Source organism: Parasteatoda tepidariorum, chromosome X1, assembly GCF_043381705.1.
Source record: "Parasteatoda tepidariorum isolate YZ-2023 chromosome X1, CAS_Ptep_4.0, whole genome shotgun sequence".
In the NCBI taxonomy this organism is placed as follows: domain Eukaryota; kingdom Metazoa; phylum Arthropoda; class Arachnida; order Araneae; family Theridiidae; genus Parasteatoda; species Parasteatoda tepidariorum.
Genome location: NC_092214.1, coordinates 56358995 through 56503173, shown reverse-complemented (window position 1 = coordinate 56503173; position 144179 = coordinate 56358995). Strand labels below are relative to the sequence as shown.

At 27.7% G+C, this 144179-nt stretch overlaps 2 protein-coding genes across 3 annotated transcripts; one reads left to right on the top strand and one right to left on the bottom strand.

Moving 5' to 3' along the window:
- Positions 1-21593: 21593 nt before the first annotated feature.
- Positions 21594-26168, bottom strand: LOC107448938 (neuropeptide Y receptor type 2-like; the record flags this gene model as incomplete). Its single annotated transcript, XM_016064311.3, has 1 exon — positions 21594-26168. A coding segment is annotated over one exon (1239 nt), but the record flags the coding sequence as incomplete, so codon positions are not given.
- A 26177-nt stretch (positions 26169-52345) lies between these two features.
- LOC107448937 (U-scoloptoxin(19)-Tl1a) lies at positions 52346-114499 on the top strand. Of its 2 annotated transcripts, none has more exons than XM_016064309.4 (4): positions 52346-52493; positions 92620-92756; positions 105748-105891; positions 114270-114499. In XM_016064309.4, exons 1-4 carry the CDS (start codon positions 52474-52476, stop codon positions 114398-114400), a joined length of 432 nt encoding a protein of 143 aa, XP_015919795.1. In that variant the 5' UTR covers positions 52346-52473; the 3' UTR covers positions 114401-114499. The 2 variants fall into 2 exon arrangements, with proteins under 2 accessions (XP_015919795.1, XP_015919796.1); XM_016064310.4 differs by lacking the exon at positions 52346-52493 and adding an exon at positions 73929-74183.
- The last annotated feature ends 29680 nt before the right edge of the window (positions 114500-144179 follow it).

Sequence of the window (144179 nt, the reverse complement as noted above, 5' to 3'; positions counted from 1 at the left end):
AACAATTAATGTCACTTGTTTTGAAAAAAAACTTAGAATTCCAATGTTTTGTTAATAGTGTATTTTAAAACAGTAAAATGAGTTAAATTTAATTACTTTTTGCTTCAATTTTTACTTCTAGATTACTTTTGTCTCCTAACAGTCATTAATATCTTTTAATTAAAGAGGTGTAAATAAGATTAGTCTTTTGAAAATTGAACCTCTCTTTAGGACCTTTCATGTTTTATTTTAAATGCTGGATCTTTCAAAGATAGTCCATAAAATGTTACTCCGAAGAACGTCCTGGTGTCGGTTTCCTTAATAAGTATTTCCGAAAAAAAAATGGTATTTCTGTTTTTTTGTGTAGTTATATGAATTATATACTCAGTAGTATATAGTACCATAGTAGTATATAGTATATAGTACAACTCATATATGGTAGTATATATGGGTGATTCTCACGAAATATGACAATTCACAGTCCCTTGCTCCAAGATCTAATACTATAATACTAAAAGAACTTTTTTTTTTAAAAAAAATAATAAATTCCATTACTGTTAGCATTTTAAAATGACTCTGCACTAACATTGACTGTTTTGTATTGTCAAAAATTTAATTGAACTTCAAAATGTCATTTTCCTGGCATGTCTCAAACAATGTTTCCAATAATTCCCTTCAAAACTTCCCATAAATTTTTCAATACCTAATTTTTTTCATCTCAACCGGTGTAAGCATTTCTAGAATATACGCAGAGGGTATTATTTACAAAAACTTCGCTTAAAATAATTTTTTCTGTCAATAATTTGTTTGTCCCAAGAAAACCTGTAATTTTCCTGGCTACTTTTATTTAGTGATTTATAACCAAAATAGGTAAAGCCAGCAATCAATATCTTATGTTAATAGATTGATTAGATACCCTCCTATATGAACATGTCTTGTTGCATGAATAAAGAACCAATTTTCTGGTTCACAATCTATTTCAAACAATTTTTCGAAATGAGTAGGTTTTTGTGTTGTCATTTTCCTGGCTTCTTGAAATCGTTAATTACATAAGCTACATAGATTTATCTGAGTTATTTTAAGATATCCTGTTGTTTTTTGCAGAATGTAAACGTCTTAGGCCGAGGTATTAAATTGAAGTCAAGTTATATGCTATAAAATGGAGAATTTGTCATTATCCTGGCTGTCATTTTCCCGACTTATGAATTCCAGGACATTGAAGTGCTACCAGAAATTCTTTTTAACTGCTGATACTGAAAGGAGGAAAAGCAAATATTGACCTAATACCATGGTTATGTATGATAGTTATATAGTCGGATGTAATCAAGGTTATTTATTTATTTAATGATTGATCATTATATACAATTTTATTCTGTACATATCAGCAACAAAAAGAATTGATTCTTTCCACAGTGGATAAAAAGAATTAATTTAAGCAATTTATAGTCCATCTAACATTAAGGCTTAACTTGAGTTATTTACTATTAACTTGAAATGACTGTTTATTAAACTTCTAAGCTAATATGTCATTTTCCTGGCATTCAAGATTTGGTGAATTTCTATTTTATTTTTTTTCTCGAGCAAATGTCAACAAACTACACTGCTGTCTGTAATATATAAATAAATGTAACTAAAGAAGTATACAAAAAACATTTTAGATTATTTTGAATACTTTGAATATCAAACGTTTACATAACTACAACTCATATATGGGTGATTCTTTTTAAACATGACATTTCGGATCAAAAAACTTCTTCAAATTCAGTCTTCTTATTCTTTATCCGTCTTTCTTTTATTTTACACAAATTGACCTGTGCAACCACCATGTTAATACATTTCCCCTTTTTTATGCGTTTCTATACACCAACAGCAAGAAAAATTCTGTATTAATTAGATGAAATTTTGTACCCTAATTTTCACAGTAATATTTTTTAATGACAGCGGTTCTGTAAATATTACTGTAAAAATTATGGGCAAAAGATTTTTTTGTTTCTTAAATGGAAATTAAGGTAAAATGGATTTTACGGTAAAAAGTATTGATACTAGGAGTGTCAGTGCTATATACTGTAATGTTTTATAGTGCAGATGAAAATGTCACCCTCTTACCCAAAAAGAAGGATATGGTATATTTTTTGCTGTACAGTTTAAAACAAAAAAACTACGTGAATAAATCGCGATACAAGTTTAGAATTGGACATACTATTTTTCGTATCTTTTGTGGCTTATTAACATTGTTCTTTACTTTAAACATTGGAAAACATTGATTAATCATTTCCTTCAATTCTTTTAAACTGTTGTGTTAGATCAAAAATATAAACGCTAAAAAGCTACGTTTTTATTATTCTTCTCTATTGAACAATGAAAAATCTTTTGTGTAGCACAACTATGAATCCAATTTAACATATTTCCTCTTATTCTTACACTGTTAGAATTTTCACTTTAAAATTACGGAAAAATAACCGGCAGCAGTTTGTCCTTCCAATTAACCGTAAAGTTCACGGAAAAAAAACATTTCTTACCTTTACTGTTTTGAAACCGTTTACAACTAGTATGGTTGAGAATCCATGAGCACAAAACTATACTGGTTTTTTAACCATTTTCATCTAGCATGGTTTCAAAATCGTAATCTGGATATTGAAGCTAGATTTTTCATTTGGTAATGGGCATTGGGGTTAGGTTCTGGTTGAGTTGTGTTTAATCAAATGAACAGGGGAGTGTGGTTTGATTAGTTTATCTGGTTGTTCCATCTTATCGTAAGAGATAGGAAATATTAGATTTCTTTCTGTTAAGCAGCTTTTTGGTGCTGCCATCTATGCGTGAATGAGAGTATTGTATTCTAATACGAAGTAATTCTAATAATAATAATATTCCAGGGTCACAAATTGGGAGTTCAGGACACTGGAAGCGTTTCATGTGTTGAAGGGAAAATACCCCGTTCAGTCGGTCACGAGAGTGACTAATTAGCCCTCTACGCTATAATATTTACCCAGCTGCAAGGAACTAAGTAGCTTTATTATGTAAGCATAGTTGTTGCTATAAAATTCTCGTGGTTTAGCCGTATTGATTAGAAACACTTAATAAACGGTTTCTCTCCTAGTTAACAGTTTTAATATAATCTTATTTATGGTTATTTAACTATTTTATTTGAATATAGCAAAAAAAAACGCAATTAAGTAAATTGACATTTAACCATTTTTTTCCAAGAGATTTCTAACAGTGTACGTTATGGAGCTTAATGTGTAATATGGTTTTTATATAGTCATACGCTGCTCTTAAGTCAATAAAATTCGCAACAAATATTTCACTGTGATCCATGGTATCATTAATTTTCTTTCTAATTAGCAGCATAGTGTCTTCTGAAGCCAGCCGGTTCTTCGTAAAAATTATTCAGTTTAAAATTTTTTTCATTCAAAATTTTTTAATGGTCTTAAAGTGACTTAATTTTTTAATTTACGTTAGATTAAAATATTTGTGATATAATTTTAAATCCTTATATATAGGTTATATTCGATTCAAAAGTTAAATTCCAGTCCAGGTAAATAATTTCTATGCGATAATTGGGATTAAAGTTTAAGAAAAATAAATTATTTAATGCTTCAAATTTTTCCTATTTCATTACCGCACGTCCAAATCAGTGCCATAACGCAAAGCAAAAATACTAATCTAAGCATAATAAAGATAAAAAGAGTAGTTTTTCTTAAATTCGCATTTTTTTCCGTTTGACTAAACAATGAAAGGAAAACTTAATAAAGGATTTTTGAAGGAATGAAGAAATCTTCGTCTGTAAATGTCAGCTCTTAAAATGGATTACAGAAAATCCTTTGTTTTATAAGCAAACACTTCATAAACTGGAGAAGAACTTTTTTGATTTCCTGTGAATCGACAAATATAATCTCTTTTATGACGAAAATGAAGTTATAATTCACACATATTTAAGTGTTTTTTGTTTTATTTATTTATTTTTTTTTGTCTGGGAAAATTACTAACGATTATTTCTGGCATGGAATATAAATCACATTTCTTGCTTTTTTTTATTGATATTTAAAGGTAAAAAGTTATAATTAGAAAATTTAGAGTTTTTTCTAATCCAATACGAAAGATTTTGTTTGAAGAATATTTTAAATTGCAGTGTGAGTTTTAATAAAATAATGCGTTTTTTTTAAATTTTTAAATGGGGTACTTGAAACTTTAAACGAAATGTTTTTATTAAAATAATAGGATTAAAAGTTTAGAAATATGATCTTTATCTTCTCTAAATATTACATAATTTTTATGGAATAAGTGCATTCAAACCATGTTTTAATTGCAGGACGTACCTTAGCTCCAGACCCTGCACAGAGTTTGAGTAAAAGCAGAGATTCCTTCCTCGCTAATTTAATTAAAATCTAATTGCATGAGTGCCGTGATAATGTGTAAGTTTACGTTTTAACGAGAAAAATTCACTATTAGAGAAAAAAATCTCAGTGTTCGGTTTAAGGTTTATGCTAGTTTAATATATTCGAATTACAAACATTAAACTGTTATATTAAGTTTTCAACGGTGAAACTTAAGCTCATTTTCTTTCATAAAAAAACTTAATTTTTCATATTGTGAAGATAACTTCAAATTATATTTATTAATTTATTTTAGATACATTAAAAAACTAATTACATCGACTGTATTATGTAATCATATCACGTAAAAAATTTTATGAACAATCAACAGAATATTTATTATAAAATTTAAAAACTAGTATTATGATAAAATTTAATGAATCAATATTATTGATATAGAATGTCACTTCAATTCATAAATAAAAGATCCTAAACGACAACATTTGATGACTGTTTTTAGCCAAAGTTATCCGAATAAAAAGAAAAGTAATTTGTTTTATCAAAATTTTAATGATTTTCATGCTATGTCGGTTCCATTATTTATTTAATTTTTAAGAATTGAATTTATAAAAACTTGCACATAAATTTGTAAAATATTTTTTGGTTTTGTTTCGTTTTTCCTTCTTTGTTTTAATTTTTTTCCCTTTGGATAAAAATGAACGTACACTTCCAAAGAATTTTGTAGCGAGAATAAACAACATTAGGATACTATTTTTTTATTACTTAGAATAAATTCTTGTTTAATAGGCCAAAATAAATTAAAACTAGTATTTTTACATGAATAAATAAATAGATGTTCAAAAGAACAGTCATTTGAATGGACAGGTCCTTTCAAAAGAGAACAAATAACGTCAAAGTAATTGCTTCAAAGCTGAAATCTAATCTTACAAAACAAAAATTTGAGTTATGAGGAAAGAAAAACATCTTTAAATATGACTGTTTAACGACCGAAGTGTCATAAATCATTGTTGTTTCCCATACAGTTATGTTTTATGGTAAACAAATTGATGCAGTAAAAGGTTTTCCTTTTTAAGAGATTTTATTAACCTACGACTGAGGAACTATGAAACGGCATAATTTTCCTTGCCCTCAATTCTAACCCCTAAGGCAGGTGAAATTTACGTGTTTAAACATTTATTGATTCGAGTACTAAGTCAAATAAATGTCACAATCATTGCAAATAAATTTTTATTACTCGAATTCAGCGCAAACGATGTCGAAATGCAATATATTCCTTAAGTTAATAAAAAGAGAAAGTAAGTTCTTAGCAATGCTTTCTAGTTTCTGCCATTAGCGCAATAAACCAATAGTTAGTAGCCTGTATCCAATGAAAGTTGCGGTCGAAAGAAATTGGTCTTCTTGTCAATTCTTTTTTTCTCTTCTTTCAAACGCTAAGAGTAGCTGTTTTTCTACATTTAAACGACAAGTTATGATTGTGCATGCATTATTAAAGCCTTAAATCTCTTTGTATTTTTGTAAAGCTATTTTACTTTCAAAAGCTATTATTATTATTATTGTTTAATTTTTTGTTGATGAGTCAGATTTTGAAGTATATCTACAGTTGAAAATCTAAAAAAAAAAGAGAAAAAAATCTTAAAATTAGTTTACCGCAAGATCTAGCAGCAATTTGTTAACGTTGGCTATTGAAATTTTCATTGATTGGATTAAAAAAGGACTTTCCTTTTCCAAATAAGGTTAGGCTATACTTTGTGCCCCGCATGAAAAAAGCAAAATCAAAGTGAATAAAGCACAAAAAGAGTACAGAAAATGTCCATTTCTATTATATTCTATTTTATTCACGTTTACGCTGTCGTTAAGTTATGATAAAGCTTGTGTTATTAGAGCCTTAGATCTTTTTGCGTTTTCGTAGAACTATTCAAGTTTTAAGATCTATTAATATTTTTTTCAAGTTTGTGTCAATGATTTGTCAATGGTTGCCGTTGAAATTTTTATTGATTGGATTAAGAAAGGACTTTCCCGTTCCAAATAAAGAAGGATATACATATGAATAAAGCTAAAACAAAGTTGAATAAGGAACAAATAGTACAGAAAATTTGCCTTGCTCATGTTATGTCCTATTTTATTCACGTTCAAGTTGTTGTTATCGTTGTTCAATTTTATTCCCGTTTAACTTCCGTCCTTTTGGGGGAAGGGAGTTATAAATAATATGGACAAATTTTAAAATTCGTTTTGAATATCTATTATATCGTTTCTCCGATAATATTCCACTTTTTAGTATATAAAAAAAGAGAACTTTTGCTTTTAATTGGAGAAATGTAAATTTTCCCTATAAGCAATTAAGAAAAGCCCCAACGTTTAATATTATTAATCATAATGGTAATAAGCAAATGTAATTTCCTTTTATGTCATTAACAAACCTTAAACTGGTTTCGCAAAAAAATATTTGTTTGTAAGCTAATAGGTGGATAAATAGCTTTGAAAATTATACTTCATAGAAAAGCGGCGTTTCTATGTTAATAATAAAGGACAGTTGGTCCAATTAAGTAAAAAGGGAGTTTAATTGAATTTTCTATTGTTATGTTAACTAAAAGCAATATCACGAGTGAAAGGCTCAACAAGAATCGAACTAATGGAATGAACAAAGATTTGAAAAGTAAATAAGCAGTTCGGTTTTAAATCTAGTTCAGTTAATTTTCTAAAAATTTTGCAAGAGAAAAAAAACATATTTCATACACATGCTTATAAAAAATGAGTTCTTGCATTATCTAAAATTGTTTTTTTTTCTTCAAAAAATATGTTTTTTCTTATTTTTTTTAGTAAGTTAGAAAAATATTTTTAGTTTTAACTCTTCTTTCTTTATTTTATATAGTTTCTTCCTCTTTTTGTTTTTGTTAAATTTTAGTAACTGAAGTTTCTTCCTTATTTTTAGGGTTGAGCTGTGAAATTGTCTTTATTATAGTTTGAAATTTGATATTAATATTCAGTTTTTTAAATAATATTTTATTTGTTCATCGGTTATGGAAATAATATAAAAATATAGAAAAGTAGGAAGAAGAAAATAAATGCAAAAATTATTTTTTAAACATAAATCGCACAAACAGGTTTAATATATAAGTAATACACTCTCAGGAATAAAATTCTCATTTGTGACTATTCATCAATCCTAGAGTAATATTTAGTTAATTTTGAGAATTATTACGCCATGAAATCACGTGATTTGTGACAAAACGGGAACTCTCAAATATATGACGAGAATGTTTCTTCAACTTGAGAGCCCATCGTAGTGCATTGTGGGAGAAACTAGAATGACGAAACTAGAATGAAGACAAGACGATCGAAAACAATGATCGAAAGTAACGAAATGAGCCGACCGGTCTTTATGGTGGAAAAGGAGTAAGCTTTGTACCAGGAAGTCCCAGGTTGAAATCCCGTTTCTTGCATAGGTGTAATTTATCTCTCTGTTTTATTGGTCTTTCGTGTGCTATTAAGGTGATATTGATCCAGCTCCATGATGCCCGCGATAAAGTGATTATTAAAAAAGTTAGATACATTAAATAATATGAGTTTTTTTTTGTTGAAAAAATAGAATGGCGAAATATTTTTTCAGTATTGACGAAATTCGTTGCCTCAAAGAAGATACGTCTCGTTGACGAAATATTCAATCGGAGCATATATCAGGAAACTGTTTCGTCAAAGACAAAGAAACTTTCGTGAAATTTGAAAATCCATTTTGCAGTGCACTTGTAAAAAACTAAAACAAATGCATCAATCGAACTGTATCTTAAATCAAAAAGTCTTAATTTATATTCTGGAAATTTGAATCTATATTCCAAACTCATTTTACTGAGTTTTCAATCTTAAATTTAATCCGTTTTTCCATATAAAATGCTCAAATGATAAAATATATTTTACATTACTAAGCTTAATTTAAACTAGTATATATTTAAGTTTCTTATAAAATTCAATTATATATCATTTAGCAGTTTTTAGTATATCATTTAGCATATTTTTGATGGTTTTTAAGGGTTGACGGAAATTTTTTAAGAAAAAGTTTGAAGAGTCTTCATTAATGAAAGAATTTAATAATAAGTTACGATCACTTCTAAGAAAAACATTTCAAGATTTTGCCTCTTAATTCAAAGAGAGATTTATTTTATTTTCCTAAAACAGGAATTTATGGATACATATTAGGCAACAATCATTATTAAATTCTGAATCTTTTTCGATAGTTGAAGGATTATGTTTTACTGTTGAAGGTACGCAATCATTTCAAGTGTAACACATATGACGGTATGAGACAAATTAGTTTAAACCATAAAAGAGTGGAAATTTGCTACAATCTTTAACACAGTTTAAGTTACCATGCTTCTTATTGAACTCTAGTATAATGTAATCAAGATTAAAATGCTCGATAATCTGGTATAATTAGCATTACATTGAGGTTTATAATTTATTTTATTTTTTAACCGGCGTTGAACAGCTCGGCTGATTCAATTGAACAGCTGGCTGATTATTGTTATATATATGTTCCACTCCGTAGCCTTGTATTTTGAACATAATCCTGGAGACAAGGGAATTTTTTTATCAAGCATTAGGACAAACTAGGACGTTATGGAGAACTTCCTGATAGAACTGACTCGCATTTGAGTTACATAAAAAAACCTCGAAAACTATCAACTGTTAGCCTGACGGCAAAGTCGTTCAATACTATGATCCGTCAACCACTGAGTATAATTTAAATCAGAGGCTGTAGCCTGTGCGAGTCGGGAGCAGAATTCGAATCGATCTACTATCGCTAAAATTTGTAACTGACTCACCTTATTGGGAGGCAAGCACTCTATCACCTGAGCCCCCACAGCTCATTATATTGAGGTTGTAACAAAATTTAACAATATAAAGGTTTATATGTTTGCAAAAGTGAAGAGATAGGGCTCCCTTTTTGGAACTCGAGATTCATAAGCATATTTTGAGCTCGAGATCATTTATGTTACGCAATGGCTAAAATGTGGTCAAAAAATGACCCAGTTTTTAGGGAGATGAATCCCATTTTTTTATCACCCTAAGGAAGAGCGTGAGAAATCAAGTTTTAAATGGAAAAAAGAGCTCAATTTGTTCCCGAAACAACTTTTAGGTATTAAATTCTGTGTCTGAATTCCGTATCTGAATCTGTAACTGCTGGGCTCAGATGATTTTATTCTACTCCTGCTTTCTGTGATTCGGAATAATAATGAGCTATATTTTTAATATTTGACATTAAATAAAAACTTTTCATTCACAAAGATGTCTCCCTATGAAAATTCTTTTTTTTAAAATTTCATAATGTAATTGTGTTAGTAAGAATGCAAACTTGTTCTTCTGACATTGAAAAAAATAGCAGTTTTTGTTAACTTTCAATAAAAATATAAGAGCTAAAACCTATTCGATTAAAAACTTCCTTTTGCTTCAAAAATATGAAGATGATAAAGAAAATTGACATTGTCTTAAAGCTCTCAAAGATGGACGCTCATTCTCAAGACTTGCCAGACAAGAATGAGGAAAATAAAAGCGATTTGGAACATAAGACGCTAATTTATCTAAAACCTATTTATCAAAGTTTATTTAACTGAATTTTTGTTATTAATTATGATCTAAAATTAAATTTCATTTGTTTTTATAAAATAAACATTCTGTGATCTAGAACATTGAATGCACTGAATGAAAACCTGAACTTTTATTCTAATCTTCAAGCCCAAATTCCTTTCTTTTTATTATAATATTTAATTATCTGTGACACATAAATAATTTTAAATTGCTTGTTTAAAAATTAAAAAAAATATATACTTTTTACACGAAACCTTTGTAATTTTGCCAAAAAATTATTTTACTTAAGTAAAATTATTTAGCTAGAGCAGTGTTTATGACTTTTGTGTCTAAATTTTTCGTAACGCTGTGTACCACTAATAAGAAAATGAACGCATTTTTTACTATAAAAATTGCAATAAAGTTACAAATCACAACTGGCTGTTGATATCACTCATTATTAACTGTTAACTCTGCAAAAAAATGGCCAATAGAAAACGCGTAATCATGAATTTTCATGGCTAGCTTTATTTTTAAATAAAAGTATTTTGAAATTTTCATTTGTTGCAAGATATTTCAAATAAGAACGCGTACCCCAGCTGAACAGTTCCCGTACCCCGTGAGGTACGCGTACCACACTTTGGGAAACACTGAACTAGTGTATTAATTTAAACCAATCGAAAGGAAAGTAATTATGTCTTTTAAATTATTCGTATAGCTCTTTGTTGCCGATGGGACACCGGCGCCTCTTTTACATATTTTGTTTCTGACACTAAAGTAACAAGCAAAAATATATTTTGCTATTTTAATTATAAAAAAAACAGTCTACATCATAGTTATTGAAAAATATGTTAGGTTATTGGAATTATAGGGTAAACCAACCAGTGAAGGAACACTTAAGCCTCGCTTACCTTTTAAAAAATTATATTAATTTCACAATCCGTAATTTCAGTTAAATGACAGTGTCAACATATTTGTTACTAATTGCAAATTATGTAAAAAAATTGCAGAGAACTTACATAATATTGTAAGTTTTGGAGGTTCAAATAACAAGTAGTAAGAAGACCAAGTGAAGGAACATCTCCTACCAGTGAATGAACACCCAGTAAAGGAACACTTAATTTTGGTTATTTTTTAATGCTCTTTATGAATTTATAAGCCATACAAACATTTAAAAATAAGCCTATTCTTGAAATTATAACGTATAAATACTTAGAAAATGTAAACTTTTTTTTGTAATCATGAATTGAAAATTAAAGTGTCAACATATTAACACATACTGTTCATTCACTGGGAAATTTATGCCAAGTAAAAGAACATGCCTGTTCCCTCACTGGTTAGAAGTCGTTTTTCGTATTTTTAACGTACTTTTGATGTGGAACATCACTAAAGGTACAAGAAAATTAAAGTTTATCTTTTATTTTCATTAACTTAGAAAAAAACCCAGTAAAGGAACACTTGTTCCTTCACTGGTTTTTCATCGTTTGGTGATCCAGTGAATAAACACCCCCTTATCTCAGTAGTTTATTATGCTATGATGCTTAAAAAATAAACGTAACTTCAATAACTATATTTTGAATTCTCTTTTTCAGAGTGAGAAAAATAAAACTATTACATGCAATTAATTCCACTTCAAACATATAAATACAAACACTAACCTTATAATTTTTTCAAAGAAACAATGTGTTGTAGAGATAATAACAAATTCAAAAATTTTTCCAGAGAAGTCTATTTGACCAGGTAATCCAAAACATTGCTAGATGACTTTCTATTGTTCGGCAGTAAGCTATTGTTACCAATCAATCTAAAGAAAAACTTTCAAATTCTTATTTTTAATAAATATAAATGAAATGTTCCTTCACTGGGTAGTGTTCCTTCACTGGTTGGTTTACTCTATTTGTACTAAAATATAAACTTCGAAAAAATTAGTTTGAAATTTTTTTTCCATTCATTTTCAAAAATATATCAATAATTTATTTCGTAAATTAAAGAAATTTCAATGATGAATAACTGTTTCTTTTAGATTTAAATAACTGCAAATAAATGCAAATTTGAATATTTTTCACTTATTCTGATCTAAATTAATTCAAAATAATGAAAAAAAGCATATTTTTTATATAAATTCCGCGTCAAAGGGATAATGTATTTTTTTTATATATTCAAGGCAGATATAAGCCTCAATTTTTATCAGCTTTATATGAGGATCATTAAGAAAAGAAATGAAATATCTTCAAAGTTTTCTATCTTTATTCAGCAGAAAACTAACTCTATCAAGAGAAACCATATCGAATCAAGGATTTAAAGGGAATTTTCAAAAACTGACTTTGTAAACATAATTTAAAATCTTGACACGTGTTCTATATAAGACAACTTTTCTTCGATGGTTATGTTTTTCAAGGAATTCAAGCGTGCATTTTTTTACTTAGAGGGCATTAATAAGATTTTAATTTTGTATTTATGACTTTATTTTTATTTCTATTATCCGTATTTTTTAAAGCCCTTAATTAATTTCACAAGAAATTTAATTAAATTAAAAGAAAAATTAATTCATTAAGAATTAATTTCTCAAATTGTATTCAAAATATTAGAACTGTGTTATTTTAATTCAAGACAGACACTAAAAAGTTTGTAAGAATAAAACTGATTCATTTAAATAAATTCATTACTAATATGTTAAATAAAAAGTGTATACATATGTATATGAATATTTCGTTCTCATTATTTTACATTTTTTGAGCTATAATTAAAAATTGGTATTAAATTATAAAGGCATTTACTAAGAAGGGGCTCTAAATTTTTCATTAAAAAAAACTCCTTTGCGTACTTTTTTTTATTGAAATTGTTTTTCCTATTCCTTTTTTAAAAATCTATTTGTTTTTTTTTCAAATTGAGTTTTTAAGTATTTATTTAGTGTTATATTGAAAAAATACAGCTTTAGCACACAGTGAGAAGCTGATTCTTTTTTTTCTATTTTAATAAATCTAATAGTAGTTTCTTTCATTTCTACGAAAATAATGAAATCCCATAGGTTTGCATCAGTCCAACTCCATTCAGTCCAACTACCAACTCCATTTAAGGTACATTATTTGAATCAGAGTTGAAAAATAAATTGCTTTTGACGCTAAGAACTATTTTAAAACAGCCATAGACCTTAAGTTGAAAAATTCCAGGCATTGTAGTTGCCAGTGCAGATGCCTTATGTCTTCTTAAATTTTGAAAATGCTTTGAGATTTCTTAATAGCTAAATGTCTTAATAAATGCACTTTCACATGAAGCTGTTTAATGAAGAGAATATGCTGTTTAATGAGAATATGCTTTCATATGTTGCTTAATGAAGAGAAAATTAAGAATAATAAATAAGAGATTTTTCTAAAAAAGGTTTTTTTCAAAGATATTTTAAAAAATTCATAAGCATCAAAAATGAGATAAAAAAATATGATCACTAATGGTAAATATTGTTCTTGGAGAGTTCCACATAAAATAATTTAGTAGTATTCTTTTAACAAAGCATAATGTTGGAAAATAAATTATTTTTAGATAACACAACCTTTTAAAAAATAAATGAAACACATTTTTTTATAATTCATTTATTACAAACTGGAATAAAGACAGCATATTGTAAACAAAATCTTTCTATAAAGAAGAGCAACATTCATGCACTGACTTTACAAAACAGCAGCGGCATATCAAAAACACAAAATACAGTAAAAATTCATGATTCACAATTCATGATTTCAGAATGTTCAAAATTATTCCATTATAATTATATATTTTTATATTATGTTATGTTGCATTATACTACTTGCAATAAATAGGATAAGCACGTGTTTAAAATAAATATAACCATATTTAAGAATTATACTGAAAAAAAAGTGCATTCTATATAATTTCAAAGCAATGTCAGTTTTGCTATTAGATTCTTTCAAATGCTGATTCTCTTTTCCTTCTTATTATTATGCTGTAGGACTTATTTTTAAAATTATTTTACATCTGTACGAATAAAGAGATTTTGAATGTGTGGATCTGAAGTTTGTTGGGTAAAGCGATTCTTTTTCCGACACAAAATTCAACACAAAGTTTCATATGGAACTGTCACTGCGCACCTCAAAACACACTTTTCGAATTTTGGAAAAGAATTTTTTTATATCGAATTCTGTCCCGCAGTGAACTGATCGTAAAAGCACGGTTACCAGTAGAACAACGAAGTCAAGCATCACTGGCTGCTGTCAGTGAGAGGGTGGATGACCACTTTGATCAGCCTACGTAGGGACCGAAGGTGGGCGGTATAGGTCCTTGTTAAACTGTGCCACAGTAAAGTATTCAACTACGCAAGCAGGCTGTCGGGCTACCAAAGAAGGCGATCCATCCCCTCCGCAGAGGATCAAAATTGCGAGGGCATGTCTTCGGATCCTCCTCAGGGATGTTTCCCAAACCGTCGCCAATTGTCCATTGTGCAGTTCTAGTGCGACGTTAATAAAGTATCTACCTACCTTATATCGAATTTAAAAAAATTATTCCCATACGTTTACCATTACCAAAAAATTTTTTGGGTATAAACACTATTTTCATTTTCTTAGTGATTTCTTAGTATTTTAATCAGTCGTATGATTTAACTAAAATTATCCCTTAAACCAAGATATGGCTAAAACCTAAGCTTTGTATGAATAGATGAGAAAAGTATGAATAGTAAATAATGATTGGTATAGGAAAACTTAAATGATACAACTCCTTCTGGAATAAGAGAAGGCTTTCACACACATCACTTTAGTAGTCTGAAATAACGAACATAAACTGCGAAGTGAGGATTAAAGATATCCCAACCTTGGGTCTACTAAATAGCGCAGTTGAGAAAAAATAACGCTCAGATCACTAAGGGATCGGATTTCTTGTTTATGGTTATCCGCGTAAAGTAACGAGTAAACTAATGAGATGACCTGAAAACATAAAAGAGAAGTACACATCAGGATATTAGTAAACGTTTCATAATATGATTGCGTTTTTATCGAATCAAAATGTTGTATTAAAATTACGTGATTCTTTTTATTTTATATATTTTTTTAAAGTTTGATTTTTCTGTCTCGTTTGGTCGTACCTTTAATTCTAACTACCATATTTTTTCATTCTTCTTCTTTTCTTTTTTTGTCTAGCGGCGAATCTGATATTAACTTTGTCCAATTTGCTCTTAGAATGCTTAAAGCTATATTCATTTCAATCAGTTCTAAGAAATAATTCAAAAGCGAGCCACCAGGCGTCGAGTGACAACGTGGAGTCGTGGTGCGCCGAGTTCAGGCACCATTCATCCCGCCTATTTTCTTTTTAAATTGGTAACTCCATATATTTGATTCACTGTATGAAATTACTGAATGAGGAGCTTTTATTTGTTGCGTATGACGAAACTATTTCACCCACAATGCTTTTACATGAAGATAAATAGTAATATTATCTATGAAATATTTTGAGTAATATAATCTGATACAGTTTTTCATATAAAATTTTTTTATAGCCAAACCTAGTAAGCTAAAATTTATAATTTTATATTCTATTGCATAAGTTTCAATAAACTTAATAGTCCTCATTGAATTGATACCAAATTTTCGGGAATATAAACGCATTCTGCATTAAAAAAGCTTGATTCGTTTTAATATCAAAGTCATCATCATCATCAGTAGCTCGACAGTCCTGGGTGGACCCTGGCTTTCTCAAGAAGACTGCACCAGTCCTTTCTTCTGAGTGCCAAGGCTTTCCAGTCTCTGACCTTGATTGTGGTAAAGTCCCTTTGGAGGCAATTCGCCCATCTCAGTCGGGGTCTGCCTCTCTTTCTAACTCCAGTTGCCCTTGCCAAAAAGATTCTTTTAGTTGTTCTGTCATCGTTCATTCTTACAATGTGTTCGGCCCATTTCATGCGCTGGATCTTATGGTACTTCAGAATGTCCGTTTCTCTGAATATCCTGTAGAGTTCAGAGTTAGTTCTCCTTCTCCACACTCCCTTGTCACACACACCACCAAAAATGGATCGGAGTATCTTCCTCTCGAAAGCAGCGATGGTCCTCTCATCAGCTTGGGACAAGGTCCAGGTTTCAGATGCGTAAGTGAGAACTGATCTTATTAGGCTTTTATATATTAGCAACTTGGTGTCTCTTTTAATGTTGTCAGATTTAAGGAATTTTCTTATGCCATAAAATTTCTTATGCCATAGGCCATAATTTGAACAGATTTTGAGAAAATAGTTCCTCTAGTGTTAATTCCTGAATCTCTTACTACTTTCTCAAGAGCAAGATTGAAAAGAAGGCATGCTAATGTGTCGCCCTGTCTTATGCCATTTTTTATTTCAACAGGTTCAGACAAGCTTCCCTGTATTTTGACTCTCAATTTGGTGTCATTTAATGTAAGGGATATTAGTTTCACAAGTTTTTCAGGAATGTTAAACTGTCTTAATATCAAAGTACTGTTTTAAATTTTGACAAAACATGTATAATTATGTCAGTCAATGAAATAACGATTGGAACATCTTCAGAAAATAAGTTTAACGAAAACCTTAATTTACTTTCGTACAAGAGATGTTTTTAATAGTCCTCTTATAGCCTAAAATAATAACATGTCTCTTTAGCAACAAAAATTCCTATTTAAAGCAAATAGCAAGTAACATTTAAGTAAAAATATAGTGCTTCCAGAAAATAATTTTTCACAGCGGCAATGAAATATTTCATTGCTTTTTAAGATGTATTAAAAGTGGAAAGAGATTTATAATTTATAGCAAAGCATGCTTGCGCAATATGTAGTTTACAAGAGATTAAACATTAAACAACTATTATCAAACCTTAACATTTTAAATAAGCAATTCTCATGTAAGAGAATAGTGCTATGTTTAACAATTGCTAGTTTAATTTTGAACCAATTATACATAGTGTGTTCAAAAAGTTTTTAGCTAGAAAAATATTTCAATAAATATAGAAATTATTGCCATCCCAGAAAAAATTAAATGTTTTAAATTACAAAACAGATGGTGGAACATTATATCATCATATCACCATTCACAAAATATATTTTCAAGTTTTTTAATAGTTGAACTTTACGAAAATTGTTAATTAGAGTAAATAAAATAGAAAATCGAAATTTTGCATACTTCATAAAATTCTTTTGAAACCCTACTTAATAAAAATGTTCTTTTACTGTCCTCAAATTTTTTTTGGGGGGAGAGGGTAAATACTGAGTCACTTTTTGTTTTCTTTTTGCCATGCAAAATTTACTTAGTTTTAAATAGTTGATATTTTAAAAACGTTTATGAAAAATACAAATAAATCGTCGTATAAATATACAAATTATAATAAATCTCAACATAACAAAAATGCTCTCTTACCATTGTCATTGTTTTTGGGGTTAAATATTGAGTCAGTTTCTTTTTCCACCACGCATACTTCTGTTGTCTCAAAGCCGTTGATATTTTGAAAATATTTATAGAAACACAAATAAATCGTTGTATTAAACATCCAAATTATAAAAAACCTTTGCGTAATGAAAATGCTATGTAACTGTTTTTACTGTTTTTTGGGGGTTAAGAACTCAGTCCCTATTTTAGAAACACAGAATTTATTTTTCGCTAAATAGCTAACATTTCTAAAATAATCATAAAAACTGATAAATAAATTCGATGACTCTAAGTTATAATAAAAATTCAGAGCGTTATAATCACGTTTTTCTTTTTATATTTTACAAGAGTTAATCGATTTAGATTTCTTATTTAGGTCCATTTTATAAACATTATAATGTTGAACCAAATGTTAAAAGATTTAAAATACTTTAATTTGATATGATGGTAATAATTTGTACATTTTCATACAAACTCTTTGCTAGCAAAAATCGTTTTTGATTATCCTATGTATCTTGAATTTTAATTTAGTTATTTATTTACACTTTGATATATTCATTTATAGCTCATTACACCAACTATTAGGAAACAATAGTTTACCATTTTATTGTTAAAAGCAGTTCACACCTACATATGATGGTGTAGAAAGCTACTTTTTCACTGGATTTTAATATTTCCATGTGGTACAATATGACAGTAATAGATTATGAACAATTAAATCACATTTAGGCAAAAGAAATTACCATCGATTACAACTCATAATTGTCTATATATTAAAGCATTTCAAATGAAAAAACACTCTTGTATACATTTTCCGATATCATAAAATATGAATTCGCCACTCTAAGCAAAATGATACATTGCATATGAAAAACATACATAACATTTAGTACTTCTTATACTAGTACTTCTTATACTATATTTTCTATAAATCCATTATATGTAGCAATTGGTAATTATTGGTATTAAGCTTAAAATAATGTAGTGAAATTTGGGGAAATGTAAAAATTTTTTTCTTTTAAAAAACTTGATTAAAAATTTTAAATTTTTTAATGTTATGTCTGTTTGTAAATAGATTCTTTTAAATTAAGATTATTGCACTTGTTGTCGTTTTGAAGTTAACAAAAATGGAGTTACTCCATTGTTCTTATTAGTGATAAATTATTAGTTTGTCAGTTGACTAGTTTGACAGACAAATTATTAATAATAGCAGTTAAAATGATATAATAAGAAATATGATTCATCATGGTTGTCCTTCCATTTTTTATTTCGCTGGATTGCAGCAATTAGACACTTTTCATAAAAAAAAGTCTTTATTCAGTCTTTATTAATTATAAATGCATTTATGCAAGTTTTCAAGCAATTATTATAATCAAAATTTTCTTATTGATACATTAAATAAGCCTTTTTACATTAAAAAAGTAAGAAATATTTTTTCCCTATTAGAAGAAAAATATCCTCAAAATAAAATAATTATTTCTTAAAAGTAATTAAAAATTATTAATTCTTTAATTATTTAAACATGTTTATTGAACTAAACTATTTTCTTGAACAATGTCATTGAATTTTAAAAATGAATATTTTAAATCCATATTATTAAGGAGATAATCTTGACATCTATTAAATTTATTTTACTTTTAATAAATTGTCTTAAAATATTTCTAATTAACTGCTTGCGATTGCTGAAGCTTTTTTAATTAGAAAAACTGCTTATGTAAATTCCTTATAATTTTTCTGATTGCATTTGAAAAAACAATTTGAGCTCTGAATTTTTTCAAAATTCTTTGGTATTGAACCAATAAGAAATACATAAGTTGAATACGATATTTCTTAATTAGTTAATTTTAGAGACTCAGTTTATCTCTTATATAATTCTCAAAGAATTCTAAACATATGACAACACTGAATTTCGTTCTTTCCAGAGCTATAATTAGCAACTGCTTTGTGGTATTAGAACTAATTTATTATTATCATTGAAAAAAATTAAGAGCTGAAATTTAATTAATTATCTAATTTAATTATTTATTAAATTTATTACTTAGTGTGTTGATTATTGAAACCCTTTAAAATGCTTTGTTCAATAATCAGAAAGATGTAGTTTATTATTATAGTATCTAAGATATTCGTCTTTTATTTTAACCAAGAGCAAATACTTTATATTTTTTATGTATAATATTTTTTATTCAGACTTTATGGAAGTATTATCCTTTGAAACTAAATTTCTGAAAATGTACCTGAACCACCCACTTATAAGAGAACAAAATAAACATCTTATTCTATTTATTCCTATGTATGCGTTTAACAGATTAAATAAAAAATAAAAAGAAGAATTTCTATTTATTTAAGAAAAAAAATGACATTTAACTGTTTTTCTTTCTAAACCTAGTCTAACAACTAAAAAGATTTATATTTTTATCTGTATTGATATTTGTATTGATACATAGTTTTATTATTTTTAAAAAGAAGAAAGCAGTAATTGGATGATATGATTTTTAATGTGTTTGAACATTATTCTTAAAATGGATTATTCGTGATGCAATTTATCTTGTATTTTGAAGCACCCTAATATAATAGTTTTTGAATACTTTCTGTTCGCAAGAATATGGATAAATTTACTTTGAAAATCCTCCAGGAAGGCACAATTTGTTCAATATTTGGTCCAACATTTCTTGGCTAGTTTTCTAAGTTATAAAACTTCAAGGCTACATATGAAGCAACTTGTACGTTACACACCGTTTGATATACATATTTTCTGGAAAGTGAAGGAATCTTTAAAACATTTTCTGTTTCACATATGATGTTAATTCACTTTTTAAAATTGAGTTGTTTGACTTGTATTCATGATATTTCATGTTTTTATCACAGATGAAATTTTTTGACATTTTCTGAATGAAGCTATCTAATTGCTTCTCGATTTATTGATAATTTATAACAAGAAAAAAGTACTTGATGACAAGAAAAAAGGTAGAAATACAAATTTCTCTAAAACTAAATTGAAAACATGTATTGTTGTCTTTTGAGACATTGAATAATATTGCCTGTTGTTAGATAATAAACAATGTATATAGAATCATACAATTCTCTATAGAAGAAATTTGCAATAGCTACAGATACTTAAAGCATGAAATACTTATACTTCTTTAGCTTTTAAAAAAATTTCGTACGTTTGTTTATAATAAAAAAATAATTTTTTTTTAAAATTTCTAATAAAAGGTTATTTTTAAAAGTTTTTACAATTGCAGTTAATAAATTTTATATGCTGACATTTATAAAGGATTTCTTAACATTATAAATCAATGTATCAGAAACTAAATTAGCAATGTATTTCCCGTCGAAGAATATATTTGCAACATTTGCCATACATGTACACACAGAAGTGCTCATAAAAGGAAAGATATACTCTGTACATTTTTTATTATAACGTAAATGATTCGTATGCGGATAACGAAGGGACTTTTCCACTTATACTAGATTATGAATTAAGGGAAAATCAATAAAATGAACTATTCTTTCTAATGTTTAAGAAATAGTTTAGGAAAACATTATCTTATAAACTTTTGTTTGTTTTATATATTTATGATTTTTTAAAATTTTGCATTTTTTCGAACATTATTAATGTTATGGTCTTCTGAGATTTATGTTACTTTTTTGTTAAAATATTATTTAGAATGAGTTTTAAGACATTTTTTTGGTGTTATATTTGTTTAAATAATTTGGACAAATTTCTACATTTCTTTTTAAATATATGTTTGCTTCATCTGATAAAAAAAGAAAATGTTTAATAAAAAGTTAAAATGCGCTCAATTTTTTAGGGTTAAAATACATTATAAAAATTTCGTCATACTATCAGTTAAATTCGTGCATTAAACAAAAGCATTTAGAATGCTAAAATATGTGTTTAAATGTTTCAAAACTTTTGAATGTAATCAAACATTGTTTAACTCAGTTTAGAATATAGATTTAAAATAATTTCATTCACGTTCTAGAAGTAAGTTGAATGTTTGTGTTATAGACATGTTTCTAGCATTATCATCTTTTACTCGGAATTAGCCAACTAAAAAATTAAGGAATTGTGGAGGGTCCGTTCAGTATGGCAGTTACTTATTCGTTATTCTAAGATAAATAGCGCCAATTGCCTGATTTTATTTTTCGTCTAGCATATTCTTTTTACTGATAAGTCTTTTTCTTTTACTGATAAATCTTTTTGTTTTATAAATGTTTGTTTAAACATATCTGACAGAAAAAAAATCCTCATTATTAAATTTCTATGAATGTTATCAATAATTTTTGATCAAATTAATTTTTCATATAAATTTTTTTATCTCGTTCAACTGTTACAAAAAGTTTATTTACAAACATTTTCTTTCCTTTTTCTTTTTACATTTTTCAAAATAATTACCTTTTTTTTAATTTTTTTTTGCTTAAGAATGTAACTTGCTATTTTAAAGGGAGCTTAATGAAGAACCCTCATTTGAATCCACTTTCGCATAATAAACATTTTTTATTTGTGCATATTTATTTCACATCAAAGTTATTAAAATTTATCATGATTATTATTATGCAGAACAAAAGAGTTCTTATTTGATTGATTACTAACATACGATAAGTAAGCTTTTGGAATTTTTATTTTATTTTGAATTGAATTTTTTGCATGTAGAATTAACGCGCTTTATAAGAAATTTAATCAGTCTCAGGATCATTTAAATTTTTTTTAAATAAATTATGCGGACAATCAGGTTAAAACTTTTTAAACCATAGATTAGCCAGAAACATATATTAATTTTCAGATATTTATTTTGGAATAAGAATACGGATAGAATTTTGTATTAAGCTTGAAGCAGACTGTATATTTAATTTCTTTAAATAGTCTAAGATATTACTGAGAATTTTGAAGAGTCTTCCATTTGCATTACTTGTTACAGTATTTACAATTATATTGTTTTTGATTATTTATAAAATATCTGGGGAAAGATTATGAAATGTATTTTATTTAGAAATTTTCATATATGAAACAAAAATAATGAGCAATTTCCCATTATTTAAAGCAGGATAAAAAGCATTTTTTAAAGTATTAGAACATAACAATTAGATTTATATGTTATTATTATTTGTCCACCTCAGCTTCACAGTGAACTGAGATTTTGGTTATGTCATTAATGCTTACAAACTTCACTTGTTCATATTAGCTGATATGAATAAATACTGGATTATTTGTTTGAAACAGTTTCATGAATTTTAAAATTTTAATTTTTTCCGCATTTTTTTAAAAATATTTTTCAAAGACTTCTCAAAGGCTAACAATTTTCGAAATGTACTTTGGTTTCATTGTGACTTAGTTAGTTGCTAACAATTTAAAAGTTTTAATTTTTCCTCTTTTTTTTATTTCTTTCAAAGACTTTTTAAAAGCAATTAGTTTCTTAAATGTATTATAGTTGCATTATAATTTAATTACTGATTAAAAAATTTAAAATTTTAAGTAAATGAACAAAAAAATGGCAACATGTTTCAAGTATTAGTTTAAAATAATATACTACTTATTAAAACAGCTTATGATGCATGTGAAATATAATTGTCACGTCTAATATTTAGAATTTTTCATAAAATACTAATTTACTTTTCTCTTTTTTAAAATAAATATTATGCAATACCGTACTGTTTTATTGCAAGTAAACGATTTATAAGACAAGCCACAATGTAATGATTAGTTGTAAAATGTTTTTACTTTTTATTACAAACACAAAAAGCTGGAATGTTGGTATTAATTTAAAGAGATGTGAGTACATTTAATCTTAAAAATATCTGTTTTCAAATTTAATATCTGCTACTAATTTTTCGTCACAAGCTCTTTTGTTACTTATCTGGGTTGAATTGGTGGCTATTTAGGATTTGTCAAAAACGATCCTCATATAAATGCAATATTTATACATAAATAAAACTCTTTTTTGCGAAAATATTGCTCATTCAAACAAATCATTATATTTCTTTGGAAAACGTATGAACCATCTAGAATTCTAAGAAGACATATTCATGTTTTAGTTTCAACCAATTAAGTTTTGTTTTTCACAGTAAATTATTGATATTTACAACAATATTCAGCATTTCTAAAATTCACTTATTTTCTAAAAAAAGACTGAAAGTCATGTTACGTTGCGTTCTTAACAAAGCACTAATATCACAAAACATTCAAAGGTTTGACTGTAATGGTATTATGATATGAAGCTGATTTACATCGCAAATGATCGTAGATACAACTATTGATTTAGGACATAACGTTGTTATGTAAGATCAATGTATTTTTCAATGACTTGTTTAATTAACGTAATTGGTTTAGGAAATTCTAAAATGTTCAGCAAAGCTTTTTCAAACTAGAATTGCACTATAAGTTTAAATATTTGCAAGTCATAAATCAAATTTTGAAAACAAAATCACGAAGTGACAATTTTGAAATAAATCAGGTAAATCTGTGATGTTTTCAATTAAAAAATCCAGAAAATTTTAAATTTTAAATCATCATAAAAAAACTATTGTATTTTTAAAATGCACTTTAGCAAAGCTATTAAATAAATGCATTGAATTGAAATATTATCTGTTAGTGGGGAACTGTTAAAGTTTTAAAAAAAGCTACACACCAACCACAAAATACAGGAGTATTTTTTGTTGAAATGGAGCACAATACACACGATTCATTATGATCATTAAATGCTATAAACGAAGTTTCAGTAATAAAGATTATTTTAAACAACTGAAAAAATTAAAATTTTAATTTTAAAGAATTTTATTTTAAATGTTTTGAAAAATTTTAAGCAAGTTTCATTTATTTAAAATTATTCATTTATATATGAGCACTCATACAATTAATTAGTATGTTATTTATACATTGAGAAACTGAAAACATTTTTTTTAGAAATAAGAGAATTCTCAGGTGTTTCTAACAAGATTTAGTGTAAGTAGAATATGGCCAACTACCTATTAAGGTAGGGAATCTCGTCTTCTGATATTACACGCTTGATTCCTTGATAACAGTAAAGTATAACTGACCAGATTCTATTTACATAGAGTCTATTTTAACTAACTACTACCACGTAAAAAGGAAGAGGATAAGCAGTTGTTCGTGAAAGATTGAACATAATCTTTCTTTTAACATGATATGTAAATATAATAACATACTATAAATAATTATCACACATTCACACTCAATACATATCAGTAAGAAAGTCTTTAGTGTTTCTGGTAAGTATGATAACTTGAATAATAATTCGGGCATGAACATACTTTCTTTAAACTTCCACCCTCACACCTAACAGTCTGGCAGCTTCTGGTGATGAAAATTCTTAAGTGCACTTTTCAAAAAAAGAAGGAGCATACTTAAGTAGTTTTTAAAAACTCCTCAGCTTACCAATCGTTGTATAAAATCTCTATCTGAAATAACTATTCTCTCAAACCTGTCTAGCGTCACTATACCTATGAAATGAACTAGCTCTATACCCTTTGAAATTCTTATAATGCCTTGTGCGAAGAGCTCTTGTAATAGTAGTTTTAACTTTTCAAAAATATATCTTTTTTTATCACCACTAATTATGCTGTTGTATATGAATAGTGCTGATGGATATATATAGGTAATAGATAGCTGTCTTCATGGCTAGTGGTATGTGAAGTAATAAATGTATACTTAGAGAAACTTATGGGTACTTTTAGAGATAGTGTATACTTCGAGGACTATCATGCATTACCACTGCCATCAACTTATTTGCTCTAGCACTTCTTTCACCTACCCGAGTTTCCATGCCTATATGGACCCTGACTGTACCTCTGGGCTTTTCTTGGAAGGTACTCTTGGTGAACTCTGGATGAGACTTACAGCAGAAGTACCTTGTCAAGTAAATAAATGCTTGCCCAAAAGAGCTGTTTGTGAATGCATACACTAACCCGCAAAAACAGCTGTAAGCTTGAGCTATCCCAAGTAACGTTTCTACCGTGTTTGCTGGATTTGAAAAATAATAGTATTTAGCATGCGAAACAGTTGATGGGCTTAAAGTGGACAATGTAGCATAGCGCGAGGTTTCTGAAACTGATGTTGAAACGGATATAGTAAATGGCATCCAAAAACACAGGAATAATAAATAAGCTAAGGCATTGCTTTTAAACAGTTGTCTATGCAAATTTTCTTCTCGACTTTCAAGACATTGGCGAGACTCCAATTCTTTCAATTGCCTCTTGTAGCGATGAACTGTCAAAGCAAAAGTAATGATAGTCAAAGAAATTGGTGCCAGAAAAATTAAAAATGTTAGGTTATATCCATATTGACGATTACAAATATCGTAATTATTGTCGTAAAATACAATGACCAAAATCCACATGGCAGAAGCAATCCATGAGAAAAATACTGCGGAAACAACAAATGTCACTCTGCAACAGCACGAGTATGTGTCGTTGTTCGAACTACGGTTACGTTTACGGTAAGCACGTAGTAAATTTTCTAACGCCATAAAAAAGTAATTGATAGTTGATGTAAAAAATGATAAAAGAGCACTGTACCATTGCCAATAACAGACAAACGGGTAGTGATGTGTGTTTGATAAGATGGCAATGCAAGAAGCGGGGAAACCCAAAGTTGTTATTAAAAGATTCGCTAGGGCTTGATTTGCTAGGAAAACGTTTCCATGGTGCCGTAACGTATCTTGTATAATTAAAGAACTTATTTGAAAAATGTTTACTGTAGTGCCGAGTACTGAAAGAACAGTGTAAAGGACTAAAGCCACAACATCATTGTTACTTTCATTTGAAGATGAGGGATACGATTGATATGAATTGTTGTAAGGAATACCTAGGACATGTCTACTACTATATATAACTGGAAATGAAGATGACGGAAGATGGGAAAACCAATCGTTGTTTTGGTCAGTGGAAGACTGTCCCTGGACGGCCTGAAAAATAAAATAAAGAATACATATTCACATAAAAATTAAGCTTTTGAAGCATCATTCTAGATGATGAGGAAATCAATAAAGTATATTATAATTTTCTCACTCATTTAACGTTTAAATTTATATAATTATAATCATTGTTTTAATTATCGTTCAAAAAGCAATCTTGATTATCAGATTAAAACATTCGACTTCCTTTCTCATTTCTGAAATTACATAGTAAAAGTAGTTTTTGCGATAAATTTAGTAAAATAAAAAAAAAGTTCATCCACTCTCGAAAAAATCAGTTCCTCCTTGAACAGTAATGTCGGTACTTTGAACCATATTATTATGTACATAATCTCAATATTACAAATTTAATATGTTTTAATTTGCTACACGATAATTTGGTTTAATTTGACGCTATATTACGGTGCCGAAGTTTTTCGGTATTTTGGTTTAAAACGGTTCAAGATTTCTAAAACATATGTTTTTTTGTATACCATTATTATAAATTTTACTCAATTTGTGTGATGGCATGCGTTTTTAAACTTTTTAAAAGATATTTTCATCAAATTAGATGAAGGTCGTTGCTTCTGAGAAAAAGTAAGCAATTTTTTTTTGCCTTAATGTTAATACTTGATATTTTATTCAACAAGTTCTCTGCAATGTCATATATAACGTAACTCAAGAACCTCTTTTTTTATTGATCGACTTCAAATATTTAATATGATAAAAATGAAAATTGAAATGCAGTATATCCAATTCATGAATTCATAGTTTTTCGCCGCCTGTGAAACATACTAAAATGCATTAGCATGATGTGATATGTCTTTTACGTGAAAGGAAAGTCATTTTATTTTAAAAAACAAATATTCAATTAACATGTAATTGTGATTTAGATTGTTTCCTTATTGAAACTCGTTTTAAGATAAGTTTTACAGTAACTCGCTTTAATTTTACTGTGATTATTAATTTCGGTGGATTTTAGATTCTACTTAAATAATTGCTTACGGTTTTCTCTTAAGTCTTTAACTAATTCCTTTTTTTTTAAAAAAAAGTAATTTTTGATAGTTGTTATTATTCATTAAACAGAAAATAGAGTAATCAATGAAAAAATAGCTATTCAATTTAGTATATTTAAACATTTAAATCTCAGCTCCACAAATGGATCTGACAAGCTTGACTTATCTTGAAACTTATATATTTTTTTAAAAATAAGTAAGGAAAATTGTTTTATTCAACACATTTTTACAGCTGCTATTTTAAACACAACATAAATAAATGTAGTACAGTGAGTGAAATAAAAACATACCATCTTTAATAAGTTTTGATCTAATGATCGGATCTTAACCTTCTATGACTCAATCCTAATGGTTTGAGGGAGTGATTTCAAAATTGTTAACTAATTCGTGTCTGATGCTATTTTAAGTTACAAAATAAAACACAAAAATGCACTTTCTTTGAATGAACATGACTTTTTTTCGGAGGATTCGGATTTTTGGCTCCCAAAATATTGAGGGTAACCGCAATCTGGGAAATATTGGACCAATAATTTGATCAGAAAAATTTGGATCTTCCAATGTTAATTTTGCTTTTTGAGTATTTCGCCATATCTCGAGAACCTTTTAAGCGACGTGAAAAGTCTTGGTACGCAATTATAAAATTCGCTAATCTAAATATATTTTAAGCATAAAATAGCATTTAGTAAATATTTATTGTTTTTTATTATTGTATCTAATAGCAATCTAAGAAAATTTGAAATTAAATGGTAATTTTTTTTGCATCATTTTAAAGAATGTAATTTTACATGGCAAAATACAAGGTTTAAATGAAATAGGCGGAATAATTCCGGAGAAATCAAATTTTAAAAATAGGACTTTAAACCATAATATCGTTCACATTTGCAGAAACCTTAATACGGTGCCAGTTTAAAACATATTTTCAGAGCATTCGATCATTCTTATATTTGAAACAAATGATGCAAATTTGCATGATATAGCAAATTCGTATGGTTTTATGGCTCAAGGTGCCAATATTATGGTTCACTCTTGAGCTTATTTTTCTGAAAATGCTGTAAAAAGTAAGTATTTATGAGAGAAAAGCATCTCAAGGATTGCATTTTTTTTTGTGTTGAAACTAAAAGCTTTAGTTTCATTTCGCAATAGAGCTAACACTTTCGTTATTTTTATCGATGTCTGAAAATTTTAATTACTTAAAAAAAGATTTAATGACTAAGTTCTTCCAAAACCACAGCAGTTCATGCGAAAAAATAAGTGCGAAATGTTATTTAAAGAATTCGAAAGCTTATCTCAGACTTCTAATTGGAAGACTTTTTTAGCATCGATTCCATTTGAAGTTTTTTCTTTCTTATTTCTATGAAATTCCAATGAACAAATCAGATAATGAATCGCATTTTTCTAGCTTAAATTCTAAGTTGTTGGAGATTTCATCGATCTTGCACTTATTAGGATGTTCTTTACACAGCTAAGATATGGGAAGAATAAAAACAACACAATTTTTGCAAAAGGCATAAAAAGTTTTATGTTTGTGTGATAAATTTATGTTAATAAGGAAAAAAAAATGTTTTTACTTCAGGTGGAATTAAATTTACAGGATCAATACTTGACATAAAATTCCTCGCAATTTTTTTTAAAAATTATTTTTCAGAAGATTTTTTTTATTTTAGATATTAAAAAGCTGGTAAACATATTAAGCACCCATGCATAAGTTTATTAAACGTGATAATTGACGTGAATGTCTTCTTTTAGTTTTTTCTAAGGAAAATAAAAGTTTGATAATTCTAAATTTAGTGCAACATCGGTTTATTTTTTAATTATTAAGGTTTTCCATTTAAAGATTTTCTTGTTTCATATTTCTATGAAATTTTAGGGGAAAATTCCATTAACGTATTGCATTTTTCTAGATTAAACTCTAAGTTGTTGGCGATTTCATCAATCTTGCCCTATTTAAAATATTTCTAACTCTGCTAAAGGTATGAAAAGAATAAAAACCACACAAGTCTAATAAAAGGTATAAAAATTTTATGTTTGTGTGATAAATTTATTTCCATAAGGAAATATTGTTTTTATTTTAAGTGGAATTACTTTTATAGGTTCAGTACTTGACGCAAAATCTATCGCAATTTTTGTATATCTGAATATTTTTTTCAGAATGCATATGTTTTTTTAAATTTTGAATTAATGAGGATCTGATAAATTAATTAAGCAAGCATACATACGTTTGCTGAGCGTGATAATTGTATAGCAAATTCACAAACTATTTTACTCTTTATTTCTGATTTTGTTTATAAAACATTTTGATGGTTCCAAATTTATTTTATGCTCTATTTTAACTTTATTTTTAAATTATAATGGTCATTTAAAAATTTTATCTATGAAATTCTTATGAAAATTCCAGTAATGAATTGCATTTGTCTTGCTTAAACTCTAAGTTGTTGGAGATTTAATCGTTGATGTACTTATTTGGATATCTTTTACGAGTACCATATTAAAATATGGGAAAAATTAAATAAGACACATTTACTAAAATAGAAAATTTATAGATGTGTGACAAATTCATGCATGTAGTGAAAAGAAAGTTGCTTTTCTTTTTAATGGAATGAAATTTAAAAGATAAATGTTTAACGTAAATTTGTCAAAACTTGTTTTCTGAATTTTTTTTTAATTATTTTTTTGTTGTTGTAAATTTAGATGTTGAAGTATCAGATAAATGTATTTTACACGTATCCTTATGTTTACTGTGCCCATTAACTGTACAATCAATTCGCACATTCGCTTCTTTATTTCAAATTTTGCTTATCAGAAGAGTTTCATGTTTATATTTAATAAGAAGTTAGATAGATCTGAATTTATTTTATCTTCAGTACTGTTTGAGTTATAAAATCTGATATGAAGATCATTTTACCCAGATAATACCAATATTCCCTTTTTCTTAAAGAGTTCCCTTAATTTGTAACATAAATTACAGATTATAATTGCGCTAATAAAACATGCTTTATTTTTCTCTTGGATTGAAATAATATCAAATAGAATTTAAAAAGATAATTATTCAAGTTTCTGTCATCCTTAATATGATACAAAAATAATTAGAAGTAAACATTTTCTAGTTAAATGATAATTTGAATGAGGTACCTGAATATCTTATTTCAGACAATTTTGAATTGATCTTCAAATTTCGGAATTTTTAAAATAAAAGAACACTTTTTACATAATTTCAAAATCACTTGAATTTTTTTCTGTCTCCAATTGAGCCAATGGTTTTAATAGTTAAAAAAACTTCATTTATCACTAGGTTGACATTGCGTGACTTTTTTATTTCATTTTATAACGCAAAATAAAGTTTATCGTTCTTTTCTGCATCTTTAAAAGCAATATTTTAAATCCNCTTTTTTAAAGCAGTCATAAGTGTCTTCCATGGCAATCAACGAGTTAAACCATAGCATTTACAAGATAATAATTTGGGAGATTCGCTCAGAAAATTCTTTGTAGTCTTATCACACAATGAAGATAGCCAGATTACGTCAACTAGATTACAACTATCTTCCCAGATTGCAACATCACACAGGATTTTAAAAACTAAGATATGGAAGCAAAATGGTGAATGAAAACAGACATCTGCTTTCTCAAAGCAGTCATAAGTGTCTTCCATGGCAATCAACGAGTTAAACCATAGCATTTACAAGATAATAATTTGGGAGATTCGCTCAGAAAATTCTTTGTAGTCTTATCACACAATGAAGATAGCCAGATTACGTCAACTAGATTACAACTATCTTCCCAGATTGCAACATCACACAGGATTTTAAAAACTAAGATATGGAAGCAAAATGGTGAATGAAAACAGACATCTGCTTTCTCAAAGCAGTCATAAGTGTCTTCCATGGCAATCAACGAGTTAAACCATAGCATTTACAAGATAATAATTTGGGAGATTCGCTCAGAAAATTCTTTGTAGTCTTATCACACAATGAAGATAGCCAGATTACGTCAACTAGATTACAACTATCTTCCCAGATTGCAACATCACACAGGATTTTAAAAACTAAGATATGGAAGCAAAATGGTGAATGAAAACAGACATCTGCTTTCTCAAAGCAGTCATAAGTGTCTTCCATGGCAATCAACGAGTTAAACCATAGCATTTACAAGATAATAATTTGGGAGATTCGCTCAGAAAATTCTTTGTAGTCTTATCACACAATGAAGATTGCCAGATTGTGTCAACTAGATTACAACTATCTTCTCAGATTGCAACATCACACAGGATTTTAAAAACTAAGATATGGAAGCAAAATGGTGAGTGAAAACAGACGTCTGCTTTCTCAAAGCAGTCATAAGTGTCTTCCATGGCAATAAACGTGTTAAACCATAGCATTTACAAGATAATAATTTGGGAGATTCGCTCAGAAAATTCTTTGTAGTCTTATAACACAATGAAGATTGCCAGATTGTGTCAACTAGATTACAACTATCTTCCCAGATTGCAACATCACACAGGATTTTAAAAACTAAGATATGGAAGCAAAATGTTGAATGAAAACAAACGTCTGCTTTCTCAAAACAGTCATAAGTGTCTTCCAAGGAAATCAACGAGTTAAACCATAGCATTTACAAGAGAGTAATTTAACAGATTCGCCCAGAAAATTCTTTGTATATCAGAAACAATTTGACATGATATAAAATGAAAATAAGTTTTGAAAAATAATAATAAAATTTAGCTGATCGGGAAAAAAATAGTAAGTTTTACAGTGAAGGTTTAAACTTTAAGGTAATATCTTACAGCTTTAGTTTCTCGGAATTATTTTTTTAATGCTATAACTCATATTTGCTTTTTCAATTTAAGTACAAATTCGACAGTCTAAAGTTTTGTTATTTACGGACTTGAAATCCTTCTTTCTTAATTATTGAATTATAACAAATATTTCTATCCTTAGGATCGAAGCAAATGTGACATTTTATACTTGTCACGAAATGTATTACACTTGCCTCCTTTGGGAAAAGGGTTTATTTATTTTCCCTCAAAAGTTGAAGGTTACAAAGATAAATCAAAGTTTATGAAAAATAAGAAGAAATGTACAGGAAGAAGACATATAAAAACATAATCATTTTATTGTGCTAAACCTTTTAATTCAAAATACTGCACTGAGAAAGAAAGTATGGTCAAAGCTACCAGAATATAGCTAACTTTACCATCTCCAATACCAAAAAGCTCGGTATTTTCACCTAATTATTTTGTTAATTATTTTTGTAAAAGCAGCCTTAAAAAATAATTTTATAATATGTAATAAAATTTGGTAATTTCAGAATAATACCTAAGAGCATGGCACAAAAACCATTTATACCTTTAAGTTACTTTTCAGCTTTATTTCTTTTTATTAAATGTGCGGTAATAGGAACTATAATGTTGAAAACCAGAATTTCCCGTAAACTATATGAAAGGAAAAGTTTCCCAATGAATGGTTTAAATACCATATATTTCGGTTCTTATTACACCAAATTTATGTGTTTTTTTTAAAACAAAACATGTCTTTGCTATTCAGTATGGCAATTCTACTAGACTTTTTTTTCCTTCTGCATGAAGATTTATTAAGATCGATTAGTTCTTAAGAACGACTATTTTTAATAACTAAGTTAATCTGATTTCTAATGTTTCTGATGTCTATTTTTAAATGATGGATTGTTATATCATTTCAATATATTTTAAAAAAAAAACAATTGCCGAATAATTTGCTATAGCTTATTAGATTTGGATGACGTTTAAATAATCTCAGTCTCAGAAGAGTGAAATTTAAAAACTATAAATAACTTAGTATTTTAAGATACTAGTTCATTCTAAGAGATTAGTTGTAATTAATGATATGAGGTTCATTATATTATTCCCTTATTGATTTCAATTCATGATTATATTAATATTATTTATAAAAGCCAATTATAAAATTTACCAATTAAATTAAAGCAAAAATATTTTGACATTTGCATTTGAATTAGCTATTAAATTGCTTTTAATTAAATCGGACAAATGGAACAAATAAATAATTATCCTTTATAATTTTCCTGAAAAATACATAATGTGATTTATGCTTAATGCATTTTATTCAAAAAAATTAGATTTTTAATTTCTGTTCCTTAGTATACTAATTTGCATAGAATTTCTGATTTTAATCTCTTGTTCAATATTTTGATTTTAAAAAATTTTTTTTCGTGATTATGAATAAAATATTTTCGTGCTAGTTATATGAAAATAAATGAAACTGCACTTTCGTGTAGACTAGTCCAACCTTCACGCATAAATTGTAGCAACCAAATTTAAATTTTCTTAATTTGACATAATTTTTAAAATTCTTTTTGCCTCCCAATATGCCTTGACTTTAATAACCTTGACTTTTTGAGTAAAAAACATGTTAATAACCTAGTTTAGTTTTGTAACACGTTCTAGTATTGCATGCGTGCACTCTGTTTAAGTACAAGCATATTCACTTACTGAATAGAAAATGGATATAAAATGATTTGAGATGCTGAAATCCTGTGAGTTTGGCGTATATTGCATGTCATTGAGAGGAGATCATTTAATACACGCAAATATCTAACAGGAAGGAACGATAATTTCCTATTCGTGGAATGAACTCCACATATTTCCTAAACTGAAATGATGCCAGATTAGAAACTTTCAACTTATTTTCTTTTTATCTTTTTTGCAAAATGAGAAATACTTGCATGAACTTTGATAAAGGTGATAAATTTACGGACGCCTTTTAAATCACGCACAAGCTTTAAGAGAAAGAATATGGAATTCTTTACGTTTGAAGGCGGATTAAAAGAAAATTATATTTTCTTAAATATTCTGCTTGTTTCCGTGTTTGTATTTGAAATATTTCAATTTCTCTTTCGCAGATTTTGTTGACAGTACCTAAATAAAATACTTTAAATTTTAATTCATAGAGGGATTCTAAGGGTTATTGTAGCAAGAATCAGAACATGTTGCATTACGGAGATTTGACCTTGCTTTATAAAATTGACAAATCTATTTATTTTTGTGATTTGTATTTTTTTTTGTAAATACATTTTTAGTTCGCAAACGTTAGACGATTCAGACTGGGGACTTTATTTGACTTTATTAAAATTATGTGAAAATAGTGAATCAATGTTTTGCTACAATGTTTTGCTGCAATGCAGGGTAATTGTAACAAGAATCAGATTATGTTGGCTAAGCGGGATTTGCCTCTCTTTTACAAAATAGGAAAATGATTTTTTTGCGATTTATATTTTTTCAGTAAATATTTTTTCCTGTCTCAAACATATAATCATTAGAAGAGTCAGGCTGGGGACTTCATTTGACTTTTAATAGAAACTAAGGAAATTAATGATTTGGCTCAGGTAAAAATAAATTGACTATTTCAATATTTTTTGATCAGAAAATGCATTCTTATGTGTATAATATTCATTAGTATATGAAAAACTAATATAATATGTTGAATAGTGCGCAAAATAAGAAACATATCATTCTTAATCGTCGGATTTTCATGATCTAGGTCTCAATTTTAATGATTCGAGAGGTTAACCTGAAACATTCTAATTAATTAAGTTCAGACTACATTTTAAGTTACGAAATCAGGAGGAAAAACTTACTTTCCCCGAATAATCATAACACCTCAAAATATGGAGGGGCAAGAAATAAGACTTTTTTAAAATTCGATTTTCTAGGAATTATTCGATCGATTTCTTTCAAAGTTTGCATTTTGCCATGGAAAATCATATTCTTTAAAATGATGTAAGAAATTGTGTACCTAACAATTCAAAGTTTTTTCGACTAATATTAAATAAGATAATAAGAAAATAATAAATATTTTTTAAAGTTATTTTTTTGCATGAAAGTATCTTTGGATGAATGAATTTTATAATTTTATGCAAAAATTTTTCAAATAATTTAAAAAATTAGATATGGTGAAATCCGCTAAAAGTAAAATTGTCATTAAGGGGTCCAAACTTTGGATCACTCTCCTGACTAAACTATTGGAGCCTTATTTCCCAGATTGCGACTACCCTCCATGTTTTGGGGGTCAGATATCCGAATCTATTGAAGAGAAAGGTATGTTCATCCAGGGAAAGTACGTTTGTGTGTCTGTTTTCGTAATTTAAAATATCTTCTGCCTTAAGAATTTAGCTTATTTGAGGTCACCCCCTTGAACCATTAAGATTGAGTCCAAGAAAGTGAAGATCCGATGATTAGATCGAAAGTTATTCAGGGTGGTCCATTCGTTTTATTTTGAGCACAATACATTTTCAGAAAAATGCAATCAACGGTGAACCATAATAACAGTTTCTAAAACAATAATACGGTTTTAAACAAAATAATATTTCTGTGCTACTTGAACCATATTATCTTTTATTCAAGTTTAAAAATGTTTAATTTTTACGATGATTTTCGTCAAAATGGCAGTTTTAGAAAGGTTGCTGATGAAAATTCGCATAATGATTTAGCGTGTCTCATAAGTTCATAATGAACAGTGCTCAAAAAAAAAAAATCGGAAAAATTGGAGGTTAAATTTTATCTAGTGACGTGCTAGAACTCAGTTTGAATGTTTTAAAAGCGTTACTTCAAATATGCTAATTAATTAGTGTAGACAATATTTTAAGCTACAAAATAAGAAACAGAACTTATTTTATCTGAATAAACAAACCCTTTTTACGACGTATTTCGATTTTTGACCCTCTGGTCAGAAGAGCGGTCGAAAGTTTGAATCCCTTAATGTTAATTTTACTTTTTGCATATTCCGCCTTATCTCGAAAGCTTTTTAAGAGAATGGTATAATTTTTGCACTCATTTATAAAATTCGTTTTTCAAAGATAATCCCTTGCAAAAAATTACTTAATTATTATTTATTATTTTATTTACTGTTAGTCGAAGAAATTTTGAATTCTAAGGTATACCAATTATTACGTCATTTTAAAGAATGCAATTTTACTTGGTAAAATACAAAATTTGAACGAAATTAGTCGCATATTTCCTGAGAAATCAAATTGAAATATGAGATTTTTTTACAAGCATATATGTGTGAAATGGACTAGAAGTATTTTAGTAGTACTTTACTAAGTTTTATATATTAGACTAAGCAATAAAAATTACAGAAGCTGAAACTAAGACGTAATAAAAACTAAATTGATCCATAGTGCCATGTAATCAAGTTTCAGAAATACGATAATGTAATTCGAATTTGAACGAGAGTATAGTTAAACAAGGTCCAAACTTTTTTGAACAGGGATTTTAATGGTGAAACTGCACCTAGGACTAAGAGTGAATTATGCAATTCAAGGCTGCATGACAGCACAGTAAATGATGTTGATTATATAGGCGTAAGAGTCGAACGTAAATACATTATATAACTCTGTCATTTACATGACTTGAGAATGGAATATGAAAATTCAATAGGTATTAGTATTATGGGAGGAAGGCTGCTTTCTTTATATGGATTTGAATTAAGTATCCGCAGAGTAAAAAAAAAGCTTATAAGTAAATAAAACAAATCTGACCAAATAAAACATTGTTCAAACTATATTAATTATGTTATTTTTTTAAAACAATAATGCGAAGTACACTAAAGAAATTCTTTTAGCAATTGTTACTTTTAATACATATAATACTTCGTTAAAATTTTATTGATTATTTTTTGCCTTTGCACTGAAAATTAAAAAATGGAGTATTTCAGCAGTTGCGCAAAAAGCCTGATAAAAAAACGCATGCAATTAATCAATAATTTTATTAATGAAGTCTGTTCATTATTTGATTGAAAAATTCATCCGTTTCAAAAATATGCAAATTAGAAATAACAGTTGGCATGTTTCAAGCTCTCAAAAAAAAGGATCCCATTTTCAAGATTTGCAAGATGTGAATGAGAAGATGCAAAAGATATTTGAAATATAAAACGTAAAGCTTGCCAGCGAAAAATGGCAAAATAAAGGTGAGAATCAAAACTAGAAAGACTACTCTAGTCGAAAGAGATAAAAATGGATCAAAAACAGAACTACTTCAGCAACTTTATGTTTGAAATGTAAATTTTTTTGTTGTTTCTTCTCATTTACGTTTGGCAAGTCTTGAAAATGAGTGCCTGTTTGTGAAACACGTTGATGACAAACGTTGATTGTTATTTCAAATTTGTATATTCTTTTAGCGTGTGAAGTTTATCATCAAGTACTGTAATGCCACTTTAATTTCTTGGGATTATTTATTTAATGAATTCAGCGCATGTTCCAACTGACAAAACTAAACTTTCTTGCCCTCCTGTTTGAAGTAAAAATGTCTTCGAGAATGTTATAAAAAAGAATATTTATACATTTAGATTCCGTTTTTACAGAACAATATTACTCTACAACCTTTAATAAATGTTACCACCCTTTATTGCCTTTAATTTTATATAAATGCATATATTTTAATATTACGCATTGAACGAAAATAATTATGTACTGCAGTTAATGTGTATTTTTGTATAAAATTCTTTTCCAATCCTTTATAGTATCATTCCTTAAAAAAACATAATGTAAATTTTATGTATAAATTAAAACTACTAAATATTTTTGAACATGAACCTATCTATGATGTATCTACAATAAAAACTTCCAGCTAATTGGATTTGGATCAGAGCTGTTTTTGTATGAGAAGACTCTAAGTATTTGAAGCAATCGATGCTCAACTTCATATCCTTGTGATTTTGACAAGGGATCTCTTTTATCAAACATTGGGGAAAACATGCTTTCATGGTGGACTTTATTGATAAAACTTGAATAAATAAATTAAAAAAAACACTTCTACATTTTGCTTGATGGCTAGGGTACTTTACCACGAGCGATATTTTACGCCAGCCCTGTAATCGATGCGAGGCGGGAGCTTTATATGAATTGACCAGACATAAGCGGATATCGAAACTTGGTTCGTCATATTGGGAGGCTATCTCGACTTTAGTAATAATAAATATTTGCTGAGAACATTTTTTGAACTGTTTAAGGCAGGATGTGTTTTCTCAATGAAAAATGTTTATCAATATTGCTTTACGCAATGCAATGTTCGATGAGCAATGTTTGTTAATACAGTGTGCGCTATTTTGCAATAAATAATACTTGACATATTTTCAAGTTAGGAAATATACGCTAAATAGCACTTCTAATTGAATAGAATAAATTAAACTTTAAAAAAGCAGAAATCTTTTGTGACAAAATTTCAACGAAATTTATTTTATTTAAAGGCTTCACACACGTAATAACGTTTATACAACAGACGGCAATAAGACGTTTTTAATCTCAAAAATTTTGATAAAATAGTAGCTTTGATTGTCCACAAAATTGATCATTTACACTCTCAGAAGTAAAGCTCTCACTTTTGACGATCATCACAAAATAACATGATCTGTGACGAAATGCGAACTCTCTAATCACTGGCGAAAATGCTTCTTCAACTCGAAACCTCATCCTAGCACATTGTGGAAGATAGTTAACCAGAATGATGAAACTAAAGCGAAATAGAGGATCAAAAATAAAGTGAAGAAAGTAGACTGAGCTGTATGGCGGTCAAAGAATTGGTCTCGTATAAGAAAGATCCCGGGATCGAAACTCGCTTCGGACATGGATGTAATTTATTTCTCTGTTTTCTCTCTCCTTGTTGGTTGTTAGGGAGACATTGATGCACCTATATGGTGCCCATAATAAAGTGATTATTAGAAAAGTTAGATATTTTAGGTACTAAAAAGTTGTTTTTTTTTGGTAAAAATTAGAAAGATGAAAAATTTCTTTAAATTTGACGAAATTCGTTTCCTTGAAGAAGCGACGATTAGTCATCCCATCAATTTGACGAAAAGTTCACTTAGAGATAAGGATAAAATATGATTCATGGAAAAAGTTGTTTAAAGTAGATGCAACTGAAAATTCAAATTATTTTGTGAGTGAATGATAAGTTTCATTATAAAACTGCCAATCTACTAATGGTTATGCCAAAGTAAGCTAAAAGAGTGTAAGTTAATTGTAAGAAACAAATTTAGATAAATATTTGATTATATCTAGTATTTATTTTTACAAAAAACACTGAAAAAAAAGTTATTTATGTGTTAAAAATTTAAATGATTTCATTATTAGGTTCAAATTATTTGTTAGTGCATTGTCTGAGTCGAAAAGGGACGTAATTTGATTAATATCAAATAAAGCTTTGAATGTTGCAATATTAATTCTAAATCTGCTTTGCTATATGGATCTGAGACATGACACTACAATAAAAATAACATGAAAAAACTTCAAGTGCTTACTAACAACTGTTTAATAATAATCTAGCGTATTAAATGGCTCGGTTCCATAAAATCTGTAAATCAGAAATCCTCAGAAAAGCGTATCAGAAACGGATTGATCTGGAAATTTAAAAAAAAAAGACGTAAGGGGAAAGGGATTGGTCAAGTTCTACATAAACCTGAAAAATTTAAAGTAAAACAAGTTTTTGAATGGAGCCCTCAGGGCAATAGAAAAAGAGGAAGACCTGAAAATACTTGGCGCAGGATGATTGTAAACGAATAGGAGAGAGGCAAAATATTCTGGCAGCAACTAGAGTGAGACGGAAAGCTATGATAGAAGCTCTATGCTTCCATTCGGAGTGAAGAGGAATATGCATGTATGTGTGTATGTTTGAATGTTGTTATTGATAATTAAACAACTCAATTTACATTTTTCAGATTTTTTGAAGATTTTTAAATAATAGAAAATAAATTTTCCTTTGGAATTCCAACAATAAAAAAATTTATATCGTAAGAGTCATATTTTTGAGAATAAATGAGTTTTGTTTTATTTGTATTTGTAGAATGTAACTATTTTAATCGTAGAATTGTCATTTATTATAGCTTTTTCTGACTTTGATCTCAGAGATTGTTTTTTGGTTTTTACTTTCTCTCTCTCATTTCTTTTTCACCTTCTAAAAGCTCTTAGCAAAGCTTTTGAGTCAACACTTTTATCCTTTACACAGAGTTTGGGATTACAGAAATTGATGTTACGGATTTTATAAGCAAAACCCAGAAGAAATGGATAAAAGTAAGAAAAAAGTAGCTGACAATGAACGAAATATAAGATTAAATCTGAGATATTGCTCTTAGTTTATACAAAATGCTTGACAAAAGAGTTCAAATTGACAATAAAAGGAAAGAGAGTAATGATTCCATTAAAAAAAATCTGTATGCAGTGGACCTTCTTCACCTTGAAATAACTGTTTTTTCAAGTCACCAGTTCTTTAGACATAAATGATAATTTTGTATTTTTTGATACTTGCAAAGATGTAAAAAATGTAATTGTTAAGAAAATGACGTATAAGACTTTTGCATTGTCCATAGTGTTAGAAATTTTCTAGCATAACGAACCTTGAAATTGCTGAAATTTTCTGGAACCTTAATATAGTACTAAGCAAGCTTCATGGTTCTCTAACATGAACCGTATTACACTATTAGAAATTTCTCAGTAAAAATGATTAAATAGCAATTTATTTAATTGGTATTTTACTATTTTTTAATCGAAACAATCAAATTATCATAAAATTAACCATGATTTTCAAACTGTTAAGTTGGAGATAAAAAGTTTATCGATTGTCTTTACCAAATACGATTTAGCAAAAGGAGTTTCATCCGTGCCAACTAGGCTCACCTTATGAAGCAATTTAGTTCCATGCAGCTCAGTACATACTGTAGCCAAGAGGATTATTCTGTCAATCTCATGACCGGCTGAACTGGGGTTTGAATACCAGCTTTCATACCACCATATTTCTTCCAACCCTTAAAATCCATGAAGAGTTTTTAATGATCTTCAGTTGGTGACCCAATACTATTAGGATACGAAGCTATCATTCACTCTTAAATGGTACAACACCCACAAAGGTCCAATGTCCGTTTAAGTTTAATTTTTTATATTTTAGAAATTATGCTAGTTGTAAATAATTGCAAAACCGAGTAGTTTCGTATTCACGGTTTTTTTACCTTACCAGTTGTAAGCGGTTTAAAAATCATCAATGTAAGAAAAATAGTCCTGACCATAAACTTTATGTTAATTCTGAGGAAGAAACTGCTACTGGTTATTTCCCCATAATTTCAGAACGAAAATTGTAACTGTGTATCATACATTAAATTTGATTCATACTTTTTAATTCATACTTCCAGTCATTTACAGCCACTTAATTATTTCTGTGCATTATTTTTATATCTATAACTACCACCTTTCGAAATCTCAGATGGTGGATAAAGACTTTAGTGAGTTCTTCGTATAATATGTCTTTAATAAGAAAACGCTCTACCATCCAGTGATTATAAGAAAAATTAAAAGCATATATCCAAAAACATATAGTGAGTTCCACTACATATATTTCCTCGAATAAATAAAAAAAAAATGATGTTTTATTTTGGACCTTAATTTTTTTCCCATTTGTAGAAGTGTTATTTAATTTTGATTTGGAGTTTCTCTGCTTCAAGACAACAAGCTCTCTAATACGTATTTCTAGAAATTATTTTTATAACTATAGCTACCGCCTCTCGAAATCTCAGAGAGTAGATATGGACTTTAGAAAACACTTCGTATGATATGCTAGGTCTTTTACAGAAATATAAAATCATCGAATGATAGGGAAAATTAAAAGCTTAGTTTCAATTATATATAGTGTAGTCCACTTCATATATTTTCTGCAATAAATAAATAAATAAACTAAATAACTAAAACAAAAAAACAACGATTACTTTAGATTTCAATCTTTTTTTCCATTTGTAGAAGAAATGTTATTTACATTTTGACGTGTAATTTCTTCGCTTCAAGACAACGCGTTCTCTAATTTTTAGAGATATAAAGAGATGTATAGTTATTAGATATATTAGAGAAATGCTATATGTTGGAGAAAAAAACCTTTTAGAGGCATAAGCTTAAAAAATACATAATTTCAAAGAAAAAGTTAGATAACATTGTGTTGATCACTCATATATTTGAGCCAAAAATTATATATTTGAAAATTATTATTTGAACACATTCTAATCATTACTACAAAAGGATTTAATACGCATCTGGAAAGGCACCCTAAATAAAAATGAAAAATGAAAGGTCCTCTTTTGACAAAAAGGAGATTTTGCTTCTCTATGATAACCTACAGAGAGTAACGTGAAAGCAATTTTATTTTTATTAGGCAAATAAACAAACAAAAGGATTTAATATGCATCTGGAAAGGCACCCTAAATAAAAAGGAAAAATAAAAGGTCCTCTTTTGACAAAAAAGAGATTTTGCTTCTCTATGCTAACCTACAAAGAGTAACGTGAAAGTAATTTTATTTTTATTAAGCAACTAAATAAGTTTTATGAATATTTTCTGTTTTATTTTATTTATAAAATGTGCTTTATTGAATCTAGTTCACAGATTTTAAATTTTAGGGTAGTAAGAATTTTTAATCATAGGTTTGAATTTGGAAGCTTTTGTGATAACTTTGAAAAGTTTTGAAAATACTTACATTTTTAAAATTTAAAACTTGATAAATGGTTTGATATTACATATTTGAATGAAATGTCGAACTCAAAGAATACATAAAATTCTCCTGAAGTAGAACTATATGAATTATATTTATAATATAAACGAAACTTATTAAATGATCTCAATTATTTTATAAGCGCAATTATTGCATGAACTTATGGAAGTAGAATCCCTTTTTTCCGTTTAAACAAAACCCTTAGTCTGTATAAAAAGTGTTTAAGTTGTTTAACTAATAATTATTGTTATTACTAATAGTTATTACTAATAATTATTGTTAAATATCTATTACTTCTAGGAGTGGTATTTAGCACTGCGAAGTTAGTATAAACCATTAATATGATTTTTTTATTTTAGAATACTTTTGAAATTTATATTTTGATATATATATGAAATATGTAGTTGAGAAAAATACAGATAATAGAATGAGTTTATATTAAAAAAAGAAAGTACTTAATTGCGAAATATTCCAGCATTGTCAGCCGCTTTGAATAATTAATTTTGAATGCGAAACAACTATTTGATCTTATTATGGAAATCTGTTTTAATAAAGCATCGCAAAAATGTCAAAAGTATTTTAATAATGAAGTTCTAAACAATCTCTTTATTAATAAATAAGTGGAATAAAATAGTGATACCCAACAAAAATTGTAAAAGTAGAAATAATATATTTGAGCAAATAAAAGTTTTCGTTTAATATTGCAGACACAAACGATCTGCGTTCCCTATAAAATATACTACAAAATGAAAACATGTAGAGCGTGACGAAGGAAAATTTTATCTACATTTCATTCAATTTCAATTGGTTGCAATGCTTGCTTTTTGAATTTTTTGCCCGAAGGTCTAAAAGGGTGTTGATTTGATATTGTTCATCTTAAGCAGACTACTGTTGCTTTTGCCGAATCTTTATTTTTTTTAGAAAACCTGTAACGGTAGTTGTTATGATAACCTTGTCGTCATAGTAACTCTTTCAATCGACTTTCGATTTCCGCTTTTTTCTCAGAAATATATAGTACTATAGATAAAGAATAGCAAAAATAAAAAAAGGAATCAGTTGAAACCGGAACCCCCTGCAATATTTACAGCCTAAAATAAAGAATAATTTAATGACATGAATAATACAAATCTAACCAGCTCTTTCCAGACGAACATTTGCATTTATAATGTAACTAAGGACAACCGAGATAAACTTTAGTTTAGTTTTTAAAATTTTGACTAAACTATAGCACAAATTATCATTTTATTGAGCCCCATGCAAGAGTAACATGTACCCATCAATAAGTAAATAGTGGCAAAAGATTTATTTAAAATAAATTAACTATTTAGATTCAGAATTACTTTATTTGATTTTTTATAATAATTTTTCATGGAAGTAAACAAGCTTTTAGAGCTTTAGACGTAACTTTGATTAAACTATTAAAACAATTGAAAAGAAATCTACATGGCAATAATGAGAAGGATACAACAGTTTAATAAAGTCAAAATATTATCAGACGTAAAATTTTAAAAATTCTAAATGAACTGCGCAAAATTTCATAAATGTTTAATATAATCAGAACTATTCGAAATATTCATAAAATTTTCTAGTATAATCAAAATTAAAGAAAAGTTCATATATTGAATAATAATTCAGAAATATTACGATGAAATGACATGAATAAATATTCTTCTTACATTTTTTAGATAAATACTTAATGTGATTAAGACTACAAGGATATGGTTATATTTACTGTGTTTCTGACACTATGGGAACACCAAAAAGCACGGTAAGTTTTACCGAAGCACTTTGGAAATGACTTGACAATACAATTAGGTTTTATTACTATGTTGTTTAGTAGTAAATGTGGTAAAATTTGGTAATTTTACTATGATATCTTAGAGTTTGGCATAATAATCATTTAGTCGGTAAAATTTATTTTCAGCTTTATATCTTTTCTAAACGTGTGGTAATAAAACTATAATTTGGTAATTTCCGAGAACCCGTTACCATACAAAATGAAAAATTACCAATTGAATGGTTTAAGTACCATATATTTTTGTAACATTATCAGAATTAAGTTTTTTTAAACAGGAAATGTCATTACCATTCAAATAAGAAGGCGTACTAGCCATTTAGTCGATTAAATTTATTTTCAGTTCTGTATTTTTGCTAAATGTGCAGTAATAAAAACTATAATTTTATAAACCAGAATTTCCGTGAAACCGTTATCATACGAACTGAAAAATTACCAAATGAATGGTTTAAATGCCATACATTTTGGTTATATTATCAGAAATGCGTTTTTTTTTTACCAGAAATATCCTTACCATACAAGTACTGTAACTTTACCAGAATTATTCTTCTCGCCAGGTAAAACAAGTTTCAAAACTTCTAACAGTGTACATGCAGAAAAATTATTAACTAATAAATCATTATTATTATCTACCCTTACATTATTGAGGATTCTTATAGCATTAACTATTTGCTATTATTTATATTTTATTTAATAATAATATTACCATAGTTTGTGTCATAAGTGTTATCGTCTCCTAATCTTGTATTTTACATGCTGTTAGTAATAAAGATCTAAATCAGGTTCTTTTTCTTTTCTATAAAAAAAATTCCGTGGGAGAAAACGGTGTAATATTAAAGAGAGTACTATTAATAACTGTGCTGTTAACTACAATACTGCAGTTAACTCTTGTATTAAAGTTATCGGCGACAAAAAATACTTGAAAGTTTTCATAATTTAAAAAAAAACAATATTATTAGTGTGATGAAGACATTGTACTGATATCTGTATTAGAACACGAAATACAATTTAGTTTCGTTTCCTACTTTCATTGAATTTTGAGTATTTTCTTAAAAAGTTTAAAATATGTGTCGGGTACCCCTTCATATCATTTCTTGGCTGAACAGTTTTTTGACTGTTCAGCCAAAAACAGTCGAAAAACTGTTCAGGTGATAAAACTATGCAAATTTTGAATTATAGCTCTTTGCTATGTAAAACTTGGTTTTGATCTTAAAAATTGAATCAGATATCATTTTCAAAAGAAATTCACACCTTTTATGTGTAAATTACACGTTTTGATGCTTTGGTTTTAGTAAACAGTAGTCCTCCTACGGCAAAATCTATAGCGAAGTTTTTAATTGGATTGTTTGATAACATCTAAAATATTCCTCATATAACAAAGTGATCTCAGACAGTTTTTCAGACATTATTTTTAGATTTTAATTTTTTTAGGAATATTTCATATATTATTTTCGAAAAAAATTGTAATTTTCGTGCAACCAATTTTTTCTTACACGTATCAGTTTCTGAAGTCACTTGCATTCCTCATTCCAGTGTTGCATAATACTTTATTTTTAATTAAATATCATAATGACACATTTTTAAGCTTATCAAACCACTAAAAATTTTGTAACATTTATTTAAATATAGAATACCTCTAACTTTCTTATAACGATGAATTGTCTATAGCGAATTTTCAAACTGGATTTCAACCTGGTCAATTTCGTTATAGAGAGACTCCACTGTCTAAAGTCTCAAGCACACCATAATATTGAATTTTCAATTATTGAAAACTTATTATCAATATTTAATGAAATAATATCGAATAAGTATTCTTACTCACGTGATAAATGGCAGATTTTATAGTCTTCCAAGATAGCGATCAATCAATAATTTATGTGACGTATTTGAAAATATGATCTAGAGCCGAACCAAGTTAGCGAAGAGTTTGAGAAATATCTCTTTAACATATTTAAATAATATTTGAGACATTTATCGAAGGAAGAATTTTTTACATTTTACATTCAAAAATATCTTCACCCCTACCGAAGAAAGAAGCATGTGTTGGTGATTCTTTAAAAATGATTAAATTGAAGACTTTTTTGATGTTTATAAACTTGTTTATTTTGGAGATTTTTGCAAGGAAATGATTGAAATAAATACATTGAAAGGACATAATAAATCTGCATTTGGTTTACATTAAATAAGAGTTACATAATAAAATAACAGATATAATTTTCTCCGAAAAATTTCTTCGATCTCTTAAATATAAAAAATTAGAAACTAAATTTCAATTCTGTTTTGTTTCCAGTCATAAATTCAAAAATAAATAAATGAAGTAGGTTAGTAAAAGTAGCAGACTATCAAAACTACAATTCAAAAAAATTCCGGATCAAATTACAGTAAAATGTACCGGCATCCTGGCTACCAGTGATTTTATCGTAAAATTCATTTCTACCACAAAATTCATTTTGAAAGCAAAATTCAATTTTACCATAAAATTTTTCGGAACAAAGCATCTAACATAAAGAAATTCTTACAGTAAGATATTTTCTAAAATCCCTGTAGTTAAATAACTATTAATGTGAAATATATTGGATAAAATTTTACAGCAAAAATGGATTTAGCTGCAAAATTAATTTAATGGAGGAAAGATGTACTAGTACTTTTTATTGTAAATTGGGTCCTGAATTATTTTCTGTGTATAGTAAATTAGGCACCAATAATGCACAATTTCCAAATCAAAGTTTTACTTTGAAAGCATTCGGTCAACCACTATTATATAATTTTAACAACATCGCATTTCATTCTAAAATATGGAATGATTAGTAGAAGTGAGAAATCAAAAAACAAGCAGAATGAAATTTTAAAGATAAGCATGTCAGCAAAAACAGCACTTCATCAGGGGACACACAGTCTGCTAACACACTGGAGCTTTTCTGCAGTCAGTGGTTAAACCAAAACCTAGTTGTGCCCCGAGGCCGCAAAATGGAAAAACTAAATAAGAAAATGCAATACCTCAAAAAATCAAATATTGAGATAAAGATGAAAATCCAATAATACACAAAAACACAAGTTAAAAGTACACGGAGAAAACATTCATAAGAACACGTCTACATGTAAGAAATATATAAAGCAAGTTAGAATTAGAATAAACAAATAAAATATAAATTGCCAGATCTTTAAAAATTTAAGTGAAATTGAAAAATATATATTGCTGACTCCTTTCGAAAAAGAACAAAGCATTCAATGATTAAAAGGATTATTCAATAAAGTGCTGCCATCTATATTCCTCAGGAACAAAAAATCCTTACTTTCGCAGTACAGGCCTACTTATGTGTACTTCAATATCAGCCGAATTTATTGAACTTTTTAAATTCACATTGAATAAAAAAATTTAAATCTGAATTAAAAATTTAAACAAATCTGCTTTGATTATTTTTGATTGTAATGATTTTGATTTAATTAAAGATATTTATTCTAAAGAACTCAATTTAATAAAGACTAATTCAGATGTTAAGGGCTCCAATTTTCCTGATCTTGAAATTAAACTTCATAACGATAAAATTTTGATTGGATTATACGATAAAAGAAGAGAATTTAAGTTTAATGTTGTTAGTTTAACAAATTTCAATTTTCTACAAATACTTTAAAATTCTTAAAAATATTTTGATTGGTCAAATTCTTTGGTTTAAATTTATTTGAAATAATATAACAGATTTTCTTTCAGCTATTAAGAATTTCAAAATTACTTTAGATAATAATAATTTTCCTTTTAATAATTGTAATTATTTCTTTAATTCAATGCTTTTTAAAGAATTTCAATTAATTCAGACGTTATTGAATCCCGTAATGTAAGTAGGCCTATGAGTTGAAATTAGGAATTTTCGTTTTTGAGCAATATATATGGCAGCACCTTATTGGATGTCTGATTTTAACTAATGTTAACTGATGTTAACTGATTTTAAGCTATCAATTACCATTCAATGACATTGGAAATAATTTCTAAGATTGATACTTTTACATTTGGGGAAGTATTGTTTAACACGATTCTACTTTAACGCAGCTTTATTTTCAGTTCTTCCACATTCACTATAATGGTGTTAGTCAAATCATAATGACAATTAAATTATAATGACTTATGATACGTTTTGAAAAAGCTAAAGCTTTAAAGGGTGCAAAAACGCGAAATTTGTAATAAAATTTGCATTTTATCTATATAAAAGGATCCTACATTAATGCAGTTTTATTTTCGGTTGTCATCACTTTAACTACATAAAATGTTGTTAAGTTACTCATATCCTAATGATACTCGAATCATAATGACACAATTTGATAAACTTTCCAGCATTAAAAGATGCAAAAACTAATGAGTTCTTAGAAAAAAAAATGCGAAATCTACATTATAAATACTACATATAAACGATCCTATTTTAACGCAGTTTTATTTTCATTTGTCACTACCATCACTGCAAATAATGTTGTTAAGTTTTTCTGTGAAACGAATAAGGGAATTCGATCGTGGCATCGCGTTGGAAATTCTTTTGAATCAGGCATTGATTCTGCGCTGAACACCTCAACCATAATGCAACAGAAAGCTCTTTCACCTTTGTTGAAGAGGCAACAAGTTTTTGATCAATAAGTTTGAATGTGTGAATAGGACTCCTTTTTTCCACACCACTCTCACAGCAAATTCATCATCTCTACATTCTTGGAGGCAATTCCAAATTCGATAAGAAATCTTTCGCCTTAGTAATTGCTATTTTCATTGAGAAAACATATCGGTAGATATTATTTCTTGTTAAAATTTAACAGTAATATGTAATTTCTTTGAAATATATGAATTTTAAATAAAGTAACTTTTCGAAAGAATTAAGGTACAATATAGAAAAAAATGTATGATTTATATTATTTTTTTCATAAGAGAAATATATATCGTTCTAATTAGGCTTAATATAAGTCTTTTTTTCCAAAGTTGATTGTTAGTTAATTAACTTTGCTCTTTTTTATATTTTTTATATCTATTTTGTTTTTATAAATTTTAATATTTGCATTAACCTACTTAAATCAGCCTTATAATATATGGAAAAGGCTTTCGAAACAACTTTTTTTCGTTTAAACCTTTTCAAAAAATATTAAGATATCAGATAAAAAAAAATCTGATTTTTATTATTTCTTTTTACGCTTGAGAAAATAAATATTTTCGATTCAATTAGATTCATTGTGAGTTTTTTTTTTAAATTTTTTTTTTGCTTTTTCGAAAATGGAATGCTCATTATTTGACTTAACCCTTTCCCAGATTGTTTTGTATTTGCTTTTTTAAAATTTTATAATTTGCATAAATCTATTTAAGTCAGCTCTATAATGTGCACGAATCATTGAAAAATGTTTACTAAAGAAAGATTTTTTCTTTTTTCTTTAGGCATTTTTAATATATATNATATATATATATATATTGCTATTTAAGGTTTTTTTGAACAATTAAAAATTGATGTTATGGATGTTACTTAAAAAAAAGGGAAATTAATAATTTATATTTGAAAAGTATTAAAAGTACAAAAATAACAAAATCAAATTTAAACAATGTTATCAGTTTTTTTTCTGGAAGTAAATAAAATATCTTTATAAATACATTATTTATTGTAAGAGAAATTACAAATGCTATTTCTAAATTCATTCTCCAAATATGAAAGCAAAACTACTCAATGTACACATTTGTTACTTCTCCATAAGTCAAAAATGTTTATTTTTAGTAACTATAGCGAGCAAAATTACTCCTGAAAAGAATACTTTCCCAAACAAACAATACATTTTATTTTCTTAAAAAACATGCTAGTATTGCCATTCAAATGATGGATAATAAGGATAAAAATATATAATGGTCTTTCTGTCCTGTTTTATGTACCTTAGAAAGAGAAATAAACATTGAGGCAATAAAGAAAATGGAAGACAACTGGATGTAAACGGACACTAAAATATTCTTCTCAAATCCTCTCTTCTTCACAGAACTTTTTGTCTATTTTGGGTAAGTTGAGCACTAAAAACGCTACTAGTAAGGAGAAGGCTGAATTATTTTTACAGAGTTTTTGAAGTACTTTAAAAATCATTTAGGTATAAAGAGCAAAATTAAAAGGAAGAAAAAACCGTTTGAAGGAAATAAGGTTTAGTTTTATAGCACATACAAATTATTCTTAGACATGTCGTGAAATGATGGGCTTTGTTTTTTTGTAGTGGACTGTGGGGAAAATGCCAGGAACTGGTATTTGAAAATAGTGAATTGGCACTTTTGATTTTTCGCTAAAACCGGATATTGCACCAAATTACCTAAAATAAAAATTAAAAAAAACTGAACGTCTCAATAATTTTAGACTTAATGATAAGTTTTTCATGTGCTAAAACGCAATATTAACGGTTTGTAATGCTAAAATTTAGTATGTTTACGAAATTGTGCAAGCGAAAATTAAAGTTACTGTATCAAGCACAAAAATATACTTTTTCTTAATTGTGCTTTATATCGCACCCTTCTATTGACAAACTTCAGTTTTCTCAAAAAATGGATCGGGGTAGCAACAATCTGAGAAATAATGTCATAATAGTCTAGACAGATGAGAAGTTGAAAGCTTGATCTTCATAATGTTAATTTTACTTTTCGCACATAACAATTTCCCTATGTGCGAAATCACAATACACTGGGAAAAAAAGTAATCAAAATTACCTGAATATGCCAATAATTAACGTATTTCTGACTTGATGGAAATACCAAAAAGCATGGTGGTTTTTACTGAAATGCTTTGGTAATAACTTTTGTTAAAATTAACAATCAAATATGATTTTTATTGCCATGCTCTTTGGTAGTAAACGTGATAAAATTTGGTAATTTTAACCAAATGTCGGTAGTTTTAATAGTACAAGAAGATAACTCAAAAATGTCCAGTTTGATAACTTCTATTTTATTTAGTAAAAATTAACTTTGTCTTTCGCTGGTTAATTGTTTTCTTCCTACATAGACTATAATTTAACAAATACCAATAACTAAAACTATAGGAAATGAGCATTTTAAATGTAATGCTTTTGGAAAATAAGCCTGGAAAATACTTGTAGAGAAGGCTAGTGCCCACCTAGGGCTATAATACCATTGAAGAAGAATATATAAAAATAGGCAATATAGAAAATGTATTATTTCTATATACATAAATGATATAAGATACAAATGAAAATAATTAACATTTGAAAATATATAAGTTTTACATATTTTAATAAATTAGTTAATATACTATCGTCGATTTTATGAAATGTTTTTTTCTTCTGTCTCTCGAATTTCACATAACTTTAAAGTTCACTCTTTGAAAAAATATTTGTGTAGCTGTAAGAATTACACTTTTGCATGATCGTTGAGTCCTGAATCATTGTAAAGCATTAAAAATCAATTTATTTAGATATTTCTCTTGGATAAAAGTATGAAGCTAAACAATTGAAGTAAGCAAATTTTAAGAGGTATTGTACAATGTTCTGCAAACCATAGCGTTCCAATAACCCCTAACATGACTAATTAGCATGCAGTAGTTTTCCGACGTTTTTTTAAATTTTTATTATCAGTTCGAAAATATTTTAAAGCTTTCTTTTTATTAAAATTTACATAAATTTAAAGAAAATGTAACGGAGATATAATTTTTTTTGTTGAAAATTCATTTAAAATGTAGGAATACATCATTAAACTAGCTGGAATATAACAAAGAAAACACATTACATTTTTTTTATTTATTTCCATAACAAACTAGTTTCAAATATAACAAAGAAAACAGGCATTTAGCATTCTTTGATGGATTCTCATGTCATTGTTTATTGTTTGCAGGTCATGGTCTTTAAAAAAAACATAAACGTTCACACATTTATGTTTTATCATTGTTCTGCTTCCTTTTTAAAAAATACATCCTCATGAAATAGTATTAGAGCAAAGTGTTTCAACCAAGCATGTTTGTATTTTTATTCTGAATACGCATCCTTATACATTTTTATTAAAACGGAGTCAAATGGGGTTGGAAGTTATTAAGTAAGTGAACATCTAGATGTCTTTATTTTACTATTTTATTATTATATATGTATTTCTTTTCAAATTATTGAACATTAAACAAAAATGTAACATTCATTAATAAATTAGCTCAAAAAATATTAGCAAGCTTGTTATTATCGTTTTGTTTATTGCAAAAATAAATAATGTCGAAAAATAATAACATTTAATAAAAAATTAAACTTTTTGCTAGTAAAAAATTTATTAAAATGCAAAAGTTATCTTAGTTTTTAAATTTGAATATTGTTTTTTTTTTTATTATAGCCAATCAGAGTTGAAAATTTCTCTATCATTTGAAGAAATATTACGAAATCTTAAATTATATTTGAAATACATTAATACAAAAAAAAACAAGAAATGAAAAATTCGTATAATTTTTCCAAAATTTAAAATGGTAATTACATAAAACTGCTGATTTTCTAGAAGTTAGTGAAATAAGCAAAATATACTGGAGAAAAGTATAAAAACTTATTTATTCTAAAGCTAAACTCAAATTTTAAACTAGGCTTCGGACGATAATGTCAAAAGAACTAATTTAAGCCAAAGCCCAGATAATTATTATTATAAATTTAAAATCACGAAAGTTTTTGAATTATTGGAATTTGAAATATTTTTTTAAAATTAATTATTTGTACAAAAATGACATTTCGTATAAACATAAACAATTACGAAAAGACATATTGGTGGGAAAAATTGATAGAGCTTCCAGAATTTCAGTACCCTATTAAGCTTGAAATCTTTCGTTCTTGCATTAATCTATGAATGCGGAATTATAATAGTTTTATTTAAATTTTGTTATTGAGACTAGTGGAGATTTGGGTGATTTATTAAAAACTAAATATCTTCATTAATTTCTTTGATTAAAATGATTTTTTATAAATAGCAATAAGACTAGTCAAATCTACTAAACTAGCATTTGTTACTGCTGATCGACAAGTTATTTGGTATTTTTTGGAAGTTTTAAAAATTTTACAACATAGTGACAATTTATATAGGTTTGGGGGTAGTTGTCACTATTTACGGGAGTGTTGACATTTACATAAGTCGTGAATTTTAAACTTGGAACTGGACTAAAGAGAGTGTGAAATTATGATAGTATAAATACATAATTTGTCAATATTAGTATTATGTAATAATTAGAAATTCAGTAACATTGTAAAATTTCTATAATTAACAATTAATAAACTAATATTTATTATTATTTTAATTCTTAATAATGAAAACAATATATGAGGAATGCTGATGTTTACATATGTCTTTAACTTAAAATTTGGAATAGGACTGAACAGAATATAAAATTATGATTGCATAAATATATATTTTTAATATTATTTAAAATATATAAACAATACGTAATTCAGTAATATTATATTATTTTTATTATTCATAATCAATAAATTAATAATATTTATTAATATATAAATTTTTAATAATAAAAACAATGTACAGGGAATGCTGACTTTTACATAGGCATTTGATTTTAAATTTCGAAAAATACTAAACAGAGTATAAAATTATGATAGTATAAATATATAATTTCTTAATATTAAAGTATCGAAACAATTATTAAATTAATAATATTTAATTTTTAATCATTAACAATACATGAATTAAATAATATTTATTAATTTATTAATATTGTTATACTAATAATAGCTATTTTTTAGAAAAATTTTCATGCTCAAAAAATTAAAAAATATCATCTTTTGAAAAATTGCATTGGTTGTGGTGATATCCTCGCGTACGGGATTGACCTGGTGCAATGCTTTAAAGGGTGCTATTGCTTGTAAAAAATGTTGAATAGTATTTATGGTTATTAATAAGCATGGCAAATTAATATATTCAATGCAATGTTGTTCTAGTGATCGCGATACTTATATATTTTAGATCAATGAGATTTATTTTCGTGCATTTTTTAAAGACTGTACTGAAAAAGAGAAGCTAATATTGTTCAATTTATATTATTTAATCAATATTTAGAAGGAAATGAAATAAATTAAACACAAAACAATTTACCAGAGAAACAAGTATTTTTGGGGAAAAGTTTTATATTGCATTCAAAATTTAAAGCAAACCACAATGGTTGAAAGTAAACAAGAGCCCGATAGAGTTTTATTTTTATAACCTTGTGCTAAAATGTTTACTGTAATCAATTCAAGGTAACAACAGAACTATGAAACAGAATCTATGAACTAAACAAACTATAAAAGCAAACTGAAACTAGAAACTATGTCTGACAATTTAAAAGGACGAATAATATTGCCGAAATAAACAAAATTAGAAAAGATTAATAAAACAGCTCCAATCACGGAATCTGTAAAAAAAAACTTGAAAACCGAAAAAACTGAATCCTTTTCTTATCATCTGCGAATTTAGCTTTATTTCATTATGTCGCTTATGTGGTTCCTATAAATATTACACCGACTTCTTTCAACAGACATGCAGTTAACGTTTTTTAGTTAAACCACGGCTGTGACAATCCTGATATCGGTTTAATTATAAGAAGGTAAATAAATTTGTGTGAAATACCAATTTATAAGCTTTTTCTCTATAATATTTTTTCATGAATCGATTTCACAGTTTTCCTTATTGAGCCAGAGAAAACAAATGGTAATGGGAGTTTAACCAGGAAATATTAAGGAAAATTGAAGCTAAATTTAAACACCTGAGCTAGACAAACATTTGCTTTTTATTATTCGGTTATATTTGCAACTCAATTTTGTTAAAAGAAAGTACTAGAAGAGGAAAATAACCAGATATCATTTCGAAATTTGACTGTGATGAATAATTGGTAGTTCGGTGTTAAAGTTAGGGAATTATAGGCAACGGAAATATATATTATAATTTATCCATGTTTTTTTTATTTTGAAAAGAAGAGTAAACTTGCAAATCTAATTAGATTTATTATGATTACTTAGGCAAAAATAATGAAAAATGATAAAATTATTATATTTTATAACTGGAATTAAACAACTGCTCCAATTTTTGGTTTACGGCAATCATTGTTCAAATCCATAACCTAATCATTTCAAACCCAACCCATAAGACACGGGAACTCATGGATCAAGCATTAGGACAGATTTCGTGGATGCCTTTTCGATGAAAATAACTTACATTTTCGCAACATGGAAAGGAAAAACGAAGGAAATCTCTCATGGTTATCCCGTAGAAAAGGGAATTTTAACCCATGATTAGTCTACTTTTGAGGATGTTATACGTCAACACTGTGACTGGTACGAACTGGGATCAGAATTCGTAACAAACATCGCTGGAATTCGAACTTGGTTCACCTCATTGAGAGGTGAGCGCTGCTTCTTCTGAGCCAATGCGACTTTGTCGTAGGTTGAATCCAGCATCATTCTGTAATGTTATAGATTATTTAGAAATAAAGTTGTACTTACTAATTTACCTAAGAATTTATAAGCACATTGTAATGTGCCTACTTTCTTTTAGGCTAATTAATAAACATATAATTCATTGTTCAATTTGCCTAATTTATTTAAAGTCGTTTGCTCCTAAACCAAGATGCCAGAACTTCAGTGAACCTAGAATGTTAATGAAAGCAAATGAAAGCTTATTGCAAAGAGCCACGTGAATAATAAGCTTATTCAAAACAAATCGAGTGAAAAGAATAAGTTAACCTAAAAACTAGTTCTAGGAAAATAGGATTTGAATTATTTCTGTCTTTGAAATAAAGATTTAAATTATTTGCTGTCTTTCATCTCCATAAAATGTATTATTGGAAAACAATAATATCTATAAAAAATAGAAAGGATTTTAGCATTAATGAACAAATTATTGTTATGAAATAACAGTTATGTGAATTTCATATTGCCAAGATTTATACCCAGCAAAAAATAAAGAAGCCTGCATTTAAAAAAACTTTTAGTCTTCTAATTATGCTTTCCCACACTAAGTTATATTCAGGTTTTCCCCCATGAATGATAATTTTGGCGTTAAGTTATACTTAAGTGCTGTCGCTAATACAACCTTAAAATTAATCTAGTTACGAGAATTTTTTTTAAAAAAACAAATGCATTTAGAAGAAAATCAATACTTTTAATCTTATTTTTCAAGTTTTATAGTTCCAGTCATTTACCTGAAAATAATTGCTCTCATCTAAATCTATTTAACGCAATTTAAGAAATGAGTTTGTCCTATACCAATAAATTTAAGTTAAAACAAATAGCATAAATGATATTTTTTTGTAACTTAAAATCCGCTAATCATCTTATTTAAAATCTACACTGAAAAAAAGTATAATCAAAACTTCCAGAATAAGGTAAAATTTATCGTATTTCTGGCTCTATGAGAAAACAAAAATGCTCGAAAATTTTTACCGAAACGAAATAGTAATTATTTTGGTAAAATTAACAATTAAATATTGTTTTATAATATGTGTTAAAATTTGGTAAATGTGGTAAACTTGATAATTTTATCATGACACCTTAGAGTACGGCATAAAAATATTTGTCCTATATAATTTACTTTTCCCTTTGTATTTTTTACTAAATATGTGGTAATAAGAACTATAATTTTGAAAATCAGAATTTCTGATAAGCCGTTGCCATGTGGACAGAAAAATTACCTAATGAATAGAATACCGTATACTATGGTTTTATTACTAGAATTTTTTTTCCCCAGATATATAATTCCTGTACAATACGGTAGTTTTGCCAGAACCTTTTTCTCCGTGTATAATAATTCACATTTATTAAACCTTTTTTACCATAAAACCTAAAACCTGAACATAAATCTTGAAAACTTCTGGAATATACAGTTGGTAATGAGGACTTGTTTTTTTACAACACAATAAGTTTTTAAAAATTATAATTTTTTCAATTAGTTTTTGAGTTTTAGGATGAAATTGCATTAAAAGTGATTTAATAATTCAACTTGATTTTCAAGTGAAGGGACTCAGTCCATCCTGATTAAAATTGGAAGTGATTGATAGTGTAGCAATATTGAACTGAAAAAAATTTGCCACGAGCCAAAATTTTCCAATCAGGCTAAAACTTAAATATTTTGCACTAGCAAATTAATCGAATTTTTTGCAGAACATTTTTCACACATAGTATACACTTTTTTTCACACATGCGTTTTTTTTAAAAAAAAATACGAGTTTTGTTTTAATTTCTTAGAATAAATTGATTAAAAATTTTATGCTAAACTGAAGTAGTGTTTGATATTTATTTTTCAAAAAAAATTAGGATAGTTTCACCATGATATAAAAATTCTATCGAGCAGATTTTTTTCTTTATTTATTGACTGCAAAAAGGTTTATTCAAATCGAGTAAGAACTTGAACTCTTTTAATAATTTCAATATAGCTACGTTTTATGCTATGTATTACGAATAAAAAAGATTATAATTTTCCTTGGAAATGCTTTTATTGATTTAAAAAACAAATGAAAACCTAAAAAAAAGGGTTTTGTTTTCGAATTTTATTTTTAATATTTCTCCTTCTATGTCATTTTAAACTATTTAAATATTAATAGGGTAGTATATCAAAGCAACAAAAAAATATCACTCTGACTTACTAGTTCTGATGACTCAATTTCCACGAACAGAATGATAATCTTAACGATTTAAAAAGTCGATTTTAAATATTGCTATTTACTTAACACTTACTATTAAGTTACGGAATCAGCAACAAAAACATACTTTAACTGAAAAAACATGCCCTTTTTCTGACTAATGTGAAGTAAAATGATAAATATTTGCAAGAAAAAAATCGTTTTTACATGGGTTTATTTATGGATCAACGAATTTTATGATTGAACTCCCCCCCCCTCCCCTCATAAAAAAAGAAACAAAGTACGTCAAATCGAAAATAACATGAAAAGACTCAAACTTATTATAACTTTTCTAAAGAAATATTTGAAGCACATTTTTCAGATTGCAGTTACCCGCCATATTTTAATCGTTAAAAAACTAAATCTGTCAAAAAAGTATGTTTTTGTTTCCAGAAAAGTACGCTTAAGTGATTTATTCTGTAACTTTAATAATTTTTTGCACTAGTTAATTTGCAAATTTCAAGTCAACCTATTTAGCTATTAACTAGTGAAAATCAGATTATTAAAACAAAGGTAATTTAGGGTGATCTTTCTTTTTTACTGTATACAAAAGTTAAATTGATAGCCCAAATAAGGTAAATTTTATTTTTACTTAATAAATTCTCCCAATCCCAACATTTCGTGATAAAAACAAAACAATCCACATCATTAAAACCCTTTGTATTGTAAACATTATTAGTTAATGCGCAATATTTGTAAATACTAGAGAATTAATTAATCATTAATGTTTGTAATCTATTTTTAAGTCTGGCTTATTTTTCTTTTATGGAAAATAATTGACAGAATTACTTTTAAGAACGTAATAAGTTGTTTGCTAGATAAAAGCTGCAGGACACCCACTTCTTTAAGAATAATCTTTCTTTGATGGGATATCATTCTTTATTTTCATACCAATTTTATTGCTCTGGAGAATGGTTTAATGTCTCGTAACTTTTATGCTTTGAAATAAAATTGACTTAAGCGAAATATTGAGACACATGTAGAATGCACTTTATGATTAGTTAATTCTCTTTGTGTCATTATTTTACTGAAATATTGAATGTTTTTACCGAAATTTTTTTTAAAATAAGAAGTTGTAAAATGTACCTTATTTGACATTTCATTATTATTTAAGTTTCTTAAATACATATTTTGATTTGTGTTGCAAAGAAATTTTACATCAGTATCTACTGGGAATTATTTATCAGGAGACTTATGTAAAATTACAGAGAGTTAAGAAAAAGGTTTTGCTGCAAAAGAGAAAAATATTCACAGGTGACTTTACAAAAGTAAAACGCTTTAAATTACATCCCGGCTCTTGGACATTGACCTTTTTCTAACTGTGAGAGCACTGAGAACATTATATTAAAGCAGAATTCTACTCATAAGGACAAGGTCACGGAAGGTACAAACCACTAGAGTACCCACCTTTTAGCACAGGGTTATCCACGGCCAAAGCCGAGGTAGACGAAGCCTCTAACCACCATTGCCATTGGCAAGCTACAAGCCTACGAGCATGATTTAATCATTTGATTTTACATCAAACTGTTTCTTAGTATTATCTACAGGTAGGTGCTAAAACATCTACACATAACAATATCAAATGGAAATCGTAGTACTTTTCCCAAAAAACGATAGGAAGAATTTGAAAATATGAACTGTTAGAAGTTTCTGGGAAAAAATAGTTAAATAAATATTTATTTAGTTATTTTGCAATATTCAGACAAAACAGTGAAATTACCACAAATAAGATGGTATACAAACAGTTAAGTGTGAGAAAAACCTTTTATTAACTGCTCTCACTTAATACGATTAAACAACTAGAATTTCATCGCATCAATTAGGCCCTCCAAATGTAACCACTTAGTTCCTTGCAATCGCGCACATATTATTGTCGAGAGGGCTAATCTGTCAGTCTCATGACTGACAGAACAGGGGTTCGAGTCCCTGTGCTGACACTACAATATATTCTCCATTTCCTTCAACGCATGAAAAGTTTCCAGTGCCATACACTCTCCAATTTGCGTTCTGCAAGCTCCAGTCGCACGCTTAATCGTTTCGGTTTTGAAACCATGCTAGTTGTAAATGGTTAATATACAGAATAGTTTTGTATTCATGGTCTTTTAGCCATTCTAGTTGTACGTGGTTTCAAAACGGTAAAGGTAAAGAATGTTCTTTGCCGTAAACTTTACTGTTAATCGGATAGACAGATTGCTGCCTGTTATTTTACCATATTTTTGGAATAGAAATTCTACCTGTGTGCTTTTTTGTTACATTGCTCCTCACTTCATATATTTTTTGCTTGCCAAAAGTATATTTTTTTTTCAAAAGTATTTACTATAAAATTTACTTTTTTCATATTAAACTTTTCTGAGCATAGAAGAAAATATAGTTTTGTATTTTTTATCGTTTTATTGAATCAAAATTAGATTTTTAATGAAATACAATTCTCTCCTCATGTGATACTCAGTGACAAAAATATGAATTTTTTTAAAATTGTATTTTTTGTCACATGATTGATCAATCTTTAATACCATTTAAACGAATCAACTGATTTTCACGCATCAACTTCCAATCTTTGTTGCGGAAAAGCTTATTTAAATATAATAATAAATTAGTGATAACTATTAATTTAACAGCCTAGTGTGAATAATAGAAAGTAATAATATGACATTACGTGAATTGGCTTATCATGTGATGTGCCATTTTGAAAACTAGTTTTACACGAGCATGCTACTGTCACCTCTAAGAGTTAAACATTTCTCGGAATCTTCTGTATCAAATCTTTAAATAATGTGTTTCAAATTTGAAAAGAAGTTCAGTAAGCACACTGAGAAAATAAGTATGGTCAAATATACGAGAATATTGCAAAATTAACCGCGTTTTTGGCTCCATGAGAACGCTAAAAACCCAGAAATTTTTACCAAAGAGCTTTGCTAATGATTTTGGTAAAATTGACAAGAAACATTGTTCAATAATGTGTGATAAAATTTGGTAAATGTGGTAAAATTTGGTAATTTTATCATACCTTAGAGCATTGCATAAAAAACCTTTATTCGGTTAAAATAGCTCATCAGTTTTGTATCAGTTTTTCTTGTGGTAGAAAGAATTATAATTTTGAAAACCAGAATTTTCGCTAATACATTACCATATGATCGGAAAAATTACCAAGTGAATGGTTTAAATATGGTATACATTGATTTTTATTAGATTAATTATGGTTTTTTTCACCAGAAACACTACTTTGCATTACCGTAAATTTGCCAGAATTTTTTCAACCGAGCAACATCGTAATGCAGAATATTTTTACGAACTCAATAAAATTTAATTTTACATACTACGAAACTATCAATAATTAATTGAGACAATACATAATTCGTCTTTCCTTTTTTTATCATGATCGCGCTTTGTTTTCTATTCTGATTTTATTTTTACCAAACTTTGTGTTTTACTTTTTTTATTTTAAAATTATTTCTGGAGTTTTAATGTATACATTTTTCTTCTAAAAAAATGGAGAGCTATTTGAGAATAAGTCAGAAAATATAAATTGCTAGTCATCGAAATAATGATCAAAATGTAACCCTTTGATAGGTTTTTTTTTTATTTCGCTGTTTTTAGAAACATCCCCTAAATTTAAAATGCAAACCTAAAAATTTCAAATATACCATGATAAATATTTTTTATTTTACAATAACTTTATGATTTAAGTTTTTAGCAGTTTTTTTGTTATCATTCGCTTAAGTTGAAATTATTGAAAAATATTTGAAATGTTAAGTTTAAAATTTTTAAATCGCCTTAACGTATTATACCATAATCCATAATTTTTAAAAGAACAGTAAGAAGTTTACGAAAAATTAAATTACTTATGCAAACTTTGCACATGAAAACAGAAGAAAATTAATCACATTTTCTGTAATAAGAGTTAAGCTTCTAACGTTTCTTATAACTGTTTTACGTCACGGAAGTTGTTGAAAGATTACTTTTGAAACGAGCTTTGCCACATGAGTTCGGAAGTTACTTTGGAAACTGATTTATTTTACCGACAATCACTTCTTTGACAGATTACTTTTCCTGCGTCGTGTTGACAAAAAATATCTGAAAAATCTGTAAAATTAATTTATTTTGCTTAAAAGTAAATTTGTAGGTAAAAATATTTTTTTTTTTAAAAAGGAGGACGAGTCTCTTTTCTTAGAAAAATGAACTCCTATTCATTCTTAAAAAAATAGTAAAAATAGTTTTTTTTAAATATTCTCTAGTTTTGTGAAAACTGTTTGCTTGTAAATAAAACGAAAGTTATGTTTAAAACTTTAAATGAACCTCTTAAAGAAACATTAAGTGCTTAAAATATAAAAAGTATATTTTTTCTTAAAAAAAAAGATAAGTTTCTTTTCTCAAGAAATAAACTCCTATTCGTTCTTGAAAAGTAGCAAAAAAAATTTTTTTTGAGTATTCATTGGTTTTGTGAAAGCAGTATATTTGTAAATAAAGAAAAGTTTTGTTTAAAACTTGAAATGAACTTATCAAAGAAACATAATGTTTTTAATTCATAATACATTCAAAATACTGGCATTAAATTTTTGTGATTTATTGAAAAAAAGTTTCCTAAGTATTCAGTTAAATCATCATAGAATTGAACTATGAAATACTGATTGAGTTTCAACCTTTATTCACTTATTATCGCTGGTCAAACTATCACAAGTCATTGCAATACAATTTTCACTTTATTAAATTGTTAAGTTTCATTACGAATTTTAAATAACAAAATTTTACAACAATAGCTAATTAATGGAAAAAATATTTAATTTTTTCACCCATATTAAATGAATATATACAATTCTTATTATTAATTTGGGGATTGAAAATATTAAACTTCAATTTACAATATATATAAGTTAGAAGAGGGAAAAAAAGTTAGAAGTATGAGTAATATTAAGATAGAAATATAAGTAATAAAACGAATGCTAGAGGCGACCGACAAGAAAAATGTGCTTAATTAAGTTCTATAGAAATCATTATTCAATTTGAAAGTATAATTAAAATTGTAAGAAAAGAAAATTTTTAAACAAACTTTTAAAATGTGTGATACTCAGCACTGAATTTGCAAATAAGGATAAAACAAGAAATTATAACGAGTACAAGGGAATTCTATTTCACAAACATGATTTAAAAAATTATTTATATCGTATATAATCTTAATTATTTACTACTAACTTACTACTACTTTGAAAAAAAAGGGTTTTACTAAAAATTGAACAAAAATGTGTCAAAATTAATAACTCAGAAACAAATATAAATCGAATTTGTAAACCTCATGTATTTAAAATTATAAAGCACCATATACTCATTTTAGAGCAAAATGCCTAGTCTAAAAGTAAATCTCGATAAAGAAATCTTTGTTGGCTACCGACAGAATTCAAACCAAGGAGCTCCGGGTTTGTAGTAGGATGTTCAAACCACATAACTATAAAGCCCAATCCAGGGAGAGTTAAGAAGCTTTATATATTCCATTCGCTCAAAATTTTTTAAGTTGTAAGGTAATAAGCAAAATATAATTAAGCTATTGGGACCATATTTTCAAATTTACAACCCTTTGTACCATTAAAATACGAAATTAGTATGTCATGGTGTGCAATTTTGGTAATTATATAAAGCTTCCTGACTCTCTGGGCTGTGTAACTATGGTGCTTAGAGCATCCGACTATGAACCCGGAAGTTCATGATTTGAATCTTGTCGGCAGGCAACGTACATAAATCTCTCCCCCTCTCTGTCTCCTTCCTCGTCACTTTTCAGACTTTGTTTTTTGCTCAAAATTGAGTATATACTGTTTCAATTTTGAAAACATGGGGTTTTAAAATTCGACAATAATTTATTCTGGAGATATTTCTGCACATTTTTACTCAATTTCAAGAAACCCTTTTTTTACAGTGTATTAACAGTTCTAGTTATTATTAAGTATTGTTAATTCATTCTTGACTACAGTGTTCTTCACTGTCCAAACTTCCATTTTAAAATTACTGTAAAATTACCGGCAGTAGTCTGTCTATCCAATTAACTGCATAGTTTAGGATTTGGAAATTTCTTTTTTACCTTTAAGGTTGCAAAACCATTTACAATTAGTATGGTTAAGAACTGTGAATACAAAACTATACGTTTTGTAACTATTCATGGATTAAACAAGGACTAAGTGGTTTTATAAAGAAGGATAGTTGACGCGGATAAAATTCTGGTTTCTTAACTATATCAAGTAAAAGCAGTCAATATAAATGATTTTTCTCACTGCTGAATAACATGGTCATTTTATTGCTTTGATTGAATATGAGAAAATAACAATGAAATAAATTAAATAAATATCATGATTTGTTTAGTGCTAACCATTTTTTCCCAGAAATTACTAATAGTGTGAAATGTATAGAATTCTTCAAACTATTAAATAACATAAATTGGGCATTTTATTATGGTTCAAATAAAATCCTTATTGAAAAACATTTTGGAAACAGAGAGAGTACCATATTTTATTCGTGCTTACAAAGATATTTCATTAAATAAACTTAGTAACACATTGAACAGTTTACTTGCAAATATTTTTAAAACATTAAGTAATTTTTTAATCTAAGTCCCTGCTTCAAAGAAAAAAAATCACGCCAATTTATGAGGTAAATATATGATATAAGAGGCAATTTTTTCATTAAAAAAAGAGACAATAATGCGGAAATAAGTGAATGAACCTATTCTGAAACATATTTCTACGATACAGCTACGTAACCTAAATTCCTTAAAATGAAAGCCTTAATTTGGGAATAATATAATAAATTCTCTTTTATTATCCTTATATATTTAGTTTTAAACCTCAGATAGAAATTATTTTATTTATTGACGTAATACATAATAATGACTGAAAAAGAACATCTAAACAAGTTTGGCAGTTGAAAAAAAAACATCGAAAGAAATTCGCCTGTAGTAATTAAGTATTTATACTTCAATTATATTCAAGATCACTTCATTATAACCATTATTATTATTATTATTATTAGTTCATCCTTTATGATAAAATTATAACTATTTTAAATTTATTTTAGTGACAGTCGGCAATGGCTGAAATTAACATTGCTCTAGAAAAGTTTGCCATCTGAAAATAATTCCACGTGTTACTATTTAGAAATATTTTTATGCTGATTATTTTTATTTATAATGATTTTTATGTAAATATCAGATAAAGAAAATTAATTTTTCAGGAGTTAATTTGATGTAATACCGTAAATCAAACATATAATTTGATTTATGTCATAAAGAATTGTTGGAAGAAAAATTATTTTTACTGAAAGAAAACTAATAAGTCAAGGGAAAAAACCGTTTTTATTATATGCATATTTAAAAAATATCCTTCTAATTCTTTTTTTCTTTCTTCAAAACACTAATTGTTGGCGATTTTTTTTCTAGCACAGATAAAAATATGTGTTTATGGACACAGCTCGAGCATCGGGCTTAAGAGAAATGACAGAGCTCAAAATGCATGTTTAAGAAAATTGACGCAACTCAAAACACGTGCTTAAGAAAATGGAACCAGCTCAAAATGCGTGTTTAATAAAATAGATTCAACTCGACATGCGTGTTTAAAAAAATAGAAATAGCTCAAACAGCCAGTTTAAGAAAATTTAAGGAGCTCAAACAGCATGTTTAACTGCATGTTTAAGAAAATGAGCACTGCTCAGAATACGTGTTTAAGAAAATGAACACTGCTTCAAAAGCGTGCATAAGAATATGCAAAAAATACACCCTTTCAATATTCTACCCAAATTTAACAACCAAATGAAGAATCTCTACCTTACTTTTCCGTACGTTTGAAAAAATAAATTATAATGATTACGGGAGAGAGCCCCGGACTTGAAGGTCGGAGTGGTAGGGAATATTACAGATGCAACTTTTCAGGAGATCTTTTCGCCTTTAGATCAATGAACAATATAGTGGTTTTTAAAAATTCAAATTCTTACCACCTACTGTAATAACTTGATATCACTATTATAAAGTTATGGGACCTGTTACAATCTTCCGGTAATAACTATTGACTTTAAAAATCTCTGATTTAGGCAAAAAGCGAAATTACTTAATGAATTGTTTTTCCCAATCCCATTATGAAAAATCCAATTATGAATTTATTTGGAATTCTTAATTATTTCTTTAAGGAAACAGTTCTCATACCGAGAAGTTTTAAAAACGGAATCAAATGCCACGTTTATTTTCTGAACACTCATTTTGAGTTGTGCCTATTTTCTTAAACACGCTTTTTGAGCTATGATAATTTTCTTAAACACGCATTTTTAGATGTACTTCGAATAAAAATATCACCAACGTAATATTTAATTTTTTGTGTGAAAAATAAGCCTTTTAAGTCTATGACAATGAACTGCTGCGAGATACTCGAATTTACCAGAAGAATATTCATGAGCAATATCCATAACGCCATGTTTAACCTTCACCCAAAAATGAATTTTAACAGTGGCGGATCATTAGCTTTTGGGCAAAGAATAAGCATATTTCGCGAAAATTCTTAACACATAACGAGTTAAACAAAAGTTCTTCAATTTTTTACGCTTTATAGCCTAAATAAATAGAATTTTAGTTCATTCCATTGTACGAACTGAATTTTCATACGAAAATAATGTTAAAAAATACACGGCTCAGGCTGAGAATTCGGAATATAATTTCTAAATTGTCTCGGTGACATTAAAATGTAATCGAACTTTAACCTCAAAATTAATTTTTTGATTCCTATTTTCAGACGAAAAAAATGACAGCTCAATCATTCGAATTAACTAAGTAAATATTCGATAAAATACTACAATTTCTATAAAAATTTTCTTGTGGAATCAGTCTTATTTTTAGTGGCTGTAAAATACAATGGTACTAAGTTTCAAAATGAAACTGAAAACTCAAACTTGCTTTTACAAAGTTATATATTTGTATATCGCAATTCAACTCTGAAAAGAAAGTTAGGTTGGAGCTACCGTGGTAAAATTTGCTGTGTTCCTGGCGCTATGGGAACACCAAAACGCTCTGTTTTTTTTTTCTTATCAAAGCACTTTGATGATGATTTTGATAGTTAACAATAAAATATTGGTTTATTATATGTGTAAAAATTTGGCAAATGTGGTAAAATTAGGCAAATTGGATGAAATAATCATAATACGTAGTATAGATACGATCATACACTGGTTATCATAAATTAAGGAAAATTCACAAAAATCGCGATAACTCAAGAAATTACACATGGAATTTTATGAAACTTACCCACAATATACAACACATAGTAAGGTATTAAACAACATAAAAAGAAATTATCAGACATTAATAGTAGTATAGAAANTGCATATTTAAAAAATATCCTTCTAATTCTTTTTTTCTTTCTTCAAAACACTAATTGTTGGCGATTTTTTTTCTAGCACAAATAAAAATATGTGTTTATGGACACAGCTCGAGCAGCGGGTTTAAGAGAAATGACAGAGCTCAAAATGCATGTTTAAGAAAATTGACGCAACTCAAAACGTGTTTAAGAAAATGGACCCAGCTCAAAATGCGTATTTAATAAAATAGATTCAGCTCAACATGCGGGTTTAAAAAAATAGAAATAGCTCAAACAGCCAGTTTAAGAAAATTTAAGGAGCTCAAACAGCATGTTTAACTGCATGTTTAAGAAAATCAGCACTGCTCAGAATACGTGTTTAAGAAAATGAACACTGCTTCAAAAGCGTGCATAAGAATATGCAAAAAATACACCCTTTCAATATTCTACCCAAATTTAACAACCAAATGAAGAATCTCTACCTTACTTTTCCGTACGTTTGAAAAAATAAATTATAATGATTACGGGAGAGAGCCCCGGACTTGAAGGTCGGAGTGGTAGGGAATATTACAGATGCAACTTTTCAGGAGATCTTTTCGCCTTTAGATCAATGAACAATATAGTGGTTTTTAAAAATTCAAATTCTTACCACCTACTGTAATAACTTGATATCACTATTATAAAGTTATGGGACCTGTTACAATCGTCCGGTAATAACTATTGACTTTAAAAATCTCTGATTTAAGCAAAAAGCGAAATCACTTAATGAATTTTTTTCCCCAATCCCATTATGAAAATTTATTTGGAATTCTTAATTATTTCTTTAAGTCTTAATTATTTCTTTAAGTCTTAATTATTTCTTTAATTCAAACCTGCTTTTACAAAGTTATATATTGGTATATCGCAATTCAACTATGAAAAGAAAGTTAGGTTGGAACTACCCGAATGTGGTAAAATATGCTGTGGTCCTGGCGCTATGGGAACACCAATACTCTCTGTTTTTTTTATTTTTTATCAAAGCACTTTGATGATGATTTTGATAGTTAACAATAAAATATTGCTTTATTATATGTGTAAAAATTTGGTAAATGTGGTAAAATTAGGCAAATTGGATGAAATAATCATAATACGTTAGATCATAGTATAGAAATGATTTATTCGGTTAAATTTACTTTTCAATTTTGTATTTTTCACTAAATGTGTGGTAATAAGAGCTATAATTTTGAAATCCAGAATATTCGATAAACCGTTGCTATATAAACAGAAAGATTTCCAAATGAATGGTTTGAATGCTGCATATTTTAGTTTATTTATCAGAACCATGGGTTTCTTTTTACCAGAAATGCTATTACCAGATAGTACGATAATTTCGCCAGATTTGTTTTTCTCCGAGAAAGAACAAGTACTTATTGAGCTACTTTATGATCTAAAATACTGTTTATTTAAATGAAATATGTGCTTACCACTGTTTTAAAATAAAAATTTATAAACTTTTTTTGAGATTATCGATGCACAATTTAGTCGAAATTTATGATGCACCATACAATTTTATTTTTATACCACTTTTACAGATGAATAAATGAAAATCAATTGCTTATTAATATCCGTCATAGGTTCAAAAAATTTAGAAAAATCATTTAACGGATTGAAAAAAAAATACGTGCATTAAATAAACTTGACATTCATTTAATTTTGAAGTTAAAGAATAACTAACAGTGTAATTCTTTTAAGTGACCCAGAATTGAGTGGGTCCTATGAACCTAAGTTATCTAAATATAATTTTGTTTTATAAATCTTATTCCTCTTAGTAATGTATTAAAGTAAAGGTAAATATTTAAAAATATTATTTTGAAGCTTCATTCAGGAACAAATAGCGTTTTTAATGTAAATGTCACCCAAATGACCCAGTGATTATTATTTTTAATTTATTCTGCTTGTTTTCCGGTTTCTCTTTTCATTTTGCCTTTAATTTATCTTCCTTAAAAATATGTATTATTGCCTTTTTTCTTTCATTTCAAGTTTTACGCATTATGTTCGCATTTGGCTACAGGGTATTATACCGAAAGAGTTTGATTTTGCGTTAAATGTTATAAAACGCGAAAAAATACGCTGTAACATAGCTTATCTTTCTAAGATTGATTATATATAATAGAATTCAAACTGCATATTTTATTAAAAAATACTTTTGAATAATGAGAAATGAATATGAAAATGTGTTTATTAATGATTTTATTAATGATTTGCAAATGAGTTTATTATAAACATATTTTAGAAAATTGCACTTTTACATCATAAAATTACTTTAATGAGGAAAGCTATACGTGCTCATTTTGGAATAAAAACCAGTTTAAAATACTAAAGATAAAGTAATGCCGTTCAACTAAAATAACACAATATGAAATTTAGCTGGAAAAAATGAATATTAACATGAAAGATATTTTGCTTATTATTAAGTAGTTAAACAATAGGCTTAAAGTTAGTCAAATAAAATCATAAATACTCTCTCTTTGAAACTTATAAAAGTCATTTTTCATGGCGAATTCTTTCCATTCTTTTTCGCCTCTACTTCAGAAAAAAATTCTCAGAAAGCTTCGAAAATAAAATAAAAATAGTGATTATACATAAAAGTGGGTATCAATACCTAAGAAACCTTTCATTTGCTTATCTATATTTAGTAACCTTTTATTTTCAAAACTAATAGGATTCTCATACGCATAGAAAAAAAAATTCTATGACGAGAGTTTTATTTATATCATCTAGAAAATCACAATATTTAAAGGATAACCTATTCATTTTTTCATGTCTATTATTAATTCTTTAGAAACCTTTGATTACTATGAATATATCCAGCTGATATGTAAATGAAATACTGATGTTTTTTAAGAGGTTCGACCTAGTTTTTTTGAATCTTGACACACAAGTACCAAAAAGTTCATTAAAAATAATAGATAAAAAAAATAATGCAAATTTTTATGGGTTGTAAAATCGTGACTTATTTCATTGCGATATTTTCACTGATGAATATTAATGATATAACATTTATCTTCATATTTCCATTGTTGTAGTTATTGCACTTTCACCTTAAATATATTCAAATGATTCGATCTTCCTAAATATTTTCAGATTATCAATTATTTAGTCTAAATTAAAAAAATTTTAAGAGGTTTATGATATATATTAAAAATAAAATTAATACTTCAGAAAAATATTAGACTTTGAATTTGTTTAATTCAGATTCCTTAATGTTGAAGAATAATAAAATATTTTATATAAAAAAACATTGCAAATGAACTTTAACATTTCGTACACTTTACTTATTTAGAATTGTTTGAAGCCCAAATATCTTAATACTCTTATTTTATTTATGAATAAACTCATGAAAAAAATGAGCAAAACAACAATTTCTCTTTTATTAGAGGATCCTTTTTTAAGATTAGTTTCCTCATTTTAAATAGGCCAAAATAAGATATATTAAGTCGTCTTCCATTTTGCAAAATTTCCCCAAAATTTTTGATAGTCTTGCAAAGGTTGAAGTTCATTTAAAAATATATTTTTTTTATAAGATTATAAAAGCAGTGATTTTTTATACTTTAAATATATAAGTAAAGGGTTGTCACAACCTTAATAGTGCAATTTCGAAATCAAGTTCTTATTATCAATGCCAAATTTTTCTGTCAAAAAAGGATTCTAAGGATTTTTTAATTTCTTACTTTGATGAAAATATTGCACACTATTTTAAAAAAAAGTTACCCTTCTCTTAACCCTAAACACACTACATGTGTATGTAAATATTAATGTATTTCATGGATATTAATTTATTCTACAATTAGTAATAACATCTAGAAAAGCTTCTAATTAAAAATAATTATACACTGTTAAAAATTTCTCAGAAGAAATGGTTAAAATAATTTATTTAATTGTTATTTTACCATATTCAAACAGAGCAATCAAAGAACCATAAATGAAATGGTATTCAAACTGTTAACTGTGAAAAACACCGTTTATTAGCTACTTTCACCTAATACAGTTTAGACTTACCTAATGAAGCCATTTAGCCCCTTGCATATGAGAACATATTGTAGGCGAAAGGGCGAATCTGATAATCACATGATCAACCGAATGAGGGTTCAGGTCCCAACGTTGACATGTCAATATTTCCTCCATCTCCTTCGACACATGAAGAGTTTCCAGTGTCCTGCACTCCCCAATTTGAGACCCTGGGCTCTTAGATTACGGTACTCTCGTCCACGCATAGATGGCAGCACCATAAAGCTGCTAAACTATCTCCAATGTGCAGTTGAATTTCTTTTTTACCGCTTTGAAGCAATGCTAGTTGTAACTGGTTAAAAAGCCATATAGTTTTGTATTCATGTTTTTTGTAACCATACTAGTTGTTAACGGTTTCAAAACCGTAAAGGTAAAAAGCGATCCTTACCGTAAACTTCATAGTTAATTGAATGGATGGACTGATGCCGGTTATTTTAACATAATTTGAGAATGAAAATCCTAACAGTGTCGAATAAATTAATATCTATACATTTATAGATATCTATTATCTAGTTATTCTTAATTTAAAGTTTTTTTATATCTAGTAATAAGCATTTTTATGTTTTAATCAACGATTATATCGAAATATTCATCGGATTGACGTTTTGTTCTGACATTGTTTCATTTGATTACCTCCTTTTATACAGCACTAATTACTGATATAAACTCAACGACAAGTTTATAGGTCATTTGTGGAACTTAAATAAGATTTTTTAACAGTATGAGACTAGATGGTTCAGCATATACAATTGGGAACGCTTTTTCAACTGCATCCCACAAATTTAAATGAACCGAGTTAAAATGTGGAGATTGTGGGGGCCAGCATCGAAAGGAAAAACATCTAGTGAATTTTTAACAATCTTAGAAATATGGAGGAAATCATTATTGTGTTAAAATGGCCCCTCAATATTGGGAAAGATCATCAGTGCTAGTAAATTTACTCATTCAACAACGATGTTTAAGTATGACTTCTTATTCAGAGTACTGAAAATTCAAAATGTGTCAACAATGTGTCAACGAGTGTCAACAATGTGACGCAACATCTTATTTCCGTACTACTGTAAGGTAATCATAATAAATTGGCTACTTGATGTATTTTCACATAATTTAAAACTGCTTAATTTTCCTTGACAAAGTACCAAACTTAAGCAAAATCAGTTTGGCAAAAAAAAAAATAATATTTTTAAATTTTCATTACTCAAGAACTGATTATCTTAAGTTCTGTTTCTGTTACTATCTCGGATTTTTTCATTTGAAATTAAATAATTTACAATATTAAATAATTATAAATTTTAATTCAAATTTTTTTGCTCATATTTGCATAAATATTCTTAAGAATTATATTTTACTTGAAATTATTTTGAATAAACGGTTTTTATACTTGATTGCAAAATTTGTTTATTTAATATAGCAGCTTCATAGTTCCAGTAAAATCCCCAGATAATAGCTTTAAAAACTTTAAATTAATTAATAATATTACAAAAAATGTCAACATTTCACTTCAAATGAAATCTAAAATAATAATTCAAATCACAAATGGTCAGAAAATATCCATATTACTTATGCTGATATAAATATGCAATTATATAATTCCTTCTGCTTCATATTAAAGGAAATGATGGATTAAATTTATAAACAATGACTCATTTTAACGCATGAATAAATTGAATAATTATGCAGAAAATATAAAATTTTCTTTTTAAAAGAAATCTAGAATAATAATTCGCATCAAAAATAACCAGGAATAATTTATATTGATAATTTATGCACATGCAAATGTGCAATCAAATAATTATATTACATCTACATAATAAACAATGACGTATTTTAATGAACGAATAATTTGAATAGTTTTGCAGAAAATATACAATTCTCATTCAAAAAGAAATCTAGAATAATAATTCTCAACAAAAAATGGCCAGGAATAATTCATATTGATAATTCATGCACAAAAATATGCAATCAAATACTTCTTTCTCGTTGTAACTAAAACAACGATTTACATTTATAGGAAATGACGCATTTTAACACACGCACCTGCATAAGTCGAAAAATTTCACAGAAAATATAAATATCTCCCTTTAACGGAAATCTAGAACAATAATTCAAGTCATTTAAAAATAATCTGTAGTACTTATACAAATATCCAATCAAATTATTCTCTTTCCCTCGCAGAAACGGAACGGTTTAATTTAGTGAACAAAGACATATTTTAACGCATTAAAAATTAGAAAAATTTTGAAGAAATAAAAATTCACTTTCTAAATGATATCTAGTATAATAACCTAAACCAGTCAAAAAAAATTTATTGTGATAACTTACAGAAAAATATTCAATCAAATAATTCTCGTTCACTCGCAGTTACTGAAATTACGATTCAAATTAATAAACAAAAGGCATTTTAACGCATGAATAAATTAGATATACATTTATCTTTGAAGGTGGCACATGATTGTTTCTGATTTCTCTCTTTAAGTCAAAGGTCATCTCTTCAAAGTGGAACACAGTCGAGTTAAGGTCCGGTTTCCTGTAGTTTCACAATTCGAAGCCATCACGAATTACTCTCATTCAAGCAAGAGACTTGTTTTAAACAAATTACGAGATTTGGCGAAATCAAAATCGGTTCAGCCAAATGTCATTTAATTTGTGAAATAACGCTTTTCGCCTTTTACTAGATTGTTAAATTCTTTAAAGACCTAAGAGAGAGAAAGTAATTCCTTTCAAATATCAAAGGTAAGAGTTTATTTCAATTGTTTTAAATGCAAATGATTTTCTTGGATAGGAGACATTATTGAAGGCATTTTAATAGCTACTGAGTAATTAAACACTTTCAATTTAGGCGATTTGGTAATTTTTTTAGATTAATTTTTATAGATTCTATAGTTTTGCATCAAAAAATAATTCAATTTTAATTATTTTCAGTTTCATTATACATTAGTTTTAGTCTGCATTCAAGGATTTTTAGAAAACATTAATTATTATTTTTGATATTCAACGTTAATTCCTTCTAAATATAGTTATTAAAAATTAGTTAATAATAGTAAATTTAAAGCGTTACTAATGAATGTAAGTTGAGATATTTCAAAATTTATAACAAGAGACAATTTTATTAGTTATAAGTATAAGCATAATTGTTTAACTTACGAATATTTTATTACTCCTTTGGGAATTTAATTACAGGTCTATTTTTCTAGCTGGAAAGTATATGTAAACAAATTACGAATGTAAATAATCGAATATTTTGACTTACAATATTGAATTTTTTTAAAAGTTAAATAATTATATATAGTTATGTTATATCGTATATTTCATAAAGATATGCGTGAACAAAGAAATCTAACTTTTGAAACAATATGTGATCGTATATATGTTATGTGAGGATATAAATTTTTGATTCATTGTCTAATATTGAGTGAGGAAATACTAAATATGGAGCAAATTATTACCAAATAGGGAGTAAAGAATTTTAATTTTTATTTATAAGCTTTTTTCCAATGAAAATTAATTTTGATAGGAAATATTGTAAAGGGTAATTAGGTATACTGTTCAAACAAACCATATTTACTTTCTAAATTCGTTAAGATGATAAATCTTCTTAATTTTTTTATTATCTTATAATATTTGAGATTGTAAGCTTAAGGAATTTGATGTCGCGACCTTGGCCCATAGGGCCCATACGCCATACGAAGCTTAAAATTACTTAAGGGTTTTTTAGCTTTTGTTAATAAGTAGCTCTTTCTTTAATACTACACAGTGGAAAAAAATCTGGTGAAGTTACCGTACTGTATGGAAAAGGTACTTCTGTTAAGAAAAAATATACTTCTGATATTTAAAAGCAAAATATATGATATTTAACCCAATCGATTAATCAGTTTTTCGATGATATGAAGCAGTGTACCGGAAATTCTAGTTTTTAAAATTACTGTTCTTACTATGACACATTTAGTTAAAAATATACAACTAAAAAGTAAATTTAATGGAATAAATCCTTTTTATGGCATGCTTTTAGGTATCAAGATAAAATTATCAAATTAAGCATCGTTATCATTCAATTATTTTCTTCGTTGTTATAAAAATGAGTTTCGGAGAAATAAATAAGTGATTGCGCTAAGTATATTGGTATATAATTGCTCAAACTAAAGCACTGACAAATGATATCAGGAATAATATCTTTCTTCCGTTGTTATAACAATGAATTTTAGAGAAATAAATGCAAGTTTATAATAATGAATACATAAAGCGAATATTTTGTTGTCCTTAATAAATATAAGTGTTCTTGGGATACTTTGTAAACGCATTTTGTAGAAAACTAAAAGTTAAGAAAATATTTCTAAATTATAACTTACTTTAAATACGCTGGTATTTGTTTTGGTAGCTATCTTTCCTTATTCTTTTTAATAGAATTTACCTTGTTACATAAAATTAGGGAATGAACTGCTTTCGTAGTTTTTAAGAATTTATGACATGACTCTTACATCTGTTTTCGACGGATAACTTATTTTCTTTTTCTGCTGTAGCATCACTAAATTCCAATTTATTGTTACATATTTCTTTCTAAAAATTCGTATTTAATGAGTACAAGCAACGCAGCCATTTAATCGTAAAATTCAAGTCGACCATTTACAAAATTAAACATTTTTGTTTATGTTTAAACAGGTTTATTTTAATAAAAGGAAATTAATTCAGTGATGTAGTCGTTGCCTTGCTTACCTAAAATAAATGACTAATTTAAATGATAGACATTGATTTGTTTTATTTGATAAGATTTATTTACAATCTAAGTTTAAAATTTAGACTAAAAATTTGTCGGTCCATTTCTAAAATTAAATAAAACAAAATTCTAAATCAACAAAAATATATGCACGCTTTCATAACATATAACTGAATTTTCCCTATTTTTCAAATATTTAAATTTTCATTGTTTTTTAATTAAGATTATTAAGATTACTAACTAGTTTTTAATAATTTGACTAATAACTGAATACTTAGTTTATATTTTGAATCAAGAATTTCCAACATAAGCAAAAGTCTATGCACGCTATTACAACTGATTACTAAACTTTTAATAATAGTTTTCAATACGTTATGAATTTTTAAAAATGAATTCAATAACTCATAGTTATAAACTAATTAACAAAACTTTGGGCATATTCCTCAGGAAGCATTATTTTCTAACATTTAAATTTCTAAATGGCGAATTTGACTTTATTTTATCTGCACCATCTGCTCCATTTATCTACTTAAATTAATAGAAATCTTTGTTCGTGAATTTCAAAATATAAATAGTCAAATTAATATTTTGAATAACATTTAAAAATAATCTTTATTTTTTTGTCCCTCATTCTTATTTATATTTCCAAATCAAAACTTTCTTAATAGATTTGCTGAGTTTTTAACACTGTTTGAATTTTTATTCTTAAATTGTGGTAAACAAAACCGTCAGCAGTCTGTCCATCCGATAAACCATGCATCTTATGGCAAAGAAAAATTCTTACCTATGCATTTTTGAAACCGTCTCAAACTAATATTGTTATAAGACCATGAATACGAAACTATGAGGCTTTTTAAACATTTACAACTAGCATGGTTTCAAAACCATAAAAAACGCAACTGAACTGAATGTAGGAGCTAGACTTTTTGATAATAATGGGCACTGGAGAAAGCAGAACACAAGTTGGGTAGAGCAGAACTCTGGATACTCTTCATGCGTTGAAGCGAATCGAGGAAATATTGTGGTGCCAACGCTGAGACTCAAAACCCAGTTCGGTCGTTCCCGAAACTGACACCTACGCAGTTGCAAGGAACTTAGTGGCTTTATTAGGTGGACTCAGTTCTGATTGTTTAACCATATTAGATGAAAGCAGTTAATAAACGGCATTTCCCACAATTAACAGTTTTATTACGATCTTATTTATGGTTGTTTGACTGTTTTGTTTCAATATGGTAAAATAACAATAAAAACATTTATTTAACCATTTTTTCCAAGAAATATCCAACAGTGTATAACTGACAATTATACTAGGTTAACTATTAAGTAATTAACGAAAATATATTGCATTAATGATTTATATGCGGGGTTAAATTTAAATCTTCAATTTCATGATAAAAACTAATGACGATGTGAAAATTGGCTGACTTTAGAATTAAAAGCAAATAGTTTAATACTATGTAACTCTGTAATCATTTGCGTTGGCTATTCTACAAATTTCCTCATATTAAATAAATACTGCTTTTAAAAGCTAAAATTCTGTAACACTTCACCAAGAAGAAAAATAAAAATGAATTTTAAATTATTGAATAATCTCTAATAAATAGTTTAGCGCAACAACTTGATATAGACTATATTGCTATAATATATACAACAGTATATACTTTAAACTTTAATAAAATCGAACACAACTTGAAAATCAAAATTTGACACTATAAAAACATTTTCATCAAAACACTAAATCAGATTGGAATTCTTGTCTTATTAAAACTATTTGATGTAGACGCTACCCACTATGTTCTCTATTTATAGCAAGGTTTGTAAGATAAAGTATTTTGCTTTTGCTTTCTTTGAAAAAAAATAAATTTAAGTTTGATAAAATTATTCCGTACAAAGAAAATTAGTTCATAGTAATTACAAGACTTGTCAGATAGCAAGGTTAATTTGCGTAAAAATAGAATATTTTTATAAATTGGTTAGCCTCTCCATTATTCGAAATACTTTTTTGTTATGCTTTTTTACACTCTTTTTAATCATCTTAAACTTTAAAGAAAACGATACTTGCAGTTTATGGCTCCAGCGTATGCTATATTATGTATTTTCAATTTTTTTTTAATTTCATTGCGTTTACAGATTTTAAAATTATGATTTACAACAAAGATATATATATATATATATATATATTCAAACAGAAGATCAGGTTGCAAGTAGGATTGTGGTAGAAACCACTCTCTGAACTGCAATAAAAAATGATATGGCCAAAACAACATAAAAAATTGGTCCTCTGGTCCGACCAACAAAAGTTTGAAAATTTTGGTTTCAATCGGAACTCTTGGGGAATGAACTGGACAATGATGCCCATAAGCAGATGCCACGAAACTCAGAAGACCTATAGAAGGCTCTTCAAAGTTGTTTCAAAATTGACCAAATGGAGTTTTTATAAAGGATAAGGGATGGCTCCTTGATGAAATTAAACTTTCTCGATAATTCTGTATTGTTGCTGAATTGTTGTTGATCTTGCATTTTATAGAAAATATTACTTTTTTTTCAGCATAAATTAACAATGTTGTTTATTTTGAAACTTAAATTAATAAGTCTAATTTTGGATTGTAAAACCATCACGACCATATTCGTTTTCGTGCCGCATCATCAAGAAGAACACATGTTACCTACTTGCATTCAACATCGTCATACAGGTCCATCATCCATCATCCTATTGTTTTTATAAGTCAATCAGCTCTTGTTTGCATTTATACCATTTTGAGCTCCAACGATTAAATTACAGACGTGTTTAGACTTATGGCTTTGCCCTATTTTTGAAGTCTTTTTAATTCTATTCTTAGCATGATGGTGCAGACTCCATGCTGCGCATACAGTCTAAGCCTTCTTTGATACAAGACATCTTTAACAGTCTCTATGGCCACTATGTTCTCATGACTTTTGAGCAATTGAAAAAGTGCAGTTAATGGTTTTTGAGTGTCTGGAACGCCACCACTCACCAAATATTACTATCAACGAACTATAGAATAGTTTTGAAGCTGTATTGACTGAAATCCCGGCAAATGCCATACAATCTCGGTTTGATCCTTTGTCCATGCAGATTAATGTAGTTATTTTGCCCAGGGGTGGCAAATTTTGTTACTGATTTATTTTTCTGCAAATTTAATCATTTGCGCTTTCCAATAAAAGGTACTTCTCCAATTAGTACCCATATTCTTTTGAACTATGAAGCAGTTTTCTTTTAAAATGGGAAACAATTCCAATCCACTTATTCTATCCATATTCTTTTAAAATATGAAACAGTTTTCTTTTAAAACAGGAAACAATTCCAAGCCACTTATTGCATTATTTTGTTCAGTTCCAGAATAAAAGATACCAAGCCCATAGGTCAAACATTCCCATATAGCCTTATATGCAGTATTAAATTACTTATCTTTATCCAAATCCTTAATAAATAACTTTTTTTCTTGAAAATAGTGATACAATTTTTATATTAAAAAGTCTTTAGTAAACCTGATTAAAAATTCCGGATTTAATCTAGTTGAACTACTTCTATTGAATAAATTGGTAAAAATTAACTAAAATGGAGGGGTTTTTAAGATATTATTATCCTAGATATACTTTATGATCCTTTTTTCTAAAATATCTTATTATTTTACACTCTTAAAAATTGAAGCTGGAACTATTCTTAATTGTTTGTGAAGAGAGAAATTTAATTGATTTATTTTAAGAAATAAGTATAGGAAAATTCAGGATCTAAAAAACTAAATTCTATCCATCTCTGCCATTAATTTCAATAAAAGAATAATTCCCTCAAGTACTTCGGAAAAGATTTTCCGCTTTGAAGAGAAAGTATAATAACGAGATCAGAGTGTGAAGATGATCCATTCAAGCAAAATTTCCAGAATCACACTTTCCACTATACGCAATGCAACTATTTCGGAAATTTGCTTCCATCTTTCGGCGAAGAAATGATTCTAAAAATAAAAACGTTTTATTTTCTTCATGGTAAGTAGCAAATCTCTTTTTATCGTCTTTCACGTTCCATCCAACCTTTGATAAATCCAGAATAAAGTAAAATAAAAAGATTATTTTTCCTTTTGTTACGAAACAATTCTCTTTTCGATCTCACTAAAGACAGCTGAAAATAACTTTCCGAATCCATTAATGATTTCCTACCTTTCTATAGAAAAGGAAAGTCTGAATGACAGCTTTCAAGTTTGCACATTGGGGTATTGATCAAAAATGCATATTTTCCTCTCCTGTTTCTAATTGGAATATTGTCCCAACCATATTATAAAACAGTTATTTCTCCTATTCCTTTTACTGCTTCCCATTCTTTTTACTGATATCAAAAAAAGAAGGTAAAAAAATCGAAATATTTCAGTTTTTCACTTGGTTTTTCATAGGACCATTTTTTCTACTAATGTTAGGTTAAAACATTTTTAGGATTGAGATAGATTAATTAAGAAATTTATATAATGTATCACCTAAAATTAATTTGATTTTAGCACCACTTTTTAGTAGGAAGGTGAGATGGGATTTTTCAAAATTTTACCTATGGCAGAAAAATTTCATAAACTTGAATTTATGTGCATGTAAATCACCGAATATATAAATTCTGTGTTTATAAATACAAATAAGTTATAAATGATGAAATGAACGAAAGCATAAGAGAAAATAGCTCCCCTTCATCAGCCTCCCTTCTTCGCCACACGTAACCTTTAATGTTATCCACATTAATTTTAAAAAAATGCTCTCTTTATTGCTTTTTTTTAAATTTATATGTTGAAGCTAGCAGCAGTTGGCCACTCAAATCATAGGTGGAAAAATAGCCTCTTATCGACTTTTAAAAATTGATGAATTTGATGGGAAATATACTTCCCTTTCCATTATAAATGGCTAAAGAAGACTTTAAGATTCTTCTTCAGGAATTCTTTTCTTATATGGTATAGTGATTTTCTGTAAATATGCTTTTGTGGTTTCAAATTAAAGAAAAGATATTTTTTCATATTGGAATAAGGCTAAACAACGTCAACAAGGCACAAATAACATTAAAAAACTAGCCACCTACTATAGTTTTGGTTCTATAACTAAGAACTTTCCTCAGTGTCAAAACCCAGAATGAGAGAAGAACAATTACTATCAAGTTGGATAGAGGAGAAGAAAGTAGTATAATCAATAATCAAACAAACAAAGAAAGAAAGCCCTCCAATTCTTCTTCATCAAAACTTAAACGAATATCCAATGAAGATAAGGTACATTATGTGCTATCAATGAATTTAACAAAACAGCGTGAATGAAGCGCAAATATGAGTACAAAAAAAAGCATACTATAGTTTCGGTTCTGCGAACAAATATTTTCCTTCGTTTCGAAACACAGATCGGCCCAAAGAAAGCACGTTGTAATAAAGAAAAAAGGAGTTTGACCAGTAGGGAAAGAGGAACAAGCTTGAGCAAGGAAGAAAACAAAAAGTATGAAGATAAGAAACAGGTGTGATGGCGTAAGGAGAGAAACCAGATAATCAGGATCAAAAATAAAACAAATTTCCTAAGACTGGAAAGGAATGATGTAGTAGAAAAATCATCAAATTAGGAAATTTTCAAAATATGAAATGATTCTCAGAAATAAAGGTCAGTGACTGAAGTGCAATGGTGAATGATTCGTAACAGTTTATTCATAACTGTTAAGTTTCTCCCATCTCTTGTCAGCGATTATAAAAATGAGGCAAAATGTCACAAATGTATGAAGAAAAACAGCAGAGTTTTGAAAATAAAACGTGATTAAAATTGCATAATAAATTAGTAATAATAAAAAGTATATTTTGGAGATTTCTTACTTTTTTTAAATTCTTACATGTTAATCTGCTTCTTGTAAATACTAAAAAGTCATAATTTTAAATTTCAGAAATTTTAGTGTTGATTCCTTTGAATTTTAATAATTTGCAAAGTTCACTCACACATCTTCACAATTCTTAACTACAAGCTAAAGTGTGAGTAATGTTAAATTTTTTCACTCTTTGTGTTTAATATATTCGAAGTAATTTGCTTGAAATTAAAAATTTATTAATAATCGGTATTATTGGTAGATTATTAGTTTTTCCGCTTAAATTACATCAACAAAATCGATTGCAACATCGAATATATAAATTAAAAATATGCTTATGAAATAAATATTATAATAAATTTGGTCTAGCAATGCTAAATAAGTATAATTATTTGTTTTTACTACTATTTTGCATTATTTTATTACGTGTCTTATTGTGAGAATTAAAAAACAAAATTTCCCAGTTTTACTCGGGGAAAAAAATTCTGTTAAAATTATTCTGCTATATGGAAATGAAATTTGAGGTAAAAAAGAAAATAAACCTAATTCTGATATTAAAAACCAAAATATACGGTATTTAAACCATTTACTTGGTAATTTTCAGCTCATAAAGTAACAGTCAATTGGAAATTATGGTTTTCTAATTATACGTCATATTGCCACACATTTAGTAAAAAATACTAGACTGAAAAGTAAATTTAACCAAATGAATGGTTTCTATGCCATGATCAAGTCATCACAATGAAATTACCAAATTTTACTTCTACCAAATTTTATCAGATATTACTAATCATATTTTATTGCTAATTTTACAAAAATCATTGCCGAAGTGCTTCGGTAAAGTACTTCTTGGTGTCTCCATAGAGCCAGAAACATTGTAAGCTCTACCACATTCTGGTAATTTTGACCAGACTTTTTTCTCATTGCAAATTAAGTCTTACAACTTGATGAATTTTCAACAAAATTTAAAACAAATATAAGTAAGAGCTCTACTGAGATTTTTCATGTAAAGTAAAAACTTACAAGTTTTGGTTTTAAAAATTTGACATAAATTTATTAAAAATAAGGAATAATAAAAAATACGTTTTTTTTAAGAAAATTAAGTAATGCAAAGCAAATAATTTTCAAATATTTTTGTGAAAGGGTTTCAGAGCTTGTAAGAAAAATGCTTAGATTATAATTTTCTCTATATGAAAAGGTTTTTTGGTCCATTAAAAAAACAATCTTCTTTATGAATGTGAGTGTTGTTTGAAAAGCAAGTACATGAAATTTTAACTGGTATTGTATATTTATTTACAAATAATTGTAAGAACCTTAATTTAAAAATATTTTTATGCTAATATATCAATCAATATATTATTATTATTTAAGGATAATAATAAATTATTTTTCAGAAAGCTATAAACTGTTTTTTTTTTGTTTAAAAAATATAAAAATATAATATTTAAGTACATTAAGACTCTCAACAAAAGAATAAATTAAAATGCTTTAAATGATCATCAATCTATCATCTCGCTTCGCATCTATTGTCTAATCACGTGTAGTTTCAAGGCGCGTGACTTCAATTTATTTTTTACAAGTATTTTATATTTTTCTCATTTAAATTTTAAAGGGATGCTATTTGTATTCAGTAATTGAGTTTAGTCGTTATTATCGATTTTACTTCGGAATCCTTGCATTTTATAATTGGTATTTTTCAAATAAATGAAAAATGGTAGCAACTTTCATTTATGATAGTCCAAACCTATTTTATCTTTAAGCACTTATAGTCGATTTTCCCATTGATTAACAGAAAATAAAAAAGCAGCATATTTCAAAAAGATGTCATTTTCATTTGCCTAAAATATGCAACCATAGAAATATATCAAATATAAATATTGGAAAACTAACAAAATATTCATTATCTTAACAGATATACAGTTTTAAATATTGATTGCTGATTGTAATTTTTTTTCTTTTGTTAAGAGTTGGTGACACTTAATTTTTTACTAAAAGTAAACATAAAAATAGGTGTAAATATTCATATACTGCTGTCATCTCCAATTAATAGATATATGATAGTATGATAATCTATCGAGATTAAAATAAAATCATTGATAAAATATTATTTTTTTCGAAAGTATATAATTTAATTATACTTTTAAAAATTAAATAAATCCCATGGTAGTAACTTCTTTCAAACCTTTTAGTTCTAATAGTCAGAAAATCAATTGATTAATAAATAAAGCTAGAGGAAAAATGTCCGGGCAAAATTATTATTTTCGATAATTAAGTTTATATTTGGTCGCTTTAGTATTTTAATCATCTTACCGTTAACCTCGGATCTTTACTATTTTAAATTGTTGGTTTTCTTGTAATAAAAACCGGTTTCCAATATTATTAATTGAAAAAAGTTTCATAATTAAGGAAATTCTGTAATGTTACCCAGGGTCCTACAATTTGAAATAAAGAGCGATAAACAATAAAAAGGTTTTGCGATTAACTATTTTTAATGCAGTCCAATATGGTAAAATTCTTCTTCATTGGAAATATAAATTATAATGAAGGAAAATTGACTTTACTTGTTGAGGCTTGTTTGAACTAAAGTTCATTTAGTTTTCTCTATAGAAATTAATGTTTTCTCACAAAGGTTTTAATGCTGAATTTATTATTATTTCTCTCGCAAATATGGAAGATTATTTTTAAATAATAATAATATCTAATTTTTGTCCACTTATTGACAAACTGAAATTTCTCACGTTTGGATATTATTATTTTTTGTTTAAAAAAAACTTTAACTTGTATATCTTGGATTTTTGTGGAATCCTGGAGATTTTAATTATTTTTAATATTTTTAAATATTTTTTTACAATAAATTACGTAAAGTAAATGGAAAAAAAGGGAAGAAATCCTGAATTACAGATTTCATCGGATTTTCACGTACTAGGACTCAAAGTTAATGGTTTACAAGATAACCTCCAATATGCTAATTAATTAGTGCAGACGATTGGTGCATTGCTAATTATTAGTGCATTGCTTTTTTTAACTTACGAAATCAGACACAAAAACGAATTTTTTCTGTGCTGCATACGATTTAACGGCAGATTTTGATATCCTACCCTCAATTATAGAGGGTTACAGTTCCATGAGAAAAAAGAGAGCTATCCTTAGTTGGGACCCTGTAATGTTACGCTTACTTTTTGTGCATTTCACCATATCTCGAGATTCTTCTTTTATGCAAATCAAAGAAGTTTTGCTCACAATTATAAACTTCACTTATAAATTTAGTTTATTATTAAATTCCTTCATTAAGAGGTCCAAACTTAGTTCTCCGATTTTGACCAAATGGCGACTACTTCCTATTCTTAGGGAATAAGGAATCCAAATCCTTAAAAAAATGTATGCTCAGAAAAGTTTTTCTGCCTGATTTCGTAACCTAAAATATCGTCTACACCAATTATTTACCAGAAGTCACCCCATCTAACCATTAAGATCGAGTCCTAATACGTGAAAATTCTATATTTAGATCAAAAGTTGCTGAAAGTGTTTTGTTTATTTATTTACTTTTTTTTGCGTACTGTACAGATTTTAGATACTTAAAAGCATGCAATTTTACTATCTATATTAAATTGTTTTCCCTAGAATAACTCATTACATAGAAACAAATAACGCTGAAAATAAGTCTACTAGCTTTTTGCTTGTCATTTTTTAAAAAAAATAAATTTCAACGCTATATCGATTTCCTGAGATGTTCATATTATATTAAAACGACACTGGATAGCGTGATCTCATGCCATTGCCTTGGATCTAAAATTTGCTCAATAATTCAATAGTCAAAAGAGTAACTATTATGATCAATATACAACAAAAACACGTAAAATGTCTGTTCTCATGATTGGATATGACTCATAAATATATATTATTGCCCCTTTCCTGTTGCATGTTAAAGTGTTAAGTAAAATTACCATAAAAAATCGATTACACTGAAGAAAATATAAGTAGAAATTTCTTATTGTCTAAGTTTGAACAACATGAGTAGAGTGATGGAATAATAAAGTGGATGAACCAAATTAAAATGTTTTGATTAGAGAAGCAGCATAAAAGTTATAGGGCAAAATTAAGGGTAAACATGGGCGAAAGCACTGCAAAATATTCCGGATAAAATTACAGGATAAAGTACCGGTGCTCATCCATAAAACTAATTTTACCGTAAAATTCACTTTTACCGAAAATTTTAAACCGTGATGTTTGCAGTAATATTTATTTCTTTAGAATGAATAAGTGATTTTACGATAATTATTAGTGTAAGAAATTACGGCATATCAGAATTTTTGTTTCGTAACATGTTCCCGTAAATATGGATTTTACCGAAAAAAGTACCGGGTCCCTTAGTGCTGGTATTTTTTTTTTCCACCGTAATTTGATGTTAAATTTTTCAGGGCAAGAGGAACTAAATATAGTAAACGGCCAGTTGTCATCCGATTGTTACTTTTTCGTCAAAAATACAAAACATGTGCATTTTATAGATAATTTTTTTAAAAAATAAGTATGAAATTATTATGGATATTTTATAGCATTCAAAAACTAAAATTTCCCACTAGTTTCTTAAAATTTTTATTCAATTTCGAAAATAACCTTGTACTTTTTACCGCGTGTTGAGAAATGTTTCAAAAGAAATGCCTTACATTTTTAATATCAGCATTGCTTTTTTTAAACAGTCTAAAATTTCCGATTTGGAAATGAGGCAGTCACATTTTTTAAAAAAGGTTATTTTTAAAAATACTGCTACTGGAAGCTAGCCAGTATCATAATTTTCTAATTTTGCCCTATGATAAAATGTGTATGAAAATTTTCACTTACTTTATTTAACATATATTTGCTTTTGAAACAATAGAAACACTCCAAAATGCGAATGTAAAGCACAGTATTAATATTGCTATTTTAACTATAAATATTGAAAATCAATATCAAACTAAAGTAGGGTAAGATATCAGCCTTGATACCATCATACAACTTGTATTGCCATTTTGAAGCTTCTAAATAAATTTTTTCTTGTAGAGATTCCAACAAACAAAAGAGACTTAATAACATTATCTTTTATTTTTTGAAATCAATTAAATAGCCAAATAAAAATGTAAGATCATGGTACAATGTATTCGTTCATCACAAGAGAATCGCAGACAGAAGAAAGTGATGTTTGCATAAAAATAAAAAGAAGCTGAAATTCAAATAAAGCAAGAAATAGAATTATGATACTATCAATGCATATGAACTGTAAAACTTTTGAGTTTAGGAATGAGACTTATACGGAATGAGGCATGCATCTTGCGACAAATGCCTATTGTTGCTAGTCGCCACTGTTTTTCGCATAGATTTATTGCTCTTAACAATACTTAATGACAATAATATATTTATGTACCTATAAAAATTTTATATTTCAACATAATAAATACGTTGTTAGAATTAGTAATGTAATTATTAACATACAGAAGGTCATTAAAATATATGACGCAGTTATTAAATAGTATAAAGATTGTTAGGTAATATTATAAACGAATACGAAAACTGTCTAATTTTAGGTGCATTCATGTTTTTTTTGGACGACATAAAGAAAAATTTGTGAAAGTGATTATTTTAGTTTGTAATATCACATTTTAAAAGGTCAAAATTAACTGTTAACAATTTCATTTCGCTCACCTTCAATAAATAATTATTCTTGAGGGTAATTTTTGCTTATTACCAGGAAATTAAAATTTCCTTAGAATTTAATTTCGGAATGCATAATTTGAGTTATGAAGGAAACAGAAAATTTTAAAGCTCAGATCTTTTACAATTTATGAAGCACAATTATCCAGTTTCATAATCTTAGTTTATTTTGCTTACTATAACTATTTCATTCAGTACGAGAGAGTTTTATAGGTTGGTACTAGCGCGTTACAAGTAACGAAACTACTTTAATAACTATTTTTGCCTTAGTTTCTAGTGTAATGGGTTTCTTTTTGAAAAAAAAAGTAGTTTAGTGAGTAATGCGATACAAAAAGGAAAAAAAATCAGTTTGTAGTGATTCGATGCAACAATTTTTACATTACAACATTATCTTAATAATAGAACAAGGTGCGAAATACAACTAATTTTTCGAATCTAATTGGTACAAACCTTACGCGAGTCCATCAGCGGACACAATGAAAATGTTCCCAATGTACTTAATTTCGGTTTTTCTCAGTGAACTTAAACTTTAAACATTCATTAAAATCATAAATGTTTGATAATTGTCTATCATTTCGAGAAATAAATATTCGCTATAAAGAAAGGATTAAAAATGCAGGTTGAACGAAAATATTTTTCTTGCAATACTCTCCATTTTTTTCAGTTTTGAACATGAGAGTAAATTGAATTCCACAACGAAGTGCTCTCCTAAAAGTAGTTAAGTAGTAATATATTTCGAAAAGCAGTTTGCAATCACTATATTAAAAAATAGTTGCAGTAATAATACATTTCTAATAAAGAAGTTGTAGTATTAACTTCTAAAAATATAGATTTTACTGACCACTGGTTGGGCCTCGGACAAATCTAATTATTTACGCCACAGGAAATTTTGCATTCAGTATGAGTAGTTGATACCCGCAACAAAAGGTATTGTCTGCTATGTGGTGACCAATTTAGGTGTTACAAGAATGTGTAGAAGAACATTTTTTAATTTTATATTTACTGAATAGTTTTTCAATCCATTTTATTAGAAAATGAAAAGCGACAATCTTTGCATTTGAAACCATAACTTAGGAAGATACGTAACAAATTATCATTTTTAGATAAAATATCTTTTTTTTTTGAAGAAAACTATTTTTGTTAGGCCTAACAAAATCAAAAAGTGTATGCTTCTTGTACCGAAGACCCATTCCCAGTATGCGCAACAGGTCCAGTGAGCAAAGATCTATTTCTCTGTGGACTATGCCGCTCACAATGAGTAACAGTTTTTATGTTCCTAGAAAAGCTATATATTTTTTTAAATACTTCAATTAATTTTTTTATTTCTTTTTGGTATTGCGTTTACGATTACCTTGATTTTTTCAAGCTTTTGCAAGCTTGCAAGCAAAATTAAAAGTAAGTTTTGATTGTATAAATATCCAGATTCAATCAACTAACAAGCTTAAAAGAAATAATGGAAAATAATTGTTATCCAGGAAGTAACATCCAATATTTCAAGGTACAACCTATGGTAGTCTTAGGTACAACACTAAATTGTATCTTGGACCTACTTTTCTCACTTTGAAAAGATTTACGATATGTATAACAAAATCCATTCATAAAAAAATTACATTAATAGACAAAAGCATTTATACACATTAATAAACAAACGTATTTATACCACATTGATAACCAAAAAATTATAACTGCATTAATAGATAAACGCATTACCATGAAATTTCAAAATCATATTAATTATTTTCTTGGACTAAAATATTAATAGAATAATAATAAGTTAATAGTTAATAAAATTAGTAATTAATAAATTTACTAATTACTCAAATTAATAATAATTTAATAAATTGTATAAAAATAATAAATAATAATGTAATTTTTTAAAATTATGATAATTATAATTATAAATAATAAAATAATATTTAATTAATTAATAATTTAGTATTAGCTAATTAAATAATAACAAAAATTAACTATTATATTTTGTATAAAAAATAATGATTTAAAATTAGTTCAAGATCTTACATTCCTCCCTAATTATTAAAATATTAATTATTTAAATCATTATTTATTATTAAAATAACGACCTATGCTTAATCCGATGGATTATTTATAAACGAATTAAGGAAGTACATTTGCGTCTTAGTTGCAAAGAACGAACTAACTCATTAAAAAAAAGACTGATAAAATTGTAGCATTATTTCCTTAAACTCTTTTCGACAATCATTAATATAAAGCACGAAATAAGTCAAAGAATGTATCATTTGTAAATAAAATCTATAAATCAATTGCCTGACAACACAAATAAAATTGGTCCTATGAAAAGGTAGAAAACCATTTTCAAACAATCAAAGCTAAGCAGTGTACCAGTCTTTGATGAAAAATACTGCAGGCTTGATCCAGATAGATAGCAAGATGGTTGTAACAGGGAAAATTAATTTTAAATGTTCCGCAACAATAAAATTGGATTCCTTAAAAATTTATTGCATCAGAGTGCTTCAAAACCTAACTTGTCCAAAACGCTCGTATATCTCAGTTAAAAGCTAATAAATAAAAAAATTGTTAAATATTGAACCTAAATACTGTTTCCAAAATTTTTTTTAGTCTTATACGAGACACTGCATTAATATTTTTCTTCAATTCATTGATAAATTTTGTATTAAGTCTATAGTAATAGCATTTTATGAAACAGATAAAAAGAAATAAAGTAAACAATATGGCAATTATAAAAAGGTAGTTGATTTTATAATAATATTTAAATTCTTGTTATTATCTATGTCTCAATTTACAATCCCAAAACTATTATTTAAAAATGTATTTACTTCACGCTTTCCTAAAACGATAGGGAATATTAAGATAAATTATGATATCATTTAAAATTTTTTTTGTATTTTAATTTAACTTGATTACTTAAAAAAATATATGCTCTAGTATCACAAGTTAAATTTAAAACTGTTTCCGATGTACACTACACGTGCTTTAATTAGCATTATTTGTAGTATATTCTGCCTAGACAATTCTTGAACACCTATCTGAAATATTTTAACTGTAAAAGAATCCTGGATAATATATTGCTGGAATGAATGATTTTCGGAAAAAGTTAATCGCTCAGAAGAATTTGCATTTTGAAGAGTAGTATCATCGTGTTGGAATATGGAGTCTACATCACTCCAATGCCAGAACATGTTAGAAAACATAGTTCTATTAATTTTTGATATTCTAAAGATACATTGAATTTAAAGATAAACTAATTTTAAATCACGACATTCTTCTCAAAAGAAGCCTAAACTGTCAAAGAACAACCTTCCTGCCAGGATCCGGTGAAAGAAGTCAATAATTTTACAATATATCTCAGTAATGGTAATCAGTACAAAATTAAACAGCTTTACATAAAATATGTTCGAGAATTTATTCAATAGTATTAATTAACACCATCTGTTTTAAAGAAAAGGATAAAAACCAATAGATCAATGGACTGATTTTAATCCAAAATATTAGAATCAACATAAGTTTGAATTTATATATTTAACAATTTTAACTGCATTATATAAATAATTATTTGATCTTTTTTTAAATTTTACGTATGTCATAATTTAACCGAGTAAATTTACTAAGTATCAGAAATAATGAGAATTGTAGCGACCATATTCTCTCGTGTTCAATCCAAAATAAAATTTTTTTAAATAAAAGCAAAATATGTAGCAAAATATACAAAACAAGCAAAACATTTTGTTGATTGAAAATTTACTTACACAAAAAGCCTTGCACAAATAAATCTAAACTAATTATGCTTGTTTTTAAAACAAATTAAATTGGAATAAGTTATTAAAATTGGAAGAAATGGAGGTATTATACAAAATTATTAAATATTCATGACAAATTATTTATTGTTGAAACACTATGCAGTGATCATTCAATTAATAATTAATAAAATAAATTTATCTATTCTTATTCGGCAACAGGTATACAAATCAAAAATAAGTTGATGATGTTTTCATAAATTTAATTATCCGCAATGACTTTTCGATAAATTCATCACACTGTTATTATACGTTATTATCTAAATCTGTTGAATTTAAATTTTAATAATGAAAATAATAGTATAAAAATGGTGTTTTATTTCAATCCAGTTTTTTAGACTTTAAAACAATATACCATAACAATATTATGCAAAAGTTATATGTAGATAATACTAAATTAAATTGTATTGAAAATCTTAAAAACGAAAAACCAAATTGAAAAAGTAAAGATACAAACTGTACTGAATATAGTATTTTCAACTGCAATTTTTATGCCTATATTATTTTTTATAGTCTTTTAAACGAGTTTTTTCAATTTTATGCATTTATTTACATTTTCCGTAATTTTATACATATTGTATTTTAGTAATAAAATTTTAATGATTTTTAATTTATTTTAAAAATTTTTCTTCAATCAAAATAAGACATAAATTTTTAAGTTTTTTTTATTTGATTCATAAATATGACAAAAAAATCTAAAGGTCCTTTCGGCTATTTATTGCTTAAAAATTTGATGTATTCATAGTTTTGATTTAAATGGAAATATAAATATCTCTACTACAATGTAAAAGTTGATAAAAATTATCACTGCTTCGAAAACCGACATAAATATATCATATATTTCTTAAGCATCAAAAGCCTACCTGTTGATGCTAGAATATAACATAAGAGAAATTAATAGATAACATTCAGAAACAAAGTAAGCAAAAGAAAAAAAATGAGAGACTCGCCTTATCCTTTCCTGATAACTTACTTACCTATCAACATTTCAACGTGTGGCAAAATTCCCGATCAACATCGAATAAGACTGTAAAAAAATGAAACATTTCTTACCTTCAGATTATCGGATAAGGCGAGTCACGGATTTATCCTAAAAACAGAAACAAAAAATGAGATAAAAAGTTACGTAATAAATGGCATTCTGTTGTGTTGCAGACCTGGACAACATCGTGTGCTGGTGTCATCGAGAAGCTGGTTGCATGCAGCAATGATGTGTGAGCGAAGTGTGGGGCCCTGCAGCTCTGCCGTCTTCTCTGTTGTGCTTCTCATGCTCTGGGTAACCATGGTTACAGGTAGGGATGTCATCCTCTTTCCACCTTCCTCCGATTCCAACTTCCCTCAGAACTCTGCCTGATAACTCTGCACATTCTTTATACGCTATATAAATAATGGAATAACAATCAGAAGAAGGATAAGAAAGCCCTCTTATCTTCTGCACCGGCGATTATTTTCTAAAAGAAAAAAAAATTGGGGATTTGTGTGAATCCCATATGCGTTTCCCTTAAAGCTCTTAATGGGAGGAACATGAAGGAAGTTGATTCCAAAGTAGCACTTAAGACCTGTGGCCATGCTATGAATAAGTAATGAGGAGCTTTAATGCTTCCAAATTTTTCTTAGATTGAGACAGTGTAGATTTACATTTGGGATCAGATGGTTTGAAATCCTTTCGACTTTTATGAGGTGTCAAAAGGGTATATTCGAAATTGTTATTATCATGCTTAATTTGAAGGGCGAAATATTTTTACTTCATTTTGTTAAGCAGTGCTTCATGCACAACTTGTTGATACCAACATATCAACAAGTTATATGTGAATTTTATTATTATATTCTATTTATTTTTTGTTATCTTCAAATAATATTTTAAGTTTAGGACAGTTATCTACTTTACATGCTCCCAAGGTTCTATTTTAGTTTTTATCCTAGTTTAATTTTCTAAGTGAATAATGAGCAAAGGTTTTCTCAGTCGTGCTAATTGAAATGTGTTCTGTTAAAAACACCGAATCAAAATCCATTTTTATGTATAATAAATTTTTACTGGAGCATGTTACGGAAAAAAACATCTGATAAACCGTACTTTTTACAGTAATAATTGCAGCAAAATTACTGAATCATTTTAATAATATAAATGTCACTGTAAAAATTAGCATATAATATTTTACAGTAAAAAGGATTTCACTGATGATACACTCCAAGTGCCGGTACTTCATACCGGAATTTGATCCGGAAATTTTACAGTGTGAGCATAAAAAAACAAAAGTTTGTGGCCAATTTTTGAGACACAACTAAGGGGGAAAGGTGATTATTTAAAGTATTAATAAACTTTAAAGAAAATATGCTAGGTAGATATAAATCCGTAGTGGAATGAAACACGATTATTATTTCGTTTTGCTCATTGATAATAGTTGTGGAAAAAAATTAAAATATGAACATAGAAACTGAAAGTTAGGGACAAATGTATTTTTTCAAGTTTGAAGAAAAAGGTGACTATATACAGACAATATTCTGATGTATATTTTTTTATTTATGATGTAAATGAGATTAAGCTAAAGTCAGTAGGACTAATAATTTGGTAAAAAATTGTGAATAAAGTTATTACATAACGTTCTAGTATACTGTGAGAATTTTTATTCCAAAATTATGATAAAATAAACGGCAGCAGTCTGCTCAACCAATTAACTGTAAAGTTTTCGGTATGAAGAACATTTTTAACTTTACGGTTATGAAACCGTTTACAGCTTGTGTGATTAAAAAAAAAGCATGGGCATAGAACTATATGGTTTCGTAACCATTTACAACTAGCATAGTCTCAATACCGTCAAAAAGAAATTTAACTTAACATCTGAGATAGTTTAGCAGCTTTATGGTGCTGCCATCTACGCGTGAATGATGTGTAGGTAATAGACATTGGAGAGAGCAGAACACAAATTGGATTGCGCAAGACACTGAAAACTCTTCATGAGTTGAAGCGAATTGAGGAAATATTGTGGTGTCAACGCTGGGACTTGAACCCCTGTTCTGTCATTCATGAAACTTACAAATTAGCCCTCGCGGTTACAGTATGTACATAGCTGCAAGGAACTATGTGGCTTCATTAGGTTGACTTAGTTGGTGCGATAGTTCTGATTGTTTAACCGTATTAGGTGAAAGCAGTTAATAAATGGTTTTCTCACAGTTAACAGTTTGAATACAATCTTATTTATGGTATGCTGTGTTGTTTAAATATGGAAAAATAACAATTAAATAAATTGTTACTTAAAAATTTTTTTCGAGAAATTTCTTACAGTGCACTTTGGGTGTACCATCCATAAAATCCATATCACCGTAAAATCCATTTTTACGGTACCGTAATTTTTACAGCAATATTTATTTAATTAGAGTAATTCAGTGATTTTACGGCAATTATTACTGTAAAAAGTATGATATATTGTATTTTTTGTTCCGCAACATGTTCCGGTAAAAATAGATTGTGCGGTAAAAAGTACCGGTACTCATTTTACCGTAGTTTGGCTCCAAAATTTTTACTGTAAATAATGTTTTAAAATACTATAAGCTTACAAGACTCGGAAGGGAGAATATAAATACTCTGTGATGCACTACGTACACGTTACGCACCACATGAGTCCAAAGTTTTGGTGATTATATGTACATAGTTCTAGAAGGATGAAATTCAGCTATTGAGAGTTGAAGGATTAAATAAGCAGATGGATTTAGAATTAGTAACTCCTGATATGCTTTTAGAAACACAGTATTTGACAGTATAAAACAGTATTTGTAACTCGTCACTCCATGGTTTCTATGGTTGAGTCACCTTATTCATAGCAATACAATGTAGTTGGTTGGAGAATGCTGGTAATCGGTATGAATTACGCTCGAAATTAATGAAATAAATTAAATTAAATCATTGATAATGTTGCTAAACTCATATATATATATATATATTATTAGTAAAATTTGGAGCACCATTAGCGCCTCACTGTTACATATAATTTGTTTACATTGAGAAACTCGGAGTAAAGTACAAAGTTCATATTTTCTTGTGCACCAAATTCGAAGGAACACGTTTGAATTTTAAATCTTAATTAAGTAGACTAAACTGTCATCAATTAGAATCTACTGCTAATAAATACGAAATAATAAAGGTGGCTGAATGAAGAAACCGACACAATGATAGTAATTTCTTTTAAGATATCAACAGCTCTTATAATAGTTAACAGTTTATTTTCTTAAATATGCTATAATAGAACAAGTATCGACATGGCTCTTCTAAGCTTGTCTTCCCGTTCTATTAAGTTCCTTTTTCTCTAAATACAAATGAAAAAGTGCTTTGTTAATTATTAATCACAATTATCTAGGGATAGTATTTACCACTTAAATTTCCGAATAAACAATTATTGGAAGAAGGAAACACCCATCATTGTATACAAAAGAAGTTTTTTCACCCTTTCAAAGCATATTGCTTAAATCTCTAACTAATAAAACTTGTTCATGAAAATGCATTGTTGTTTTATGAACTGTTTATGAATAAATAAGAAAAAATAGTTCCAGGCTTTTAACTCTAATGTTTTATTTGCTTTTTATAATGCAATTGTGTTAGCTAGTTAAATAGTTAATTAGAAAAAAAATCATATAATTGTTTCGTGATATCAATACTTAATAATTAAATTTGAAAAGTCTTTTGTTATATGTTCACTTAAAGATTAAATTTAAAAAGAAATATTTCTCCTGTAGCGATCATTTTAAGCCTATATTGTGCACAGAGAAAAATGTTTTGTATAACTATCAAAATGTATGGTAATGACATTTCTAGTAAAAAAAATACATACATAATTCTGGTTAATAAAATTAACATGTACGTTATTTGAACCATTCATTTGGTAATGGTTTCGTAATTCTGACCATAATTCCTAAGCCATAATTCTGGTAATAATAACCAAAATATATGGTATTTAAAGCATTCATTTAATTTTTACGTTCATATTGTAACGGTTTACCGAAAATTTTGGTTTTTAAAATTCTAGTTCTTTTTAAAACACATTTACAAAAAAATGCAAAATTGAAAAGTAAATCTAACCAAATAAATGCTTTTTATGCCATGCTCTAAGCTACCATGGCAAAATTAACAAAGTTTACTTCATTTATCAAATTTCATCACATAATATAAAATCACACTTTATTGCTAATTTTACAAAAATCACTACCAAAGTGCTGCGAAAAAAATTACCAAGATTTTTGGTGTTCCCATAGAGCCAGAAGCACGGTAAATTTTACCATAATCTTGTAGTTTGACCATACATTTCTTCTCAGTAGGGCTAATTAGTTTCCTAAATGGCTGCAAACATTGGCTATTGTCCTGAAAGCATACGAACTCTAGTTTCATTATGGCTCTTTTAATGAAATTCAACTAGTCAAACTTAATTTTTGATATTTAGTTAAAGAATTGGTATGAAGGTGAACATTAAGGTAGTGATTACTTTAACATTGCGTCTTAATTAATTTAAATCGTGAAATTTCTGATAAAATTAATTTTCCTTGAAGTTTTTTTCATTAATCATGAAATTATGGCCAGGTTTTCAGGCATTTCACTTTTATGTTTTTACTTTTACGCAGTTCACGTGTTCAAAATCTCAACAGAATCGTTATTACTAGTAATTATTGATTCCAAATAAACATTTTGTTACAATTACATAATTTTCTTCCTTAAGATATAAAGTTTGTACACTATAAAATTAATGGTTTTGGTCTGTTGATGGTTAGATACATTTAGATAGAAACAAATCATTCTTTAAAAGCGTTGATTCAAACAACGATGAAACGTTCGAAAAACAGCATTAAAAGTAAAAATAATGTACTCCCAGAATAGATTTTTGCTTTAGTATCAGCTAATCATAGAAGTTATGGAGGTTAAGACTCACCATTTTCGAGACCAACGACATTATGCAAACAATGTTGTCAGTACAAGGCGAACAAAAATCTGAGTACTCTAATATTAGTACGGCATGGGTCAGCATTCTCAATCGGTTACCTTTATTTCGCAGATGAGCTGGTGGTACTCATAGATCTGAAACTGAGTGTCCTTCAAGTCGTAGGTGATAGAACTTTCGTATTTCATGATGAGAGTTAAGTGGCTTTACCGCGGAACTTAATTAGACACGAAATAATAAATAAATTGAAGTGAGAGCTTTTGTTCAAGACCTAATATATAAATAGGGTTCATCGACAATTATGGAATACTATATTATTGAGTTTTTCCCCTGTGCTGAGAGCAATTAAGTATTGTCAAAAATACCAAAATATGATTAAATTTACCGTGTTTCCATGTTTATGGGAACACCAAAAAGCTCGATAATTTTTATTGAAGCACTTTGGTAATGATTTTGGTTAAATTAACCATAATATATAAAGATACAATATGTAATAAAATTTAGCAAATGAGGCAAATTTTCGTAATTTCATCAGCATTCATTATAAAAACCATTTCATCGATTAAATTTATTTTTAAGTTTTGTACTTTTTACTGAAGTGTTAGATAATTTTTGTCTCAATACCCACCAGATTGACACTCGTCATTCAAGTATCAGAAGGGCAGATTTCTTGGCCCCTCTTTCTGGGGCACCATATTAGATGGGCTAACGTTGCTTCCACAGTAAGGACAGATAGTACAGAGAATGAAAGACCATGTTTTATCTGGGATTCGAGCCAGGACTTTCTGATGATGTTTGATAATAAGAATAATAATTTTGAAAACCAGAATTTATGGCAAATCCTTACCATATGATTAAAAAAATTGACGAATGAATGTTTTATGAGTACCATATATTTTGGTTTTGTTAAGAAAATTATTTGTTTTTTTCCCGAAGCGTCATTAAAATACATTACGGTAATTTTAACAGAACTTTTTTCTCCGTGTGTAAGCATCAAAAATTACAAATTATGAGCCAGATGTTTTTAAAACTTGAAAGATTGCGTATGTAGGGCATAAACATAAAATGCGAAATTAAAAATTATTAATATGAAAAAACATTAGTTATGTGTATAGAATTAGTCCTCATTCTTTCGGTTAAGTTAAAAAAAGACAAATATGAATAAAGCAGATATTTTTCAAAAAGAAAAAGTAGAATTCCAAGATCTTAGAGTTTCAATAAAGCTAATTAGTAAACTCATTATACAGCGTTGACATAACGGAAATATTCCAGGTAAAAAGATATCTATTCAAATTGCTTTTAACATTTAACAGGTAAAAAAGAGAGAAAGTTCTAAAATTGCAAAAGTCCCAAAATTATATTCAAATAGGAAATTTGAGCATATTTTTTTAAAAATATACCGAAATGTTGTCGATATAAATTAATTTCCTACGAAATCATTGAGCTAAATATAAACTTAAAGCCAAAACAGTTAATGAGTTTGGGGGAAATACAAATTGATTTCACTGGAAATCATTCAAGCAGATTTTTATTTGAGTTACAAACACAAACAGTTTGCTCTTGAATTAAATGTTTCAAGGAAAGTTATGTTTTTTAACGTGAAAAGAGATTTACAATATCTAAGGGAAACGTTTACTAAAAATATTAATTATAATCTAAAAAAATATTAATTAATTAATTATAATTTAAAAATATATATAAAAATATTAATTATAATCTAAAGTTATATGAACGCAATCTTTTTTTATTTATTAACCTCTTCCTTCTCGCTCCCATCAAAACGACGTGGTGATGCTTCACCCTCTATTTTTGTGCTCATGATATTTCTGGCCTAGAATGTTCAAAATTGACGTGCCAAAAATATTAAACCAATGTATTTCTTATATCCGGAATCATGCTTATTTTTTAAACTAGATACCAGATGGCTGTATCAGACTATTTGTAATGTGTTTAGGGATAGTTACCAAATTTTGAACTAGATGTCAGCACTCATCAAAAATGTATATTTGCGATTAAACTGAAAATTTAAAATGAATACATATACTATGCATACACTTAGCTTTATATAATTTTCTTGAATAAAAAAATAGCCCTCTTATGGCAGTTTTCTTCAAAATTATGTAGTCATAAAGGAGTTAAGTAATCAAATTATTTTTGAGTACTTTTTGTTTCATTTTACTGACTGAAATGAGTTCTATGGATCTAACAGAACATCGCCATGATCATCGGCATGACAGCCCGACATTTGCCACAACCTTTTCCAGAATCTATCTCCTTGCAGTTCTCTTCGTCTCTGGATCTTATCTGTTCAATAGCATAGTTGCTTTGAATTCCGCTTTAATGGAGTTCAGCCATTGAAGTTTTGGGCAGCGTCTTGCTCTACTACAAATAAGAACCTAATAACCATATTTAAAATTCAATTTTTGCAAGCATTTCACTTTGACGCTAGATCTTACCAGTTCTAAACAGTTAAAAATGTTTTGAAATCCAATTTGATAGAGTTCAGCCAACGAAGTTCTGGACGGAATCTAGCTCTACTACTAATATGAAGTTAACTACTACATTTTAAACTTAAATGTTGCAAGCATTTCATCTTATCGCCAGATCTTACCAGTTCATTGCCCCAATTGTTTTAAAATCCACGCTAATCGAGTCCAGCCAACGAAGTTTTGGACGGCATCTAGCTTTACTACAGATAGGAACCTAATTTCTCCATTTTAGAATTAAATGTTGTAAATATTTTACTTTATCCCCAGTTCTTACCAGTTCAATTTCCTGTTTGTAATGAAATCCTCATTAATGAAGTCCAGTCAATGAAGTTGTGGACGGAATCTAACTCTACGACCAATATGAATGACTACATTATAAATTTTTATGCTGGAAGCATTTCATTTTATCTCCAGATCTTACCAGTTCCATTCCATGATTGCTTTAAAATCCACGTGGATGAAGTCCAGCCATTGAAGTTTCGGCTCAATGAAGACTAGCTCTAATACCAACATTACTACATTTTAAATTTAAAAATTGTTGGAATTTTTAAAACTTTTCATAGTATATGAGGGATCAACGTTGTACCAACTTTTTTGAGAGTTTAGTGGTTTTAAAAATATTTGTCACTGTTCTTTGAAGAGTCGAAAAAAATATTTCAATAAAAATATAGTTGAAACTTTAAGTAGGTGCTTATATAAGTCGAAATTAAAAATGGAGTGCACTGCATCGAAAAACCTTGGAGCCACCATTTTACATAACTGAGAAAACCTTATATAATATATTCTATCACATTCTTTTAATAGAATGAAAACAGCCACTAACTAGTAAAACTGTTCCTTGTTATTCACAGAAAATAATCAGTCCTTCGTAATCCAAAATAATGATGGGGATAATTCAATATATACTATAAATCGTGGTTATTTGTATACAACACAAATAGTGCTTCCTATTATGAGAGGTATGTTTAAATCAGATCTAAGCAGCTCTTCTTGTATTCATTAAATCAATGATTCAGGCGTGAATGATCTAAATATTAGTAAGAGTTATTTAAACTTACATAAAGGCTTTTCTCTTTAACATTATCATCATAAAGGAATAACTTAGAAATTATTTACAAAACTCATTTTATGTAGGGTAGAATTCTGGTATCTTGTGGAGGTAAGTCAATGCAGCCCATAATTAATTTTAAAGAAGGAGCAAAACGAAAACCAAATTTCAATAAAGCAATACTTTAAAATTACTAACTACTGCACTGTTAGAATTTTCATTCTGAAATTACGGTGAACTAACCGACAGCAGTCTGTTCATCCTATTAACCATAAAGTTTTAGGTTAGGAACATTTTTTTTTACCTTTACGGTTTTGAATCGTTTAAAACTGGTATGGATAAAAGACCGTGAATACAAAACTATACGGTTTTGTAATCATTTGCAAATAGCACGGTTTCTAAAATGAAACTTAAACGGATATTGGAGCTTTGTGGGTGCTGCGCTATTTTGAGTGAAAGATAGTTTCGTATTCTAATAGTCCGAAGTCACCGTCTGAAGAGGGCAGGATATTGAAAAATCTTCCTATATTGAAAGAATGAAAGAAATATTGTAGTATCAACGCTGCGATTCGAACCCCTGTTCAGTCGGTCATTAGATTGACCGATTATTCCTCTCAGCTACTGTAAATACCCAGCTCCAGGGAACAAAATGGTTCTATAGGGTGGGCCTAGTTGGCACGGATAGAGTTTCGGTTGTTTAATCGCATTAGGAAAGAACAATCAATAAACGTTTTTTTCACACTTAACAGTAGGAACACCATCTTGACTCTTTATGTTGAATATGGTAAAATAACGACAAGAAAAACTAATATTTTTTCATTTTTACCGAGAAATTTGTAACAGTATGATTACTTTTTTGCATAAAAAGTAACACATTCCTCGTGGTGAAAATTGTTCATTGCACATTTTAACGCCGTTTTTAGTTCTTTTTATTAAGAATTTGATGAAGTCACTTTTTTATAAAAGAATTTCTCAAACTTTAAATTTTAATTTTAAAACCGAAAATTTTTGAATTTCGAAAAAGTTCTGACTTAAAGTATTCTTGAAGAAGAAATCAAACAAAAATAGTTTTTGGAAATCTATTTAGTAGTTTATGAAAATGAACAAAACGCCGTTCAATTTAGCATATTCCAGATGAAGACAGCAAACACCATTTAAATCCACTTATTGGAATATAATTTTGATACTTACGTCAGTAATGCACAGGATTTAAGAATATTTTCCTGTATCTTTTACACTGAGCGGCCATATTATTAAGACTACCACATAATTTCATATAAGTGAGATACTGCTCTCCATCACCGCTAGAGGGTTGTTATAGTACTTATACGCTTTAGGATCCTTATTTCGGGGGAATACTAGTCCGACTAAAAGATTGTGCCTAAACTTTGATGTTGGGAAAATACAACTGATGATTTTTTTAAAATAGTGAGGTATGCTTGAAAAATCTCATAATTCTTACATACCCTGCAGGGGCATGTTAGCCTACAGATTACTTGAATCACATGAAGCTTCGACATACCCGAACATCTTTTTCAATTGTATATTAATTAAAATATATACATGCATAATCTGTCGAAAAAAATAGGTATTAACAATCATATTTTTACATCACTATTGAATTTACGTCAGTACTTTTAATTTATGTATAAATCAGAAATATTTAGCATTATTTACGAAGAAGTGATTTTCTTAGAATTATTAAGTATTATCGGCAAGTATATGCATTCAACATGTTACTTTGTTTTATAACATATGTTACAACATGTTACAACATCGTTAAAAAGAATGTTAAATGCTTTCACATTAATTAATTTTCTTATGTGCAGTTAATGGTGTTAACTTTCTTTTAAAAAAAATAAGAATTATTAGTTGAATCGAGAGAATAAGCTAAGTTTGTTTAATAAATTCTTATTTATGTCAATAATATTTGGGTCTTATCAAATATAATCGATTTTCTTCTCTGCTTCATTTATTCGTCTCATTCGGTATCTCAGTGATTTTCGTCAAACGTTGAGGAAGTTTAATCGGTATTTTACTGTCGCTGTTGGAATATCGAGTTACCCAGCTGGGCAAGAAAAGGGTAAAAAATACATGCCAGGTCAGAATTTTTACATACCTGGGCATGTTGAACAATGTAATTTTAGTTCCATACCTTTTTATTTACAACTGCGCCAGAAAAGTGCACAATGCCGAAATTTTAAGGGATTGCTTCGAAGAAATTAGTTGGGTTGGCCGCCACAATCCACAGATCTCAATCCCATTGAGCATTATAAGATGAAGTTAAAAGATCCACTCGCCGTCTAGATCTACTATCATTCAATCTCACACTATTGGGAAGTTGCCACAAACGACGACCTATCAGCAACTCTTTAAAAAGAATCAAGGCTGTGTTGAAAGAAAAGTGTGGTCAAATGAAACATAGAGGAGGTTGTTATAAGTCGCCCCTCAGTGCATTATCTTCCATCAATTGAATTAAAAAAATTATTCTATTTGAAGATTTATCAAATTTTAAATCTTTTTCATTCCGATATTAGAATTGCATTTATTTTAAAAAAATTCTTTAAAAATAGTATTTACATAGATTTGCCAATTCAACTTAGAATATGATTAAAAAGCGATAAAAACTGAATTGAGTTTACATGGAATATGAATATCATCTGTACTTGTTACAAGTCGATGAAATATATTCGCAATCAATTTTATTTTAAAGATTAAATTCCAAGTTTAGAGATATGAAAACGACTTTATTCCCTTATGAATATACAGAAACAATATTCTGAATCGAGGCATTTTTGTTTCAGAAAAAGAATGGAAAAGAAGATTGGAGACTAAATTGGAAAAAAAAAAGTTGAGAATTGTCTTTAAAAACTCTTAGGCCATTCTTTTAGTTTTATACCTTCTACCTGCTTCGTCTAAAAGATTTTTTTTTCTTCTTTTTTGCATTACTCCTGTTGGGCTTCTCAGGCTGGTTGCTATGGTGATAGAGTTGGCTTATGAATATGAATTCTTCCGTCACTTGAACAGCTTCTGTCAGTGGAAGAGAAATGATCTCTATCTATTTTTGTAATTAATAAAGCCAGTTCATGAGTTTAGTTGTTGAATTGCTTAAGTGTTTTCCATGTCCACTTATCATCTATATTTATTTCTGTTTTTTTATATTACTTTCTTCTCTTTCATATATGCTCTAAAAGAAAAATTAAGATTTTCATCACTTTGTTTTAATTTTCTTATCTTTAAGATTTTTTTCTGGAAATATTTTGCATTTTTTGTTAGGAGACTGAAATTTCATTTAATTACTGTAAAAAAATATAGAATGACATGTATTGATAAAAAGTTTAAGGATTTAGCTGGCACAAAATTTCAAGAGAAATTCTTTAAAGAAAATATATTTTCACTGAGATAAAAACTCAGATTTTGTTCCATTTGATTATAATTTATCAAAAAAGTTAGCATGATTTTTTGATGAAGATATGAATTATTTACTGTATTTACAGAAAACTGTTCAAGAAGAGATAAGGAAAGAAAACTTCAATAATGAAATAACTTTTTAAGCTCATATTTTAAAATGTTTTCAAAAGTCGTAAATGTATATTATAATGTATGCAAGTGTTCTTTTTTTACTTTGAAATATCATACACATGTTGCGTTACAATTATTAAAATTAGACTTAGATACTTGGTGACATAAAAATTACTAATAATTTGCTACAATACCCTCGGTTACTTAGCGTATTGCTTTGATTATCATTCTCTTTATCTCTTTTATAGCACATGCTTTTTTCTTTTAAACGGGTTGAAGTTAAAAAAAAGTACCCGCAATTTAGACTACTACTTCGAGCTTTCTTATACAGAAAAAAATATTTTCTCAAAATGTGTAAAAAAAAAAGCTAAAAAAAAATATAGTCGAATTTGACAAACCTATGTATTCAAAGGGCAACATATACTCATTTTTGAGCAAAATACATTTTAATTTATCATTATAACCGACGTTGAGCAGCCGACCCAATTTTTTTTAGTTTACGACTACTAATGTTCAACTCCGGAGCCTTGTCATTTTGAACCCAATCCAGAAGACAAGAGAACTCTTGGATCAAGTATTGGGAGAAATTAGCCTTTGTGGAAGATTTTTTGATGGAACTAACCAGCATTTACGTTAAATGGAGATGAAAATCACGAAAACCTCCCATGGTTAGCCTTACGGAAAGAGAGCTCTAACTCATGATCCATCTACAACTGAGGATATTTTCTGTCAAAACTGTGGTCGGTGCAAGCTGGATGGGGAATTCGTATCAACCAGCCATCGCTGGGATTCGAACCTGGTTCACCCCATTGGAAAGCGTACATTCTATTCCAAAATACATTATCTCAAAACTGATTTGGAGTGAGAAATATTTGTTGGCTGCCGGAAGGATTCGAACCAAGAACTTCTGAGATCATACTGGGATGCTCTACCCACCAAGCTTTCTAACGAGTTAGAAAACTTGGTGGATACGATTTAAGTAAATGGATACGAGATCTATTGCTTGAATTTAGGAACATATTGTTCTAGATTGAACATTTAATTTCTCAATTTTTAGCAAAATCTTTACCCAATTAACTAATAAACTCAAACAGAAAGAAGATACTTGCATAATCGTAAATTCATAACTATCGACTAAACCGAATTCACGGGTTTCTTCAAAATTCACTCTATAAGTCAGTTAACTGTACAAAAAAAAACTTTCATTTTTGAATGTAGGTAAATGTTCTGCACGCTTCGATGTATTAGAAATGTAATGTTGAATTATATAAAGCCTAATTCAGTCACTTTCTTTTGTTTTCAGGTCAAATTCTACGAAATGAAGTTCCCTGTTTGTCTGAAGGAGGAGTTTGCGCCGAAGGTTCATCCTGTCCAGAAATTAAAAGATATAATAAAACTGGATTATGTCCTGAACAAGAGCCAGAAGGAGGAGTTTGTTGCAGTGAAAGTAAGAAATTAAACAACTATTTTTCCTGAAATAATTTTACAATAATGAATTATTACTTGAGGCGTTTCTGCTCAGAAATATAAATAGGTTACAAAATTCGAAAAAAATTGGTAAATAAAAGATCTAGAATATCGATAATGTCTTGTTCATATAGAATTTAAATACTTCCGTTTCTTTCATATAAATTTTCAATGTTTTGTATACGTGATTTTCGCACAGCATTTTGCTCATTTATGTTTATATTAGGATAATCGCTGGGAGAACTGCAGCTTCAAAGAGAAAATTTGTGGAGAAACAGGAAATTCCAAAAACATAATTCTGTAAAAGGAGTTTCTCAAAATTGAACAAAAATTCGTCGAAATAGCTCCGAAGGAAATAATTATTGATTTAATTAACCCCTTGTATTCTAAATTGAAACAGTATATACTTATTGTAAGCAAAATGCACATTTTTAAAAGTGAAGTGTAGGGAGCAATTTGCGAGTGAGGCGTTCGTTAGCTATTGTCAGGCGTCGAACCAAGGATCTCTGGGTTTGTTGTAGGATGCTTTAACCACCAAAATTTGGAAATTTTATATATTCCATTCGCTAGAAACATTTTAAAAATACAGCGAAATAAGCAAAAAATAAAATTAAAATTTCCGCTCTCCTGTCTGAGAAATTGCGATCATATTTTCTAAATTATAACCTTTTGTATCATTGAAATTAGAAGTTAACACAAGGTGAACAGCTATGGCGGTTAGATTATCCTGCTACGAACCCAGAGGTCCTTGGTTCGAATCCAGGCGGATGCCAAAAAGTATCGCTTTCACACAGTTCTTCCTCATTAAAATTTATGGGACTGTGCATTTTTCTCAAAAATGAGTATATTCTGTTTTAGTTTTAAATCCATTGGATTTCTAAGTTCGATTATTATTTGTTTCGGAGCTAATTTGACGCATTTTTGTTAAATTTTGGGAAACTTTTTTAAAAAATATATAGTGGTAAATAATCTGATTTTCTCCTCTAAATAAATAAATACAATGAATTATACAAAAATTTGAAATATATAGTCGTGGCAATAATTGTGTTTACGCTGATGCATGTTTGTGAACAATAAGAAGAGCTTAAAACATTATAAAATGCAACAAATGAATACCCACTTAACAAATCAACTAACTACGTAAATGAATATAATAATAATCTGAATAAATGAATACATTTATAGAAATTTATAATTTATCATTTACTGGCTATAAATGTTTTCCATTTAATGGTGTTATTACCTATTATTTGCCAAAATTTATTTTTAATGTATAAAGTCAAGAAATCCTGAAGTGCTTCTAAATAAAAATTGTAAAAATTCCATAAGCTATTTGGCAAAAAAGAAAATGCATAAAAAAGCTTTTCTTTAAGAAATTAAAATGGCACAATGATTAGGTAGTAATTTAGATATTTAACATGAACTGGTTTGCCAAACAGATACTAAAATTTTACATTGCACTTCTTTACAACGGAAATTCTTTCTTGCCAATTTTATCGAGGTGTGCTTACTAAAACCATCGTAAAAATTCGCCGATTAACTAAATTAATTGCCTTTTATTAAACAGGCATAATAAAAAGTCACAGTCATTTGCAATTAGCTTAATCTGATTTTGTTATTATTATCACGGTAGAAGAAATACTTGGCAACAGTCATATAAAGTACAACCTTAAATTAAGCAGCTCATTTAAGAAGACTTAATGCTTGCAAATGAGATTTTATTAAGAAGTTTTGGGTTAAAATGGACAAAGTATTGCAACTACAACAATAAAAAAAGGTGACCCTTTTTTAATTCATTATTCCACACGTTTTCTAATTATTTAACGGGAGCTAACTGTATTTATTTGAAGTATCAAATTACACAAAAGTTTTTTTAGGATCTTAATTTATTACTGAGTTTGTTAAAAAACAAAATAATTAAACAAGCTGTCCTAAAATGGACTGATCTTTTTCAAATAGGAAAAAAGTTAAGGTTACAAAAATAATTCTTGCTGCAAATTTATATGAATGCGCATAAGTTTTTTTCTCAAAGATTTTATTGTTTTATTTTAAAATTTCTTCCACAGATGGCTGTCAAAGCTTCTGCTACCACTTTTTTACAGTGTTTTGAGGCATTAAAATTTTCCTCCCAGTTACAATCTCGGAGTTGTGACTGTTAAAGGATGTTTCGAAAATATCATTTAGTGAAAGTGTGTGATTTGATTACTGAATGAAGTGTTGAGGGAATTGTGATGTGATTTTCTGTTGTTTTTCAAAGTTGCTTTACTAACATGTTTATTCCCTGCAGAGCCATCTATTGCAAAATTTGTGAATTAAAAACAGAGACTTGGGGAGAAAAAATTATGCCCTATCACATGAATTTTCTGAAAGGATTTTATTAACCGTAAACGTTTTCCTATTATAAAATTTTAAAATCCGTCAGTATAATTAGTGACATCTAACTTAATACATTTTTCTTGAATATTCGATGAAGTTAAATTTTTCTTTGAACTCCACTTAAAAATGTTTCTTACAAAATCTTTGTTCCTTTCTTACACAAAGATTAAAAAAAAACTGTTTGAGACACTTGGGGATGGTTCAGGAGAGAGTTTCTAGGTGAAAGAATTTATAATTTCCACATAAAGAAAATTGTTTCTGTTTATTACTCTGTTATCTAGGGAGAACTAATATGTAACCATTTGAAAGGAATACTAAGGAGCAGTTAGGTAAAAAACAGTAATGATTGAAAAAAAGGGACTTTGCACTGTATTTCTTCAAGTGCTTCATTTATTTTAAACTTTTCATGTATTCTATGTTATATTAAGTTCTGGTACATTTATTTGAAAGTTGAACAACTTTTACCAATAGTGTACCAAAAACTGCGAAACTGATTGACTAATACAAATATGATGAATTTATTATAGTGGTTAATTTTCATCTAATTATCGCACAATAATCGTATTATTTGCCATCTATATTACAAATTAGTTACTAGACACACATAACACTCCTTGACATTTTCAGGCTCAATACACTTTATTTCAAATATAAATATAAAATATTAAACACGTAAATTAGATTACAAATAATTCAATGTCGCCATCACCAAAAAAGACTGCCTTATTTCAAATTTTATATGATTAACTACTTTGTTTTGAAGGTATGCTTAGAATTTATTTTTTAATTAGGAAAAAAGTGTGTGGAATTCATTACATGTAATAAGTTCTGTTTATCAAATTACTTAATTAATCAATCAAATTATTATATTCAATAAGTATATTATAAACCAATAAGTTTAATCTGTTAATTAACTTAATGGTTGATCGTTATTTAATTGTTATATTAAATTCGAATTTCGCATTAAAAGATTTTTTTTGATTAAAAAAATCTTGTTAAGTTCAAATATTTGATTTTTGAAAAATGTTTATTTTTGCTTCAATATAGAGAAAGAGCAGGTTCTTCACGCATATATCATTTTTGGGCTTTAAACATTTATTGACAGAATAAAACGAAAACTCATTAAGATTTTGAGTACATTCGTCAATTTCATTGGCATTTTTAGATACATTTCAATTTTTAATGCTTACGGTGGAGCATTGTTTAATGAAATAATTTTATATCGTTATAATACTGGTATTTTATTCTTGAACACGTATAATTAACTCATAATGCTATTTATTTGAAATGTGTCATACATTTTGAATGATATAACAATTCTTCAATCTCTCGATATATAGAAATTAACCTTGATATTTTATGACAAATTGAATCCTTGTTTTATTAATCAGTCGTTGATGGCTTCCAAACTGCCAAATCAGCAGATGACAAGTAAAATTTAGAAATCTATTAAACTAGATTTCTGTTCAATAAATTGTGTTCTCTGTATGACAGACAGTTTGTGTTAAATATTAATACATGATTTTAAATGATTCCTCTTAAATTAATATGGCATTGAGAGAGATTTTGCGTGTTATTAGTGTTTAGAATATATATATATANTCTACACAATCACAGAAAATAAAGCTTTACGCATTATTACAAAATTATAATTACATATTTTTACATAAATGCTAGATAATAACTTGAGATCAAATTTTGATTCCAATAATTGCATTTATAAAATAATATGCACGCTAGAATAAACAAACATTCATTGAAAGAAAGTATATGCTTAAAACTACCTGAATATGGTAAAATTTATTGTGTTCCCTGATTTCTGGGAACGCCAAAAAAATCAGTAATTATTAAAAAAGTGCTCTATTTCATGACAATCTTACTTGATACAATAATTCTGCAAACATATAAAATGATAGTTTCATACGATAAAAAAATGCGTACTTAAAATTCAAGAAAGTTTTAACGAAACTGTTTCTTGTGAAATGCTTACCAAATTGACCAAATTGTGGAAATTAATAACTTAACTTTTTAAGGATACGAATTTAGTTGAAATCCTTAAGCTAAATGAAGCGTAGAGACAACATAGCTAATTAGGAAATGCAATATAAAACAAAATGAACATAAGTACTTACTCATTCATCACCAGAAATTGAGACCATGTATTTTCTTGGAAGCACTTAATGATGCACCATCCCGTCATACAATGTAAAAGGCATTAGACTTCAAGTATTTTTTCTTTTAAGTATTCAGTGAGCTACACAAAAAATACTTTGTCCTGAATAACTTTTTTCCTAATCAATGGATTTAAACACTGAATAAATGTATAAAAGTTATAAAATTTAAAAAAAGATATGATTTTTAAATTTGTTTACTAAGAGCCATTCAACTAATAATAATGTCGTTCAAATATTGTATTGAGTAATTTAGAATCATAAAGTTTAAACCAAAATATTTCTTTTACATTTCAATTCAAAACTATTTTGACCATTATTAAATAAAAAAGCAAAAAAATATTTATTTATTGAAAATTATTTTTTCATATGGATCTTTAGGAAAGCGACTTATACAATTAAGTGCAAAAATTTTTCGATTCACTTAGATTCCCGAGATATGGCGAAATACGTAAAAAGTGAAATCAAGATTAAGGGGCCCAAACATTTACCCACTCTCCTAAATTTAATAGGAAAAGTAGGTTTTTATGAGTGATTCATAAATTCCTTAATAGTTAGAGTTAATTACTTAGCATATTTAAATTCATTTTTTAAACAATTGAGATCGGTCCTTAGTTTGTGGAAATCCGATCAGTATAACACCCCCAGATGGCAGACAGCAAATGTTATATTACCTTACTGCATATGTTATATTTTCATTTTCATTTGGTTGGCATGGAAAGGTTGACTAATTAATCCTCTTTTAAACTTAGTAGAGATATTAGTATAACAAGCTTGTTTTTATAGAGAATGAAAAAAAAACTCATATTTTTGCTTTTGCAGTTAACCTTGATTTAGCTTTTTTAATCTTTCCAATTCTCGCCTTGCCAAGGCTTTCCGGGGTAATATTTTGTTTGAATCGAAAACTTAATGATCAGACTAACCTTCACTTTTAAAGTGTTAAACAGTGTATATGAAAGCCTGCGCAAGTAAACCTTGTTTCAGCGATATTCGTAATATCTAAAATAAACCTAGAGAAGGTGAATTTATTCTCGGTTTGAGAACACTTTCTACTATTGATTTGTGAATGATAATTCACTCTCAATCTCAAAGGGTTTTTCTGGGTTTTTTTTATAAAGATTCAATCTCTACATAAAAGGGTTGTTTATGCGAGCTTAATGCGAACCTACTTAAATTAGCATAATTAAATTTAACATTTTTTAAAGTTTACCTGGTTTATTTGCTAATCATTTATAAACCTTGTTGAGCTTCGTGAAAAAGGTTGCTGCCACCATTAAAGTCAACCTTACACAGCTATCTGGGATAATTATTCGAAGTGATACTTTTATTCTTTTTCTCACTGTTCATATTAATTTATTGATAATTTTACAATGACGGGTATGTCTTATATTTTAATTTAAGATAATAATATATAATAATATTAAATTCTCTTCTAGATAAATATATAAGAGTAGAAGAATTATATTAAATTAATTCAATCCTAATAAATTATATCTAATAGGACAACTTACTTTCATACAGAATGTTACATTACATATTGATTTCAAATAATTTTCGCTAGGCAAAACGATATTATTTAATAATCATTTTTTACTTTTTTTAAATCCCAACACAATTAAGCATGTTACCATTGATATATTTCATAACAATTAAGGATAATTTAACTTGTTATAAAGTCAATATTTGAGCTTATTTGTCGAAGTTTTAACGAGAATCAAGTTCAACCAGCATGAAAGATGTTACTTGGCGAAACCCAAGTTGTTAATCGTTTTGATAATAGCTCTTCATCCTCTTCTTGAAAATTTATTAGATGACGTTTCGTGCTTTCCAAAATTAATGCCTTCTTAAGGAGCTGGAGGGAAAATAATCTCCACGCTTTATAAGTGTCTGGTACACTTTGCAAAACAACCTCTTGAAACTCTACTGGGAGAAAGAGATTTAAAGAAAATATAAACTTAAGATAGATTAGTTCCTATTCCAAGTTGAATACACACGAAGCTAAATAATCTCTGTAACTCTGAATAAATTCAAGACCAGTGTAAATAATTTTAGTACACGAAGTCTAAATGAATTCAGCAGGTGCAAATAAATACATTTTTTAAAGGCATGAAAAAGCCATAATTAAACTATATTAATGAATTATATAAAAGAATTAAATAAATAAATGAATCTGAATATATTTTATGATATGTCAATTATCTCTTCTCCTTATTAAAGTATAAAAACTTAGAGTGCGTGGAAAAGTAAACGAATCACTCTGAATAACTTTTGATCTAATTATCGGATTTTATGTATTAATACTTAATCTTAATGTTTCGAGGGGGTCACCTCAAATAAGACAATTAATTAGTGCAGACAATATTTTAATTAACAAAATCAGATCCAAAAAATCCCACATTCTCTGCATAAACCTATTCTTTTTTGGCAGATTTAGATTACTTACCTTCAAATATAAGGGGTTGCCGCAATCTGGAAAATATGGTCCCAAATAATTCTCTCAGGAGATCGGACCAAAGTATGGGCCCCTAAGCCCTTTGACACAGATGCACTGGTGTCTCTATAATATATTTTTCTGACACTCTAATTACAAGTAAAAATTTATTTTGGAATTTCTTAATTACAAGAAAAACAGTCTAATTAGTTACTAAAATATTTGTTAAATTATCGGAACTACATTTATACTAAATATAAAATTCAAAAATAGCAGTTTAAAAATTGTAAATTTGAGTCAGGCAAAAGTGATCGTAATCGTGCACTTTGCTCGATCAAAAACAGGTCATGGCGTTTTTTTTCTTCTTTATTTTCATTTCATTTTAGCAAAAAAGATTATATGATATTTTGGCTAAGAAATCTGAGACAGTTAATTTGCAAGTTTAAATTTGTTGGGATGAAATTTATAAGCCGTTGGGAAAAAATTTAATAAACTAAACTGATTTACAATATTCAAATGAATGGAGACTATTGAAGGAAATGCTTACTGAGATTTTCAACACTTGATGATACTGAGAAAAGCTTAATTTTCATATTATAATTATCAGGCTATGTTCAGCCGGAACGGTGACTTATTTATTTGTGTGTTTGAGTAGACATGGAATATATATGGTGATTCTGTTGAAAGTAGGGAACATTATAAGGATTGATAAGCAATTCTTGGCCGAACTTGTCATCTTAGTTCGGTGAAGATGCTTTCGTATTATGAAGCAGCTGCTCACGTGCAGTTTAATCGATATTGTTCATTGTTTAAATAAACTTATTTTATGTTTTCTAATAATTATTGTTTAAAATTTCATTCATATAGGCTCAGAAACAGCCGTCTTCCATATTTAGCTATCAAATTCGTGACACAAATTGGCTTCGCAATTTTAAACAGTAATTATTAGAAAACATACAATTAGCACAAAATAACAATAATTTAAATACATAAAAGTATGAGTTAAAACGTACACGAGCAGCTTGTTCACAATATGATGTGCCCCTAACGGCGTATGATGATATTTCCATCCATGAGTTGCAATTCAATCCTTATGATGTGCTCTATATGTTCTCCAAGTTTGTAATCGTTGTACTAAGTGAATCACTCTATCAAAGCGTTTTCTTGAAAACACGCATATTTTCAACTAAGATTATGTTAAGCTCAAAGTCATAAGTATATTTTTTTCTTGTAACGGACAAATAATACTTGGTTAGCATTTTTCTGATGCTGTTATGAATTATAACCAAACATGTTCTTCTACTGCGTTAATTAATTGTGCTATGTAAACCTGTTGCAATATTTATAATGAAACAAAATGTCATGTTCTTGTTTTTTTAGTACCAAGAGGTGTAACTGAATGTCGAGAACATGGGGGTCGTTGTGGACAAGCAGAAGAGTGTCGCAATGTACAACATTTTGGTCAACTCGATTGTCAAGAAGGCAGCCATTGTTGTCTTTTAATATATTGATTACAAATCTGTAAAAATTACATCTGCATACAGACTGAATATACATATATCATATTTGTATTATAAAATCTAATAATAATAAAACTTTTACAAAATTGCTATTTCGTAAAATTTATCTCAAAATTTAAAGAAAATTAACACCAGTGCAATATGTAGTACATTATTATTTTAATTAAGCCGACCTGGTGGTCGAGTGGTTAACGTGCCTGACTGTGGAGCAGCTGGTCGCGGGTTCGAATCCTGATCAGGGCATGTATGTTTCTTTCTCTCTGTGTTCTATGTCCTTTCTCCTTTGTGTGTGAATGTGACCGGCCCTATAAACGGGTTTGTGGTTGTGTGATGTAGGCGACGCTTCTCCACCGCCGTGGCTTCGCCACAGGTGCCAACTGGGTAACGAGAAGAGAGTAGCAGTTCTGGCATTCCTGTGGCCAATGGGATAACCCCCAAGTGCCCGCCATTTAAAAAAAAAAGTCATTTTAATTAGCCTTACCCTTTTTAAAATATACTCTTAATAAATCGGCAAGAGAAATTCAAATTATAATAATAGTTATATTAAAAGGAAATAAAAAATAGTTGCGTTTAGACTAAAAAATAGTTTCATTTATATATAATATTAATTAATCTCAAATTATAAAAATATATTTATTCCATCTAATAAATCAGTTAGCGTTTTTTAAATACATTGAGTGCATGTTGCATTTTCCTAAACATAATCATTGATTTTTTTTAAATGGTTAAATGAATATACATGATATTTAATTGCGAAAAAATATATAATACTAATATATATGTGAGGCATAATAAAATGAAATTCCGAAAAAACTATGACTTATTCTTGATAAAATTCAATGTTTTCCTCTAAGAATAGCTCTACTAAAAAAACAAATGCCTATGACATTTCAAACTACTTAAACATATCCAAAATTCTATTTAGATTTAAAAATAGGTTTCGTTTTAAGTTGCATACTTTTTGTTCTATTTCAAATCATTATTTCTTGTATTGATCTATACCTTACATACTCAAAAAAAATTTGAACAATGAAATATGACAGTATTGCATCATTAATCGATGAATGAGTAGGATAAAAGCAAAATATTTTCCAGAAGAAGACTAGGATAAAACAAATGATAGTTCTTTCCTCATCGTCAGAATCACGCACATATATAATTCAGAAAAAGATTTCGTGCTTACTGGTAATTGAGACCTACTACTGTGCCAGTTATGGACGATAATTCTTTTTTTAGATTACAGTAATTTACCTTATTTGATTAAAAAAGTTCATTACTATCGTATAATTAAAGATATGATATTAATATACATAAAATCTTTTCACGCTTATTCACCCAACATGTGAAAAACCAACCACAGATTTTTGAGAAACCATAGCTTAAGAATTATTGTAATTCAAAATTGCTCAAAGTATCCTCTCCAAAAACTTGGTTCACCATTTAGCTGTAATTTAAGTAACTTAAACCATAAAGTTATGAAAAGTTAGTACAAACTTTATCAAAAATATTTCATTAATATGCTGAGAGATGATATAAACTTTAGAAAGCTTAAAAACCTTTACTTTTGTTATTGTACTTTCTATTTTAATGTATTTTTTCATAACCTTAGATAGGTAGCACAGAAATGCAAATTGAATATGGTTATAAAAGAAAAAATAAGCATTTGATTTGCTAGTTCTTATATCTCTCTCTATAACTATTTAACAACAAATATTACTTTTATTACGATAATTACGATTATTTTATAACGATTTCTTAACCAACTACATTGCAAAGAATTGCGGATTAGATTACGGTAAAAAGTACCAGCACTCAGGGTGCCGGTACATTTTAGCGTAACGTCTATTATTTCCGAAACATATTACAGAATAAAAAATCTGGTGTACTGTAATTTTTACAGTAATATTACAGTAATAATTACCTTATCATCATTGAATCACTCTAGTTAAACAAATATAACTGTAAAAATTGCAGTACAATATTTTACTGAAAAAATGGATTTTACGTTTAAATAGATTTTAGCATAATGCCCTCAAAGAGCCGGTACTTCATATCGCAATTTTATCCGGAATTTTTTTCAGTATAAGTGTTTCGAACACATCCTTCTACATATAATTTTTCCTGCAAAAAAAACTGTTTCTTCCTTTGCTATTTAATAAGAAAATTGTGTTTCGAAGAGAAATTATTACACAAACTCTCTGAAATCTTAATCACTATATCTGTCTCAAATGTTTGCCATATCAAAAGTGTCATAAAATTGTTAAAATTAAGAATCAACTATAATTTTCTTCAGAATTTTTTTTAATCTATCATAAATAAGATATTTCAGTAAATAACTATTTACCAAAGAATTATTAAGAAATAACATTAAACGATTTGGTGCGCATTTTAATTTCTTACTATTTTCTATTTAAAAGATTCCCTTCTATACTGTTAGAAGTTTCTCAGAAAAATGGTTAAATACCAACTTATTTAATTGTTATTTTACTATATTTAAGCAAAACAGTGAAATAACAATAAATAAGACGGTATTCAAACTGCTAACTGTGAGAAAAACAGTTTATTAACTTCTTTCAGCTAATAAGGTTAAACAACTACAATTTTATCTCACCAACCAGACCCACCTTATGAAGTCACTTAGCTCCTTGCAGTTAGGTACATATTATAGCCTAGAAGGCTGTCAATATAATGACTGACAAAACGAGAGTTCAAGTCCCATTCTTGACACCGCAATATTTTCTCTATTCCCTTCAACACATGAAGAGTTTGCATTGTCCTGCACTTCCCAATTTGCGAACCTGGACTATATTAGAATACAAGACTCTCCCCATGCATAAATGGCAGCACCATACAGCTCCTTAACGCAAAATGGTGCAGTATTTTCCATCTCTTATGATAGGTAAAACAACCAGATAAGCTGATTAAACTACAATTTTTTACGGTTTTGAAACCATACTAGCTGTAAATGGTTAAGAAACCACATAGTTTTGCATTTATGGCTTTTTAACCATACTAGTTGTAAGCGGTTTCTAAACCGTAAAGGTAAAAAAATTTCTTTACCGTGAACTTTACGGATAATTGAATAGACAGACTGCTGACTGTTATTTTACTGTAATTTTAGAATGACAATTCTGAAAGTGTAATCTGAAGTTTAGAAGTTTAGTTTCATTCAATTAATTTTAAATGATGTTTTTATGATACACATAAAGACTATTTTTCAAGAAAATAAGATTGAGTTAAAATAACATTAATAATTTACGATGTTAATAAATTTGCATTTTGCTTCCTTGTCTTTTTTTTTACTGATTTTGTTATTTATTAATGGAATCATAAGTTTATAAACAGTTAAGCCAAGTCCCGACACTATATCAAACTCGTATTCATAAACAAATTTAAATGTAATTTCACCATTCATTTTCCCTGGCTAGTAGTAAATGACATATTTCAAGAAACATTCATAACTTTTGTTTCAACCAATCCTTTAAAATGTGTCTTAGTTGACACAATCTAGAAAAAAAGTTATGTTTATAGCAAATTATTTATACTTCTTTTCATTTGAAATGAATAAGCAGTAGAACATTTTATAAAACTGGTAAAATTACAGCTAGTTTTGGTTTAAATCGAATCAACAATGTCACGAAATAAAAAACAAAACATTACATGTCTTCTAGCGTCAAAATGACAAAACACCGAGATCCCTTCACGCACTGTTATCAGTGTTTGCATGTTCTGCATTTGAAGTACAATCTATAAATATGTCATTATGGTTGATCACTCGTTTTTTCTCTACTTTTAGTATAATTTCAAGCACGCATACACGCAAGCATACTTTTCGGAGCTACGTGCTTGTTCTTTAACGACATTAGTTTCAAAAAGTCTAAAGTAAAGTCTTATAATCTGGGTTAAAAAATTAACGATAAAGGTATTTTTTCATTTTATTGTCATTTTTTCCTTTATTGGTATGGAATCATGATTGTAGTAAAGGTGTAAATTCCAAGTACTGTAGAGAAAGAGGGATTACTGCAGAGATATTTCAAACAAAAGTTACTTGATTTTATCATGGAGAATTTTTAAAGTTGAACAAAAAAAAGCATGGCCACATTTATTATAACAAAATAAAAATAAAGCAACATCTCTTTACCGAAACAGCTCCATATTTTACGACAGTTTTTAACAACTTTTAACAGTCAAACTGAGGGGAAATCAAACATCCAAAAGCCCCTCAGTCCTAACGCCAAACATTTTAAATTACCAGTGAATGAATATAGTGTTTAATGGACACTTAGGAATGTAGGAAGAGATCCAAAGTTGGCGATTTATCGATAGATAATTTAGCCGAAAAGAAAGCCTACCCAGCATTATTAATATTAAATTTTAAATAATATGGCTACAGCTTAATCAGTGAAAGGATCTCTAGAATTTTATATAACTCTGCAACCGAAAAAGTTTTACGAGTAAAAAAAGTTGCTTACAAATAAAGTAGCTTGCAGAAAAATAGAGTTAAAAATATATTTTGTAATTTGATTTAGTCGTGATAGTGAAATAATGAGTTATACATTTGTATTAAATTAAAAAAATTAATACATTAATTCTTGTTACATTAATTCTTTAGACAAAAATCAAAGTATTTATTTTCGTTTTGTATTGAATGTTATAAAAATTAATCAATTGGTTTAATTTCATTATTATTATTAGAGAATTATTAAAGCATTAAATTTATGAAATTAAGGAAATTTTGAAAACGCTGAAATATATAATGCCTATAATATGTAATACATTACAATGTTCTATTACAATAAATAATAATTATAATAGGGCATTTTTCTTAATTTTTGGGGTATTCCTCAACTAGGATTACGCATTATCTTTTAGAATTTTTTTTTCTTTTTTTAGTCATTTTTTTATCAATTCTGATAGATATTTTGTTAGAAACATTTTGCACTCGAATTATTTCTTTTTCTTTACAGTTTACTGTACGTTATGTATTGAACTTTATATCGTGAATATGTTCCAATAACAAGTGTTGATATTGATCCGAAATTTTCAAGATTTGAAAATTTGCTTTTGGACAAAAGACATTTGTCTGATTTTAAGAATATCAAAAAATAACTGATAATGCATTACAATTTTCATGTTCTTGAAGATTGTTCACTGTTGGAATGCTCATTTTAAAATTATGGTAAAATAACAGGCAACAGTCTGCCGATCCAATTAACCTTAAAGTTTAAGATAAGGAACTTTTTTATCTTTATGGTTTTAAAATTGTTTAAAAAATGAATCGTCAAAAAAAATGAATACAAAATTATGCGTTTTTTTAGCCATTTACAACTAGCAGAGTTTCAAAACCTTGAAAAGGAAACTTAACTGGATATTGGAGCTAGGCTTCGCATTTGGAATGGCCATTGGAGAGTATAGGATACAAACTGAGGAGAACCGGGCACTGGAAACTCTTAATGTGTTGAACAGAATAGAGGAAACAATGAGGTGTCAAATATGGTACTCGAATGTCTGTTCTGTCGGTCATGAAACTAACAGATTAGCCTTCTCGGCTACAATATGTGCCCAGCTGATTGGTGTGATAAAATTCCGTTTGTTTAACCATATCAGGTGACAGCAGTTAAAAAACAGCTTTTCTCACAGTTACTAGTCTGATTACTATTTCATTTAAGGTAATTTGACTGTTTTATTGAAATATGGTAAAATACCAATTAAATAAATTGTTATTTAATAATTTTTTTCGAGAAATTTCAGACAATGCAACTAAATATGCATAAAATCTTATTTATTTTAATTTAATTTATTCAGTAATTACATATTTATTTTAATTACTACTTATTTTCTTATTAAATTTATAAATACAGGTTATGATTTATAATTTCTTTTAATAAAGCATGGCTTCGAAAATTTTAAAGGGCAATAATTTTCATTTGAAGGTCTTCTTTTATTATTTCTCTTTTTTTATATTTTAAAGTCATTTTTTTAAGAAATTTTAGGTCATTAATGTACTAGCCCTGTTTATAAGTGTGAAAATTAATTGAAAACACAAAAGAAGATCCTAATAAATATAAAGTTTAATTTTCTTTCAAGCTCAAGAAAAGAATAAAACAAAATTAAATTTTAAATCAGTTATTAAGAACTGAAGAAAAAAATTGACTGGTAAAAATATGTAATCCATTGTTTTTCAAGCAAAAAATTAGAATACTGCATTTTAAAAAAATATATGTTTTCTTAATTTATCGAACAGTTATTTTTTTTGACTAAAATAAAACTTCTTTTTTAATAACAAAACATCAGTTAAAGAGAGCATAAATTATTTTCGAAATATAAGCGAATTGATTAAAAACGAGTGTTCATTTTCTCGACTAAAAAATGAAACTTGTACGGAAGCTTTGAAATTTTGCACATTACATTTTAATAGATTTTTTTTTACATTTCTTTATGTTTTCCTTCGGAAGCCAAAATTAATTTTTGAAGAAAATCTTAGAAACCCAAACTTTTTATACTTTTTCTTGCGTAAAATTCCTTTAATACAGATTTAGAAATACACTTTTGGTTAAAAAATGTAATTTAATGTGATTATTTTGACATAATAATAAATATGGAAATCCTTTTTAATTTGATTATGTCTTAATGATTTTATTAAGCTCTTAAGTGTCTTTCAATTTGTTAAAGTACTGATTTTTTTTGACAAATTAGATATTTTGCCCTAGTAGCAAAGCAGTTTTAGTTTTTATTTGTTTTTGAAGTTAATAGTATAATTTTGATTTTACACATGTTTAAAATGTACTGCTCTAAATATAAATTTTATGTAAAGCCAATAATTGCAATTATGCGTTATTTGAAACTTTTGGATATGCATATTAAATTCTTTTTTTTTTACCAGTTTTATTTTTAAATTATTATTTCCATATTTCAGACCCTTTTTTCTTTTTATTTCAATTTAAAACGATAATCAAAACTCAAAATTTTGTACTCTGAACAATAGGTTAATGAATTGAAATCAATGCTTACTTAAAGAATTCAATTCTTTTTCAACCAAAAAAAAAGTGGGAAAAAAATAATCAGTACTAATAAAAAACAACAGGCTTAGTATCAATAGTTAAATTGTTTAAGGAAAATTAGCTCAAAGCCGAATTTGATTTGTTTTCGTTTCGTTTTGCACAATTTTAAACCTGGTTTGACAATATTAGTCTGTAAGCAAACTTCTATAATTGCTTTATTGATGTATTTATAGTTTAAGTTGATATATTATTTTCATCCATATGCACGGCAAAATAAAATCTATCAACGGGAATGAGATTAATTTTTTTATAGAATATTTTTGATGACGATACGGTGTAAAACGCATTATCGATGATGCATTATTTTTTTTCTTATTTTAAGAGTTCATATTTTAATCCCAACTTAATTTTTTTTTAAAATAGATAATACTATATTTTTATTGCGTACAACCTGTAGTTAAGTTGCTGTCAAGAGTAACTAAAGCAAATTAATAAGCATTCAATTTAAAAAACATCCATTATTTTATAAATAAAATGAACAAAAAATCCTAAAAACTAAAATGGTCGAAAACAGCAACTATCATAAGGATAAATATTTAAGTTTGTTGCTAAAAGATAAACAAAATTAAAGTAAAAAGAAAAACTTAACAATTTATAATTTATTTACATGCATGTTCTGTTAAATGCGTTATCAATATATGTTTTTAAGTCCTTGCAAAAAATTACACAAATTACGAGTTGCAGAGTGATTATTATACGACTAAAATATCTAAAAGCTATCGAAAACTGGCAAATTAAAACTACAGTAACATGAGAAAAAATCACACTCCAATAAATTGGAAAACCCGATAAATTTATGCAAGTGCATCATTGCTTTTGAACTATTCCTTGTTTTGTCAATCAATCAAACCCGTGTTGATATTTTCAATCCCGCCACAGCATTTTTTTTTCTTGTTTCACAATTAATTTTCCGCTTAATATATATAATTTTTTTGTGAGGGATTTGAAAAAAAATAAAGAGAGCGATCATTACTGTTTAAAAAGTAAGTTTTTCAAACTATAAAGCCGGAAACACGATGGTAATTGTAATTAATATTATAATAACAATAATGCTTTCTTTTCTACTATAGATAGAATGTCCTTTTTATTTTTTATTTATTTATATATATATATATACATATATATTACTTGGTCAAAAATATTTAAGTTAAACACTCATTTTAAATAATAAATGAGGTGATATTAAGGTCATGTTAGTTGTCTTTAAGAAAAACTTCTATTTATATGTTTGTTTTTGTTGCTCTGTGCCAAATTTACTTGTGTTTATTTATACAATATTTATTCTAATAAATTCCCATGTTTAAGGTCCTATGTGGAAATTTTAATTTATTAAATACCATTTGTCCCTCCAACTGCTTTACATAAAAAAATTTATTCAATTTTAATCAGGACATTATCTGGATAAATTCCTAGATAGTTGTTTACAAGAAAAATTTTCTATTTATTAACTTAATTTTGTTGCCTGCATTAGTATGTGCCCTTTAAATTGTGTTCATCTATACTATATAAATTCTAATAAAATCAAGATGTTTAAAGATATTTGTGGAGATTTAAATTTATAAAATGTCCATTGTCCATCAAACCACTTTATAGAATCTTTTTATTGTATTTTTTAGGACATTTTCTGGATGAATGCAAGAGTCATTAGTACAGTAATGACTTTCAGTAACTAAATTTTTAATGTCAATGTTTCTAATTTTCTACACGCACATATTTTGCATCCCAAGTAATGAACTCAAGGAAATGCAAAATATATGTATTATTTATTACATATGTACGCGTATTTATATTGCATGCAATCGCTCCAAAAAGAACATTAATTTCATAGACCAAAATAAGCTCTGAAATACTTACCAACTCCACTTGCAAAACTCTTTTAATTATGAATAAATAACCGTGTTTTGTTTGAAAAAAAAACAGACTCATTAATTTATGAGAGGCTGTAACCTCTTTCATCTTTGAGAAATTATTTGATATATACGTAATTAAACTTATTTATTTTATTAGACTTTATTAAAATTAATTTTTGAAAAAATTCTATTTATTGCAATTTTCTTTTTTAACGGTACTCTGAGACTCATAGTTTCGGTTCCTTAGAAAGATTCGAATGAAATCTAAACTAAATTCTATGCAGATTAAACGTCAATAGGTATTTATCCGAAAAAATAATTTGGTATTTTGAAAACAAGTGACGCTGTACTAAAGTTAAAACAAAGATAACAGCTCAAATGTCAAAGGATAGCATTATATTTTATTTATTTACCAATCTGTATGTTTTGTAAGCATATCTTGTATGTGAATAAAAAGCTAACAGCACATGGCTGACTGCAACAAATCAATAGAAAAGAGAAAAACATGGTGGCCGATTTTCTTTCAAGTTCCCTTACACGGCTCTTACTTGTGGGATCCTAGATAAAAAGTAACAACCAACAGTTAAAAATCAAAAGATTATAAATTTGATGACTATTTTGGCCACCGTATCATGTTAATGGGAACATTACACTTCAGCGCCCTCCATTTATAACATTTCATTCAAGCTTTTTTGAAAAGAAACCGGGGCAACAATATCAACTTATTAGACGTAGAATCGTAGTTACAGTATAAAAAAGGATTGCTCAAAATTGAGCAAAAATGTGTCAAAATAGATCCAAGCAAAAATAATTGCCGAAATTGAAAACCCCGTGTATTCAAAATTGAAACAGCTTATACCTATTTTCGAGCAAAATGCAGCCTCAAAAGTGATTTGGAGCGAGGAATGTGTGAGAGAGATGTCTGCTGGCAGCCGTGAGGATTTGAACCAATAACCTTCGGGTTTATTATAGGGTAGTTGCACAGCCCCGCCGAAACGACATTATTTTCCGATTTCCCTAATATAATGGCCGTCGCGATGACACATAGTGAGATACGTTCTATTCATTTAAAAAAAATTTGGTATAGCAAAATAAGCAAATAAGGAAATTAAAATTACCGATCTCTTGACTAAGCTATTGAGGCCATATTTTACCAACTGCAACCCTTTGTATCATTGAAAAAATTAGCACGTCATGATGTGGCAGTGCAGTGGCTACTATATAAAGATCCCTAACTCGTTCTATGTAGGTTGTACAGGTACTATAATATAATTATATTGCTATATATTGCTCGTCCTATATAGGTTGTGGTTAGAGTATCCTACTACGAACCCGGAGGTCATTAGTTCAAATCCTGCCGACAATCAACTAAAATATCTCTAACACATTCCTCCCTTCACATTACTTTGAGACCATGCATTTTGCTCTAAAATAAGTATAAGCTTTTTAAATTTTGAATACAGCGAGTTTTCAAATTTGACTGTTAGTCTCTTTAGAACTATTTTGACTATTTTTGCTCAATTTTGAGAAATCTCTTTTTTTTACAGTATACGCACCTCTGAGTACCATCAGTTTAATTTTAAATGCCTTGTGTTTAGGATCGTGTAGCAAGCAAATACAATTTATGGATTTAGGTAATTTTGGGATTTAGAAGCGAATTTCTACTCTAGTTAAACGATTTTTTCCCCTGATGAACGTTTACAACTATAAAAATTCTACTTAATTCGTGACATTTGATCGAACTTATTCAATTTTAATTTTATTTGTAAACTTTTTGTTTCAATTTATACATAAAAGAGAGCCATTCAATAGTCAACTTGAAATGATAATGAAACTTCTCTTGTGGCTGAGAGTTTTATTTCGAGCACATGACTTTTATAGCAAAAACAGTTTTACTTGTCTTGTCATTAATAAATTCATATTGTAATAAGGCAATTTTTAAGTCACGTGTGGGGCAGTTAAATAACATCCTTTTTTATACAGCTTCTTACATAAATATGAATAAAACTATTTTTATGTATTCAGATTTGATATTCTTCATTCTAGGCATAGACATATCAATACAGAAAGAGATTTTGAAAGAGAAAATCATAATTAATTAACATGTATAAACATGTTCTGGATCTGGAATATGCCCTAAACTGAAATAGTTCAGTTATAGAATTTTTCTCATACTGCAAAGTAGACATGGAGTTAATATGAAGATCATGAATATTTCTGTTGATCACTTAAAACGTTTCTTTAAATTTTGGCCGATAGACAAAGCTTAATATACTGAGAAAAAAATTATGGTCTAAACTACCAGAATATGGTGAATTTTACGGTGTTCCTGACATTATGGGAACATGGATAAGCTGAGTCCTTTTTAAGGATGCACTTTTGCACTGATTTTAATAAAATTAACAATAAATTATGATTTTATAATCTATGACCTCACATATTTGCCTTCAAACGTTTATTGGTTTTAATTTAAAATGTTTAAGTCTCACGTTTGATGATGAAACCAAACTATTCTGTTTAAATTAGTTTAAGAGATTGAAATATAGAATTGAATGATACAGATAATTGGTAGATAGATATATAGAAATATAGATAGAGATAGAAATTGTTTCAAACTAAAAATTTTGCTGCAAATTTTTAAGATATACCCGTAGTTGTGAGAACCCCAAATTTTTAAAAAGCATTTGCTTAGTCCAAGCCATGCTACATAAGGAACCATGATACGTCATCCCTACTAAGAGCTTATCAGTGGGGTTGAACTCTCATCCATACTGAGGAAGTGGGGTGAAGCGCTCATCTCATAGCATTATAGTAAGAGAGGCCATCAACCCTAAAAGTGGGGTGTAGAACTCATTTTTTCCCTATTCATGCATTTATTAAAAAATGCAAAAGTGAAAAGTAAATTTTATGGAATAAATGGTTTTTATGCCATGCTTTAAAGTATCATGATAAAATTGCCAAATTTTAGTACATTATAATAAAACCACATCATTATAGAAATATTAAAAATGTTTTATAATAATGTGTTGTGGTTTTATATTAATGTGGGAAAACATTATTTTAGCACATTATTACAAAACAACATTTTATTATTAATTTTACAAAAATCATTTCTAAAGCCTTTAGAGAAAACTTACTGTGCTCCTTGGCTTTCCCATAAAGCTAGAAGCACAGTGAATTTTACCATATTCTGATAGTTTTAACAATAATCTTTTTCTCGGTGTGTTTCTCAGTATCAATTTTTCTCCTTGGAAAAAGAAAAACCCACACTATGAGTGTCTTAAACTCGAAGCAAAGAATTAAATGTGTTATTTTGCTGAAAATAATAGCAGACAAATATTTTATAGCCTCTTAGATTTTCATTCTGAATAAAAGTTATTAAAATCAGTGAATAATTTTTAATTTTTGAATATTTTTATGTTTCCAAGCATGCAGTGTTAGATTAATTTTTCAGATACTAAACAATTAGATCTCAAAAAGCTTTCAATAAACTCTTTCTCTTTTTGTATTGGTATTTCGTGTCATTTTCTTAGTTATCATAGACACGAGCTAATGCTTAATCTTACAGACATGAATAATTGCTAGAAATTCATTAGATTGATTAAAAAATTCCATTAAAATACATGGGTGATTCTCACGAAATATGACAATTTACAGTCTCTTGCTCCAAGATATAATACTATTCTACTAAAAGAACTTTTTTTTTAAATTTTTAATAAATAGCATTGCTGTTAGCATTTTAAAATGACTTTGCATTAGCATTGACTGTTTTGTATATTTAAAAAATTCAATTGACTTTCAAAATGTCATTTTCCTAGTATGTCACAAACAATATTTCCTGTAATAACTTGCTTCAAAACTTCCCATAAATTTTTCAATATCTAATTTTTTTTATCTCAACCGTTGTAAGCATTTCTAGAATATACGCAGAGGGTATTATTTACGAAAAATTTGTAGAAAATAATTTTTTCTGTCTAAAAGTTGTTTGTCACATGAAAATCAGTCATTTTGTTGGCTACTTTTATTTAGTAATTTATAACCAAATTAGATAGCGCCAGTCATCAATATCTTATGTTATTAGATTGATTAGGATACCATCCGATTTGAATATGTCTTATTGCATGAATAAAGAACCAACTTTCTGGTTCAAATTCTATTTCAAACAATTTTTCAATGCGAGTAGGTTTTAATGTTGTCTTTTTCCTGTGTTCTTGAAATCATTAATAGCATGAATTACATAGATTTATCTGAGTTATTTCAAGAAATCCTGTTATTTTCTGCCGAATGTAAACGTCTTTGGCCAAAATCTTAAATTAAAGTAAAGTTATATGCTTTAAAATGGCAAATTTGTTATTATCCTGGCTGTCATTTTCCTGGCTTATTAATCACAGGACATTGACGTGTTACCAGAAAATTTTATAAACAGTATACTGTAAAGAGGGAAAGCAAATATTAACCTAATATCAAGCTTATACAAGATTGTATTATGCTTGAATGTAATATGCTGGAATATAATCTGAATGTAATCAAAGTTATTTATTTATTTAATGATTGATTACTATATACAATTCTCTTCTGTACGTATTAACACTTTTGATTCTTTCTACAGTAGATGAAAGAATTAATTTATGTAATTCATGGTCAATCTAACATAAAGGCTTCAGTTGAGTTACTTACTATTAGCTTAAAATCACTGTTTTTTAAACTTCTAAGCTAATATGTCATTTTCCTGGAACTTAAAATTTCGTGAATTTCTATTATATTTTTTTTTCTTGGGAAAATGTCAATAAACTATATTGCTGTCTGTAAGATATTAATAAATGTAGCTAAATAAATACGCAAAAAAATGTTTTTGATTATTTTGAAAACTTCAAGTTTGAAGAAATTTTTTGATCCAGATTGTCATGTTTCCAAAGAATCACCCACATATTATTCACAAAAATTTATAAACATATTATACACTGAAAAACTTTATTTATTTTGATTGCAAAACTTTATAACAACCTAAGTACTAGTTATAAAAAAAATGGAGATTTGAATGACTTTGAAAATTTAAACAAGATTTCAAAACTTTTAACAATACTAAACGAAATAAGTGCTTCTCAATTATATTATAGTACAAAAATTTATTTCTAGACAAACGTGAGAGGGTTCCAGCACCCAGAGTCAATTGAATACAGACGTTATCGATTTTTTTTCTATTTCCCACAACTGAACTAAACTTCTCTAGTCGACCTCCATCAGAAATGCGCCATCTACCGTTAAAAACTTTAAATAGCTACAGGTGGGTCTTTAACCTATGCTATTAGATTTGATAAAAAGCGGTTAAAGACTTTAAGAAAAATATTCCTAAAAAAATTCTTCCTTTTGTGGCAAATTACTTTTACCAAAATTGCATAAACTTACAGTGATTAAAATAAAGTAACAATATAACACAGAAAATTAAAATTAAAAAAAAAATATTTTACTCTTTAAGATTTTACTATTAGTGAAAATATAGTTACCTTATTATTATTGAAAATATGGTTATTATTGAATAATAATAATAAAAAAATAATTTTTCACCAATAAAGAAAACTTATCGCACTTCTCTAATAAATCTTTGATATTTTGTTTTTTAGACTTGGCTGCTATTAAAAATGAAATAATGTTTTTTGCGTCGTTCTTTAATTATAATATAAAATTGTTGAATAATAATATTTTTTATGCACCATTTTAGCATAAAGATATTGAGTTTTTTTCTGTTACTGTTATACTAAATTGTATTTGATTTTTATTAGTATTTACTTTTATGCTAAGGTTTTATGTAAAACAATGTTCACTAAAATATGCAATTAAAAAAAGAAATGCAAAACAACTACACTTTCAAAATTGTGGTGTAATATCTCTTCAAATCTGGAGTTCAGTAATCTAAAATATTGCGCTAAGTTACACTTACTGTAATTAAAAATTTAGTGTGAATGCTTAAAATAGTGGCAGCTACTTCACACCAAGTAATATAAATAAAACATTTTTGGTGAACAAGTCTTCGCTTTTTATTTACAGAGAACAAAAATTCTGGTAAAACTATCATACCGTAAGGTAATGTTATTTAGGTAAAAAAAATATAATTCCGGTAGATAAGACAAAAATATATGGTATTTAAACCATTGATTTGATAATTTTTCCGTTCATGTGGCAACGGTGGTTTATCGGAAATTCTGGTTTTCAACATTAGAGTTTTCAAAATTAGAATTCTTATTACTGCGTATTTAGTAAAAAATACTTAACTGAAGAGTAAATTTAAACGAATAAATGGCTTTTATGCCATGCTCTATATCTCGATAAAATCACCAAATTTCACATTTAATAAATTTTAGCACATATTACATAACCATGTTTTATTGTTAATTTTACCAAAATCACTACTAAAGCGTAACTAAAAATTGCCGAGCTTTTTGATATCCCCATAGAACCAGAAACACGATAAATTTTTCATCATATATTGATAATTTTGACCATTTTTTTTTACCAGTGTATCCATTTTTAGTAAGAAAGAAATAGAAAAAGAAACCCTACCCTTGTTACGCTTGGAATATGTTGTATTAGGTGATAAATAGCATGCTCAGACACATTTGTTTTGGATATATAAGTTAGTTTATGTCTTTTCCGTTCCTTCTTCATGACAGATTACTATCAAAACACTGAAAGACAAATGCATTATGATTATAAATTATACTCCGCATCCTTTCTGAAATATTTATCACATACTCATAGCACAATAGCTGATGATTGTTAAAAAAAACTCTCTAATTTTTTTTATTAATATCAGAAAAATCATTTAGATTGTTTTAATTTTTTTATAGCACATATTATCTAACCATGTTTTATTATAAATTTTTACAAATTATTACCGAATTTCTACTTTCGAAAATTACCAGGTTTTTGACATTCCCATAGAGTCAGAAACACGGCCAATTTTATCATATTCTGATAGTTATGACCCTATTTTTTCTCATCAGTGTGTTGTGGAAAACATGGATCCAAAAATTACTTGTAGTGTAAAGTAGTTGCCACCATCTTTGGTGTAAAGATACATTAATATATCACAATGTATTACAAAATATAAAGTGTTATCGAAATTTAAATTTTCGAACTGATGATAAATAATTTCTTTGCCGAAAAACATTTGAAGTGTTTTGAAAGCAACCAAAACTTAAAAAAATAATTTGATGGGTGAATTTCCGAGTGAAGTTACAGTGGTAACCAAATTATTCAATTTAAATTTTAACTATACAAAATTTCATTAAGAAGTGACTTTCACTTCATAATGAAATTTTCACACAGTTCACTTTGAGTGCACCGTCCGTGAAGGCCATTTTACTGTAAAATCCAGTAATATTTATTTTATTAGAGTGAAGCAGTGATTTTACGAGAATTATTACTGCAAAAATTACCGTATATCAGGATTTCTGTTCCGTAACATGTTCCGTTAAATATATATCTAACTGTAAAATGTACCGGCACCTGAGTGCCAGTACTTTTCACAGTAATTTAATCCTTAACTTATACAGTGTAGCTTTAATATGGTTTCTATAACTATGAGTATTTTTCTTTTAACTTTCTCAGTTGCAGTGGATAGACGACGAAATCTAAAGTAACTTGAGAGTTTTATTAAGTTGAAGCATGAACGTACGGCCTCCATTTTTCTGACCAAAGTGATTTATTTTACACTTTGAAAAAGTATTACACAAAAATTGTGCTCATTGTCATTATTCAAATAAAGATTAAATGCGAATTTAAAAAAATACTAGTTTACGCATACATTATGATTCCAAATTGTAATAAATAAGTAATTAATAAAATTCTAGTAAATAAAAGGGCTGATATTTCCTTCCCAGAATAAGGAACACATGGCGACTTTCCACTCTAAGAGGCCAAAAATATCAACATAAACTTGTGATAATATTGAGAAATTGAATAATGGAAACTGGAAGTAGAGTACCAGTTTTTTTTACCGTAATTTTTTACAGTACAATAGTATTGGAAACTATATCTGTGGAACACAATTTGTGTTAAAATATCAAAAATTTCGAGTTTTTTTCAATTGAATATTTTTCAATTTTGATGTACTAATCTGTTTATAGCTATAAAAATATTTGCGAAGCTATTGTGGTGATTGGAGAAGCAAAACGAGCACGGCACGGAGCGTTTTCATATAAAACATGAAGTTTATAAGGCATTGTAGCTGTTTAATATGCGTGATTGTTAATATCAATATATTTTTTACTAATTTTCTGTGCTACTGTTATATATGCGATGTAATTTACGAGAATTTATTTTTGTACTTAGTTCATTCGGCAACAATTCTTGTAGCTCGTCTCAGTAATTTAATTTTTTTTAAAATTAACCCAGTTATTTCTACACTGCTATTTAAGCGAAGGAAAATGAAATATGTAAATAAATTCTTTGATCAATAGAATAAATACTTTCCCAATTATTTTTAAACTATTTCAACTAAAAACAAAATCACTCCATAACGTTTTACTAAAAAAACATGAAGAAGTAAGAAATATGTTTTCAAAATGCTGAAAGCAGTTTATCTTTTTGAAATGATTTAAAAATATCACCAAATATCACACTAAGCAATTTTATTTAAAATGTTGGTTACCTTGTTCTCTTATTACTTTTTTTAAAAATTTATAGATTTTGTAACTGTCTTATCATTTGATAATTTTTAAAAAATAATTCTTTCATGAATAAGAAATAAAAATAGTTTATTTTTATGCTGTTGCTAAGATTTATTTCATTGTCAAAATGGTGAATGTGACATGCAACATTAAAAAATAACATTAAGAAACATTAATAGTAGAACTTTATTTTCAGGCTTTATGTAAAGCCCTTTCCAAAGGGAAACGAAATTTAATGTAAATAAAACAGAACAAACAGATTTTTTTTTAAATAATTAAGTTAAAATTATAAAAATAAGCATTCTCAACATTAAGTTAAAAGATTTATTAACTTAATGTTAAGAATGCATTAATATTAAGTTGAAAGAAAGAACTGAAATCTAACTGACATTAAATTGAAAGTAAAATACTGGTTTTTCAATAAAAAAAAATGTGATACGAAACAAAATTTTTAATCCTATTCCAATGTAAAATTAAAAATACAAATGTAATTCAGAAATAGGAATTTTCGTAATAGTTTTTAACTGCAATTTAAATTTATATTTTATTCTCATTTATTTGGTTTTTGGTTTATAAATTTTATTTTTATAGAAATAAAATTCCTTGAGAGAATTAAAATGAAATAATTTATCTGACCACCACATAATTAAAAAAAAATTAAAATAACTTCAAGTAAGTAAATATATGCTATAAAATAAGTGTTAAATTAATTTTTCCGTACAAACTACAAAGGAATGATAAAAAAAATATGAAGGCATAAATTAAACTCGTAATTAAAAGCAAAACATTTGATTAAGTATTCATAATAGAAACAGTATTGCTAATCAAAATGAAACAGCATAAAAAAAAAACTATTCTTCCTTAAAGCAATAAAAAATTTTCTCCCGAAAAACTTCTTTCGAGCTCTCGAAACGTTAATCGGCATAATTTATTTGTCCTTAATGACACAATTAATGCAACGCAATTCAATTAGGGAAAATTTGTTAAAGGGAGTTTTCTCATGGGACAATAGAAAGCCAACGACGCGAAAACAGAGACAGGAAAACTAGTAAAAAAAAGTCATCGATATAATAGACATGACCTATCGATGTTCCAGGAATGACAAAAACAGAAAAAGTTGTGAGAATAGATGTGAACCAATAATAGAGATCCTTTACGCTTTGTTCATTTTATGTGCATGGAAGTTTTTTTTTTCTTTTCATTTTCTTCTTAGTTTCTAAACATATGTGACCTTTGGTCTTTTGTGATGCTGTGTATAGAAGTTTTTTTCAATAAAAACAGCGTTTAAAATTACAAATGGTAAAAATTTTGCTAAAAGCAAAAATACGTTTTGATTTCATAATGGTGCAGTTTCATCAGTAGGATAAAATATGGGAATTGTTAAAGCAGAGATGATCAAAATCTGACAGATGTTACGTCATACCAAAGAGATAAATATACAGTTTAAAAATTCAACAAATAAAAAAAATAATGATTTTGAAATATGAGATAAATATCGCTCAACAGTAAGGTCATTAATAACCTTACTGGTTTTATTTTTGATGATGTAGTAACTTACCCAGATCTTGAATTTTTAATTTCTTTACTCTTCTATATTTATCTCTACGGTATGACGTAATCTTTGTCGAGTTTTAATCATCTCTGTTTTCATAATTCCTGCATTTTATCCTACAGATGAAGGTGTAGCATTGTGACACAAAAACGCTTATACGCTTTTAATAAAATTTTTACTGTTTGTAATTTCGAACGTTTTGATTGAAATTTTTTTTCATCCCAAAAAAATAACTATAGTAATTTTTACTTGAAGTACATTAACATAAAAACGTCAAATACCATATTAAATTTCCATTGCAACACGCTTTTCACCGTTGTGCCATGATATTGGTACCTTAAACAATGAAACAGTGCGAAATAATGTGTTAAATTTTACCGTGTATCCTTTTACGTTGACCTATACCAGCGCGTATTCTTATGTAAGGAGAACGATTGTATGGTTTAAACTGGCGCCACATTCAGGTTGAAAGCAAACTTGAATGACGTTATGGTTCGAAGTGCTCAAAAATTTTTACGAGTGCAGAATCCCGCAATTAGCCGATGATCGCGAGACCAGAGATAGGTCAGAACATTGAAAAAAATCAGATGACTGAGCGAATTTTACATTCTACAGTTTGAAAACACATTTAATTACTTTTTCTTTACTGATCTTTTTTACATACAAAAAGAGTCGATTGTAAGGGTTCCAGGGCCTAACCCTAAATATGCAAATAAAACTGTGCAGTCGATGTTTTAAACCACTAAGTCAAACAGAAAAACGTACTTTCTCTTAATAAACATATCTTTTTCTCGGCGGATTCGAGTTCTTGATTCTCAAAATATAGCGGTAACCGCAAACTGGAAAAGATGGTCCCCATAATTCAGACAGGACAGCGGTTGCAAGATTGGACCCAAGATTGATATTAATTTTACTTTTGGATTATGCCGTTTTGTCTCAATGAAGTCATACTTTGAAAGTTTCATTTCTCAAGAACTATTCGACTGTTTCCCTACGAATTTAGCATTTTTTCGCTGGAAATTATGTAGATTAAATTGGTATAAAAAGTTTTTTTTAAAGTTTTACATCTTACAATTCAATTTTTTTTACTATTGGTAAATCTAATAATAAGAAATAATGTTTAATTATTGACACGGAATTATCTGTAGATAAATAAGTTTTACAATGTGTGCCAAACTCTTAATTTCAGAGTAAAAAACTAGTTAATATGTCGATATGCCCAAGAAAAGAAATTAACATTAAGAAGTACAAACTTTCGACCATTATCTTGCTTAAAATAACACCATACCATGGGAGAAACTTTTTGTAACAAATTCTTCTTCATAACTTATTTAAAATTTTAAATATAGAAAAAATGAGTTCAGGCAAATCTAGAGTAAGTCATTAAGTATTCAAATACTTAAGAGAAAGGAAAAAAAATTATGAGAGGTATAAATCATGAGAAGTTCTTCCAATAATATATATTTTAAATTTTTTTTCAGCAAATGAAACTTAATGGCTTATTTTAGGTTTCCTGAACTCACTTTTTTTAAAACAAATTTAAACTAATGGAGGTGAAAATTTCTTCCGTGGTTTACCAGCGTTTCATTCAACCCCCAAAATTGTGTTCAAATCACAAACACAAAATTGTGTTCCCCCACACTTTTTTTTTTAGTATCCACTCTTCTGTTTTCGGCATTTCTATATTTACAAATACGCATTTTTTGTAGTTTAAAGGTTATTAGATGTTAGTTTATAGCTTACATAGTAATGAAAAATGATTAGAAGATCAAGAAAAAAGTTAGAAAATGCTTACACCCATTTGAAAAGAGGTTATCAAACTGCGACTTGGGTAATCTGAAAATAATTTCATTGGCTAAAAATGTTCTACTTTTAAAATAACCGACTCCTCCAAAATATGGTAAAATTTACCGTACTTTCTTACCAAATTTAATATCAAACAGCTTGATTTATAAACCATGTTTTATTTGTAATTTTACCAAAAGTTATTACTAAAGCGCTACGGGAAATATTACCGTGCTTTTTGATGTTTCTGTAGAGCAAGAAAGTACGGTAAATTTTACCATATTTTGATAGTTTCGACCATGCTTTTAATTCAGTATAGTAAGTAAGGAAACGACATTTAGAATGACAAAGCTTAGAAATTCTTGAAAGTGTTATATCGAAAATTTTGAATCTATGAATTTATTGACTGGCAAAGTCATGATTATACTTCAAAATAGAATGAAAACATTTAAAATTGGGAAGTAGAAAAGTCTCAAAAATTTATACTTAAAATTTTTGCATTTCTAGTTCTGTTGACAGGCAAATTTATGATCACTTCGCAGCAATGTCAGAAGAATACATTTCGAAATCAAATATTTTTCATCTAAGGTTTTAAATGCACGATTTGGTTGACCGACAAAGTTTCGATTACATTACTAAGTAAGATAATTCAATTTAAAAAGGGTAAGTTTTAAAACAGACTTTTAATTAATATTAAAACATTTGAATTTCTAAAAATTGATTATTGAATGCATTTTTAATGTTCCCTTGACATTTGTGCTCAAGTGTATTTCAAATGTAATAAATTTAAATTTTGATTTATTCTCTAGAAAACAGAGCTATATTTAAAGTTAAACATACTTTTATGAAAATCAATGAGTTGAACTGTCAATATTAGCATTATTTCTTTGCGTCTAACTCTGGTGTAATTATTGGGAAAGCTTCTTTCCTTAATTTTAATCAATTTTCAAAGCACTAACATTAATTTATGTTGAAGTACCATCATAATTATTTGCATTATTAATTAGATGCTTAGCTTCTATAATATGATGACATAATTTTAAGGGGTTGAATTAATCAAAATCATATGCGGGTAATCACTGAGTTTATTTTTCCTTTAATCACTCTGACTATGCATCTTAATTTCTTTTAAAGGTCAAACGTTGTTGAAGTTGAAAGCGGGAAAGAGTTTCTAATGTTAAGATAGGAGAAATAAATTAAAGATAGTTCATATTGTCTTGAAGATATTTATTGCGGAATGAATTACTTCATTTAAAATGCAGTTAAATGCATCTTTTGTGAAATCATTTTATTTTGACAGTTGTGAACAAACTTATTTCACTCAGAAGAAGATTGTACAAAACAAATAGAAAATTAAAATTCATTCGTAATATTTTTAGACATATATTGCAGAATGAATCAATTCATAAATATTTCATTCTAACTACTGCAAAAGGCATCTTTTTCAAAATTTTATATTTTGGCAGCTGTGAACAACTAATTTGAGCCGTAAAAAGATTGTACAAAAAGATAAGGAAATTAAAAATCATTTATAATGTTTTTTAGACACATATTGTGAAATGAATTAATTTATAAATATTCCATTCAAAATACTGCAAAAAGCATCTTTCGTAAAAGCATTTCATTTTGGCAGCTGAGAAAAGCTAACTTCCAGGTAAGATAGGAATAGGAGTTGGAAATTAAAAAGAAAAAACACTTATTAAAACCACTAAATTAAAACTAATTTAAACAGTTTTAAATAGTAAGATTTTTACGTACAAAAAGGTGCATATTTTCCCATTTTGCAACTTAAAATCAGATTTTTGCTTTTCAAAAATGACAATAAGAAGAAAGGAAATTTTTTTTCTTCTATATTTATTATGTATATTATAAACGGCGTATAAGGATTTTTTCATCATTTTCTTAATTTTTTTCCTTCATCATCATTGCAATAGTATAATTTCGTTGCATTGAAGCAGGCGTGGTCAATCTTTTTGGGAAAAGTTTAAAGGGTAAAAAAAAAGAATCTGTCTTATAGAAAAATCACTTCCAAAATTTCCACTATAAAAAATATAAAAAATGAAATTTATATATAGGATTTTTACACAACTAGCATTTTTTTCTGATTTTCTCAAAGTGGAGATTCAAAAATAAGATAATAAATGAAATATAATTATAAACTTTCGCTTTACTTTAAACTTGACTTTTGTTTTCAAATAAACGTGTTTAAAATTCAGTAAATAACGTTAAGTGCAAAATAAAACAAATAGCTTGAAACACTTTATTCTAAATAATCATTAAAAAGCCTGTGCATAAATTAATGTTGCCTTTGAATTTTTAGTTAAATATTTTGCTTGAGGAGTTTTACCAATAATATTTATTTTTATTACAACAACAATAAAATTTTTTCATATACATATTTTTTAATTTTTCACTAGATCTTCGCATTCAACTGTTTAATCAATCAAGAAAATCACATGCAATAAAAACAATTAATACTTTGCACTTTTGCTTGAGTGCGCAAATGTAATGCCATAAAATAATTTCTGTATAACATTGCTACACTCTCCCTCTCTTTCCCCTCCCTCCCTTCTCTTTTTATGAAAAAAAAATTAATTCATGAAAATTGTTTGAAACATCCTTTTCGAAATAAATTAATAATTTTGTCAATTTTATATTATAAATCTATTATTAAATTTTTATAAAATCCTCAAGAAAGTTAAATTACAAATTGGATAACTCAATCGTGGCTCAATTGTCATCTATAAATTCTTATATGTAACCGAACTGTAATTCAGTGGTGATTTATAGATTCGTATTTAAATGCAGGTTGAAAAAAGTTTCAATAACTTATTAAACTCATTAAAAAGATAACTTATAAAAAAACCTAAATCATTAGCTACGCTTCTTATCAGACATTATCTTAAAAACACTACATGAATATTACTCTTCTTTAACAAAATGATTTATTTCAGAAAAAATTATCTTTTATCCTTTTAAAATTAATTTAATTTCTTATTTTTTAAAAGAATTTTCAGAATGAGGTAGTCACTTACTTAATTTAACCTTTTTCACGTAAAAATCAAGCAAGAGTGATTTAAAGCGATTGATTTTTGATTATCTGAATACTGGTGAAGTAAAAAAAGCCATACCTTTAAAACGCTTCTAAAAAGAAAAGAAAAAAAAATGAAAGAATTTTTTTTCTTTTTTCATTACATATTCGTTATGAATCCTAAACTGAGCGAAAAACTTAAAATTCAATTGCTAAGGGAAAGGTCGCGTAGAAAAAAAGAAAATAAATAAATGAGAAAAAGAAAAAGCGAGGAAAAAAAAAGATTTCTGAAAAATTCTATTCCATAGATCTTCTTTTATCAGTCTTTAGGAAGAATAAAAATGGATTTTTAAACACCTACGATAAATTGAAATTCCTCCTATATCAAAAAAGCTTGGCGCTGAATAGTTTGAAAAGAAGATATGTTTATTGTGATTATATATTTTAAGGGATTTTAAGTAATATAAAGTGAATAACAAATCACAATATTATTGCAATTTGAATAAAGGACTTACGACTAAATAAATTTTTTTTAGTTAAATTTGATACACTAAAACAATGAGTTATATAAGTGCTTTTAAAAAAAAAACTGTTAAAGGAAAAATCTTTGAAATGTCTGACTGAACTGAGCTAACTGAGCTGTTAAAATTTTTCCATTCGTTCATGGATTTTTGCTTTGGAGTGAACCTAAGATAACCCAAATATTTTCAAAACCCTTCTCACAAATTTGCTTTCAAATTTCAATGAGTGTTATTTTTTAAATGTTAAATCCTATATTTGATGATGAAACCAAACTATTTTGTTTAAATTAGATGTAGAGAAAGAAATATATTCAATTAGGAAAAAAGTATGTATAGAAATATATCGAAACTATCAGAATATGGTCAAATGTACAGGGTTTTTGTCTCTATGGAGCACCAAAAAGTTTGGTAATTTTTACCGAATTGCTATGGTAATGAATTTGGTAAAATTAACTATAAAGTATAGTTTTATAATTTGTGATAAAGCTTGAGAAATGTGGGTAATTTTATCATGATACTTTAGATCATGGTATAAAAACCATTTATTCGGGTGAATTTCATTTTGAGTTTTGTATTTTTCACTAAAAGTGTGGTTATAAGAACTATAATTTTTAAAATCAAAATTAACCATATGATTGTGAATTACCAATATGAGTCAAAATTACTATGTGATCCAGATTTTAACATATTGTTACCATATGAACTAAAAAATTACTAAATGAATAGTTTAAATACTGTATATTTTGGCCTTATTAGTTTATTCAATTATGATTTTTTTCTTAAACAGAACTTTCATTATCATACAGTAAGGTAATTTACAAGAATTTTTTTTCTCTAGAATACTACTGATTTCTTCTTTTCGATTAAATCATTATCCAATAGAATGCTTATGACATTAATAACTTAAATAGATTTCTGAAAAGTTCCATTCTATACCTCTTTTTTTTAAAACATTTTTGGAAGAATTAAATTTATTTTTAAACACCTAATTCCTCTATATTATAAAACTTGGAACTGAATAGTTAGAAAAAAAAAGATATATTTATTTCCATTATTTATTTATAGAGATCTTTAGCAATATAAATTGAATAAGAAATCATAATATTATTGCATTTTGAATAAAATACATATGGCTATAAGAAGTTTACTATAATTGCTATTTTTTCTTGCAATATTGCCTCAACAGAATATATTATTGTATCTCTTTTTAGTAAAGGTGCGCTATATTTGGGATTTATTTATGAATTTAGTAACACTTGCTAAAAAAATTAAATCCCTAAGATATTTTTATTTGTGTCGAAAATTAATATTAAACTAAGAAAAAGTAATTTCTTTTTCATAATTTGACAATACATTATCGATAATCTAAGACAAACTAGTTTCAAAGGAAGTAAAATCAATAAAATTTGCTTGTCAATACCAAGTCCAATAACTTACTTTGACTATGATTATTATTGCAGAAATAAACTTTTTATAATGATTATAATATTAATTTCTGTTCTGAGGATTAAATTTTGGAGAAGTATTATTCTTTTTTTCTACTGGAAAATTTACTTATATTGCTTGATAGCATAAGTAAAGGATGTGTTGTGCCATCACTCTTAATTTACATTCAAAAAAGCTCGTCAAAAATTAAATCCTGAAAAATATTTTCATTGTGGTAGCAAATTAAAATTTTAATAAGAAAAAGTAAAAATGTTTTTATAATCTGACAAATCATTATCGACCATAACAAGCAAAACTGGCTTCCAAAGGGGGAATTAAAATTATTAAAATCAGTTAGTCATATTAAACTGAAAGCCAACCTCATTAGCTTCTTTCGGGTTTCGTAATTACTAGATAAAGCTTTCATTTTCATCAGATAAACAAATTTATTTTACTGATTTCAATATAAATTTTGACTTTGATGATTAAATTTTGATCTATTAATAATGTATTGTTTCGTTCAAGACTATATCACTTGATAATCGAAATAAAGAGTGTTTTGTTTAATATCTTTCCTTATTATACATTTAATAATATTCCGAAAAAATTAATTCCTAAAATCCTTTTAGTATTGTCGCAAATTAGTACTTAATTAAGATAGAGTAAATATGTTTAAAAAATCTAACGCATCATTATCAAAAACAATCTCAGCTGGTCTCATGGGCGAAATTGAGATCAATATAATTAGTTTATTTGTCGCCTGAAATTTGAAGATAACTCTAATGAACTTCCTGTGATTAAAATAAATAATAGATTAAAAAAAACATTCAATTTCATTCTCGAAATACACTGATTTTTGATGATTTTGATACCATCTTTGCTGTGAGGGACCTGGATACTGATTCCATCAAATTTTTAATTCATTTTTTCTTTACATATTTCATTTTTGACTTTGACTTGATTCTATTCACGCCAGGTGGTACATAAAGCCACAAATTCGGCGTTCTATCCCTGTCGATCAAAAGTTGCTTCCTTTGTACTGCCCCAACTGGACCATCCCAGGATGTTTCTTTCCTTTATTTTTATTTATCGGTAGGTTAGTTTTAGCTGACCTCTTTCCTGTTTTCCATCCGGTAACCATGTCAAAGCTGTTCTAGTTGGGTATTTTGGCGACATTTTTGGTGTGTGTCCCATTAAGGACCATCTTCTTTAAATGTTGAGTTTAGTTTTTGTTTTATAATAGAGTTCGCTGTTTGTGATTTTAATTAGTCAGTTTATCTTTAAAATACGTATGTGGAATTTACTTTCGAGCGAGGTTGTTTTCTTGTTTCTTTCCGAGTTTGCTTGAATCATTGACACATATGAGCATATATTTAACTGTAACATTAAAAATTTGTAACTTGAGTTTAGTATTTAAGCTGAGTGATTTCCAAAATCTTTGTAGATTTTCTGAAAGTATATTGTGCTTTTTTAATTCTTACTGGGCTGTTTATTCAATTTTATTTCCAGTTATAAAGATATCATCGTGTTTACCGTTATTAATTTTTAATATTTTGGTCTTCTTCTCACTAATTTGTAATCCCACCTATTTCGCACTTCTTCTATTTTATTTGTTTTAGTCTTCATGTCATCCAGTTAGAATATCGTCTGCGTAATAAAGGTCCTCTAGATTTTCATTGAAATTTTATAGTATTTCAGTTCTTTGGTCTTTCAGTGCGGACTGCTTTATCCTATTCCAGTTTTTTGGTCTTTTAGTTTGGACCACATTATACAGTCAATGACTTTATTAGATAACATTCCAGACACTAAGCAGCCATGTTTGTCTCTAGTTCTGATGTTAATACTTCGTGTAGCTTTATCATTAACAAAAATTTTCCTATTACTATTTTCATATAGGCCTTAAATTATATTTATTATTTTTATGGGAAACCCGTATATCTTGAGTATTTTCTGGAGACATTCTCGATTAATGCAATCAAAAGCCCTAGCAAAATCTATGGAATAGAGTTATAAAGTTGAATTAAATACATTGCTCGATTATTTTTTTTTTCTAATATTTGGCTATTCTTTATTCTATTTATAAGAATTCATGTAATGATTTTAGAGGGTACAGATAGGAAACGTATTTTTCTCCAATTATTGCAGTAGGTGAGGTCCCCCTTTTAAGAAACCTTAATAATTTGTGCTTCTTTCCAAGAAGTTCAGGTAAAGCAGTTTTTGTGTGGTGTCTTCAGCTGTTTCCGTTTTATTTTTAAAAAATTCCAATTTGAATTGTCATTTCCGCTTGATTTCTCGTTCCTTTTCTTTTCTATTACTTTTATGATTTATTGAAGTGTAATTCCATAAGTGTTTATATCGAGTTCTGTCATCTACCTTCATTAAAAGTAGATGCTATATCTTGGTTAACTTAGTTCTGTTTCACATTCAACAATTTTTCAAAGTACGCCTTCCATTTATTTATGAATTATTAAACTTTTCCATTTTCTCGTTGACGCTACGATAAGTTTCTAGGAGATTTCTACTCAGTTGTTCTACTATTTTATGAAGTTTTCAAGCGTTAACCAACATAACAGCTCCTTGAGCTCTTGAAGTAGCTTCTTTTGCCTTTCCGAGTGTTTTGCCATGTTATGCAATTTCCCAGCATATCGGTAGAAATTCATTTCATAACCTCTCTGATTTGCTGTTATTTGTCTTTATTTTGAGTTTCTTTCTTACTTCTATATGTCTTAAGATGTCTATGATTATCCATTTCTAGTCTGTTTTCTTGCTCTTCTCCTAGTGTATTTTTTAAGCAAAAGATACTTTTAAACATACAAATATATCAAGTTCTATATCTTCGATTTAATGCTTGATTTTTACAGACTTTATAAAATTGAAAATGGTTCTTAGTTATCTATGTTATTTCGATAATCATTTGACTTTCCTTTCATCATCATTTTTAAAAAACATGCTGAACACTTTTTTTGTGTGTGCAATTTAACTAAAAAGAGCAAACACAGAGGCGAATATGTTCGACCCCCAATTTTAAATTTATGTTTCTCTGATATTTTTTTTAATTTGTGCTTTAATAAACTACATAAATGAGATTTAAAATGTAAAACTAACTCCCTGTATCCCTATTTTCAATTAAGGTATTGAAAATTACAGTACTTTCAACAGCATTGTTAAAAAGTCATGATTAATTTTAAAATAAAAACATATTTTAGTGGCTAATATTTTATTCTTTTTTTAAAAAATCTCACTAAACTTTAATTTAAACGAGTTCTAAAAAACTCTGTTTTATGGCTTTTAATTTTTAGTTCGGTGTTTCTTTTAGTTTTCAGTCAAAAAATATAATATTATCCATAGTTCAAATTATTAATTGTTCTAAGCATTGAATTATTTTTATAGTATAAGGTGAATTATTTAAAAAGTAATGTATTAATTTAAAGTTGTATCAACAACGCAAGAAAATTTAACATAAATCTTACACGAAACTTGATAAATTAATGATTCAGTTTCCAAGTTGTTTTAAAAGAAAGTATGAATAATTCTTTTCTCCTTTTTAAGGAAATAGATGGCAGCACAGATGTATTAAATTCAAATATTTTCTTCAACTATTGTCTAAACGTGGAAGAAAAATTCGTGCTGAAAGTAAAATACGTGAATAAACAAAAAAGTATTTGGTTATTAATTTAAGTTAATAAATCCTTTATAATTTATTGAATAAGTGAAGTATCAAATTTGAAAAAATTTATTTCGATTATTAAATATGCTTTTGAAATTAAACTGAATAATTTAATTTGATGAAACTAAATTATCATGGTTCTGATTGAATATTCTTTTAAGAATTTAATTATAAAATATTTAAAATATATACTGGTGGAAGAATGAGTT

What these genes read in the sequence shown, in the direction of transcription:
- LOC107448937 (XM_016064309.4), top strand. Translation starts at nt 52,474, where the DNA reads ATGGGGTTGGAAGTTATTAA. An exon ending in ATGGGGTTGGAAGTTATTAA is followed by an intron (nt 52,494 to 92,619) that starts GTAAGTGAACAT and finishes GTTGTGTTGCAG; the next exon opens with ACCTGGACAACATCGTGTGC. An exon ending in CTGGGTAACCATGGTTACAG is followed by an intron (nt 92,757 to 105,747) that starts GTAGGGATGTCA and finishes TTTTGTTTTCAG; the next exon opens with GTCAAATTCTACGAAATGAA.